Source organism: Aulonocara sp. 'chitande type north' Nkhata Bay, linkage group LG22, assembly GCF_057382095.1.
Source record: "Aulonocara sp. 'chitande type north' Nkhata Bay isolate Kocher_YH1m ecotype deep benthic linkage group LG22, A_spYH_male_GT1.1, whole genome shotgun sequence".
In the NCBI taxonomy this organism is placed as follows: Eukaryota; Metazoa; Chordata; class Actinopteri; order Cichliformes; family Cichlidae; genus Aulonocara; species Aulonocara sp. 'chitande type north' Nkhata Bay.
In genome coordinates, this window is record NC_141364.1 from 1307190 (window position 1) to 1417068 (window position 109879).

The 109879-nt window shown below is 42.9% G+C and overlaps 6 protein-coding genes across 6 annotated transcripts; 4 read left to right on the plus strand and 2 right to left on the minus strand.

Annotated features, from left to right (window-relative positions):
* Positions 1-33809: 33809 nt before the first annotated feature.
* On the minus strand, positions 33810-42751 carry LOC147303118 (uncharacterized). Its single transcript, XM_086280967.1, has 4 exons — positions 42732-42751; positions 41938-42004; positions 41008-41843; positions 33810-35498 (listed from the first exon to the last, which is right to left on the minus strand). The coding sequence occupies exons 2-4, from the start codon at positions 41975-41977 to the stop codon at positions 34047-34049; spliced, it is 2328 nt and encodes a 775-aa protein (XP_086137093.1). The 5' UTR covers positions 41978-42004; positions 42732-42751; the 3' UTR covers positions 33810-34046.
* Positions 42752-46299: 3548 nt separating this feature from the next.
* On the plus strand, positions 46300-55846 carry LOC147303119 (uncharacterized). The gene is made up of 6 exons (XM_086280965.1): positions 46300-46319; positions 47017-47083; positions 47178-47546; positions 47733-49394; positions 49941-50513; positions 55518-55846. Exons 2-6 carry the CDS (start codon positions 47044-47046, stop codon positions 55607-55609), a joined length of 2736 nt encoding a protein of 911 aa, XP_086137091.1. The 5' UTR covers positions 46300-46319; positions 47017-47043; the 3' UTR covers positions 55610-55846.
* LOC147303120 (uncharacterized) lies at positions 51293-55382 on the plus strand (the record flags this gene model as incomplete). Its single annotated transcript, XM_086280094.1, has 2 exons — positions 51293-52192; positions 55353-55382. Coding segments are annotated over 2 exons (930 nt in total), but the record flags the coding sequence as incomplete, so codon positions are not given.
* A 2089-nt stretch (positions 55847-57935) lies between the features above and the next one.
* On the plus strand, positions 57936-64893 carry LOC147303121 (uncharacterized). The gene is made up of 3 exons (XM_086281204.1): positions 57936-58232; positions 60885-60951; positions 61033-64893. The coding sequence occupies exons 1-3, from the start codon at positions 57936-57938 to the stop codon at positions 64683-64685; spliced, it is 4017 nt and encodes a 1338-aa protein (XP_086137330.1). The 3' UTR covers positions 64686-64893.
* Positions 64894-69869: 4976 nt separating this feature from the next.
* On the plus strand, positions 69870-74098 carry LOC147303122 (uncharacterized). The gene is made up of 2 exons (XM_086280964.1): positions 69870-69982; positions 70077-74098. The coding sequence occupies exons 1-2, from the start codon at positions 69870-69872 to the stop codon at positions 73888-73890; spliced, it is 3927 nt and encodes a 1308-aa protein (XP_086137090.1). The 3' UTR covers positions 73891-74098.
* A 12434-nt stretch (positions 74099-86532) lies between these two features.
* LOC147303123 (uncharacterized) lies at positions 86533-107890 on the minus strand. The gene is made up of 3 exons (XM_086281205.1): positions 107775-107890; positions 87677-90062; positions 86533-86619 (listed from the first exon to the last, which is right to left on the minus strand). Exons 1-3 carry the CDS (start codon positions 107888-107890, stop codon positions 86533-86535), a joined length of 2589 nt encoding a protein of 862 aa, XP_086137331.1.
* Between the last annotated feature and the right edge of the window lie 1989 nt (positions 107891-109879).

Sequence of the window (109879 nt, forward strand, 5' to 3'; positions counted from 1 at the left end):
ATATGAATGCTGATGTTATCTCATGTCGCTGGCTTATAAAACATCACACTTGCTTTCACTGTGATGGACAGCTTACAAGTAACAAGTTCTATTAAATTATGATGTAACTTCATATGTCTAAGACTTTAGACTGCAGTGTATATGTGGTACCAAAAGCTCAGTTGATCAAACAGTTTCTCTTCACTACAGCTTCATGCAGCTCTCAGACACAGCTGCTCCAACCGCAGCTGCTCCAACTACAGCTACTGTAACTACAACCACCTCTGCTGCAAAATGAGCTTCATCTCAGTAGCTGTGTCGCCAATGTCACATGTACCTCATTAAGATTATTAATGTTGTCCAGCTCACATCCTGTAAGTGCAGCGATTAAAAACTGAAGGACGTGAAAATGTGAAATGTTTAAATGAACTGAGTTATGTTAGTTTCAGGGACTGGGTGTGTGCAGGGAGGTGAGGACCCAAATGCAAGACTCACAACACGTGTAGATAAACTCAAAACACAGCTTTATTAACAGAAAGGCAAAGGGCGATACAAAACTACACTGGGGAGAACTAAAACTAACTCACCAGGAGGCACAGGGAAATCACAGGGAAATACGCACAAAACTGAAGGATGACGCGACACGAAACAGAGGGAGATTATCACATAAATACACAGAAGGTAATAAGGGACATGGGAATACACAGGGAGCACAGATGAGGACAATTACGCATAAAAAGACAGGGAGGACACAGAACTGAAAATACTCAGAGATATATGAACACAGGTACACAGAGGAAGATAAGGAGCAAAGACATGGGGATATCTAACAACCAAAAGCCAAACATGACAACCTCGGGACCAGGACTAAACTAACAAGGTGGACTCAAATCATAATACAAAATGACAAAACACAAGAAACTGAGACCGCTGGGTCATAAGACCCAGGATTGTGACAGTAAGTGTGTGATCCTGACTGAGAGATCGATAGACAAGTTCATTCAGGTACATTTGACCTTCATCTGCGATGTCTTCTTGAGAAGATATGAACAAAAGTTCCCTTATAAATGTTTAATGTTATTTGGTTAGGAGTGGCATTAATGTGGCAGACCCTTACTCTGAATGGAGCTAGAAAGGTAGGCAGATGGTGGAGTAGCTTCAGGGAACTGAGCCAGTATGTTCCAGGTTAGAGTGCATACATATACTGCCAGTCTGGGTGTGTCTCCCCAACCAACTAGAGGTGGATGACATAGCTTGACAGGGAGGGGTCCAGATAAGAGGCACAACCCAGACTGGTTTTTCCAAATACAGGTGCAGTGGTTTCATTCAGACCAGAAGCTGCATGTTCTTAAACTCAGGTACACATATAGCTCTTAATGCAGGCCAGTAAACTTGAAATATAAAGTCACCCCCTTTGTGGCTGATAAATCCGTTTTTCTTTCTTTGGATTCACTTCAATTATTTTTTTGTTCAGCTGTCACACAGTTATCAATCAATCAATCAATCAATCTTTATTTATAAAGCACTTTTCATACAAAAAAAAATGTAGCACAAAGTGCTTTACATAGTTAAAAGCAGCCCACCCCACCCTCCAACTCACTCCCCACACTCTCATTAACATAAATGATGTGAATACACACATATCCCCCCCCCCCACACACACACACACACACACACGCGCACACTTAAAGAGTAAAAATTGGGCTGGGCTCGCATGAGCCAAGTGAGGAAACACTATAACAGGGAGCCGTCTGCACCGGGAGTTATGTAACGTCTCAACATGAAGGTTAGCATAGCTGTGCTGCTCCTCACATATAACGGCCCAACTCACTTTTCTCTGCTGTTTTTTTTCCAATAAGTGTGTGGATGTATTTCTCACTCCTCAGTAAACTGGGATGCATCGTACTTATTTTCACATTATTTAATGTGAATGAAAGGATTCCAGCCATTCTTAGATTCTGTTTTCCTTTCTTTTTTGTTTTCATGCAGAGGAACTCAGAGTATGACTTGGCAGATATACTGTATTGTAAATGTGATGTATTATACATACATACTTCTAGAGAGAAACTCCCAAACTAGCAGGTGTGTCATTTCCTCTATTGTGCTCTCCTTTGTTAACTGTCAGTCCCTACAATGTGAGTGGAAATGCATCAAATGTTTGCCTTTATTCAACAGTCAGCTTTGCTCTCTGGAACCAGCCTGGGTTGATTTCATTATGAAGTCATCAGATAGGATGGTTTCATAAGGAAGGATTATGTAACCATGCAGAAATCAGCCAGATTTTTAAAAAGACACTCTTTTCTGAGTAAATAGATGCATTTTAATGTGGATACAGAGAAACATGTTCAACTCAGTGTCTTGTATGCAGTGTCTTACCGCTCCTCAGTCACATGACAGCCTGTCGTTGGCTCTGATGTGCAGTACAAACACACAGGCATTGCTCTGTATCATTGTTGTGCTGGTCTTCACATTCTGTGCTCCAGACAGCTCACTGTTCTCACACAAACCTTCAATATGCAGCAGGAGAGTAATCCTTTCACTCTGACCACAGTCAAAGGACATTTTGGTTTTCCCAGCTTTAAAACGAAACCTGAGTCCTCATCCATATCAGATCATAACTCATTTGAGAGCCTGCATAAATGATATCTGTCTCATTTAATCCTGACTCTCTTTGACATGATGAGCTCTGAAACCTGACGGAAACTCTTCCAATAAGCCATTCCTCTGCAGATGATCTGTCAGCTGTTTGACAACTTCTCCTTCAAGGATTTGATTTCCGTTTCCATTTCCTTGATTTGAAAGGAAGGTTGGAGATGGCTCTTTACCTTCTGCCATCTTGAAGGCCTCTGGTACATTAATGATAAATACAGGCAGTATAACAGTGTTTCCTGAAAACCCTCTCCTGTCTGATCATTTCCTGATAACATTTACATTTATAATAATTGATTACACAGCAGTGGAGAGTAGACTTGATCACAGTAGATGTCTTTCTGAAAGCGCTGTAACTAAGTTTAAGAATATAATCCACCCACTGTTATCATCTCCAATGCCCTGTGCCAACCACAGAGCAGAGCAGCTACCTGAACGCTACTCCAACAGAGGTCGATCATCTTGTTAATAATTTTACTTCTTAATCTACTCATAGTCATCTCCAACACGTTCTCACTCCCAAAGCGTAACATTTTACGCTAGCTGGCAAATCGTCTGTATATTACACTTCCAGGCACCCGACACGTCCCTATATGATGAGATCAGAAAAATGAGGAAACATGAGAACCGTTTGGAATGAATCTACACGTGTATATTTGTTTTACTTAAATCGCTTTGGAAACACTATTTAACATTATTAAAGTGCTGGTTGAGGTTAGGGATAAGGTTATGGTTAGGGCTGGAATACATGGCTGGAACAAGTATTACCGTGGGAGCGTCATTCTACTGGATTTCATGCATAACCCGGCGTGTAGCATAAGAATGCAAACGGTCACTTTTCGCTTTCCTTAGGAACGCCGCGGGACGTGACAAATCAGTATATTATGCCTCGGGAGTGCGAACGGGCTGTAATCCCACAGATGTAACATTATCTACAGCTACTTTCAGTTACATTGATATTCATTTAGAGTCTTTTTCTCCAACTGATCTTTCTGAGTTAACTTCAATAACTACTTCCTCCAAACCATCAACGTGTCTTTTAGACCCCATTCCTACAATACTGCTCAAGACTTACGCTGCTGGGGGATTGTAAGACTACGAACATGAAATTATCCCTTTTTTATTTTCATTAATTGTTTTTTTTATGTACAAGCATTTATGTACAAACAAAGACTAATTGTCTTTTGCCATGTGACAAATATGGCACTTTACTGGAAAGCTTTCTTTTTTAAATCATAGAACCAGCCAGTCCTAAGACATTTTTTGATATCTCTATCTGAAACTACAAATCCTGGTTAATTTCACGCATTCATCCCCAACACTACAGTGTGGGTCACATAACTGCCGTATTGACTGACTGAGGTTCAGTAAGGTTCAGTCAACATAAGTTACTTTTACATGAAATGTTTTGTAGGAAGTCTTTGCTAAATATTGCGCAGAGATGTTTAAGATAAGATAACAGATAAGATAACCTTTGTTAGTCCCACGCGTGGGAAATTTGTTTGTTTGATTCATTGCGTGCAGCAGCTGCTGACATCAGTGATCAGAACCAGGAACATGTTTAACAAAAGCATGTCGATTCTTTTTTATTCTCCTGGTAAACAAGCTGACTGACAGCACAGTCTATTACAGTCTGATGATGTATTTAAGCAGCAACACACCCAATGCAGAGAAATATTCTATACTTTAGGGTGGTGACTGTCTTCATTCACTCTTTTGTTTTGATTGTTCGAGTATCTCTTTATAGCTCCAAGAAATCAAAGTTGTTTGTTATGGTGATTTTCATAATGAAAACATCTATTATGAATGTGTTGTTTATTGTGAGGGTGATTCTGTAGGACTTCAGTGCTTCGTGGTTGCCTGCTTGGTCACTCTGAAGGTCATTGTCGTCACTCTCTATGGTCTCTATTGATTCTTGGTTGGTAAATTAAACCCTTTTAGGTATATCAAATTGAGTCCATCTGAGTTACAGTTGAAGTTAAAATCCTGCCATGAACACTGAAGGTGTCAGGGTCCTGGGTCTCCTGACCCAGCGTTTTAGTTCTTTGTGATTTTTGTATTATTGTACTTGGTGTGAGTTTCTAGTTTCGATCCCTTGCCCTTCATGTTTCTCTATGTCCCCTCTGTTCTGTGTAAGTCTGTGTCTGCATGTTTGATTTCCCCTCTGTGTCTCTCGGTTCTTAGAGTCCTCTGCCTTATGGTTTATGTCTCTGTGTTTCTTAGTTCCTGTCTCCACTGTGTCAAGTTCGCGTCTCTGTGTGATCCTTCCTGTTTTACTTTGAAGGTCCGTGTCTTATGTGAATGTGTCCTGCTTTGCTTGTCTCGTCAGTTCTAATTTCCCCCAGCTGTGCTCTCCTTCTGTGTCTCATTCTCCTTGTTACTTCCCAGTGTATTTAGTCCCTGTGTTTCTCTGAGTCAGTGTTGCGTCGTACCCTCAACAAGCTGTGTGTGTTTTGCCTCCGTGTTGCCAGTGTTTTGTTTCCAGTTCAGTGTTTTGTGCTTCAGTGTTTTAGTCCACCAGCGTTTTTGTTTGTCTTTTGGTGAGTTTAGTTAGTAAGAGGTTTTCCAGCATTAAAGCTGCGCTTTAAGTTGAATTTCTGTGTCTGAGTCCTGCATTTTGGATCCACCACTCCTGCTTGCCCGCCTGCCACACAGCCAACCATGACAGAACGACGCAACCATCAAATGGATCCTGTGGACTCACGGTCTCAGTATCTCGCGCAGTTGTGGAATTACTGCCGGGAGGTAATCCACGCTGAGGACACCCCCAAGAGACTCCTTCAGGTGGTCTTTTTCGACAACTTTTTGTCTTCCACCCTCTGCACAGCTGGTTTTTTGGACATTAACGGATTAAAACAATTAATAACAGCTCTGAGAGCCAGGATTTGCTTCGAACTGTTTGGCATGGGCGGTCCAGGCAAGGTAGAGTCAGCTACCCTCCTGGAAGCCCTCGCTGCCTGGTATTCTCAGCATCAGCATCTGTTCACATCAAGCTTTATCACTAAATCATTCCATCCTCCCTTAAGAGAGGGACTGCATCCTCGTTGCCTTCACCCCAGTACACCAGTGTCACCTGTGTCTCCAGCAGCTCAGCTCCCAGTGTCGCCTGCTCAGCAGCCACTCTCAGCCCAGTTAGCTCCCCCGCAGCCACTCTCAGCCCAGTTAGCTCCCCCGCAGCCACTCTCAGCCCAGTTAGCTCCCCCGCAGCCACTCTCAGCCCAGTTAGCTCCCCCGCAGCCACTCTCAGCCCAGTTAGCTCCCCCGCAGCCACTCTCAGCCCAGTTAGCTCCCCCGCAGCCACTCTCAGCCCAGTTAGCTCCCCCGCAGCCACTCTCAGCTCAGTCTCCAGTAGCTCCAGTGCCGCCTGTAGCGCAGGCCCCAGTAGCTCCAGTGCCGCCTGTAGCGCAGGCCCCAGTAGCTCCAGTGCCGCCTGTAGCGCAGGCCCCAGTAGCTCTGGCTCCAGCATTACCGGTTCCACTCGTTCACTCCATGCAGGGAGAAAGCCTAAGTCCTACTCAAGGTGCTTTTCATGGTTCAGCCGCCATTGGCACTGTTTGCCGCTCCAGGGCTTCCCCAGAGGCTAGGTCCCAGTCCTCAGCTGATGCTGGACCCCTGGAATACATGGCTGGAACAAGTATTACCGTGGGAGCGTCATTCTACTGGATTTCATGCATAACCCGGCGTGTAGCATAAGAATGCAAACGGTCACTTTTCGCTTTCCTTAGGAACGCCGCGGGACGTGACAAATCAGTATATTATGCCTCGGGAGTGCGAACGGGCTGTAATCCCACAGATATAACATTATCTACAGCTACTTTCAGTTACATTGATATTCATTTAGAGTCTTTTTCTCCAACTGATCTTTCTGAGTTAACTTCAATAACTACTTCCTCCAAACCATCAACGTGTCTTTTAGACCCCATTCCTACAATACTGCTCAAGACTTACGCTGCTGGGGGATTGTAAGACTACGAACATGAAATTATCCCTTTTTTATTTTCATTAATTGTTTTTTTTATGTACAAACATTTATGTACAAACAAAGACTAATTGTCTTTTGCCATGTGACAAATATGGCACTTTACTGGAAAGCTTTCTTTTTTAAATCATAGAACCAGCCAGTCCTAAGACATTTTTTGATATCTCTATCTGAAACTACAAATCCTGGTTAATTTCACGCATTCATCCCCAACACTACAGTGTGGGTCACATAACTGCCGTATTGACTGACTGAGGTTCAGTAAGGTTCAGTCAACATAAGTTACTTTTACATGAAATGTTTTGTAGGAAGTCTTTGCTAAATATTGCGCAGAGATGTTTAAGATAAGATAACAGATAAGATAACCTTTGTTAGTCCCACGCGTGGGAAATTTGTTTGTTTGATTCATTGCGTGCAGCAGCTGCTGACATCAGTGATCAGAACCAGGAACATGTTTAACAAAAGCATGTCGATTCTTTTTTATTCTCCTGGTAAACAAGCTGACTGACAGCACAGTCTATTACAGTCTGATGATGTATTTAAGCAGCAACACACCCAATGCAGAGAAATATTCTATACTTTAGGGTGGTGACTGTCTTCATTCACTCTTTTGTTTTGATTGTTCGAGTATCTCTTTATAGCTCCAAGAAATCAAAGTTGTTTGTTATGGTGATTTTCATAATGAAAACATCTATTATGAATGTGTTGTTTATTGTGAGGGTGATTCTGTAGGACTTCAGTGCTTCGTGGTTGCCTGCTTGGTCACTCTGAAGGTCATTGTCGTCACTCTCTATGGTCTCTATTGATTCTTGGTTGGTAAATTAAACCCTTTTAGGTATATCAAATTGAGTCCATCTGAGTTACAGTTGAAGTTAAAATCCTGCCATGAACACTGAAGGAGAGCCTGTCGCCGAAGTTTAAATATATTTTTAAAAACTGTGGCTAGGCCTCCACCCTTCCCTGAAAGTCGCGGTGAGCTGAAACAGTCGAGAGGAAGGAATTCAGAGAAGGAAGAGAGCTCACCAGAGCGAATCCAGGTTTCTGTCAGGAACAGAACAGGTGCAGGGTAAGGAAAAAGGATAAAGGATAAAAATTGTATTAATCAGCGATCTTGTGTTGAGCAATGCCAACAAATGCAATTTGACAGCTTTTGTGCTGAATTTAGTGTAACGTATGTTCTGAAGAAACTTAAGCTTTAACATTTGTATTTCATTTCTCTAATAATTGTGTTACGTGTGTGTCTATTGCAACTATGTTGGTTAGACAGAAGTTCTAACATGAGTCACTGAAGAGTACCACAATTTTTCAGGATGTAAGTAATTGCAAATTGCAGTTATTGTTGTTGAGTTTATGATTAATTTGAATGCTGAAATAAGTGATAGATCAGAGACTATAAACCTGTTTCTAAATACAGGTCAGGTCTTTTAGTGAGCTTTGAGCTCCACGAGAAAAGACCAGTGATTCCAATTGATGGCGAGCCTCCCAGTGTGATTTCCAGGATCCAGATCTACACAACAAGTCAGACGGCCAATGGTTTATCTGGTTTCTGGTAGGATTCCACCAGTCACCCCGACTGGCAACAGTGAACAGACAAAAAGACTATAAAAACACTAAGTGTGAAACTTCACTGGACCTTTTTGCTGACTGACAGATCCTTACAGATCATTCCCTCATCCGATCTGTGCTTTGACTTGACTGACCCTCTATAAACTCTGAGGAACCAACTGAACTATAAGGTTGCAACCTAACAAATACTTTCAAAGGGACAATTTCAATTATTAAGGACAATGCATTTTATATCTGTTTTTATTTTAAGGGCCCTAGTTGTTGTTTTTTTGCTGTGAAACTGTTACTGTTGAAAGTCACAGTGAACTGAAATTTCTGTGTATTCTGATTAATCGCATATAAAAATATAAAAATTAAAGTTAAAAATAAAATACCTGTACAACAAAATACACAATACACAATATAGAAATATATAAGAATATATGAAGAAATATAAGAAACAATAAGAGCAGCTGTACGAGTAATAAATGGTATGAAGAAACATAATGTGCAGGGTTGTGTAATCCACATGTGTAAGTGTCTTGTGCAGTGCAATGGTGCAGGAGTAAAAGTTCCTGAGCATATATGTGTATATATATAAAAAACACCCAGCACGCCCCTGCGGGCGGTTTATCCTTCAAGCTCGGGTCCTCTACCAGAGGCCTGGGAGCTTGAGGGTCCTGCGCAGTATCTTAGCTGTTCCCAAGACTGCGCTCTTCTGGACAGAGATCTCCGATGGTGTTCCCGGGATCTGCTGGAGCCACTCGCCTAGCTTGGGAGTCACCGCACCTAGTGCTCCGATTACCACGGGGACCACCGTTACCTTCACCCTCCACATCCTCTCGAGCTCTTCTCTGAGCCCTTGGTATTTCTCCAGCTTCTCGTGTTCCTTCTTCCTGATATTGCTGTCATTCGGAACCGCTACATCGATCACTACGGCCGTCTTCTTCTGTTTGTCTACCACCACTATGTCCGGTTGGTTAGCCACCACCATTTTGTCCGTCTATATCTGGAAGTCCCACAGGATCTTAGCTCGGTCATTCTCCACCACCCTTGGGGGCATCTCCCATTTTGACCTCGGGACTTCCAGGTTATACTCGGCACAGATGTTCCTGTACACTATGCCGGCCACTTGGTTATGGCGTTCCATGTATGCCTTGCCTGCTAGCATCTTGCACCCTGCTGTTATGTGCTGGATTGTCTCTGGGGCATCTTTACACAGCCTGCACCTGGGGTCTTGCCTGGTGTGATAGACCCCAGCCTCTATGGATCTTGTACTCAGAGCTTGTTCTTGTGCTGCCATGATTAGTGCCTCTGTGCTGTCTTTCAGTCCAGCTTTGTCCAGCCACTGGTAGGATTTCTGGATATCAGCCACCTCCTCTATCTGCCGGTGGTACATACCGTTCAGGGGAGACGAGGCATGGTTCTTCGTCTCCCTCCTCTTTCTTGGGTTTCTGCTGCCTGAGGTATTCACTGAGCACTCGGTCAGTTGGGGCCATCTTCCCAATGTATTCTTGGATGTTCCTTGTCTCATCCTGGACTGTGGTGCTGACACTCACCAGTCCCCGGCCCCCTTCCTTCCGCTTAGCGTACAGCCTCAGGGTGCTGGACTTGGGGTGAAACCCTCCATGCATGGTAAGGAGCTTTCTTGTCTTTATGTCAGTGGCTTCTATCTCCTCCTTTGGCCAGCCTATTACCCCAGCAGGGTACCTGATCACGGGCAGGGCGTACGTGTTGATGGCCCGGATCTTGTTCTTACCATTCAGCTGACTCCTCAGGACTTGCCTGACCCTCTGCAGGTACTTGGTGGCTGCAGCTTTTCTAGCGGCCTCTTCATGGTTCCCATTCGCCTGCGGGATCCCCAGGTACTTGTAACTGTCCTCTATGTCTGCAATGTTGCCTTCTGGTAGTTCAATCCCCTCAGTTCTGAGGGGAACATAGGCCTGAACCCCCTCAGTCCCGATGTACGCTCAGTCATATGAGGTGTGGTTATTGAAGCTGCCTCTCGTTGCATAAACTTTCAGCCGCAACTCATAGTTTAGCCTGTTGTGCATTAACAGGCGCTCAGAACGAGAATTTATTGTTTTGTGCATTGAAGTCAACAAACAACTTCAATCATTTTTCTGGAGCCTTAGGAGGTGGCTGAGTCCTCATTGAGGAAAGCCACATATCTGTCAAACAGAAGGGACACATCACTGGCAGCTACGACACCATGAAACCTGTCCTGTCTGACCTTTAATCAGCTATTTCTGTCATTAGGTGTTTCTAAAGTATGATTGAGACATAATAGAATAATCCTTTATCCTTTGTTAATAGCTTAATACTGACGATCTGTCAACAACATGTTCTAAAAAAAAGTCCTCAGGTCTTAAACTGGTGGAGTCCTGTACTGCAGGCGTGTCTGGAAGATTTATCAGCAAAATGTTCTCTAATCAGGCAGCACGGCAGCACGGTGGTTAGCACTGTTGCCGCACAGCAAGAAGGTCCTGAGTTCAGTTCCACCATCAGGCCGGGGTCTTTCTGTGTGGAGTTTGCATGTTCTCCCCGTGTTTGCGTGGGTTCTCTCCGGGTACTCCGGCTTCCTCCCACCGTCCAAAGACATGCAGCTTGTGGGGATAGGTTAATTGGATAATCCAAATTGTCACTAGGTATGAATGTGAGTGTGAATGGTTGTCTGTCCCTGTGTGTTGGCGGTGCGACAGACTGGCGACCTGTCCAGGGTGTACCCCGCCTCTCGCCCTATGACAGTCTTCCTCTACTCACCCAAACCTGTCGTGGCAGATGGCCCTGCCCCTCCCTGAGCTCTCTGCATTTAATCATGAGTTATTTCTTCCCACTGTTGCCAAAGCACCAGGTCATAATGGGATGTGATTGTTGAGATTTTTTGCTATATACATAAAATTGAACTGAATTGAAATCTATCCACCATGGATTATATGATTGCATTAGCACAGTGGTTCCCAGACTTGTTTTGCTAGGTCCCCCTTTGTTTTGCAAGAAAGTCTTGGCGCCCCCCCCCCCCCAACTCCATTGCAGTTTATTTCACACCTCAAATCTTTTAAACATATAAAAGTAAACTGCAATAAATTACAATAAACTAAACGACCACTTTTACATAACAGAAGAACAAACCATTTTTATTGTGTAATTATTTTATGTGTATTTTCTTTTTTAATTGTGTGACAATATTCAACATTGCTATCGATACATTTTTCAACATGTTCAAAATAAAGATTCAGTCAATCAATCAAAATCTCTTTACTCATGGTTAACATATGTATCATAGTCTCTCTTACTCAGTGGGTGAGATGTTAGCCCGTCCAGTTTCAGAACAAAGGCAGAGCCGCCTGCTGGGAAACAGTCAACGATGTTGAGGAATGGTGATGGCGAGAGCTTTGCTTCCTCAGACATACAGGGACTGACAAGGCCCGAGCAGCTGATGCCTCTAATCTGAGGCTGCAAGCCTGGGATTCAGGAAGTCACTTATACATTGCAAATGACTGCAGCAGTGTGAGGCCGCAGGTTATATAAATACAGGCCATTTACCATTTATTTATTTAAAAAGTTGGTGAAAGCGGAATCAGAGTTGTCATCACTTGTTTCATATTACTGTGTGCAATCCTGTATGTTTTTTGTTTATTTGTTGTTTTGCATTTCATTGTATTACTTTGTGTTATAATCTTATGTATTTGTTGACTAGACTACGTTGTTGTACATTGTCTGATGGTGTGCTAAATTCCTTATGTATCATCTTTGTCTGACCTGCCAGGGACTACAGATGAAAAGTGGCCTTCTGGCTAAATCTGGCATATTTACATTGATATATGCGCTGTCCATTTGAAATAAATAAATTCAAATATGTGAGATGTGTGGGGTGAACGGCTGGAGGATTAGGGCAAAGGAACAATAAACATAAAGAAGACTTTGGTGACATCTAGTGGCAGCAGTGAGAGACTACACCCTGAGCAAACTGATCTCTTCAGAACAGTCTTGATTTCCTGTATAGATACAGTCCACACTTTGAATTTGTGGTGCTCAAAGCTCAGTGGTGTTTCTACAATACAGGATTTTATAAAGGGAGACGGTGAGCTGGGAGCCATAACTGTGTACCTCAGTCAAATCCTCTCACACATGCAACTAAAGCTAAAACATCGTATACATGACACCAATGTCTCATCATCCTGAACAATGATGTCCTCTGCTGATGTCACAGTGAGCAAGTTTGTTTGTTTGTTTGTTTATTTGTTTTTTAAATTGAGTGTTAATGGTACACAGATGTCTGGAATCAAGAAAAAGCAGAAACTTTATACAACATTTTGGTCACGGTTGGCTGTTTTAAACTATGTGTTTATTTGTGTCCTAATAAGAACAGAAGTATTGAACATGTCACCAGTTTTCTAAGGAAATGTATTTCTAAAGGTGTGTGAGGGAATTATGCCATCACGGACTGCAGACAGCAGACATGGAAGCATGCACGGGATTCCAGAGCAGTACTGGGGCGGCCAGCGTACACTGCCACTTACCTTTAACGAAAAGCTTTGGGCACAGTCTCCCATTCATCGCCGATTACAAGAGCAGTTGGGCAAGACAAAGGTACAGTGTTTCGGGGATTAAATCGTGGGTTTGCGCGTGCTTGAGGGGTTATGTGGATTGCATTATTTTTCTTTGGGTTTTTCCCTTATTACTAGACACTGTAAGTTGCCTGAAAACAGTCATAAATACAGATATGATTATTATGAAAAATATGTCTGGAAATGAGTAGAGAAAATAATTTTTTGTGAGGAAAGTTGCCTTGATGGATAAAAATTATGTGTAGTGGGAGGGGCAATGGAGTATAAAGGGAGGCTATCGGGGTCTACCTGGGTGACTGTCAGATGGTGATGGTGAAGATGACATGTAGACTTGTTCAGCCACTTGAGCTTTTCAAATAGGCTTTTTTTGTTTTTGATTAAGCTACTTGTTTATTCTTTTTGTAAATGGTCCTTTGTGCACTTCAGTTCAGCATTCAACACAATCATTCATGAGCACCTGATTGGAAAACTGAACTTACTGGGCCCAGAAATTCTTTTTGTGGTAATATGTTAAATATGCATTTCTTTTGTCCTGTCAACTTATTGAGTTATTAACTGATATGCAAATTAGTTGAGTGTTGTTGGATTAGGAACAGATGATTTGATCTCTCAAGTGAACCAGATGTAGCCGAGTCGGTTAGAGTGGAAACATAAACAAAAAACAAAAAACAAAAGTTTCCTGTTGGAATGTATGAGTGAAGCTTGCACTGAGAGAAACATATCTGTGTGAGAAGAATTGCTTGGTAAAATACATGACAGCATGGTACGGGATGATTAAATAAAGTGGGTGGGTCTGTGGCTAAAATGCAGTAGTGCAGACCTGGAGAAGAAAGTTATAATTTAGTGATGATACATTGTCATCAAGTGTTTAGGAAGTGCTTAATGGGCAATATTAGTGTTGTGCGAACACTGCGGCTGATAACAAAACCTGCAGGTGAAACAGTGGAACTTTTTGTTTTAGTGATTAATTGTTGGTTAATTCTGCCAGTTAGGTTTGGCTTGTTTTCCTGTTTTCAACAGAGGGAGTTTTTCTATACATGGACATGTCCACAACTGGGCCCATTATTTTTGTAATAGTGCACTCATAGAAAACCTGTCAGGTGTCGCCCTTATGGTGATGATGTTTTGTGTTTTGATGAGTTAATAATCAGCTCTCTTTGTATGCTGTCCTCACTAAAGTTTGTTGCAGGCAACGTAATTTCAGCTATACAGCTAGCTTAACAATCTTTATTCCCAGCACTTCATCCTCCAAGAAACAGGCCGCTTGTTGCGTTTGGCAGGATTTAATGGTGAAAATAAATTCTCTCTCTCTCTTTTTTGTAAAACTGTACAAAGAAAAGGAATACAAAATACACAATGAAGACATGTTCCATTACACTGGGAGAATAACATTGCTCTAGTGAAAAACACACGACCACAGATGAAGCATCTGCTGAAAAAATATAAGCATCTACCTGCCTCCATATGATTTAACTAGTGATGGCCAAATGAAGCTTTCTGAAGCTTGAATTGAAAAACGGTTCATTACTCGAAGCTTTTCAAGACAGTCCTCTCTGGTGACATCTGGTGGCCAGAAATATGAAGAGCAGCTTGAATCCACAAAATAAAACCAACTGCTTCATTATGATTGTTCACTCTACAGAGTGGAATTTTGTCTGATATTGGACGACCGCTGTGTTGCTTTAAACATGTATTTTTGGGGGTGAAAAAAAATGTTGTTTATTTCTTTAATACATAATTTTGACCAGTAAACTCTTCTTGTTTAAACATGCACCATGGTGTGGTCTTTCTTTGCTTGTGACTTCTTGATGTTGGTAAATACAATAATTGAAAAGTACCACGTTACATATAATATACATATAATAATGTACAACACATTATGGAGTATGTTTCTGCTGTGAGGTCCTGCCTCCTTGTACTTATGCAATTAATTGCCGGACAGGCATATTTATAAATAATATTATATTAGGGACATTTTCCTATACATATTTTTGACCTGGGGGTAGAATTGATTGTGAACTGGAAAAGGAAAATGCTCATGAACTTGCAAATTAAAAACATGATGCATTTAAGGTAACCCTTTTTCATTTTTATTTAAGAAGAGAATTTGTTCCACTGTGCGATGGCTGAACCTGTTCCTTTTCGTGGAGATCATTTCTCCTGCATTAAGGAAAATCCCTTCACATGGCACAGAGGAGGCTGCAGTGCAGAGAAACTGGTAGAGATGCAGTTATACAGTCTATGGGCCCCACAAACTATCAGCTAAAGAGAATAAATAAATTAAATTGCTGCACATTTTGCAGACTAACGTTTTAAGATTAATTACAAAATAAGATATATATTTTTATAACATTAAATGTAAAGAGTCAAATGGAAGTTTTTTTTTTTTTTTTTTTTTTTTTTTTTTAAATGACATCAGAAACAGCAGTATGCGACATTACGTGATGGCAGAGCTTCAGTTCATCCTTTGTCATTTTTTTTTTTTTTTTTTTTTTTTTTTAATAAATAGGACAGGGGGAATGAATGAGAGAGAGAGGGGGAGAGAAAGAAAGAAAACCAAAGGGGAGAAGAGACGGTGAGAAGGGGGGGGAAGAGAGAGAGAAAAAAAAAAACTCCTGGGTCACCTGTATGGAGAAAAACAAACAAACAAACAAACAAACAAAAACAAACAGAGGAGACAGCAAACAACAAAGAGCAACATAATAATAGAGAAAACAAAGCACCATCACAATAAACTAGCTAGTCATAGATATCAGTATTTACTAAGTAATAAACGATATTGTGCAGCACGCAAGATAGACAGCGCACAGTGTGCTTTGAGGCAGCAGCCAAGAAAGCTTTAGTCCGCGTCTGTGAATACCCATGTGTGCATACCTGTGTGGATCAGCATGCTTGCATTCCAAAGGTTTCTCCATGTAATGATCTGCTAGGCAATGTGGGGGGGCCACAGCCCCGTCCTCCAGGGTGTGAAGCGAGTATGGAGGAGATCAAAACTCCAGACATCCAGAGGCCCCCAGAACACAAGAGACCATGGAAGACCAACAGAGGGGCAGCCGCGCCACTGTCCCAGTAAGAGCTGAGGAGAGTCCCAGATGAGGGCTCGCCCAGCAGCCGCGGAGCAGAAGTCAGGGGGAGTTGCAGTGACGCGCCCGTGAGCTCCGCCGGCCCCCAGCTGCGCCTGAGTGACCGAGCCCTAGGCCGAGAGGCCGGGGGCACCCCACCTCCAAAGGGGCCCGAGCGAGCCCCAGGCCCCAGGCCCCGACAAGCGGCCGCCAAGGAGTGAGCCGGTGTGTACCCGGACGCCCACCCCCAGACACAAAGAACCACCAACACACCGACACCTGAGGGAGTCCGCCACCGGCAGGGGAAGTGGTGGTGGGTGGAGATAGGCCTCCAAACCTTGGAGGGCCTGAGGTGTCCCCAGAGAGGTGGCGTCTGATACCCAACCTGACATATAGACACAGACATACAGGCACACACAGACACAAACATCCATTCCCACCCTCATGCTCTCATATGCACTTACTCCACACTCAACCAACGTGGAGACAGACATAAAGAGACGCTGTACACACGATCACACTCCCCAAGCGTACTCTACAAACCGGGTCTAGGTACCCTTGCCCCTGGAGGGGGGAATTGCACCCAGACCCAGGTGGTGTTACCCTTTTCCCTGCGGTGGGGAGAGGCAGACCACCCCGACTCCGCAGCAGCAGGGAGGCCCCACACCCCAGACCGCAGCCGGACGGCCAACTCCTCCTACTAGCCCTCCCGCTCCAGCAGGCCGCAGAGAATGGGGGTGGGAGAAGACTCCAAACCTCCCTACACCCGCTCATTGTAGTGTTGATGCATATGTGTTCTAAGGTGCAATTAAAACCCAGGAGGGCATGGAGCTACCTGCCAAGGAGCAGCAGGTAAGCGCATAGTCCCTCCTGCTAACCCTCAATGACTAAGTGTATTTAAAATTGAGAGGTGGGCAACGACGTCAGGGGTGAGGTATACACCCTGATGGTGATTTGGACTCCGTGATTGTGCCCACCCCCAAGATCCTATATGTATGTGTAATGAGAGTGTGAATAATGTGAATGTCTAAGTTGTGGGATAAAATTGAGGCAGAGGCAGCCAGAAGGGGACAGGGGGGGGGGGGGGGGGGGGTAGCCTCCTCTGCACCCTGGTGACATACCCCCACTCCAAGGCCCTGCATGTGTGGGTGGTTGTGGAGGAGCGGGAAGAGGGAGGCAGCTGGAGATGGGGAGGGAAGGAAGGGAGGGGCAGGTAACCCCTCCCTGGGGCCAGCTCCCCCGCTGACCCCAGTAGGCACTCCCACCCTCCGCGACCCGCCAGGGAAGGGGGGCCCAGGCCCATCAGACCGGGGCCCAGTGCAGTAGCGCCCCCCGGCTCCACAGAGCCCTGGACAGTCCACCCAACCCCACCACAGAGAAAACTGCACCCACCCCACCAACCACACATCTTCCAGACTACATAAGACGGTAAACGCCCAGGCTGAGATCTTCCTCCACCTCTCCTGTATCTCCCCCTCCTGCAGAGAGTTCCTGAGAGAAGAAAGCTCCTGCAAGATGTGACCATCCCCCCCACCAGTTGAAGAGCCCCCCAGGCGGCTCGATGCACCGGCGGCACCCTGCTCCAGGGCCGGGCCCCCATGCACCCACCCGCCCACAACCCCGGCAACACACCAACCAGGACCCGAGCCCCCGAGGCCCGGCCCGGGCCCCAGCCCAGAGACGGAGCGCCCCCAGAACCTCACGCCCATCCCGGACCCACCCAGGGGCAGCCAGGTTGCCAGGTCAGTAACCCGCGTCTGTCAGCACAGACCCTCCCCTAGCCCCGCTGCACGCAGCCGCGAGGAAACAGTCACCTGAGAGCCAACAGAGCCCTCAACCGGACGTGACCGCTACCCCGGGTTGAGCCCCCCAAGGAAGATGCCTCCGGGGAACCCCCCGACGCCCTAAGCCTGTCCCTACCCCCTCACCAATCACAACAGTGAAGGCGGGACCAAACTATGACCCCCCACCCCCACTAGGTGATGGAGCTGATAAAAGGGGCCCAGAGCAATTGATCTAATGTGGTGGCAGAGGCTGTGTCAAGACTAATGTAATCTAATAGATAATTTCTATATTGGTTAGAATTAAGATTATTTTTATTTTTCCAGTTCATGAGGACTGTTTTCTTGGCTATGCATAGGGCAGTGAAGATCATATGGGCTATATTCTTTTCTGAAGTGACATTATCTAAGCTGCCCAACAAACACACTAAGGGGGAGGTTGGAATGTTACATTTCAGACATTTTGATAAGTCTTCACATATCTCGCGCCAAAACTTTTGCACTGGTGGACAGAACCAAAGAGCGTGGATGTAATTGTCTGGTGTATTGCCTTGACAGTGTGAGCAGTTGTTGGAAGATGTAAAGCCCATCTTGAACATCCGATGACCTGTATAGTGCACTCTATGAAGTATTTTGTATTGTATTAATTGCAGACTGGGATTTTTAATTAATTTAAAAGTTTTTAAGCAAATCTGAGACCAGAAGTTTTGGTCTAGGTTGACTGATAAATCTGCTTCCCACTTTGCAGTAGGAAGGGATATTGATTCATCTAATTTAGAAAGTGTTCTGTATATTTTAGATAATAATTTGGGGGATTTAAGAGTAAGAAAATGTGCCACACTTAGTGGTGTTTGTAATTCAACTTGACTGAGGTTAAATTTCTTTTTTACTATGGATTTAATTTGTTGATATTCTAAAAACCTTGTCTTGTTGATCCCATATTGTTCAATTAGTCTGTCAAATGGAATAAATTCTGTTCCCTCTAATATATGTTCTAAGTATTTAATTCCTTTACAACTCCATTCTGGGAAATTAATCATATTATTGTTTTGTAATATGTCAGGGTTATTCCAGATAGGTGTACGTTTGCATGGGATTAATGAAGACTCTGTTATTTTTAGAAACTCCCACCATGCTGTTAGAGAAAAGCTGATGTTGATACTTTTAAAGCATTCATGTCTTTTGATGTTTGAGCTAATAAATGGTAGGTCTGAAATCTCTAGATCCTTGCATAGTGCCTGTTCAACATCTAGCCAGGGCTCAACTAAGAAGGTATGTTTTAACCATTCTGAGATGAACTGAAGCCTGTTGGCTAAGAAGTATTGGTGAAAATTAGGCAGATCTAATCCTCCTCTATCCTTGGTTCTTTGTAGCGTTTTTAAGCTAATACGCGGGGGTTTATCTTTCCAAAGGAATTTGGAAATATATGAATCCAGAGATCTGAACCAATCTTGTGATGGTTTGTTAGGGATCATCAAAAACAAGTAATTTATTTTTGGCAAGATCATCATTTTTATAGTGGCGACCCTTCCCATGAGTGATATGGGTAAAGATTTCCATCTAGTCAGATCGCCTTCTACTTTCTTTAGAAGTGGGATGTGGTTTAGTTTAATTAAGTCTGAAAGCTTAGGAGAGACATTAATACCTAAATATTTAATATTTCCGGATTGCAGTGGGGCAGAGGAAGAATTATGGAAGGAGCAGTTAATGGGGAGAACTGTAGATTTTGGCCAGTTAATTGAATAATCTGAAACTCTTGAAAACCAGTTTATTAAAGTAATTACCTCAGAGAGGTTGGTTTGTGTGTTTTGCAGAAAAAGCAACACATCATCCGCATAGAGACTGATTTTATGTTCTATGTTCTTACATTTTATGCCCTTAATTGTTGTAGCCTGTCTAAATGCTGCTGCTAGAGGTTCGATAAAAATTGCAAAAAGTGAGGGGGAGAGTGGGCATCCCTGTCTGGTGCCCCTCAGGAGACAGAAGCTGGAGGATGTCTGGTCATTTGTTCTGATACGAGCCGTTGGGGAATTGTATAATATTCTTATCCAGTTTATGAAAGAGTTTCCAAAACCAAATTTGTGTAAAGTTGCGAATAAAAATTTCCAATTAACTCTGTCAAATGCTTTTTCTGCATCTAGAGATAATATTATGGCTTCGATGTTTTTATCGTATGAGTAGTCTATTAAATTAAGTAATCTACGAGTGTTTGTTGAGGAGTGCCGACCTTTTATGAAACCAGTTTGGTCAGGATGAATTAAGAGGGGGGTCATTTTCTCTAATCTCTTTGAGAGAGCTTTGCAGATTATTTTAAGGTCTACATTTAAAAGAGAAATTGGACGATAGCTTGAGGGAAATAAAGGGTCTTTGCCTGGTTTTAGCAGGAGACTAATGTTGGCAGAATTCATATTTGGTGGTAGTCTGCCCTTTTCCTCGATTTCCTGCAACATGCTGTGGAATACTGGTGCCAAAATTGTCCAGAATTCTTTGTAGAATTCTGCAGGGAAGCCGTCTGGACCTGGAGCCTTATTATTGGGCATACTTATCAGGGCTTCCTGGAGTTCACTTGGCGTCAGTGGCGAATCCAATTCCATTGCTTGACTGTCTAGTAATTTTGGAAGAGTTACGTTGTCAAGAAACAGATCAATTTCATTTTTAGATGGGTTTATTTGTGGTGAGTATAAAGTTTCATAGAAATCCCTAAAAATGTTGTTTATTCTTCCAGGATCATATATTGTGTTCCCCGATAAATCTTTAGCAGCACATATAGTTATTTTTTCTTTATTTATTTTTAGCTGGTTAGCTAGAAATCGACCTGATTTATTACTGTGTTCAAAATTCTGCAAGCGAAGTCTTTGTATAAGGAATTGTGTTTTTTTATTAATAGTTTCATTTAATTCTAGTTTTGTTTTGCATATTTTGTTCAATGTTTCCTGATCTTGGTGGGACGCGTAGGCTTCTTCTAGTGATTTGATGTTTTTTTCTAATTCCTGAATATTTTTGTTTTCTTCTTTCTTTTTGTGTGATGAGAAAGAAATTATTTTACCTCTCATCACAGCTTTCCCTGCTTCCCATAGAACAGAAGCAGATATTCCGGGAGTGTCATTAAAGTCTAAATATGAAGTCCATTCCTTTTTAAAGTATTTAATAAAGTCTTCATCTTTAAGTAGTGATATATTAAATCTCCAGTTTTTACTTGGCGTAGTATTATTCTTGTGCATTAGTGTTAAAGATACAGGAGCATGATCGCTGACAGCTATAGGATGAATCTCAGTGTCTGAAATGTCACACAGCAGTGAGCTGCTGACCAAAAAATAATCCAGACGAGAGTAAGAGTGATGAACATGCGAGAAAAAAGTATATTCCTTACTGGTGGGGTGAAGAGAGCGCCATGCATCGCAAAGACCAAAGTCGTTCATATACTGTTTGATTATATTTGTGGACTGCCAATTACGCTGAGTTCCTGTTGTGTTGAGCCTATCCATTTCTTCATTTAGTCCAAGGTTGAGGTCACCGCCAAGAATGAGTGTGCAATCAAGGTGTTCAGAGAGTGCACTAAAAAAACCGTGGAAGAATGAGGGTTCATCAACATTTGGACCATATATACTAACAATACATAGTTTTTTGTTCAATATTGATAGTTTAATAATTAGAAATCTACCCTCTGGATCTATAACTGTATCGAGTACTGTAAAATTAACATTTTTATGTATTAAAATTGCTACTCCCCGTTGTCTAGAATTATAACTGGCTGCAAACACGTTAGGAAACTCAGGTGTTTTAAGTTCATTTAAACCTGTGACAGGTTTGTGAGTTTCTTGTAATAAAACAACATCTGCCTGTAGTTTTTTAAGCTGGTTAAATATTTTTAACCTCTTTCCTCTGGTGCCAGCTCCATTTACATTCCATGTGACAAACCTCAGCATGCCCTTAATTGTGCGTGTATGTTTAATGATGTATGCTGGGTGTTTCGTTTAGATAGGTGGAGAGAATATGGAAACATCCCTTGTTTGTAAATAGAAAGAGAAAAAGAAGTGTGGTGAGAGACTCCATAAGTCTGACTATGTGTGTGAATATTCACTAATATGAACAAGCGTGGCTTGCTTATGTGTCCTGCAAGTCTGTGCGTGCTGTGAGGCTGTTGTGAATGTGCTGCCGTTGAGCTGATGTGTTTGCGTGATCGTGTTGTGAAAATATGGAGAAATAGAGGGTGTTGTTTGTAGGTGAGTGGGGAAGTAGGTGACCACAGCAGTGAAAGACAAGAGAAAGAAAGAAACCACATGAACTGTGAGCGACAACAAAAAAAAGGAAACGAAACGGAAACATTCCAATTAAAGCAATGACGGAGGGTGACGGTGTTATATCTGCTATGACATCCTACTGATATTACTAGGTTAAACACATTTTAAAGGAGAAAGTGTGAATGAATAAGAAAAGAGTGTAGCGGGTTCTTATCTGGAGTGCAGTCAGTATAACCACGGTGTGGTGCCGGGGTCGCGGTACAGCTGTCCGTCCACGTAGAGCCGGTCCACAGCGATGACAGCACGGGAGCCTTTCTGGATAAAGCTACGTCGAACTGGGAACAGGACCTTGCGTCGTTCCAGGATCTCTTTGGGGAACTGGTCGTTCACGCTGAAGTCCGTTCCTTTCAGCTCTCTGCCGCGACTCTTCACCTGTTCCTTCTGTTTGAATTGACTGAATTTGGCCACAATAGGCCGTGGTCTCCCGGTCCGCGACCGCGCGCCCCCCAAGCGATGTACTCTATCGAAGTCGATGTTCTTTACGGTGTCCTCCGGCAGCTTCAGGTGGATTTTAATGAAGCTTTTCACCGTTGCCTCTGCGTCCTCTCCGGCAGTTTCTGGAATACCAGAAAACACAAGATTATCTCTCATGCTACGGGCTTGTAGATCGATAACGGACTCTTTTATTTTTTTATTTTCAATGTTTAGCTGGGTCACGTTATCGGTGAGAGATTTAACCGACTCCCGTAGCGTGGCATTTTCAGCGGCAAGCGTTTCCACCTGCCGCTGGCTGAATTCCAGGGATTCTCTCAGAGATTTAAATTCCCGGTGTAAAATCTCCACCAGGGACAGCCTCGCATCGAAACTGGACAATCGCTTGTCGATTGACTCCAGGATTTCTGCGATGTCTTTGCCGGCAGGCGATGTTGTACCGGGGGAGTCTGCCTGGCGACTTCTCTTCGATGACGGCGTCTCGATTTTGGCCGGGGAAGATGCACTCTGGGCCTTATGCATTACTAAATCTTGAAAACAGTGGTCGATGTAATCTTGGAGAGCGTCTAAACTCTCCCCGTTGTCCTCCAGGGTGTTAGAGATGATAAAACAGATGTTGTTAGTTATATGACAATTGATTAGTATATTTGGTAATACTGAAGCTTGGAAAACCTTTGTTAAACTCTATGCTACCATTTGCTTTTTCTCCGCCAAAATCTCCGGCGTCTGACGTCACCTACAACATCACTTCCGTCACTTACCTCACCTTCCGTCACTTACCTCACCCTGGAAGTTTTTCTAAAGTTATTTAATGATATTTATACTATGAAAATCAGATTTTTGACATTTTAAGTTTTTCCCGTTTTCAGATAAAATAAACAGCCAGAACACAAAGCTGGAAAACCCACCCGATCGACAAAATCAACTCAAAATCCTCCCACACAACAGAACCTCCTCTATTCCTCACTGGCTCCAAATCTCTCTGTAGAATTATCAGTGGTTCGTTATCTGTCACCATCAAAACACTCCACAAATCACTTCCTTATAAACCAGGGAATCAGACACCGAAGCGGTTAGGTTCTAAATGAAGCTTCGGACGTCACTGATCACGTGACTCTGGCCAAACAAATCAAGCTTCGACACAGTGCTTCTGAAGCAGTGTGTCGATTTTTGTGACACACGCACCGGAGCATCAGCTTCAAGCGGGCCATCACTAGATTTAACTCAAAACAGTGTCAAAACTTACTAATACACATTAAATGTATAGGAACTTACGGATGAAGTCGATATTGTGGACTTTAACACCAGGATTGCAGAGATTGCCATCAGATTACAAATGCTACCACTGTAGCAGCTAAAGAGCACACCACTTCCTGTAGACCACTTCCTCTACAAAAAAGACATTCTGCTTAGTTACCACTAGGTGGTAGTAACACTTCTTAAAAAACTATAATATGTCCGTTCCATGACACCTGGCATATTAAAGATATGACACTTTATGCCACTTGCAAAGAAAAGCGTCTGGACTTCTTTAAGTTACTTGAAGACGTTTCACCTCTCATCCGAGAAGCTTCTTCAGTTCTAAGGTCAAATGGTGGAGAGTCCCAGATATAAACCTAGTGGGAGTATTCCACTAAGTCCATCTCTGCTGGGAACAACCTTGACAATAATTCCCATAGGCCACTGATTCCTCTTGGTTTGATCGTCCTTGAGCAGAACAATATCTCCTTCTTTGAGATTAGGTTTCTGAGATTGCCATTTGTGCCGACTCTGTAATGTGCTCAAATATTCACGGTGCCACCTAGCCCAGAAGGTATCTGCCAAGGCCTGAACTCTTTTCCACTGATTCTTGAGAAGATCCCCTCTTGAAAACTCACTTACAGTAGGAGAGGGAACACCCCCTTTCTGGGTCAGCAATATGGAAGGTGTTAGAATGAAAGGCGCCTCAGGATCAGTAGAAACTGGTATTAACGGCCTTGCATTGACAATGGCACTCACTTCAGCTATGAAAGTGGTTAAGACCTCATGAGTGAGTTTTACATGTCCAACCTGACGAAGCATAGAATCTAAAATCCGTCTTGCCACTCCAATCATGTGCTCCCAAGCGCCGCCCATATGAGAGGAGTGAGGTGGGTTGAAAACCCAAGTGCATTTTTGTTGAAGAAGGTAATCCTCTACGCTCTTATTGCCAGGATCCATCTTCAGCTCTTTGAACGCTCCAGTGAAATTGGTCCCACAGTCCGAGCGAAGCTGTTTGGCATGACCCCTGATGGAGAAAAACCTTCGGAGCGCATTTATAAAGCTTGAGGACGTCCTTGTTTCAATAACCTCAATATGTATGGCTCGTTTGGACATACACGTGAAAAGGACAGCCCACCTTTTGTCTTGAGCTTGACCACCTCTGGTACGGCGTATCACCACTTCCCATGGTCCAAAAACATCAAGGCCAACATAGGAAAATGGAGGGTCAGCTTGAAGGCGCTCTGTGGGTAGGTCTGACATTTGTTGCTGCTCGGTTCTTCCTCTTAGTTTCCTGCATGTAACACACTTGTGAATAATACTGCTGATGAGACGTTTCCCTCCAACAATCCACAGACCACTGTTGCGAATTGCACCTTCAGTGAAATGCCTGCCCTGGTGCTTTACAGCCTGATGATGATGACAAACAAGCAAGCTTGCTACATGGCTGCGGCTTGGTATTATTAGCGGATGGACTTCACCACTTTCAAGTTGTCCTCGACCAATGCGTCCACCTATTCTTAACATACCTTCGCTGTCGAGAATGGGTTGGAGTTTGTACAGAGTGCTGGTCATGTTTCATTTTGATGCATTTCAGTTCTTCTGAATACATTTCTTCTTGCACACATTTTATGATGATCTGTTCTGCTCTGACAATGTCAACGACTGACAGGCCACTTTTGCACATATGCCATCCAACACACCTTTGGTTCTTTGAGGAGTGAGAGAAACACTGAGCGATATGACACAGACGTGCCACAGTCTTACTGAGTGTGGTCCAGGTAGAAAAACGCTTCCAGCGTTTTGAGCCAAGCTTGTCTCTACTAACTTGTGTGGCGAGCGAGATTACCTCAGGACGTACCTCAGCATCAGCATCTGGGTTCACAAGGTCAAATGTTGATCCTTTATCGCCACTGGCAGCTACCTTTGATTGTTTCGTTAGGAATGCTGGTCCTGTTAGCCACATGGTGTCGGCAAGCTCGGCGGCTGGAACAGAACGTTACCCATGATCAGCTGGATTTAGTTCTGAAGGAATGTAGTTCCACTGATCAGGTCGTGTTGACTGCCGGATGCGCTGCACTCTATTGTTCACATACACATAGAACCTCCTTGTCTCGTTGTGTATGTATCCCAATACAACTCTGCTGTCAGTGTAGAATTTCACTGTCTTGAGATCTAGATCAAGCTCCCTTATTACTAGATCGGCTCTCTCAACGGCCATGACAGCAGCACACAATTCCAGTCTTGGGATTGTGAGGCCTGGGTTGGGAGCGAGCTTGGATTTCCCGAAAACAAAGCCCACCTCTTGGAGACCTTGTTCATTCGTTGTCTTAAGATAAGCAACTGCAGATATTGCTTTGACAGAGGCATCACAGAAGATCAATAATTCGGCATGCTGTGCTTTGGAAACAGAAAGAGGTATATGTTCGTGGAACATCCAGGTTTTTTAGTGCTGACAATGATTCATTCCATCTTCTCCAACTTTCTTTTTTAGCCTCGGGGAGTTCTGCGTCCCAGTCCGCATTCTCGGTTGTTAGCTCTCTTAGAATCAGCCTCCCTGTCACTGCAACAGGAGCTATGAACCCCAAAGGATCAAACAGACTGTTTACTGTTGACAGGACACCACGGTGTGTAAATGGCTTTTGATTCTCAGGAATATTGAATCCAAAGGTCTCAGTCATTGTGTTACAGCTGACTCCTAGACTGCGTTGGACTGGTAAGTCATCCACAAAGAGGTTAAGGTCTTTTACATTGTCTGCTCTTTGATCTGCAGGAAATGCGTTCAATACTTCTGCTCGATTTGGAGCTATTTTGTGCAGAGTGATGTTAGATGCTGCCAACATCTGCTGTGTTCAACGCAGAACATCAATGGCCTCTGCTGTTGTAGCAAAAGACCGGAGGCCGTCATCTACATAGAAGTCTCTTTCTACGAAGTGCCTCGCATCACTGCCATATTCAACTTCTTGGTGCTCTGCTGCTTTCCTCAGATCAAAGATTGCCACTGCAGGTGATGGACTGTTTCCGAAAACATGAACACGCATGCGATCCACCACATCCTTACTCAGATCGTTATCCTGGTACCACAGGAACCTAAGGTAATCCCTGCAGTCCTCACGAACAACGAAACAGTAAAACATCTGCTGAATATCTGCAGTTATGGCTACAGGCTCTTTTCTGAATCTGAGGAGGACACCGATGAGACTGTTGTTAAGATCTGGTCCAGACAGCAGCACCTCGTTTAGTGAGATTCCGTCATACTGAGCACTGGAATCAAATACCACTCTAATCTTGTTTGGTTTTTTGGGATGGTAAACACCAAACGTGGGCAAATATCAGCATTCTGCCCCCTCCTGCAGTGGTGGTGCAAGTTCAGCCTGTCCCTTGTCTAACATATTTTGCATGAAGTCTGTGAAATGCATTTTCATTTAAGGCGTCTTATCTAAAGTCTTCCGCAGTGACATCAGACGGTGATGAGCATAGCATCTGTTATTTGGCAGATGTTTACGTGGGTGCCGAAAAGGAAGAGGGGCAACCCATGATTTTTGTCCATGATCTGTAGGAAGACTGAATCCTCAATGGAGTGTGCTAGCTGGTTGTCATCTTTTGTGGCATTGAAGACTGTTTCTCCAAGATTTGTCACTGTCGATGCATTTTGGATGTCTCTATTGGGTCGGGTTCTCTTTTTCTCATCTTTGCCATTAGGATTTTCTTTCACCTTTATCTTATTCTCACACGTGGCAAAGTGACTTGGTCTGCCATTTTCCAGGATGCAGGTTTTCATAGCACTCACTGTAGTCGTGTTGTGTGCACCTCCTATGCACACCTCTCCAACTATGACCCACCCTAGGTCTAAGCGTTGTGCATGTGGGGCGTTTAGTGGACCATTATACTGGTCTCGAACCTTATGCGCTCTGATAATGTCTCTTCCCAATAGAAGAAGAATGTCTGCATCTGGGTCAAGCAGTGGAATCTTATCTGTCACTCTTTTAAGATGATGGTGGTGACATGCAGCTTCGGGTGTGGGTATCTCTGACCTGTTGTTTGGGATATCATTGCGGGATATAAGTGCAGGCAAGGGCATGGTAACTTTCCCATCCAACGATTCTATCATAAAACTGTGGGCTCTTCTCCCAGATGCTTCTATGACGCCTGCACAGGTTTTCAGTGTGTATGGCACGGTTGCTCCCTTGAGACCAAACATGTCAAAAAACTCAGATCTGGCCAGTGAAACATTACTTTGGTCATCTAAAATGACATACATCTTCTGCCATAGCTCTTGGTGGCCATTTGGGTACACATTCACCAGCCAGATCTTTGAGCAGGATTTCCCTTGAAACCCATCCCCACATACCTGGGTACATCTGGATGTGACACTCTGTACCTCTGTGTCTGACCTCTCCCCGCCATTCTCTGTCGAGGAAGTAGGAACTGCATCTGAGCGCGAAGCTGGTCCAGGGTGCAGAGCGGGAATGTGTTTATCGCTATCACATTCCTCGCATTTTACGATGGCCTCACAAGATTTGGCTTGATGAGTCGTAGAGGCGCAGCAGCGAAAACATATGTTGTTTTCTTTTAAGAACCTTTTCCTCTCTTCCAAGAGCAGTTTTTGAAAACCTCTGCATTTTTGAAGAGAATGAGGCTTGTGGTGCATGGGGCATAGCTTCTCTGGATTTCCTATTTTGGGCTCTGAAGCCATAGATCGTTCGTCTTGTGCACGGAGACAGGTCTCACTTGATTTGACCTTTCTTCTCTGTAAGAATTTGTGAAAAGATCTGGATAGTTAAAACTGGGACCATTTCTCTCTTCAGCCTCTCTGCAGATGAATTCTTTGAAGTAGGAAAAAGGAGGAAAGGCAGCATGATGATCTCTTTTGTATTTGCACCCCTGTGACAGCCACTTGTCTTGGAGATATAAAGGGAGCTTTTCCACAATTGGCTGCACACCTCTTGATGTATCAAGATACTACAGCAAATACTACAGCGGTGGTTAAAAAGGCCCAGCAGCGTCTCCACTTTCTGAGAGTGCTCAGGAGGAACAACCTGGAGGAGAGGCTGCTGGTGACATTTTACAGAGCCACCATAGAGAGCATCCTAACGTACGGCATAACAACATGGTATGCAGGGTGCTCAGCTGCAGACAGGAAAGTACTGCAGAGGGTCATCAACACAGCCCAGAAGATCACTGGCTGCTCTCTGCCCAGCCTGGAGGTCACTGCAAACTCTCGGTACCTCAGCAGAGCTGGCAATATCATCAAGGACCACTCTCACCCCAGCAACCAACTGTTTGAACTATTACCGTCAGGCCGACGGTACAGGTCACATAAAACCAGGACAAACAGATTCAGGGATAGCTTCTTTCCCAGAGCTATCACCGTAGTAAATAAGCACAAAAACAATTGAACCTATTCCATACCGTCACTGTCATTATATTATGCTGCTATTCATACTGTCATTATATTAATGCTGCTATCCTGTATATATTGTACATACTATTGTTTGAGTACTTACGATTGTTTTTTTGTACTTTTTATATTTTACATTTATATTTATTATTGAAACTTGCACCAAGGGAGTGGCACTCCAATTTCGTTGTACTCTGTACAATGACAATAAAGGCTATTCTATTCTATTCTATTCTAAGATAGGCTAGACCTGGCAGGTAACCCACTTACTTCTACTAAAGTAAGTGGTTATAATTATTTTCACATTGCAATAATGAAGGACTTAGAGTGCTGAGGGGTAAATGCAAACACTCTTACACACATAAATAATAATTAGACTTATCATTCATAACCTGATACATTTTATGATTTTCCTTTACAAAACTTTGGTTGTTTTGATCAGCAGTTTCATTTAAATATACCATATAGCCGACAATCACAATGATATTTGACACATGAAATGAAGTTTATAGGATTTACAGAGAGTCTGCAATAGTTACTTAAACAAAATTAAGCGGGCGCATATATTTGGGCACCCTTGTCATTTTATTGATTTGAATACCTTTAGCACTAATTATTGGAACACAAAATTTGTTTGGTAAGCTTATTGACCCTTGACCTACATACACAGGTGAATCCAATCATGATAAAGGATATTTAAGGTGGCCAATTGCAAGTTTTTCTCCTCTTTGCATCTTCTCTGAAGTGTGGCAAAATGGGAGCCTCAAAGCAACAAAACAACCCTCAAATGACCTGAAAACAAAGATTGTTCAACATCATATAGGGGAAGGATACAAAAAGCTAGTGATGGGCAGATGAAGCTTTCTGAAGCTTGTATTGAAAAACGGTTCATTACTTGAAGCTTTTCAACACAGTCCTCTCTGGTGACATCTGGTGGCCAGAAATATGAAGAGCAGCTTGAATCCACAAAATAAAACCAACTGCTTCGTAATGATTGCCCACTCTACAGAGTGGAGTTCTGTCTGATATTGGGCCACCGCTGTGTTGCTTTAAACGTGTATTTTTTGGGGTGACAAAATTGTGTTTTATTTCTTTTATAAATAATTTTGACCAGGAAACTTTCCTTGTTTAAACATGCACCATGGTTTGGTCTTTCTTTGCTTGTGACTTCTTGATGTTGGTATATTCAATAATTGAAAAACACCACGTTACATATAATATACATATAATAATGCACATTATGGAGTATGCTTCTGCTGTGAGGTCCTGCCTCCATGCACTTATGCAATGGCTTCCCCCACACCCTCTAGCAGACCATTACATGAAGGAACCTTTTAAAAACAAGCGCGTCCATGCTCACAGGTGTACACACGGGTGCTCACACACACAAACTACACCCTTTTTGAGTCCTACCTCAAAGCACACTGTGCGCTGTCGATCCTACGTGCTGCACAATAATGTTTAATATTTAGTATTTACTGTTATATTCCCATAGATCATCGTGATGATGTTTATTATGTTGCTCTTTTTCTTCTGCTTGTTTTCTTTTTTCTTTGTCAACAGGTGATCCAGGTGATTGATATTTGTATTTGTTGTCTGCTTATTTTGTTGGTTTTTGTTTTTTGCCCTTTATCCCCGTCCCTCTTCCCCACTGTTTTTTTCCCTCTTTCTTTTCCCCAGTCAAGTCTGTCCCGTATCAAGTACAGCTGACTCTGACATTATGGTCATGAACTGTTTATCTTCTACAGACATTTCTGCACGCTCATTACACCGGTTCTCCACAAAATCTTGATTATACTGTTTAATCAGCATTTCTTCTAAACTACTTATAGAAGTTGGTTATGGCAGATGCAAAAATGCAAATTTTCACCTCTGCTCAGGATCAGCAGAGCCTTGATTCCAGGGCTGAGGTTGAATCAGAAGCTCCTTCTGGAACATCTACTAAGTTCATACCTGCTGCTACAGCTCAAAAGGCTCCAAGAATAAAGAAAGCCCCTTTAGTTCATTCACCTTTGCCAATGCCCCTAGAGACACATGCACCTGCTAAGGTTAAACCAGAAGGGGAAAGCCCAAGGCCAATCTCTTCTCAGGTTGATGTCCACAGTGCCCTAACAGATATCATGAGAAAGCAAAATGAGATTACTGAGATGCTTGTAAAATAACAGAGGTTGTCACTGCTTCCAGCAATAGAAATTCCTGTTTTTGGTTGTGATCCTTTGCTTTTTAGATCCTTTCTTAAGGCGTTTGAGCAAGGAATAGAAACTAAGACTGATAACATGCAGGATAGACTTTATTATTTAGAACAGTTTACTACAGGACAGCCCAGAATTTTAGTGAGAAGCTGCATGCACATGTTATGTGCATGCAGCTTATACTGAGGCAAAAAAGCAGCTTGAGTGGAACTTTGGTAACAGAGCAAAGATAACATCTGCATTTATAGACAAGGCTCTTAACTGGTCAGTTTTAAAGTCACTCCATTATGCAACATACACCTTTTTTCAATACACACAAAGTAAACACATGAACAACAAAGACTTGAAATCATAGAACATTGACCTTTCCTTTTGTTTGTTTTTTAAGAAGATGTATATGGACTACTGAAGAAAATTAATGGTATTGCTTTTTGTGATGGCCACACAGACAGATATAATTCATGTTACACAGAAATGTTGTGGCCATTTTTGTTGAATGTTTATAAAATGCAATTTGTATCCATTTTTGTTTTTTCTTTAAAGTTGTAAGAATATGCTGACCTAGTTTTGTTATGTAAATTTGTAATTCATTTTCTTGGAAACGTTTTTGGAAAGTGATTGGTTTATTAGCTTATGGACCTTCCCATTAATCAGGGGACTAAGAGCACCCTGGAGGGGTGTGGTAAAGATGTTTTTTTGTTTGCTAAATGTCTGATAGGAAGACGGGAGGGTTAGAAAATGATTTTTTGAACATTTTTGAAGTTGTTAAAGCAAATTAAATTAACTTTCGTTTAATTGTAAGTTTTAAGAAGTTATTTGGTTGATTTTTGTTTGTAATTTTCCACGAAATACACGGCATATGATTTTTAAACAATGGAGTCAGAAGTGCGTTCTAAAACACCACCCACGGCCTTTTCTTGGACTTTTTGGGTGTTTGGAACATAAAAGGCCGTGACACCAGGCGATCATAGACTAAGGCAGCCAACACATCAGTGACAAGAAGCGATAACAAAAGGGCACAGAAAAACAGCACAGAAAAATTATGTAGCTATTTTTGAATATTTCTAACATTTTGAGTTATTTTCCAGTGTAAGAAAATCAGCACTGCTAAGTGTTAGTCATTGTTAAACTTCAAAACTGACTAGGTTACTTTTAAAAATACAATACTGTCAAACGTGTTCATTTAACACTCAACAGTGTTATATTTAACACTCAGAGGAGTGGACTCATATAGACACTCTCTAGTGTCAGTTTAACACTGGAGATTTTGCTGTGTACCAAGGTCCAATTCACAATGGGTTCAACATGTGAACATGAAATGTGTTGTGGAGTTTTGAGTCCGTCTGACAGAGTTCTGGCTCCACCACTCACAGACTACGTGGTGCTGAAGTTTTAAATCAGAGTAATGCTTTCTTGTTCTTTCCAGTCTGCCTACATTAGGCTACCTGAATGCAGATTTCACTTCAAGGTTGTGTGGTAAAAGTGTCATGGCTGACTGGTAGTTTCAGCTGCAGAGAGAAACTGTGATGTTTTATGAGCCAGCGACATGTGATAACATCAGCATCCAGATAAATATGTGCAGGTGGAGTAATGGTAGATATCGTCCTGGTTAAAGGTGTGTGCAGACACAGCTTGAATGCAAGTGTCTCTCTGCTTTTGTCCTCCTGAAACAGCCAACAACACTGACTGTTGCAGTGCTGTTTCACACATGCTCTGTGACATTTTTCAGAAGTGACCTGCTACATTTTACCGCTGTGACTGTGAACAGGTTCAGTCCTCTAATTAGAATTCTCATACCTGCAGTAAGATTCGTATTGGTCTTCTTTGAGGTCTCGTTTATTTAAGGGGAAAAGTTGTGTCAGTTACCTGTTGCATTAAAGTGTGATGACAACAGGTCCTGACCAAATGTCCATATGTGGCGCAGTGGGAGTGAGACGCAAAGTTTCTGCTTACATCACATTCTTCTGCACCTCTGTGGTTGTAAAAGCAGCTGTATGTGAGTGTCAACTGTTAGTTGTGTTAGATTACCACTGTCAAGTTTAATAATCAAATTGGATATTTGAGTTGATTGTTTACATTACAAGGAGATATCAGACCCCATAAAACCACAGTCATATACTCTGGATTATCAGAATCACTCATTTTTATCCTTATCTACTCTTTTTTGTCTCTGTGTGTTTATATACCACTGCAGCATGTCACTCAATTTTCTCCCACAGTTTGTGTTTACCTGTTTTGTCTTTTTCTGGGGGGAGTTATTTTTTTTCTCCTTAGCTTTCCTCATGTTGTGCATTTTCCATTGTTATACCTCTCTGACCTGTCTTCCCCATGTGATGTTTTCGTGCAATGTATGTATGGTCAGAGGGTATGATGGCGCCGCCATTGCGTGCAAATGGTCGGCAGCCTTAACATGAAATTTCCCACTCGTGGGACTAATAAAGGCATCTCATCTCGTCTCATCTCATCTTCCAAATACTGCAGGGTCTTTAATTTACAACAGGAAACATGATGAAATAACTATTGTGATTTGCAGAAATATAAACAAAGCTGAATATAACTCAGTATTAACACTGACTATTGTAGAGAAATGATTATTATGAGAAATTATTCTCATCTTTAAAAAGTCAGGAGACACTTATTAATCAGTGCAAAAAGACTTTATTTATGATAAGCTCAGTGTTGAGATTGTAGACATCACTATATTTTTAATATCAGTCCTCTGATCACACAAGTTTGGAACACACAAACATCAGGAAAACATTTAACAACTTCTCTCTGATAGATATAAATAAATAAATAAAACCATAATAAATAAGAATAAATATATGATTAAACATTTGGTTACTTAAACATTTCAAATGGTCACAGGTACTTCAGTTTGTTGCTTCATTTGGAGGATGTGAACTTAAGAAATGTTAAAAACATGATCTGAGTACATGTGACGACAGAGCCAGAACTACTGTAAGGAAGCTGATGTTGTTGAGAATAGCAGAGGAGGTGGTTGTTGCTGTCGCTGCAGTTATGGTTGTTGAAGCAGCTGTAGTTGTTGTCGCTGCAGTTGTGATTGTTGTTGGAACAGCTGTGGTTGTTGTCGCTGCAGTTGTGATTGTTGTTGGAGCAGCTGTGGTTGTTGGAACAGCTGTGGTTGTTGGAGCAGCTGTGGTTGTTGGAGCAGCTGTGGTTGTTGGAACAGCTGTGGTTGTTGTCGCTGCAGCTGTGGTTGTTGTTGGAGCAGCTGTGGTTGTTGTTGGAGCAGCTGTGGTTGTTGGAGCAGCTGTGGTTGTTGGAGCAGCTGTGGTTGTTGGAACAGCTGTGGTTGTTGTCGCTGCAGTTGTGATTGTTGTTGGAGCAGCTGTGGTTGTTGGAACAGCTGTGGTTGTTGGAGCAGCTGTGGTTGGTGGAGCACCTGTGGTTGTTGGAACAGCTGTGGTTGTTGTCGCTGCAGCTGTGGTTGTTGTTGGAGCAGCTGTGGTTGTTGTTGGAGCAGCTGTGGTTGTTGTCGGTGCAGCTGTGGTTGTTGTTGGAGCAGCTGTAGTTGTTGTCGGTGCAGTTGTGGTTGTTGTCGCTGCAGTTGTGGTTGTTGTTGTCGCAGCTGTAGTTGTTGTCGGTGCAGCTGTGGTTGTTGTTGGAGCAGCTGTAGTTGTTGTCGGTGCAGTTGTGGTTGTCGTTGGAACAGCTGTGGTTGTTGTTGGGGCAGCTGTGATTGTTGTTGGAGCAGATGTGGTTGTTGTTGTCGCAGCTGTAGTTGTTGTCGGTGCAGCTGTAGTTGTTGTCGGTGCAGCTGTAGTTGTTGTTGGAGCAGCTGTGGTTGTTGTTGTCGCAGCTGTAGTTGTTGTCGGTGCAGTTGTGGTTGTTGTTGGAACAGCTGTAGTTGTTGTCGGTGCAGCTGTGGTTGTTGTTGGAGCAGCTGTGGTTGTTGTCGCTGCAGATGTGGTTGTTGTCGCTGCAGTTGTGGTTGTTGTTGGAGCAGTTGTGGTTGTTGTTGGAGCAGCTGTGGTTGTTGTCGCAGCAGTTGTGGTTGTTGTTGGAGCAGCTGTGGTTGTTGTCGCAGCAGTTGTGGTTGTTGTTGGAGCAGATGTGGTTGTTGTTGGAGCAGCTGTGGTTGTTGTTGGAGCAGCTGTGGTTGTTGTCGGTGCAGTTGTGGTTGTTGTTGGAACAGCTGTAGTTGTTGTCGGTGCAGCTGTGGTTGTTGTTGGAGCAGCTGTGGTTGTTGTCGCTGCAGATGTGGTTGTTGTCGCTGCAGATGTGGTTGTTGTCGCTGCAGTTGTGGTTGTTGTTGGAGCAGTTGTGGTTGTTGTTGGAGCAGCTGTGGTTGTTGTTGCTGCAGATGTGGTTGTTGTCGCTGCAGATGTGGTTGTTGTCGCTGCGTTGCAGCAGGCTGTGTAGAGAATCTTACGTCATTTTCATATTTCATCACATTAACCATATCTTTATGAATAGGAAATTCTCTGACAAATTATTTTTTTTCCTACCAACAACAAGAAGAACGATGACAAACATCTTTGCGATCATGGTGATGCTGTTTTTCTGCTCCTGTCTCTGAAAATAAAAATTCACTGTGGTTATTATGATTTAAAGAAAGCATTATTCCTACAATTGCCTTAATTAAGCTTTCTAAAGTTATCTTGAAAAGAAGTTTGAGATCTAAAACCCATAATATAAAAAAGTTCCTATTCAATTACATAATTTAAAATATAGATTTTTTTCTATAGTACTGTCTTTGTGATAGTCCACATCTCTCAACGAGGTGCTTGTACACGCAAAAGCAACAAGAAGAAATTAAGGAATCATGAAGGAAAGGCTCTGACTATCATGACCTCATTGTTCCTGACTGTAAATCAGAGCATAAGAAAACACTTGATATTTATAGTGTTAATCAACTCCAATATTGACATATAATCACTCACCCATTAAATCTATCTATCTATCTATCTATCTATCTATCTATCTATCTATCTATCTATCTATCTATCTATCTATCTATCTATCTATCTATCTATCTATCTATCTATCTATCTATCTATCTATCTATCTACCTGTGTGTGTGTGTGAATGTGTCATATATTATTTATCAAGGGTAATAGCAAAAAACAAAACAAAAACAGAAGCATAAAAAAACCTTCAGAACTTTAAGATAAACACAACCCAACACAACAAATTGCTGCCTAAATTACACCATATGTTGCCAAAAGATCATTTCCAGAAATAAATCTATCAATTCATCTTAAATTCACATGTAGATGTCAGATATATATTTAATATTAGGGTTACTTACATAGTATTTCTTTGCTTGTAAGTCGTCCACTGCAGTGAAAGAAAGTGATGTTCTCTGACTTCATCTCCTCTTTTTATAATCAGCCAACATGAACCTGAGGACAAATATGTGCAGGTGGAGTAATGGTAGTTATCGTCATGGTTTAAGGTGTGTGCACTAAACTTTTATTTACCTGCATCTCTCTCCTATTGTCCTCCTGAAACAGTCATCACTTTAATTTTAGCACTTACACACACACAGACACACACACACACACACACATATTTGTGACATGTTTTGACGTGAGCTTCGACATTTTCTCTGTGTGACTATGACTACATTTATGTGATTGTATCTTTATGGCTACATTAGGACTCTATGTGGTCCATAAAAGATGACCATTTTGGATAATAAAATCTGACAGAAGAAAACAAATATTCGGTGATTAGTTTTGGATTAACTAAATCTCACAACTGGCTGACTAGATTTAGACGGAGAATCAACATTTACAGGTTGGTGGTGCTCGGTGGGCAGTCAGCGTCCACATCAAAATAACTCTTCTTTTACACACATTCTAAATATTACTGGTTCATTTACTTGAAATGAAGAAGTTTTCATCAATGGAAATAAGAAGTCAGTTTTAAAGGCATTCTTGCGAGTTGGGAGCTTGCTTTCATTTTCTTCTTGCAACACTTAATGCAGGAAGTCATTCCTCAGTTATCAGAGACACAAGGTGAGACCCGACTAAAAGACACTTACACACTTGTGCTGTAATAAATTGAATATAGCCACCGAGTACCGCTGGCCATGATTAAAAATGCAGGTTTAATGCATTTCAGCATTATGTTCACTTTTCAGACCTGACTGGGTTCATCTTTTGCACCTTCAAATCTTCAAATATACACAGGTATCAAAAAGTGAGAGTAAAGGATGCTTACAGTCTTTAAAGGTGTAAACTTTTATTTCTTTGAGCCTAAAACAACACCAGTGTGAATCAGTCACTTTATGTAAATAGTTTATTTGTAAAGACTTTAGATATACACATCCTTCATTGATCGCACGAGGGTTTATTTTTTTCTGTAACAGCAGCATGATAAAGAGTAAATAAAGTGCAGCTGCAATAAACCACATATTATCAACACAGTTAAAATAATAGTACCACAGATGCCCAGTAAGTGTCTTATACTGTAACACAGGTCAGGGATTTATATATATATATATATACACAACATATTTCTGCTTTGTTGAACTTGTTTTATGAATCTTGCTGATCTGGTGCAACTCTGGAAATTAATTGATGCAGATTTGTTCATTAATTTATTCTGAAGTTATTCCAACACATGGATTTTCTTTTAGTTCTTTGGAGATATGCATATGAACAGCAGCACACACAGCAGTTTATAAAATATAGCTGAGCAGGTTTGATCCCGGCCTTTCTCTGTCGCACAATCAGTCATAAGAGGTGTGGTTATTGAAGCTGCTTCTAGTTGCATAAACTTGCAGCCACACCTCATAGTTTAGTCTCCTGTGCGTTAACAGATGTTGAGAATTAACATTCATTGTTTCTGTACTGAGGTCCAAAAACAGCTTAAAGCATTTCCCAGCATGTACTTGAGATGGTTGAGCCTTCACTGAGGAATGCCACATATCCGTCAAACAGGAGACAACACGTCACACGAAAACCTGTCCTGTGTGACCTTCAGTTCTGTGATGATGCATTTCTATGTTGTGATACAACATGATGTAGGAAAATGGAGATTCTGTTAGGCAACAACACAACAAAACTAATATCACAACACACACGTATGTACATTATGAACTGGAAAAAGTCCCTAGATCTTCAACTGAGGCATCTATAACACAAATAATAACACGTCTTGACCCACATCCGGTCTGTCTCTGGGGCTCCTGAGTGCCCGTTGGGCCACAAGGGGGTGAGGGAGGATGGGGTGCAGTTGATACAGTTTGGGTGGATGTTTGCAGTGACTTATCTCAAACTTACACCAGCCTGGGATCTGTGTGTAGTCTTGGGAAGTCCAACAGGTAGCCAGGGAGTGCTCCACTCTCCCTGTGGTAGGATTTAGGAAATAGGGGTGCTTACTAGCGCTCTCTTTCTGAGGGTAGTCCTCTACCTCCTGGCCATCCCATGCCTTCTCCTCTCGAGGCTTCCTGTGACAACACATTATTCACACAGGCAGGGTCTTGGGGGGGGGGGGGGGGGGGGGGGTGCCTTTATATGGCACCTTACAGCATATATAACTTGTATACAAATGTATATAGCTGTGTGTCTTTTATCTTTTATTCTAAAGTAATTTTAATGTAAAGAATCTACATACTGCTAATGGAGAGATGCCAAACTGCCTTTCATTGTTGTTGTAACAGTGACAATAAAGATCTATCTTTTCTATCTGATTTTATCTTAGCTGGCTGTGCTGTGCGGCCATTTGTTGCTCCTTTTTAATTACGCTATAGCCATTACATCTCTTGACATAGCAACATACACGTAGGATCTTGGGGGCAGGTGCGTTACCCAGGATAGGCGGGGATATTGTCCCTGCTGCTCGCTGCTGGTTGTTGTTTCATTTGTTATTTAAGATATCTCAGGGATAAAATGTGTTGTCAAACTTCTGTGCACTAACAGAAAGGAGAGTTTCACTGGTCTGGCCCACATAGACTCAAAATGAGGTGAGTGTGTTTGGAGATGTAAAATGAGTTTGACCTCGCTGCCGTAAACCCAACAACAAGTCAATGTTTGGGTCAAGTGTAATTTTGGTGGTGTTTTCACTATAGTCAAACCTTGTATTCTAATGAACTGCTAGAGACTGAATTGGAGTAGCATGATCTTTGGTGACTTCTTGATGTTAATGCTCAGAGCTTTTCAGTTTTCATGAAAAGTCTTGATTCTTTGCTGGTAGCATTAAATAAGCAACAGGCGATGTACGTGAGATTTCTGTTGTGGATTTCAAAGGACACACAACTACATGACATATCAGACGATGTCTTCCCGGGACAGGAAGTGGCCACCAGCCTACTTCAACTGCAGCACACTTCAACGTGCGCTGATGTGCAAGTTCCCCATCATCACTGCTGGCAGCTTTAATTTATTTTACTTTTCAAATGAACTCTACCTTACGTGACTTTAATCTTCAGGACAGGTCGTCATGTTGAGCCTTGTATTGTCTGTGTGACATTGTGAACACACCTCACACACTAGAACAGCCGTTATTAAATCCATATATAAAGACTGAATGGATGCTGGAGTGGATACTAATTGTCATGGTTCTGGGTCAGTTTTGACACAGTATTTTGAGATGTTTTGGTTTGATTTTGTATTATGGATTATTTTCTGATTCTCTTGTTGTGCTTTGTTGATTATTATTACAATTCTATGTTTCAGGTCATTCTGGTTTAGGGGTCAGTTCTTAGGTTCAGTTTCGATGCCCTCATTTTTCTGCATGTTTAGTTCAGTGTCTAGTCTGCGTCTTTGTGTTGTTATTTCCTGTTTCCTGTTTTATTGTGAAGGTCCGTGTTTTATGTGAGTGTATTCAGTTTTGCCTCCCTTGTCTCATCTCGTCAATTACTTCCAGCTGTGTTCCCCACCTGTGTGTAATCTCCTTGTGTTCTTCTGTGTGTATTTAAGTCATGTCTTCTTATGTTGTAGTCGCTGGTCTGTCTGTGAATCTACCGTGTTTCATCCACGTGTTCTCCCTGCTGTCTACCGTCATATGCCTCTGCTCAACCTCCTCCATGTTCGTGTTCATGTCTAGTAGTTTAGTTTTCCCAGTTCAGATTATCTTTAGTTCCGTTTGCCGTTTTCCACTTGTGTTTTATTTTTTACAATAAACGTCCTTCGCACCTCCACGAGTGCCTACAATTGGATCCTCCTTTATTTTTCTCCACACGGCTCATCCCATTTGCCGTGACAGTATTGACCCGCCAGGTTATGGATCCAGCAGCATTCGCCCCACAGAAGGAGCTTCGGGAGCTCATAATCGACTCTGCTTCAAGGTTGAAATTTCCCACTCGTGGGACTAATAAAGGCATCTCATCTCGTCTCATCTCATCTTCCAAATACTGCAGGGTCTTTAATTTACAACAGGAAACATGATGAAATAACTATTGTGATTTGCAGAAATATAAACAAAGCTGAATATAACTCAGTATTAACACTGACTATTGTAGAGAAATGATTATTATGAGAAATTATTCTCATCTTTAAAAAGTCAGGAGACACTTATTAATCAGTGCAAAAAGACTTTATTTATGATAAGCTCAGTGTTGAGATTGTAGCCATCACTATATTTTTAATATCAGTCCTCTGATCACACAAGTTTGGAACACACAAACATCAGGAAAACATTTAACAACTTCTCTCTGATAGATATAAATAAATAAATAAAACCATAATAAATAAGAATAAATATATGATTAAACATTTGGTTACTTAAACATTTCAAATGGTCACAGGTACTTCAGTTTGTTGCTTCATTTGGAGGATGTGAACTTAAGAAATGTTAAAAACATGATCTGAGTACATGTGACGACAGAGCCAGAACTACTGTAAGGAAGCTGATGTTGTTGAGAATAGCAGAGGAGGTGGTTGTTGCTGTCGCTGCAGTTATGGTTGTTGAAGCAGCTGTAGTTGTTGTCGCGGCAGTTTTGGTTGTTGTTGGAACAGTTGTGGTTGTTGTTGGAGCAGTTGTGGTTGTTGTTGGAGCAGTTGTGGTTGTTGTTGGAGCAGTTGTGGTTGTTGTCGCAGCAGTTGTGGTTGTTGTTGGAACAGCTGTGGTTGTTGTCGCTGCAGATGTGGTTGTTGTTGGAACAGCTGTGGTTGTTGTTGGAACAGCTGTGGTTGTTGTCGCAGCAGTTGTGGTTGTTGTTGGAACAGCTGTGGTTGTTGTCGCTGCAGATGTGGTTGTTGTTGGAGCAGCTGTGGTTGTTGTTGGAGCAGCTGTGGTTGTTGTTGGAGCAGTTGTGGTTGTTGTTGGAGCAGTTTTGGTTGTTGTCGCAGCAGTTTTGGTTGTTGTCGCAGCAGTTGTGGTTGTTGTTGGAGCAGCTGTGGTTGTTGTTGGAGCAGCTGTGGTTGTTGTCGCAGCAGTTGTGGTTGTTGTTGGAGCAGCTGTGGTTGTTGTCGCAGCAGTTGTGGTTGTTGTTGGAGCAGTTTTGGTTGTTGTCGCAGCAGTTGTGGTTGTTGTTGGAGCAGCTGTGGTTGTTGTCGCAGCAGTTGTGGTTGTTGTTGGAGCAGCTGTGGTTGTTGTCGCAGCAGTTGTGGTTGTTGGAGCAGCTGTGGTTGTTGTTGGAGCAGTTGTGGTTGTTGTTGGAGCAGTTGTGGTTGTTGGAGCAGCTGTGGTTGTTGTTGGAGCAGTTGTGGTTGTTGTCGCTGCAGATGTGGTTGTTGTTGCTGCAGCTGTGGTTGTTGTCGCTGCAGATGTGGTTGTTGTCGCTGCGTTGCAGCAGGCTGTGTAGAGAATCTTACGTCATTTTCATATTTCATCACATTAACCACATCTTTATGAATAGGAAATTCTTTGACAAATTATTTTTTTTCCTACCAACAACAAGAAGAACGATGACAAACATCTTGGCGATCATGGTGATGCTGATTTTCTGCTCCTGTCTCTGAAAATAAAAATTCACTGTGGTTATTATGATTTAAAGAAAGCATTATTCCTACAATTGCCTTAATTAATCTTTCTAAAGTTATCTTGAAAAGAAGTTTGAGATCTAAAACCCATAATATAAAAAAGTTCCTATTCAATTACATAATTTAAAATATAGATTTTTTTTCTATAGTACTGTCTTTGTGATAGTCCACATCTCTCAACGAGGTGCTTGTACACGCAAAAGCAACAAGAAGAAATTAAGAAATCATGAAGGAAAGGCTCTGACTATCATGACCTCATTGTTCCTGACTGTAAATCAGAGCATAAGAAAACACTTGATGTTTATAGTGTTAATCAACTCCAATATAATCACTCACCCATTAAATCTATCTATCTATCTATCTATCTATCTATCTATCTATCTATCTATCTATCTATCTATCTATCTATCTATCTATCTATCTATCTATCTATCTATCTATCTATCTATCTATCTGTGTGTGTGTGTGTGTGTGTGTGAATGTGTCATATATTATTTATCAAGGGTAATAGCAAAAAACAAAACAAAAACAGAAGCATAAAAAAACCTTCAGAACTTTAAGATAAACACAACCCAACACAACAAATTGCTGCCTAAATTACACCATATGTTGCCAAAAGATCATTTCCAGAAATAAATCTATCAATTCATCTTAAATTCACATGTAGATGTCAGATATATATTTAATATTAGGGTTACTTACATAGTATTTCTTTGCTTGTAAGTCGTCCACTGCAGTGAAAGAAAGTGATGTTCTCTGACTTCATCTCCTCTTTTTATAATCAGCCAACATGAACCTGAGGACAAATATGTGCAGGTGGAGTAATGGTAGTTATCGTCATGGTTTAAGGTGTGTGCACTAAACTTTTATTTACCTGCATCTCTCTCCTATTGTCCTCCTGAAACAGTCATCACTTTAATTTTAGCACTTACACACACACAGACACACACACACACACACACATATTTGTGACATGTTTTGACGTGAGCTTCGACATTTTCTCTGTGTGACTATGACTACATTTATGTGATTGTATCTTTATGGCTACATTAGGACTCTATGTGGTCCATAAAAGATGACCATTTTGGATAATAAAATCTGACAGAAGAAAACAAATATTCGGTGATTAGTTTTGGATTAACTAAATCTCACAACTGGCTGACTAGATTTAGACGGAGAATCAACATTTACAGGTTGGTGGTGCTCGGTGGGCAGTCAGCGTCCACATCAAAATAACTCTGATTTCTCTCTTTTTAGTAGAACCATATTTTAAAATTATTCTTTGATTATTCGTCTTCTTGATTCATAACCAAAAAACATGTTCATATATACATTATCTCACGAAATTGAGTTCACCCCTCACATTTTTGTAAATATTTTTTTACATCATTTCATGGGACAACATTGATGATATGACACTTTGATAAAATGTAAAGTAGTCAGTTTACAGCTTGATTAACATTGCAAATGTGCTGTCACTGTCACGGTCTGACTGGGGCAGACCGTATGTGTTGCAGAGGAGGACTCAAACGCAGACCAAAACGTGGTGTGGATTAACAAAACAAGCCGTTTCATCCTCGACTGTGGTGCCGACACTCACCAGTCCCCTGCCACCTTCTTCCGCTTAGTGTACAGTGTCAGGGTGCTGGACTTGGGGTGAAATCCTCCACGCATAGTCAGGAGCTTCCTCGTCGTGATGTCGGTGGTAACCAGCTATGGAGGGTCCAGGTTGCAAGCTTCGCCAAGATCCTATCTTTCAGGTCAGTTCTTCTCGCACTCAATGATTCTTGGTAGGTACCAAGCCCCAAGTGCACTCTCAACATCTCCCACCTGACCTGTCATCTTGGCTCCCCCATTGTGTTGTAGCTCATCAATCTTGAACCATGAAAGCAGTTAAAAACTTTTTACAGCGTATTTTTATGTATCTGAGGGCTTGTTTTGAATATGCTGTTGGTGTTGATCATTGTTAATATTAAGACTTTTCTCTTTGATTCTTGCTCTCTGAGGAATGCACCACATCCATCAAACAGGAGTCAGCGCATTACTGAATGTTTGGGATTTGCCCATCACACCTAAACATAACCTGTGTGACCTTTTAATAAGCTGCTTCTTGTGGCAGAGAAGCATTTCAAAAGTGTGACAAGACGTTAGTGGAACAGCAATGATCTGTGTGTTTGTTTTCTCACATCAGCGGATGGCTGCTGCTTTCTGTCGCGACACCAACCCTGAAATATCCACCAGACATCACAACCTACACATATGCAGGTGAAAAATCCTCAGATGTTCAACTGGAGGAGTCACCACAAAAACAGCATTTTGTTACAAGATGAAAAACTGAACGAGAAACTGAAGATTTAATAGTATTTCCTGAGAACCCTCTTTTGAGTGAATGGGTTACACAGCAGTGGGGAATAGACTTCATCACAGTAGATGTCTGTCTGAGAGTGCTGTAACTGAGCTTAAGGATATAATTCACCCACTGTTAGCATTTTCAATGCCCTGTACCAACACAGAGCAGAAAAGCTACCTGAAAGCTGCTCCCACAGAAGTTAGTTATCTTGTTAATAATGTTCCATATGAATCTGGATACTGTATCTGCTGTGAAAAAGAGCCTCAAATCAGAAGTACTTGATTCCCTGATATAACAACAAATGTCTTGTTGTAGCTGTTCCTTTGGCTTCAACCTACAACTGTCACACTGGATGGCCTCCACCCTCTTATTTAATATAAATGTATGCATTTTTTAGCATGCAACACCAACTACAAGTTGGAATTTGATCATTAAATTAGTTTGGAGTCTTTCCACTGTATGGAGTGCCCGTACCTGATTTTCTTAGTTCTTTAGAGACATAGGGATGAACAGCAGTATGTCAGCAGGTTAGAAAAGTATACTGTGACTACTCCTGTTTTTCTAGTGATGCTGACTCAGTCATATGTGGTGTGGTTTTGGAAGCATGAAACTGAAGTTGCTTCTAGTTACCTAAACCTTCAACCACACCTCATTATTTAGTCTCCTGTGTGTTAACAGAACTAGAACTGGGGTACACAAATAACTCAAAGCATTTTCCACATTCTCGAGGTGGTGGAGTCTTCCCTGAGGAATGCCACATATCTATCAAACAAGAGACAACATGTCACTACTGAGTATTGAGGATGCACCATAGGCAACTACGTCACAACAAATCTTATCCTGACGCACAAACATCACAACACACGTATGTACCATGTGTTCTAAAAAAAAATCCCATTTAAATAAAGGACTTAATTATTTCTATTCCAGCTACTCTGCTTAAGCGCCTGAGAATTGAGCTTGGAGAAATACAAGTTTACACCTTTAAAGACCTTAGATTGCAAGAATCCTTTACCCTCACTTTCTCTTACCTGTGTATATTTGAAGATTCAGGTCTAAAAAGTGAAGATAATGCTGAAATGCATTAAACCTCCATTTTAACTGATACATGAGTATGGTATGTAGTTGTCTGATTAACTGAGAGGCTCAGTCAGCATTTTCAGGTCTTGTTTATTACAGCACAAGTGTGTAAGTGTCTTTTAGTCGGGTCTCACCTTGTGTCTCTGATAACTGAGGAATGACTTCCTGCATTAAGTGTTGCAAGAGGAAAATGAAAGCAAGCTCCCAACTCGCAAGAATGCCTTTAAAACTGACTTCTTATTTCCATTGATGAAAACTTCTTCATTTCAAGTAAATGAACCAGTAATATTTAGAATGTGTGTAAAAGAAAAGACAAAAAAGAGAGAAATCAGAGTTATTTTGATGTGGACGCTGACTGCCCACCGAGCACCACCAACCTGTAAATGTTGATTCTCCGTCTAAATCTAGTCAGCCAGTTGTGAGATTTAGTTAATCCAAAACTAATCACTGAATATTTGTTTTCTTCTGTCAGATTTTATTATCCAAAATGGTCATCTTTTATGGACCACATAGAGTCCTAATGTAGCCATAAAGATACAATCACATAAATGTAGTCATAGTCACACAGAGAAAATGTCGAAGCTCACGTCAAAACATGTCACAAATATGTGTGTGTGTGTCTGTGTGTGTGTAAGTGCTAAAATTAAAGTGATGACTGTTTCAGGAGGACAATAGGAGAGAGATGCAGGTAAATAAAAGTTTAGTGCACACACCTTAAACCATGACGATAACTACCATTACTCCACCTGCACATATTTGTCCTCAGGTTCATGTTGGCTGATTATAAAAAGAGGAGATGAAGTCAGAGAACATCACTTTCTTTCACTGCAGTGGACGACTTACAAGCAAAGAAATACTATGTAAGTAACCCTAATATTAAATATATATCTGACATCTACATGTGAATTTAAGATGAATTGATAGATTTATTTCTGGAAATGATCTTTTGGCAACATATGGTGTAATTTAGGCAGCAATTTGTTGTGTTGGGTTGTGTTTATCTTAAAGTTCTGAAGGTTTTTTTATGCTTCTGTTTTTGTTTTGTTTTTTGCTATTACCCTTGATAAATAATATATGACACATTCTCACACACAGGTAGGTAGGTAGGTAGGTAGGTAGGTAGATAGATAGATAGATAGATATATAGATAGATAGATAGATAGATAGATAGATAGATAGATAGATAGATTTAATGGGTGAGTGATTATATTGGAGTTGATTAACACTATAAACATCAAGTGTTTTCTTATGCTCTGATTTACAGTCAGGAACAATGAGGTCATGATAGTCAGAGCCTTTCCTTCATGATTTCTTAATTTCTTCTTGTTGCTTTTGCGTGTACAAGCACCTCGTTGAGAGATGTGGACTATCACAAAGACAGTACTATAGAAAAAAAATCTATATTTTAAATTATGTAATTGAATAGGAACTTTTTTATATTATGGGTTTTAGATCTCAAACTTCTTTTCAAGATAACTTTAGAAAGCTTAATTAAGGCAATTGTAGGAATAATGCTTTCTTTAAATCATAATAACCACAGTGAATTTTTATTTTCAGAGACAGGAGCAGAAAATCAGCATCACCATGATCGCCAAGATGTTTGTCATCGTTCTTCTTGTTGTTGGTAGGAAAAAAAATAATTTGTCAAAGAATTTCCTATTCATAAAGATGTGGTTAATGTGATGAAATATGAAAATGACGTAAGATTCTCTACACAGCCTGCTGCAACGCAGCGACAACAACCACATCTGCAGCGACAACAACCACAGCTGCAGCAACAACAACCACATCTGCAGCGACAACAACCACAGCTGTTCCAACAACAACTACAGCTGTTCCAACAACAACAACCACAGCTACAGGGACAACAACCACAGCTGCTCCAACAACAACCACAACTGCAGTGACAACAACTACAGCTGCTCCAACAACAACCACAGTTGCAGCGACAACAACTACAACTGCTCCGACAACAACTACAACTGCTCCAACAACAACCACAGCTCCTCCAACAACAACCACAGCTGCTCCAACAACAACCACAGCTGCAGCAACAACAACCACAGCTGCACCAACAACAACCACAAGTGCTGCGACAACAACCACAGCTGCGACAACAACCACATCTGCTCCAACAACAACCACAGCTGCTCCAACAACAACCACAGTTGCTCCAACAACAACCACAGTTGCAGCGACAACAACTACAACTGCTCCAACAACAACCACAGCTTCTCCAACAACAACCACAGTTGCAGCGACAACAACCACAGCTGCTCCAACAACAACCACAACTGCAGCGACAACAACTACAGCTGCTCCAACAACAACCACAGTTGCAGCGACAACAACCACAGCTGCTCCAACAACAACCACAACTGCAGCGACAACAACTACAGCTGCTCCAACAACAACCACAGTTGCAGCGACAACAACTACAACTGCTACAACAACAACTACAGTTGCTCCAACAACAACCACAGCTCCTCCAACAACAACCACAGTTGCAGCGACAACAACCACAGCTGCTCCAACAACAACCACAACTGCAGCGACAACAACCACAGTTGCTCCAACAACAACAACAGTTGCAGCGACAACAACTACAACTGCTCCAACAACAACCACAGTTGCTCCAACAACAACCACAGTTGCAGCGACAATAACTACAACTGCTCCAACAACAACTACAGCTGCTCCAACAACAACCACAGTTGCTCCAACAACAACCACAGTTGCAGCGACAACAACCACAGCTGCTCCAACAACAACCACAACTGCAGCGACAACAACTACAGCTGCTCCAACAACAACCACAGTTGCAGCGACAACAACCACAGCTGCTCCAACAACAACCACAACTGCAGCGACAACAACTACAGCTGCTCCAACAACAACCACAGTTGCAGCGACAACAACTACAGCTCCTCCAACAACAACCACAGCTCCTCCAACAACAACCACAGCTCCTCCAACAACAACCACAGTTGCTCCAACAACAACCACAGTTGCAGCGACAACAACTACAACTGCTCCAACAACAACCACAGTTGCTCCAACAACAACCACAGCTTCTCCAACAACAACCACAGCTGCTCCAACAACAACCACAGTTGCAGCGACAACAACTACAACTGCTCCAACAACAACTACAACTGCTCCAACAACAACTACAGCTGCTCCAACAACAACCACAGTTGCAGCGACAACAACTACAATTGCTCCAACAACAACCACAGTTGCAGCGACAACAACCACAGCTGCTCCAACAACAACCACAACTGCAGCGACAACAACTACAGCTTCTCCAACAACAACCACAGTTGCAGCGACAACAACCACAGCTGCTCCAACAACAACCACAACTGCAGCGACAACAACTACAGCTGCTCCAACAACAACCACAGTTGCAGCGACAACAACCACAGCTGCTCCAACAACAACCACAGCTGCTCCAACAACAACCACAGTTGCAGCGACAACAACCACAGCTGCTCCAACAACAACCACAGCTGCTCCAACAACAACCACAGCTGCTCCAACAACAACCACAGTTGCAGCGACAACAACCACAGTTGCAGCGACAACAACCACAGCTGCTCCGACAACAACTACAGCTGCTCCAACAACAACTACAGCTGCTCCAACAACAACTACAGCTGCTCCAACAACAACCACAGTTGCAGCGACAACAACTACAACTGCTCCAACAACAACTACAGCTGCTCCAACAACAACCACAGTTGCAGCGACAACAACTACAACTGCTCCAACAACAACCACAGTTGCTCCAACAACAACCACAGTTGCAGCGACAACAACTACAACTGCTCCAACAACAACTACAGCTGCTCCAACAACAACCACAGCTGCTCCAACAACAACCACAGCTGCTCCAACAACAACCACAGTTGCAGCGACAACAACTACAACTGCTCCAACAACAACTACAAATGCTCCAACAACAACCACAGCTTCTCCAACAACAACCACAACTGCAGCGACAACAACTACAGCTGCTCCAACAACAACCACAGTTGCTCCAACAACAACCACAGTTGCAGCGACAATAACTACAACTGCTCCAACAACAACTACAGCTGCTCCAACAACAACCACAGTTGCTCCAACAACAACCACAGTTGCAGCGACAACAACCACAGCTGCTCCAACAACAACCACAACTGCAGCGACAACAACTACAGCTGCTCCAACAACAACCACAGTTGCAGCGACAACAACCACAGCTGCTCCAACAACAACCACAACTGCAGCGACAACAACTACAGCTGCTCCAACAACAACCACAGTTGCAGCGACAACAACTACAGCTCCTCCAACAACAACCACAGCTCCTCCAACAACAACCACAGCTCCTCCAACAACAACCACAGTTGCTCCAACAACAACCACAGTTGCAGCGACAACAACTACAACTGCTCCAACAACAACCACAGTTGCTCCAACAACAACCACAGCTTCTCCAACAACAACCACAGCTGCTCCAACAACAACCACAGTTGCAGCGACAACAACTACAACTGCTCCAACAACAACTACAACTGCTCCAACAACAACTACAGCTGCTCCAACAACAACCACAGTTGCAGCGACAACAACTACAATTGCTCCAACAACAACCACAGTTGCAGCGACAACAACCACAGCTGCTCCAACAACAACCACAACTGCAGCGACAACAACTACAGCTTCTCCAACAACAACCACAGTTGCAGCGACAACAACCACAGCTGCTCCAACAACAACCACAACTGCAGCGACAACAACTACAGCTGCTCCAACAACAACCACAGTTGCAGCGACAACAACCACAGCTGCTCCAACAACAACCACAGCTGCTCCAACAACAACCACAGTTGCAGCGACAACAACCACAGCTGCTCCAACAACAACCACAGCTGCTCCAACAACAACCACAGCTGCTCCAACAACAACCACAGTTGCAGCGACAACAACCACAGTTGCAGCGACAACAACCACAGCTGCTCCGACAACAACTACAGCTGCTCCAACAACAACTACAGCTGCTCCAACAACAACTACAGCTGCTCCAACAACAACTACAGCTGCTCCAACAACAACCACAGTTGCAGCGACAACAACTACAACTGCTCCAACAACAACTACAGCTGCTCCAACAACAACCACAGTTGCAGCGACAACAACTACAACTGCTCCAACAACAACCACAGTTGCAGCGACAACAACTACAACTGCTCCAACAACAACTACAGCTGCTCCAACAACAACCACAGCTGCTCCAACAACAACCACAGCTGCTCCAACAACAACCACAGTTGCAGCGACAACAACTACAACTGCTCCAACAACAACTACAAATGCTCCAACAACAACCACAGCTTCTCCAACAACAACCACAACTGCAGCGACAACAACTACAGCTGCTCCAACAACAACCACAGTTGCTCCAACAACAACCACAGTTGCAGCGACAACAACTACAACTGCTCCAACAACAACTACAGCTGCTCCAACAACAACCACAGCTCCTCCAACAACAACCACAGCTGCCGCGACAACAACTACAAATGCTCCAACAACAACCACAGCTTCTCCAACAACAACCACAACTGCAGCGACAACAACTACAACTGAAGCGACAACAACTACAGCTGCTCCAACAACAACCACAGTTGCAGCGACAACAACCACAGCTGCTCCAACAACAACTACAGCTGCTCCAACAACAACCACAGTTGCAGCGACAACAACTACAACTGCTCCAACAACAACCACAGTTGCAGCGACAACAACCACAGCTCCTCCAACAACAACCACAGCTGCTCCAACAACAACCACAGTTGCTCCAACAACAACCACAGTTGCTCCAACAACAACTACAACTGCTCCAACAACAACCACAGTTGCTCCAACAACAACCACAGTTGCAGCGACAACAACTACAACTGCTCCAACAACAACCACAGTTGCAGCGACAACAACTACAACTGCTCCAACAACAACTACAGCTGCTCCAACAACAACCACAGCTCCTCCAACAACAACCACAGCTGCCGCGACAACAACTACAACTGCTCCAACAACAACCACAGTTGCAGCGACAACAACTACAACTGCTCCAACAACAACCACAGTTGCTCCAACAACAACCACAGTTGCTCCAACAACAACCACAGCTCCTCCAACAACAACCACAGTTGCAGCGACAACAACTACAACTGCTCCAACAACAACCACAGTTGCTCCAACAACAACCACAGTTGCAGCGACAACAACTACAACTGCTCCAACAACAACCACAGTTGCTCCAACAACAACCACAGTTGCTCCAACAACAACCACAGCTCCTCCAACAACAACCACAGTTGCAGCGACAACAACTACAACTGCTCCAACAACAACCACAGTTGCTCCAACAACAACCACAGTTGCAGCGACAACAACTACATCTGCCCCAACAACAACCACAACTGCTGCTCCAACAACAACCACAACTGCTGCTCCAACAACCACAACTGCAGTTCCAACAACCACAACTGCAGTTCCAACAACAACAACTACAGCTGCTCCAACAACAACCACAGTTGCAGCGACAACAACCACAGTTGCAGCGACAACAACCACAGCTGCAGCGACAACAACCACAGCTGCTCCAACAACAACCACAACTGCAGCGACAACAACTACAACTGCTCCAACAACAACTACAGCTGCTCCAACAACAACCACAGTTGCAGCGACAACAACTACAACTGCTCCAACAACAACTACAGCTGCTCCAACAACAACCACAGCTCCTCCAACAACAACCACAGCTCCTCCAACAACAACCACAGTTGCAGCGACAACAACCACAGTTGCAGCGACAACAACCACAGTTGCAGCGACAACAACCACAGTTGCTCCAACAACAACCACAGTTGCTCCAACAACAACTACAACTGCTCCAACAACAACTACAACTGCTCCAACAACAACTACAGCTCCTCCAACAACAACCACAGCTCCTCCAACAACAACCACAGCTGCCGCGACAACAACCACAGCTGCTCCAACAACAACCACAGCTGCCGCGACAACAACCACAGCTGCTCCAACAACAACCACAGTTGCAGCGACAACAACCACAGTTGCAGCGACAACAACCACAGTTGCAGCGACAACAACTACAACTGCTCCAACAAAAACCACAGCTGCTCCAACAACAACCACAGCTGCTCCAACAACAACCACAGCTCCTCCAACAACAACCACAGCTCCTCCAACAACAACCACAGCTGCCGTGACAACAACTACAACTGCTCCAACAACAACCACAACTGCAGCGACAACAACTACAACTGCTCCAACAACAACTACAACTGCTCCAACAACAACCACAACTGCAGCGACAACAACTACAGCTGCTCCAACAACAACCACAGTTGCAGCGACAACAACCACAGCTGCTCCAACAACAACCACAACTGCAGCGACAACAACCACAACTGCTCCAACAACAACCACAGTTCCTCCAACAACAACCACAGTTGCAGCGACAACAACCACAACTGCTGCTCCAACAACCACAACTGCTGCTCCAACAACAACAACTACAGCTGCTCCAACAACAACCACAGTTGCAGCGACAACAACCACAGTTGCAGCGACAACAACCTCAGCTGCTCCAACAACAACCACAACTGCAGCGACAACAACTACAGCTGCTCCAACAACAACCACACCTCCTCCAACAACAACCACAGCTGCCGCGACAACAACTACAACTGCTCCAACAACAACCACAACTGCTCCAACAACAACCACAACTGCTCCAACAACAACCACAACTGCAGCGACAACAACCACAACTGCAGTGACAACAACCACAGCTGCTCCAACAACAACCACAGCTGCTCCAACAACAACCACAGCTGCTCCGACAACAACCACAGCTGCAGCGACAACAACCACAGCTGCTCCAACAACAACCACAACTGCAGCGACAACAACTGCAGCTGCTCCGACAACAACCACAGTTGCAGCGACAACAACCACAGCTGCTCCAACAACAACCACAACTGCAGCGACAACAACCACAGCTCCTCCAACAACAACCACAGCTGCTCCAACAACAACCACAGTTGCAGCGACAACAACTACATCTGCCCCAACAACAACCACAACTGCTGCTCCAACAACCACAACTGCAGTTCCAACAACAACAACTACAGCTGCTCCAACAACAACCACAGTTGCAGCGACAACAACCACAGCTGCCGCGACAACAACCACAGCTGCTCCAACAACAACCACAGTTGCAGCGACAACAACCACAGTTGCAGCGACAACAACCACAGTTGCAGCGACAACAACTACAACTGCTCCAACAACAACCACAGCTGCTCCAACAACAACCACAGCTCCTCCAACAACAACCACAGCTCCTCCAACAACAACCACAGCTGCCGTGACAACAACTACAACTGCTCCAACAACAACCACAACTGCAGCGACAACAACTACAACTGCTCCAACAACAACTACAACTGCTCCAACAACAACCACAACTGCAGCGACAACAACTACAGCTGCTCCAACAACAACCACAGTTGCAGCGACAACAACCACAGCTGCTCCAACAACAACCACAACTGCAGCGACAACAACTACAGCTGCTCCAACAACAACCACAGTTGCAGCGACAACAACCACAACTGCTCCAACAACAACCACAGTTCCTCCAACAACAACCACAGTTGCAGCGACAACAACCACAACTGCTGCTCCAACAACCACAACTGCTGCTCCAACAACCACAACTGCTGCTCCAACAACCACAACTGCTGCTCCAACAACAACAACTACAGCTGCTCCAACAACAACCACAGTTGCAGCGACAACAACCACAGTTGCAGCGACAACAACCTCAGCTGCTCCAACAACAACCACAACTGCAGCGACAACAACTACAGCTGCTCCAACAACAACCACACCTCCTCCAACAACAACCACAGCTGCCGCGACAACAACTACAACTGCTCCAACAACAACCACAACTGCTCCAACAACAACCACAACTGCTCCAACAACAACCACAACTGCAGCGACAACAACCACAACTGCAGCGACAACAACCACAGCTGCTCCAACAACAACCACAGCTGCTCCAACAACAACCACAGCTGCTCCGACAACAACCACAGCTGCAGCGACAACAACCACAGCTGCTCCAACAACAACCACAACTGCAGCGACAACAACTGCAGCTGCTCCGACAACAACCACAGTTGCAGCGACAACAACCACAGCTGCTCCAACAACAACCACAACTGCAGCGACAACAACCACAGCTCCTCCGACAACAACCACAGCTGCTCCAACAACAACCACAGTTGCAGCGACAACAACTACATCTGCCCCAACAACAACCACAACTGCTGCTCCAACAACCACAACTGCAGTTCCAACAACAACAACTACAGCTGCTCCAACAACAACCACAGTTGCAGCGACAACAACCACAGTTGCAGCGACAACAACCACAGTTGCAGCGACAACAACAACAGCTGCTCCAACAACAACCACAACTGCAGCGACAACAACTACAGCTGCTCCAACAACAACCACAGTTGCAGCGACAACAACCACAGCTGCTCCAACAACAACCACAACTGCAGCGACAACAACTACAGCTGCTCCAACAACAACCACAGTTGCGGCGACAACAACTACAACTGCTCCAACAACAACCACAGTTGTAGCGACAACAACCACATCTGCAGTGACAACAACCACAGCTGCTCCAACAACAATCACAACTGCAGCGACAACAACCACAGCTGCTCCAACAACAATCACAACTGCAGCAACAACAACCACAGCTGCTCCAACAACAATCACAACTGCAGCAACAACAACTACAGCTGTTCCGACAATAACCACAACTGCCGCGACAACAACTGCAGCTGCTTCAACAACAACCGCAGCAACAACAACCACAACTGTTCCAACAACAACCAAAACTGCCGCGACAACAACTACAGCTGCTTCAACAACCATAACTGCAGCGACAGCAACAACCACCTCCTCTGCTATTCTCAACAACATCAGCTTCCTTACAGTAGTTCTGGCTCTGTCGTCACATGTACTCAGATCATGTTTTTAACATTTCTTAAGTTCACATCCTCCAAATGAAGCAACAAACTGAAGTACCTGTGACCATTTGAAATGTTTAAGTAACCAAATGTTTAATCATATATTTATTCTTATTTATTATGGTTTTATTTATTTATTTATATCTATCAGAGAGAAGTTGTTAAATGTTTTCCTGATGTTTGTGTGTTCCAAACTTGTGTGATCAGAGGACTGATATTAAAAATATAGTGATGTCTACAATCTCAACACTGAGCTTATCATAAATAAAGTCTTTTTGCACTGATTAATAAGTGTCTCCTGACTTTTTAAAGATGAGAATAATTTCTCATAATAATCATTTCTCTACAATAGTCAGTGTTAATACTGAGTTATATTCAGCTTTGTTTATATTTCTGCAAATCACAATAGTTATTTCATCATGTTTCCTGTTGTAAATTAAAGACCCTGCAGTATTTGGAAGATGAGATGAGACGAGATGAGATGCCTTTATTAGTCCCACGAGTGGGAAATTTCAACCTTGAAGCAGAGTCGATTATGAGCTCCCGAAGCTCCTTCTGTGGGGCGAATGCTGCTGGATCCATAACCTGGCGGGTCAATACTGTCACGGCAAATGGGATGAGCCGTGTGGAGAAAAATAAAGGAGGATCCAATTGTAGGCACTCGTGGAGGTGCGAAGGACGTTTATTGTAAAAAATAAAACAAGTGGAAAACGGCAAACGGAACTAAAGATAATCTGAACTGGGAAAACTAAACTACTAGACATGAACACGAACATGGAGGAGGTTGAGCAGAGGCATATGACGGTAGACAGCAGGGAGAACACGTGGATGAAACACGGTAGATTCACAGACAGACCAGCGACTACAACATAAGAAGACATGACTTGAATACACACAGAAGAACACAAGGAGATTACACACAGGTGGGGAACACAGCTGGAAGTAATTGACGAGATGAGACAAGGGAGGCAAAACTGAATACACTCACATAAAACACGGACCTTCACAATAAAACAGGAAACAGGAAATAACAACACAAAGACGCAGACTAGACACTGAACTAAACATGCAGAAAAATGAGGGCATCGAAACTGAACCTAAGAACTGACCCCTCAACCAGAATGACCTGAAACATAGAATTGTAATAATAATCAACAAAGCACAACAAGAGAATCAGAAAATAATCCATAATACAAAATCAAACCAAAACATCTCAAAATACTGTGTCAAAACTGACCCAGAACCATGACAATTAGTATCCACTCCAGCATCCATTCAGTCTTTATACATGGATTTAATAACGGCTGTTCTAGTGTGTGAGGTGTGTTCACAATGTCACACAGACAATACAAGGCTCAACATGACGACCTGTCCTGAAGATTAAAGTCACGTAAGGTAGAGTTCATTTGAAAAGTAAAATAAATTAAAGCTGCCAGCAGTGATGATGGGGAACTTGCACATCAGCGCACGTTGAAGTGTGCTGCAGTTGAAGTAGGCTGGTGGTCACTTCCTGTCCCGGGAAGACATCGTCTGATATGTCATGTAGTTGTGTGTCCTTTGAAATCCACAACAGAAATCTCACGTACATCGCCTGTTGCTTATTTAATGCTACCAGCAAAGAATCAAGACTTTTCATGAAAACTGAAAAGCTCTGAGCATTAACATCAAGAAGTCACCAAAGATCATGCTACTCCAATTCAGTCTCTAGCAGTTCATTAGAATACAAGGTTTGACTATAGTGAAAACACCACCAAAATTACACTTGACCCAAACATTGACTTGTTGTTGGGTTTACGGCAGCGAGGTCAAACTCATTTTACATCTCCAAACACACTCACCTCATTTTGAGTCTATGTGGGCCAGACCAGTGAAACTCTCCTTTCTGTTAGTGCACAGAAGTTTGACAACACATTTTATCCCTGAGATATCTTAAATAACAAATGAAACAACAACCAGCAGCGAGCAGCAGGGACAATATCCCCGCCTATCCTGGGTAACGCACCTGCCCCCAAGATCCTACGTGTATGTTGCTATGTCAAGAGATGTAATGGCTATAGCGTAATTAAAAAGGAGCAACAAATGGCCGCACAGCACAGCCAGCTAAGATAAAATCAGATAGAAAAGATAGATCTTTATTGTCACTGTTACAACAACAATGAAAGGCAGTTTGGCATCTCTCCATTAGCAGTATGTAGATTCTTTACATTAAAATTACTTTAGAATAAAAGATAAAAGACACACAGCTATATACATTTGTATACAAGTTATATATGCTGTAAGGTGCCATATAAAGGCACCCCCCCCCCCCCCCCCCCCAAGACCCTGCCTGTGTGAATAATGTGTTGTCACAGGAAGCCTCGAGAGGAGAAGGCATGGGATGGCCAGGAGGTAGAGGACTACCCTCAGAAAGAGAGCGCTAGTAAGCACCCCTATTTCCTAAATCCTACCACAGGGAGAGTGGAGCACTCCCTGGCTACCTGTTGGACTTCCCAAGACTACACACAGATCCCAGGCTGGTGTAAGTTTGAGATAAGTCACTGCAAACATCCACCCAAACTGTATCAACTGCACCCCATCCTCCCTCACCCCCTTGTGGCCCAACGGGCACTCAGGAGCCCCAGAGACAGACCGGATGTGGGTCAAGACGTGTTATTATTTGTGTTGTAGATGCCTCAGTTGAAGATCTAGGGACTTTTTCCAGTTCATAATGTACATACGTGTGTGTTGTGATATTAGTTTTGTTGTGTTGTTGCCTAACAGAATCTCCATTTTCCTACATCATGTTGTATCACAACATAGAAATGCATCATCACAGAACTGAAGGTCACACAGGACAGGTTTTCGTGTGACGTGTTGTCTCCTGTTTGACGGATATGTGGCATTCCTCAGTGAAGGCTCAACCATCTCAAGTACATGCTGGGAAATGCTTTAAGCTGTTTTTGGACCTCAGTACAGAAACAATGAATGTTAATTCTCAACATCTGTTAACGCACAGGAGACTAAACTATGAGGTGTGGCTGCAAGTTTATGCAACTAGAAGCAGCTTCAATAACCACACCTCTTATGACTGATTGTGCGACAGAGAAAGGCCGGGATCAAACCTGCTCAGCTATATTTTATAAACTGCTGTGTGTGCTGCTGTTCATATGCATATCTCCAAAGAACTAAAAGAAAATCCATGTGTTGGAATAACTTCAGAATAAATTAATGAACAAATCTGCATCAATTAATTTCCAGAGTTGCACCAGATCAGCAAGATTCATAAAACAAGTTCAACAAAGCAGAAATATGTTGTGTATATATATATATATAAATCCCTGACCTGTGTTACAGTATAAGACACTTACTGGGCATCTGTGGTACTATTATTTTAACTGTGTTGATAATATGTGGTTTATTGCAGCTGCACTTTTTTTACTCTTTATCATGCTGCTGTTACAGAAAAAAATAAACCCTCGTGCGATCAATGAAGGATGTGTATATCTAAAGTCTTTACAAATAAACTATTTACATAAAGTGACTGATTCACACTGGTGTTGTTTTAGGCTCAAAGAAATAAAAGTTTACACCTTTAAAGACTGTAAGCATCCTTTACTCTCACTTTTTGATACCTGTGTATATTTGAAGATTTGAAGGTGCAAAAGATGAACCCAGTCAGGTCTGAAAAGTGAACATAATGCTGAAATGCATTAAACCTGCATTTTTAATCATGGCCAGCGGTACTCGGTGGCTATATTCAATTTATTACAGCACAAGTGTGTAAGTGTCTTTTAGTCGGGTCTCACCTTGTGTCTCTGATAACTGAGGAATGACTTCCTGCATTAAGTGTTGCAAGAAGAAAATGAAAGCAAGCTCCCAACTCGCAAGAATGCCTTTAAAACTGACTTCTTATTTCCATTGATGAAAACTTCTTCATTTCAAGTAAATGAACCAGTAATATTTAGAATGTGTGTAAAAGAAAAGACAAAAAAGAGAGAAATCAGAGTTATTTTGATGTGGACGCTGACTGCCCACCGAGCACCACCAACCTGTAAATGTTGATTCTCCGTCTAAATCTAGTCAGCCAGTTGTGAGATTTAGTTAATCCAAAACTAATCACCGAATATTTGTTTTCTTCTGTCAGATTTTATTATCCAAAATGGTCATCTTTTATGGACCACATAGAGTCCTAATGTAGCCATAAAGATACAATCACATAAATGTAGTCATAGTCACACAGAGAAAATGTCGAAGCTCACGTCAAAACATGTCACAAATATGTGTGTGTGTGTGTGTGTGTGTGTGTCTGTGTGTGTGTAAGTGCTAAAATTAAAGTGATGACTGTTTCAGGAGGACAATAGGAGAGAGATGCAGGTAAATAAAAGTTTAGTGCACACACCTTAAACCATGACGATAACTACCATTACTCCACCTGCACATATTTGTCCTCAGGTTCATGTTGGCTGATTATAAAAAGAGGAGATGAAGTCAGAGAACATCACTTTCTTTCACTGCAGTGGACGACTTACAAGCAAAGAAATACTATGTAAGTAACCCTAATATTAAATATATATCTGACATCTACATGTGAATTTAAGATGAATTGATAGATTTATTTCTGGAAATGATCTTTTGGCAACATATGGTGTAATTTAGGCAGCAATTTGTTGTGTTGGGTTGTGTTTATCTTAAAGTTCTGAAGGTTTTTTTATGCTTCTGTTTTTGTTTTGTTTTTTGCTATTACCCTTGATAAATAATATATGACACATTCTCACACACAGGTAGGTAGGTAGGTAGGTAGGTAGGTAGATAGATAGATAGATAGATAGATAGATAGATAGATAGATAGATAGATAGATAGATAGATAGATAGATAGATAGATAGATAGATAGATAGATAGATAGATAGATAGATAGATAGATAGATAGATTTAATGGGTTAGTGATTATATGTCAATATTCGAGTTGATTAACACTATAAACATGAAGTGGTGACTTTTGCTCTGATTTACAGTCAGGAACAATGAGGTCATGATAGTCAGAGCCTTTCCTTCATGATTTCTTAATTTCTTCTTGTTGCTTTTGCGTGTACAAGCACCTCGTTGAGAGATGTGGACTATCACAAAGACAGTACTATAGAAAAAAAATCTATATTTTAAATTATGTAATTGAATAGGAACTTTTTTATATTATGAGTTTTAGATCTCAAACTTCTTTTCAAGATAACTTTAGAAAGCTTAATTAAGGCAATTGTAGGAATAATGCTTTCTTTAAATCATAATAACCACAGTGAATTTTTATTTTCAGAGACAGGAGCAGAAAATCAGCATCACCATGATCGCCAAGATGTTTGTCATCGTTCTTGTTGTTGTTGGTAGGAAAAAAAATAATTTGTCAGAGAATTTCCTATTCATAAAGATGTGGTTAATGTGATGAAATATGAAAATGACGTAAGATTCTCTACACAGCCTGCTGCAACGCAGCGACAACAACCACAACTGCAGCGACAACAACCACAACTGCTGCGACAACAACCACATCTGCAGCGACAACAACCACATCTGCAGCGACAACAACCACAGCTGCTCCAACAACAACCACAACTGCTCCAACAACAACCACAACTGCAGCGACAACAACCACATCTGCAGCGACAACAACCACATCTGCAGCGACAACAACCACATCTGCAGCGACAACAACCACATCTGCAGCGACAACAACCACAGCTGCTCCAACAACAACCACAGCTGCTCCAACAACAACCACAGCTGCAGCGACAACAACCACAGCTGCTCCAACAACAACCACAGTTGTAGCGACAACAACCACATCTGCTCGAACAACAACTACAGCTGCTCCAACAACAACCACAGTTGCAGCGACAACAACCACATCTGCAGTGACAACAACCACAGCTGCAGCGACAACAACCACATCTGCAGCGACAACAACCACAGCTGCTCCAACAACAACCACAACTGCTCCAACAACAACCACAACTGCAGCGACAACAACCACATCTGCAGCAACAACAACCACATCTGCAGCGACAACAACCACATCTGCAGCGACAACAACCACAACTGCTGCGACAACAACCACATCTGCAGCGACAACAACCACAACTGCAGCGACAACAACCACAACTGCTGCGACAACAACCACATCTGCAGCGACAACAACCACAACTGCTGCGACAACAACCACATCTGCAGCGACAACAACCACAGCTGCTCCAACAACAACCACAACTGCTCCAACAACAACCACAACTGCAGCGACAACAACCACATCTGCAGCGACAACAACCACATCTGCAGCGACAACAACCACATCTGCAGCGACAACAACCACATCTGCAGCGACAACAACCACAGCTGCTCCAACAACAACCACAGCTGCTCCAACAACAACCACAGCTGCAGCGACAACAACCACAGCTGCTCCAACAACAACCACAGTTGTAGCGACAACAACCACATCTGCTCGAACAACAACTACAGCTGCTCCAACAACAACCACAGTTGCAGCGACAACAACCACATCTGCAGTGACAACAACCACAGCTGCAGCGACAACAACCACATCTGCAGCGACAACAACCACAGCTGCTCCAACAACAACCACAACTGCTCCAACAACAACCACAACTGCAGCGACAACAACCACATCTGCAGCGACAACAACCACATCTGCAGCGACAACAACCACATCTGCAGCGACAACAACCACATCTGCAGCGACAACAACCACAGCTGCTCCAACAACAACCACAGCTGCTCCAACAACAACCACAGCTGCAGCGACAACAACCACAGCTGCTCCAACAACAACCACAGTTGTAGCGACAACAACCACATCTGCTCGAACAACAACTACAGCTGCTCCAACAACAACCACAGTTGCAGCGACAACAACCACATCTGCAGTGACAACAACCACAGCTGCAGCGACAACAACCACAGCTGCTCCAACAACAATCACAGCTGCTCCAACAACAACTACAACTGCAGCGACAACAACCACAGCTGCTCCAACAACAATCACAACTGCAGCAACAACAACCACAGCTGCTCCAACAACAACCACAACTGCTCCAACAACAACTACAACTGCAGCGACAACAACCACAGCTGCTCCAACAACAATCACAACTGCTGCAACAACAACCACAGCTGCTCCAACAACAACCACAACTGCAGCGACAACAACCACAGCTGCTCCAACAACAACCACAACTGCAGCGACAACAACCACAGCTGCTCCAACAACAATCACAACTGCAGCGACAACAACCACAGCTGCTCCAACAACAATCACAGCTGCTCCAACAACAACCACAGCTGCTCCAACAACAACCACAACTGCTCCAACAACAACTACAACTGCAGCGACAACAACCACAGCTGCTCCAACAACAATCACAACTGCAGCAACAACAACCACAGCTGCTCCAACAACAACCACAACTGCAGCGACAACAACCACAGCTGCTCCAACAACAACCACAACTGCAGCGACAACAACCACAGCTGCTCCAACAACAATCACAACTGCAGCGACAACAACCACAGCTGCTCCAACAACAATCACAGCTGCTCCAACAACAACCACAACTGCAGCGACAACAACCACAGCTGCTCCAACAACAATCACAACTGCAGCGACAACAACCACAGCTGCTCCAACAACAATCACAGCTGCTCCAACAACAACCACAACTGCAGCGACAACAACCACAGCTGCTCCAACAACAACTACAACTGCAGCGACAACAACCACAGCTGCTCCAACAACAATCACAACTGCAGCAACAACAACCACAGCTGCTCCAACAACAACCACAACTGCAGCGACAACAACCACAGCTGCTCCAACAACAACCACAACTGCAGCGACAACAACCACAGCTGCTCCAACAACAATCACAACTGCAGCGACAACAACCACAGCTGCTCCAACAACAATCACAGCTGCTCCAACAACAACCACAGCTGCTCCAACAACAACCACAACTGCTCCAACAACAACTACAACTGCAGCGACAACAACCACAGCTGCTCCAACAACAATCACAACTGCAGCAACAACAACCACAGCTGCTCCAACAACAACCACAACTGCAGCGACAACAACCACAGCTGCTCCAACAACAACCACAACTGCAGCGACAACAACCACAGCTGCTCCAACAACAATCACAACTGCAGCGACAACAACCACAGCTGCTCCAACAACAATCACAGCTGCTCCAACAACAACCACAACTGCAGCGACAACAACCACAGCTGCTCCAACAACAACCACAACTGCAGCGACAACAACCACAGCTGCTCCAACAACAACCACAGCTGCTCCAACAACAACCACAACTGCAGCGACAACAACCACAGCTGCTCCAACAACAATCACAACTGCAGCGACAACAACCACAGCTGCTCCAACAACAACCACATCTGCAGCGACAACAACCACATCTGCAGCGACAACAACCACATCTGCAGCGACAACAACCACAGCTGTTCCAACAACAACACCAGCTACAGGGACAACAACCACAGCTGCTCCAACAACAACCACAGCTGCAGCGACAACAACTACAGCTGCTCCAACAACAATCACAACTGCAGCAACAACAACCACAGCTGCTCCAACAACAATCACAACTGCAGCGACAACAACTACAGCTGCTCCAACAACAATCACAACTGCAGCAACAACAACCACAGCTGCTCCAACAACAATCACAACTGCAGCGACAACAACCACAGCTGCTCCAACAACAATCACAACTGCAGCGACAACAACTACAGCTGTTCCGACAATAACCACAACTGCCGCGACAACAACTGCAGCTGCTTCAACAACAACCGCAGCAACAACAACAACAACACCAGCAACAACAACCACAACTGTTCCAACAACAACCAAAACTGCCGCGACAACAACTACAGCTGCTTCAACAACCATAACTGCAGCGACAGCAACAACCACCTCCTCTGCTATTCTCAACAACATCAGCTTCCTTACAGTAGTTCTGGCTCTGTCGTCACATGTACTCAGATCATGTTTTTAACATTTCTTAAGTTCACATCCTCCAAATGAAGCAACAAACTGAAGTACCTGTGACCATTTGAAATGTTTAAGTAACCAAATGTTTAATCATATATTTATTCTTATTTATTATGGTTTTATTTATTTATTTATATCTATCAGAGAGAAGTTGTTAAATGTTTTCCTGATGTTTGTGTGTTCCAAACTTGTGTGATCAGAGGACTGATATTAAAAATATAGTGATGTCTACAATCTCAACACTGAGCTTATCATAAATAAAGTCTTTTTGCACTGATTAATAAGTGTCTCCTGACTTTTTAAAGATGAGAATAATTTCTCATAATAATCATTTCTCTACAATAGTCAGTGTTAATACTGAGTTATATTCAGCTTTGTTTATATTTCTGCAAATCACAATAGTTATTTCATCATGTTTCCTGTTGTAAATTAAAGACCCTGCAGTATTTGGAAGATGAGATGAGACGAGATGAGATGCCTTTATTAGTCCCACGAGTGGGAAATTTCAACCTTGAAGCAGAGTCGATTATGAGCTCCCGAAGCTCCTTCTGTGGGGCGAATGCCGCTGGATCCATAACCTGGCGGGTCAATACTGTCACGGCAAATGGGATGAGCCGTGTGGAGAAAAATAAAGGAGGATCCAATTGTAGGCACTCGTGGAGGTGCGAAGGACGTTTATTGTAAAAAATAAAACACAAGTGGAAAACGGCAAACGGAACTAAAGATAATCTGAACTGGGAAAACTAAACTACTAGACATGAACACGAACATGGAGGAGGTTGAGCAGAGGCATATGACGGTAGACAGCAGGGAGAACACGTGGATGAAACACGGTAGATTCACAGACAGACCAGCGACTACAACATAAGAAGACATGACTTAAATACACACAGAAGAACACAAGGAGATTACACACAGGTGGGGAACACAGCTGGAAGTAATTGACGAGATGAGACAAGGGAGGCAAAACTGAATACACTCACATAAAACACGGACCTTCACAATAAAACAGGAAACAGGAAATAACAACACAAAGACGCAGACTAGACACTGAACTAAACATGCAGAAAAATGAGGGCATCGAAACTGAACCTAAGAACTGACCCCTCAACCAGAATGACCTGAAACATAGAATTCTAATAATAATCAACAAAGCACAACAAGAGAATCAGAAAATAATCCATAATACAAAATCAAACCAAAACATCTCAAAATACTGTGTCAAAACTGACCCAGAACCATGACAATTAGTATCCACTCCAGCATCCATTCAGTCTTTATATATGGATTTAATAACGGCTGTTCTAGTGTGTGAGGTGTGTTCACAATGTCACACAGACAATACAAGGCTCAACATGACGACCTGTCCTGAAGATTAAAGTCACGTAAGGTAGAGTTCATTTGAAAAGTAAAATAAATTAAAGCTGCCAGCAGTGATGATGGGGAACTTGCACATCAGCGCACGTTGAAGTGTGCTGCAGTTGAAGTAGGCTGGTGGTCACTTCCTGTCCCGGGAAGACATCGTCTGATATGTCATGTAGTTGTGTGTCCTTTGAAATCCACAACAGAAATCTCACGTACATCGCCTGTTGCTTATTTAATGCTACCAGCAAAGAATCAAGACTTTTCATGAAAACTGAAAAGCTCTGAGCATTAACATCAAGAAGTCACCAAAGATCATGCTACTCCAATTCAGTCTCTAGCAGTTCATTAGAATACAAGGTTTGACTATAGTGAAAACACCACCAAAATTACACTTGACCCAAACATTGACTTGTTGTTGGGTTTACGGCAGCGAGGTCAAACTCATTTTACATCTCCAAACACACTCACCTCATTTTGAGTCTATGTGGGCCAGACCAGTGAAACTCTCCTTTCTGTTAGTGCACAGAAGTTTGACAACACATTTTATCCCTGAGATATCTTAAATAACAAATGAAACAACAACCAGCAGCGAGCAGCAGGGACAATATCCCCGCCTATCCTGGGTAACGCACCTGCCCCCAAGATCCTACGTGTATGTTGCTATGTCAAGAGATGTAATGGCTATAGCGTAATTAAAAAGGAGCAACAAATGGCCGCACAGCACAGCCAGCTAAGATAAAATCAGATAGAAAAGATAGATCTTTATTGTCACTGTTACAACAACAATGAAAGGCAGTTTGGCATCTCTCCATTAGCAGTATGTAGATTCTTTACATTAAAATTACTTTAGAATAAAAGATAAAAGACACACAGCTATATACATTTGTATACAAATTATATATGCTGTAAGGTGCCATATAAAGGCACCCCCCCCCCCCCCCCCCCCCCCCCAAAGACCCTGCCTGTGTGAATAATGTGTTGTCACAGGAAGCCTCGAGAGGAGAAGGCATGGGATGGCCAGGAGGTAGAGGACTACCCTCAGAAAGAGAGCGCTAGTAAGCACCCCTATTTCCTAAATCCTACCACAGGGAGAGTGGAGCACTCCCTGGCTACCTGTTGGACTTCCCAAGACTACACACAGATCCCAGGCTGGTGTAAGTTTGAGATAAGTCACTGCAAACATCCACCCAAACTGTATCAACTGCACCCCATCCTCCCTCACCCCCTTGTGGCCCAACGGGCACTCAGGAGCCCCAGAGACAGACCGGATGTGGGTCAAGACGTGTTATTATTTGTGTTATAGATGCCTCAGTTGAAGATCTAGGGACTTTTTCCAGTTCATAATGTACATACGTGTGTGTTGTGATATTAGTTTTGTTGTGTTGTTGCCTAACAGAATCTCCATTTTCCTACATCATGTTGTATCACAACATAGAAATGCATCATCACAGAACTGAAGGTCACACAGGACAGGTTTTCGTGTGACGTGTTGTCTCCTGTTTGACGGATATGTGGCATTCCTCAGTGAAGGCTCAACCATCTCAAGTACATGCTGGGAAATGCTTTAAGCTGTTTTTGGACCTCAGTACAGAAACAATGAATGTTAATTCTCAACATCTGTTAACGCACAGGAGACTAAACTATGAGGTGTGGCTGCAAGTTTATGCAACTAGAAGCAGCTTCAATAACCACACCTCTTATGACTGATTGTGCGACAGAGAAAGGCCGGGATCAAACCTGCTCAGCTATATTTTATAAACTGCTGTGTGTGCTGCTGTTCATATGCATATCTCCAAAGAACTAAAAGAAAATCCATGTGTTGGAATAACTTCAGAATAAATTAATGAACAAATCTGCATCAATTAATTTCCAGAGTTGCACCAGATCAGCAAGATTCATAAAACAAGTTCAACAAAGCAGAAATATGTTGTGTATATATATATATATATATATATATAAATCCCTGACCTGTGTTACAGTATAAGACACTTACTGGGCATCTGTGGTACTATTATTTTAACTGTGTTGATAATATGTGGTTTATTGCAGCTGCACTTTTTTTACTCTTTATCATGCTGCTGTTACAGAAAAAAATAAACCCTCGTGCGATCAATGAAGGATGTGTATATCTAAAGTCTTTACAAATAAACTATTTACATAAAGTGACTGATTCACACTGGTGTTGTTTTAGGCTCAAAGAAATAAAAGTTTACACCTTTAAAGACTGTAAGCATCCTTTACTCTCACTTTTTGATACCTGTGTATATTTGAAGATTTGAAGGTGCAAAAGATGAACCCAGTCAGGTCTGAAAAGTGAACATAATGCTGAAATGCATTAAACCTGCATTTTTAATCATGGCCAGCGGTACTCGGTGGCTATATTCAATTTATTACAGCACAAGTGTGTAAGTGTCTTTTAGTCGGGTCTCACCTTGTGTCTCTGATAACTGAGGAATGACTTCCTGCATTAAGTGTTGCAAGAAGAAAATGAAAGCAAGCTCCCAACTCGCAAGAATGCCTTTAAAACTGACTTCTTATTTCCATTGATGAAAACTTCTTCATTTCAAGTAAATGAACCAGTAATATTTAGAATGTGTGTAAAAGAAAAGACAAAAAAGAGAGAAATCAGAGTTATTTTGATGTGGACGCTGACTGCCCACCGAGCACCACCAACCTGTAAATGTTGATTCTCCGTCTAAATCTAGTCAGCCAGTTGTGAGATTTAGTTAATCCAAAACTAATCACCGAATATTTGTTTTCTTCTGTCAGATTTTATTATCCAAAATGGTCATCTTTTATGGACCACATAGAGTCCTAATGTAGCCATAAAGATACAATCACATAAATGTAGTCATAGTCACACAGAGAAAATGTCGAAGCTCACGTCAAAACATGTCACAAATATGTGTGTGTGTGTGTGTGTGTGTGTCTGTGTGTGTGTAAGTGCTAAAATTAAAGTGATGACTGTTTCAGGAGGACAATAGGAGAGAGATGCAGGTAAATAAAAGTTTAGTGCACACACCTTAAACCATGACGATAACTACCATTACTCCACCTGCACATATTTGTCCTCAGGTTCATGTTGGCTGATTATAAAAAGAGGAGATGAAGTCAGAGAACATCACTTTCTTTCACTGCAGTGGACGACTTACAAGCAAAGAAATACTATGTAAGTAACCCTAATATTAAATATATATCTGACATCTACATGTGAATTTAAGATGAATTGATAGATTTATTTCTGGAAATGATCTTTTGGCAACATATGGTGTAATTTAGGCAGCAATTTGTTGTGTTGGGTTGTGTTTATCTTAAAGTTCTGAAGGTTTTTTTATGCTTCTGTTTTTGTTTTGTTTTTTGCTATTACCCTTGATAAATAATATATGACACATTCACACACACACACAGGTAGATAGATAGATAGATAGATAGATAGATAGATAGATAGATAGATAGATAGATAGATAGATAGATAGATAGATAGATAGATAGATAGATAGATAGATAGATAGATTGATTGATTTAATGGGTGAGTGATTATATGTCAATATTGGAGTTGATTAACACTATAAACATCAAGGGTTTTCTTATGCTCTGATTTACAGTCAGGAACAATGAGGTCATGATAGTCAGAGCCTTTCCTTCATGATTTCTTAATTTCTTCTTGTTGCTTTTGCGTGTACAAGCACCTCGTTGAGAGATGTGGACTATCACAAAGACAGTACTATAGAAAAAAAATCTATATTTTAAATTATGTAATTGAATAGGAACTTTTTTATATTATGGGTTTTAGATCTCAAACTTCTTTTCAAGATAACTTTAGAAAGCTTAATTAAGGCAATTGTAGGAATAATGCTTTCTTTAAATCATAATAACCACAGTGAATTTTTATTTTCAGAGACAGGAGCAGAAAAACAGCATCACCATGATCGCAAAGATGTTTGTCATCGTTCTTCTTGTTGTTGGTAGGAAAAAAATTAATTTGTCAAAGAATTTCCTATTCATAAAGATGTGGTTAATGTGATGAAATATGAAAATGACGTAAGATCCTCTACACAGCCTGCTGCAACGCAGCGACAACAACCACATCTGCAGCGACAACAACCACATCTGCAGCAACAACAACCACAGCTGCTCCAACAACAACCACAACTGCTGCGACAACAACCACAGCTGCTCCAACAACAACCACAACTGCTGCTCCAACAACCACAGCTGCTCCAACAACCACAGCTGCTCCAACAACAACCACAACTGCTGCGACAACAACCACAGCTGCTCCAACAACAACGAAAACTGCTGCGACAACAACCAAAACTGCTCCAACAACAACCACAACTGCTGCGACAACAACCACAGCTGCTCCAACAACCACAGCTGCTCCAACAACAACCACAACTGCAGCAACAACAACCACAGCTGTTCCAACAACAATCACAACTGCAGCGACAACAACCACATCTGCTCCAACAACAATCACAGCTGCCCCAACAACAACCACAGCTGTTCCAACGACAACCACAACTGCAGCGACAACAACTACAGCTGCGACAACAACAACCACAACTGCAGCGACAACAACCACAGCTGCTCCAACAACAACCACAGCTGCACCAACAACAACCACAGCTGCTCCAACAACAACCACAGCTGCACCAACAACAATCACAGCTGTTCCAACAACAACCACAGCTGCAGCGACAACAACTACAGCTGCTCCAACAACAACCACAGCTGTTCCAACAACAACCACAGCTGCAGCGACAACAACTACAGCTGCTCCAACAACAACCACAACTGCTGCGACAACAACCACAGCTGCTCCAAAAACAACCACAACTGCAGCGACAACAACCACATCTGCAGCGACAACAACCACATCTGCAGCGACAACAACCACAGCTGTTCCAACAACAACCACAGCTGCAGCGACAACAACTACAGCTGTTCCAACAACAACTACAGCTGCAGCGACAACAACTACAGTTGCACCGACAACAACTACAGCTGTTCCAACAACAACCACAGCTGCAGCGAAAACAACCACAGCTGCTCCAACAACAACCACAACTGCACCGACAACAACTACAGCTGCAGCGACAACAACTACAGTTGCACCGACAACAACTACAGCTGTTCCAACAACAACCACAGCTGCAGCGACAACAACTACAGTTGCACCGACAACAACTACAGCTGCGACAACAACAACTACAGCTGCAGCGACAACAACTACAGTTGCACCGACAACAACTACAGCTGCGACAACAACAACTACAGTTGCAGCGACAACAACTACAGCTGCACCGACAACAACTACAGCTGCGACAACAACAACCACAGCTGCTCCAACAACAACTACAGTTGCAGCGACAACAACTACAGCTGTTCCAACAACAACCACAGCTGCTCCAACAACAACCACATCTGCTCCAACAACAATCACAGCTGCCCCAACAACAACCACAGCTGTTCCAACGACAACCACAACTGCAGCGACAACAACTACAGCTGCGACAACAACAACCACAACTGCAGCGACAACAACCACAGCTGCTCCAACAACAACCACAGCTGCACCGACAACAACTACAGCTGCGACAACAACAACCACAACTGCAGCGACAACAACTACAGCTGCTCCAACAACAACCACAGCTGCACCAACAACAACCACAGCTGCTCCAACAACAACCACAGTTGCAGCGACAACAACCACAGCTGCTCCAACAACAACCACAGTTGCAGCGACAACAACCACAGCTGCTCCAACAACAACTACAGTTGCACCGACAACAACTACAGCTGCGACAACAACAACTACAGTTGCAGCGACAACAACTACAGCTGCACCGACAACAACTACAGCTGCTCCAACAACAACCACAACTGCTGCGACAACAACCACAGCTGCTCCAACAACAACCACATCTGCAGCAACAACAACCACAGCTGCTCCAACAACAACCACAACTGCTGCTCCAACAACCACAGCTGCTCCAACAACCACAGCTGCTCCAACAACCACAGCTGCTCCAACAACAACCACAACTGCTGCGACAACAACCAAAACTGCTCCAACAACAACCACAGTTGCAGCGACAACAACTACAGCTGCGACAACAACAACTACAGTTGCAGCGACAACAACTACAGCTGCACCGACAACAACTACAGCTGCGACAACAACAACTACAGTTGCAGCGACAACAACTACAGCTGCGACAACAACAACTACAGTTGCACCGACAACAACTACAGCTGCGACAACAACAACTACAGTTGCACCGACAACAACTACAGCTGCGACAACAACAACTACAGTTGCAGCGACAACAACTACAGCTGCACCGACAACAACTACAGCTGCGACAACAACAACCACAGCTGCTCCAACAACAACTACAGTTGCAGCGACAACAACTACAGCTGTTCCAACAACAACCACAGCTGCTCCAACAACAACCACATCTGCTCCAACAACAATCACAGCTGCCCCAACAACAACCACAGCTGTTCCAACGACAACCACAACTGCACCGACAACAACTACAGCTGCGACAACAACAACCACAACTGCAGCGACAACAACCACAGCTGCTCCAACAACAACCACAGCTGCACCGACAATAACTACAGCTGTTCCAACGACAACCACAACTGCAGCGACAACAACCACAGCTGCTCCAACAACAACCACAGCTGCACCAACAACAACCACAGCTGCTCCAACAACAACCACAGCTGCAGGGACAACAACCACAGCTGTTCCAACAACAACCACAGCTGCAGCGACAACAACTACAGCTGCTCCAACAACAACCACAGCTGCAGGGACAACAACCACAGCTGTTCCAACAACAACCACAGCTGCAGCGACAACAACCACAGCTGCTCCAACAACAACCACAGCTGCAGGGACAACAACCACAGCTGTTCCAACAACAACCACAGCTGCAGCGACAACAACTACAGCTGCTCCAACAACAACCACAGCTGCAGGGACAACAACCACAGCTGTTCCAACAACAACCACAGCTGCAGCGACAACAACCACAGCTGCTCCAACAACAACCACAGCTGCAGGGACAACAACTACAGCTGTTCCAACAACAACCACAGCTGCAGCGAAAACAACCACAGCTGCTCCAACAACAACCACAGCTGCACCAACAACAACCACAGCTGCTCCAACAACAACCACAGTTGCAGCGACAACAACCACAGCTGCTCCAACAACAACCACAGTTGCACCAACAACAACCACAGCTGCTCCAACAACAATCACAACTGCACCGACAACAACTACAGCTGCGACAACAACAACCACAACTGCAGCGACAACAACCACAGCTGCTCCAACAACAACCACAGCTGCACCAACAACAACCACAGCTGCTCCAACAACAACCACAGTTGCAGCGACAACAACCACAGCTGCTCCAACAACCACAGCTGTTCCAACAACCACAGCTGCTCCAACAACCACAGCTGCTCCAACAACAATCACAACTGCAGCGACAACAACCACAGCTGCTCCAACAACAATCACAACTGCAGCGACAACAACCACAGCTGCTCCAACAACAATCACAACTGCAGCGACAACAACCACAGCTGTTCCAACAACAATCACAACTGCAGCGACAACAACAACAACAGCAGCAACAACAACCACAACTGTTCCAACAACAACCAAAACCGCCGCGACAACAACTACAGCTGCTTCAACAACCATAACTGCAGCGACAGCAACAACCACCTCCTCTGCTATTCTCAACAACATCAGCTTCCTTACAGTAGTTCTGGCTCTGTCGTCACATGTACTCAGATCATGTTTTTAACATTTCTTAAGTTCACATCCTCCAAATGAAGCAACAAACTGAAGTACCTGTGACCATTTGAAATGTTTAAGTAACCAAATGTTTAATCATATATTTATTCTTATTTATTATGGTTTTATTTATTTATTTATATCTATCAGAGAGAAGTTGTTAAATGTTTTCCTGATGTTTGTGTGTTCCAAACTTGTGTGATCAGAGGACTGATATTAAAAATATAGTGATGTCTACAATCTCAACACTGAGCTTATCATAAATAAAGTCTTTTTGCACTGATTAATAAGTGTCTCCTGACTTTTTAAAGATGAGAATAATTTCTCATAATAATCATTTCTCTACAATAGTCAGTGTTAATACTGAGTTATATTCAGCTTTGTTTATATTTCTGCAAATCACAATAGTTATTTCATCATGTTTCCTGTTGTAAATTAAAGACCCTGCAGTATTTGGAAGATGAGATGAGACGAGATGAGATGCCTTTATTAGTCCCACGAGTGGGAAATTTCATGTTAAGGCTGCCGACCATTTGCACGCAATGGCGGCGCCATCATACCCTCTGACCATACATACATTGCACGAAAACATCACATGGGGAAGACAGGTCAGAGAGGTATAACAATGGAAAATGCACAACATGAGGAAAGCTAAGGAGAAAAAAAATAACACCACCCAGAAAAAGACAAAACAGGTAAACACAAACTGTGGGAGAAAATTGAGTGACATGCTGCAGTGGTATATAAACACACAGAGACAAAAAAGAGTAGATAAGGATAAAAATGAGTGATTCTGATAATCCAGAGTATATGACTGTGGTTTTATGGGGTCTGATATCTCCTTGTAATGTAAACAATCAACTCAAATATCCAATTTGATTATTAAACTTGACAGTGGTAATCTAACACAACTAACAGTTGACACTCACATACAGCTGCTTTTACAACCACAGAGGTGCAGAAGAATGTGATGTAAGCAGAAACTTTGCGTCTCACTCCCACTGCGCCACATATGGACATTTGGTCAGGACCTGTTGTCATCACACTTTAATGCAACAGGTAACTGACACAACTTTTCCCCTTAAATAAACGAGACCTCAAAGAAGACCAATACGAATCTTACTGCAGGTACGAGAATTCTAATTAGAGGACTGAACCTGTTCACAGTCACAGCGGTAAAATGTAGCAGGTCACTTCTGAAAAATGTCACAGAGCATGTGTGAAACAGCACTGCAACAGTCAGTGTTGTTGGCTGTTTCAGGAGGACAAAAGCAGAGAGACACTTGCATTCAAGCTGTGTCTGCACACACCTTCAACCAGGACGATATCTACCATTACTCCACCTGCACATATTTATCTGGATGCTGATGTTATCACATGTCGCTGGCTCATAAAACATCACAGTTTCTCTCTGCAGCTGAAACTACCAGTCAGCCATGACACTTTTACCACACAACCTTGAAGTGAAATCTGCATTCAGGTAGCCTAATGTAGGCAGACTGGAAAGAACAAGAAAGCATTACTCTGATTTAAAACTTCAGCACCACGTAGTCTGTGAGTGGTGGAGCCAGAACTCTGTCAGACGGACTCAAAACTCCACAACACATTTCATGTTCACATGTTGAACCCATTGTGAATTGGACCTTGGTAACATTCAGCTTATCATTTTACTCTAATAATTAACTGTCCAAAACCCCAGATAGGTGATAGTTTAAGATTTTGTTACAATTCTTCCTGTGCTTTGAGACAACACCTGTTTAGCCATACTGCCATACCACAATCATTTTTATTCAGCAGCGAGCAGTGTCTATCAGCCATGCATCCATTTCATTTATCAGTCCACTTCCATTAGCTCATCATTTCTGTCGGCAGCAAATGATTTTAAACATTTGTTCAATTTTGGACCTTTTTGAGTGGTCTGTATTTGAGTTTTACACTACTGCGAAAGAAAGCATATAGAAAACTTTAATGTTTAACTTTCATCATCGATTGAGCCAATATGACAAATTGTACGAGAAAAGCAAAAATACAGTCAAATCCAAATATAGCAAAATGCTGGAGTTTCCAAATATCCTCTAATTATAATTCAGAAAATAACTTTCACTAGTGTTTCTTCCCATCAAAAAGAATCCGGATCTGTAATTTCGGACCGATATATTTGGTGATAGCAATATGAAAAAATCACACCGTCTTGTAAATCTAACATGTGAGCACACACACCAATAAAAGCTTCACAATGGAAAACACAATTGTGTCAGTTCATAAATATGTTTATAGTAATATTTCAAAATATTGCAAAAACGACTTTATTTGAACTATTTATTTTGTGTTTGAAGAATTTTACAGTGGTACTCCAGAATTTCTTTTCTTGTTTATGACTGACTTTCTTCACCAGTTTGATAGGTAAGCTTCAGTCAACATAAGTTACTTTTACAGGAAATGTTTTGCAGGAAGTCTTTGCTAAATATTGCACAGAGGTGATTCATGTGTGCAGCAGCTGCTGGCGTCAGTGATCAGAACCAGGAGCTTTTTTTAATCTCCTGGTAAATACCAACAAGCTGACTGACAGCACAGTCTATTACAGTTTATTGCATGTCTGATGATGCATTTAAGCAGCAACACACCCAATGCACAGAAATGTTCTTCACTTTTGTGAGTGAGTTTAAACCTTCCAGGAAGATGTTGTTGGAAATTTAAAAGCACAATAATTTATTCAAGAATGAACCTAAACTGGCATTAAATACACACAGTCTTTGGCCATAAACTATAGTCGGCATGCATCCAGGACAGTATTGAAGTTCCACCCTTCTTTCTTCTAGCTCTCATAAAATACATAAATATTTATTAATGTTTAATGAAGATGTTTTATGTTCAGGTGACTCATTTGTTAAGTAAAAGCACAATGATGATTAGTATCCACTCCAGCCTCCATTCAGTCGTTATATATGGATTTAATAAAGGCTGTTCTAGTTTGTGAGGCGTGTCATCAATGTCACACAGAAACAACAAGCCTCAACATGACATCCTGACATAAAAAGAAAAGTCATGTACCGGTCTGAAGCACAAACAGGAAGCCTAGTTATTTATATACTTCCTCTAGACGTCACACACACTTTGAGTTTCGATCAAAGACTCTGCTTAGTTTCACTTTCTGGCTGCAGCTCCTATTTTCTCTGCAAAAGCACGCAGTTTCCTGTTAGTACTTTTGGCACAGACTGTACTCAGAGTTGCGCCTCTCTTATACATATAATCAGCAAATAAGCATTCAGATTGTATATTTAAATCCCAACAGTTTCCCCTTTCGTGTTTCCCAAGAAACCAGAAACATAATTCCTAATTTCTCCCATTAAGTTTACTTTCATGTGAGAATAATAGCTAAAATATAACAAAAGAAATCATATCAAAAATGAAACCTTTCAATTGTCCAACCCTTTCAATGTTCCCTTATTACTATGGCGTAGTTACTTGTATCCACAACAAATAAATCAAACAAATAAATCACGCCCTTATACAGCACCTCGCGTTTACGCTGGGCTGTGAGCTATCATTGCTTCTCTTCCTACCATCCGCTTTTGACCCCAGAGTCACAATTTAACCGCACTTCTGACTTCCCTCAATGCTCACTATAAAATCCAATCATGTATAATTAACTTTATCCTATTAAAAGGCCTCTATAGAGTTAAAATGTAAAATTTACTCCTGGTTTTCACCCCCTCTAGGGGTAACATATATCCGGTCTTAACACTATTCTTGGGCAATTTACATAACATAGAAATCCTGCAAACTATTCCTAAAGTCCCTCTCATTACTCTTCATTACTTTTACGCGCACATTCAACCTGTGTCTAACAAGCTTTTAGTCTCTTAAACAACACATTTGCTGGTACTGTGGTTCTCTGTGCTGTGCTTCTTTTCGGGGTCCCCCTTCCTCTGGTTGGTTCCTGGATTCTCGCCATGGTTTTGCTCTGGTTCTGGAATCTCCTGTAAAGAATAAACAAACACTTTCCCTGCTACGCCTCCATAACCTATTATGTTCATCAATTGTTCTCTTAATTCTTCAAACTTGGTTCAACCTATCATGTTCGGGACTCTCTAATCAAAAGGATCAGCCTCATTATGTGTATAAGCATGTTGGCATTCATCCATCGGCACTCAGGGTCCTCCCTACAATATATCAGTTCAGTCAGTCACGCTGAACGACGTTTTTGACCTTCACTTTACCGAGTGACAACTCCTATGAGCACGATTGCAATGTGTGTATAACAAATCATTTATACATAAATAATCTTCAATGTTATTCATTTGGTTAAGCGACACTTTTGACACAATTTTAAGAAGCTCTCTTCTTCTCTTATCTGATCATAAACATCCTGTACAAAAATAAAAAAAAATTTTATTTTGCAGGCGCACATTCAGTTGCAAGCTCACCCACATTTTTCTGTCTCAGTCTTCATATCCTTCCTGTCGACCTATTCAGAGCAGGCCTATTTCCACACCTTCTGCATTACTTCTTGCTAAGCAAAGACAAAGCAAACTGTTTTTCATCTTTACCCCAGAAACTAATCTATGTCATGTCTGTGACTGTAAGTGTGCATGATAACCGCTTATTCTAGAAATCAAAAAGAAATCAAACATTTTTACTCCACAAATCTTCCTTTCTACAAAGCATATGTTTTATTCAAGCTGTCCCACAGTTTCCCTTTAAGATTGGTATTCAACTTATTATGAACAGGATTCAGTTCATTTTAATCCTTTAGCTTAAAAATGAAAATAACAATTTCTGCCTCTTTCATGGTCCGGGTGTGTGCCAGTGTGTCTCCCTCCGAGCCGGCGTCTCCACCCCGGGGAGGGGCCTCAGTGTTTTTGCTGATCGCTTACACCTGTGGGTAATTTAGCCGGGGACTCATAAGGCCAGCGTTCTCAATCTCTCTTCGCCAGATTCTCTGCTAACATCAGTCAGTGCAGGCCACCACCATCATTCCCTATGTATTTTGTGAATCACTTTGCCTCACTGTATGTTTGTCTTTTGTGCGCCTCTCTCTTAGCTACACCCAACTGTCAACCCCTGTCGAAGAGCACCTACTTGGATGCTGGACCATCTAGCAGTCCCACAGGCTATTACCCAAATTACCTACCTGCCTCTCTGCCTCCACGCCAGGAGTTTTTTGGATTTCACACCCGGACTACTCACCCCTCTACGTCATCTCCGACCTCCTTTGGCAAGTACGCAGTACGAAGGAGAATTCTGAATCAGCAACATATTCATATGTCTCCTTATCCGTATCTGAACATCTGCACTCTGTTACAGTGACCCCGACCTTTTCCTGGATCAAATGTGACTTGCTTTCCAGTCCAATCCCTGGAATAGCTGTCCTCTCTGACCCGGACCAGATCATTACTTAGTTTCAGTGGTGGAACGTCGTACTTGTCTACTCTCACCTTTTGTTTATGAATATTTGTGGAAACATTAAACTTTATTCTTAAAATCTACTTACGAGCTGTTCGGCGTCCTGCGTTTGAGTCCTGTCACTCGTCCAAAACGGTCTCGGCCGTAACAGCCTGTTTTACCGTATCTAAATTATCAAAACACCCCAAAAGTCATAAAATGATTATAAAGCCCCTTATTTCAAATTAAATCCAAAATAATCTAAAAAACCCTCAGCAATTCTCCTCTCTGAGTACCTGTCCTCTGGACCTCCAAACCTGTGTTCAGAAATAAAATCAGTTCAATCATCATGTTAAATCTTTTAAACTCCTGACTCCATTCAGAGCTGCCTAAAAACAAAACCTTCATTTTAAAACTCAATTTCCCCCCTTGTAATGCAATCTGTGTTATAACAAAACTTAAGACACAACAGTTATCAGTCATGTTCTTCATACACAATTTCCCTATTTTGATTTCATTTTGCTCCTCTTAATGTAATGGTACATTTTGATTTTACTTTATCAGGGATAAATAGGAATAAGAACACAAGGGAATGGCACATTTCACGTATTGAAGTCTATTGTACTGTTGGATATTAACAAAGTATTGCACAGTGAAAAGGCACTACAGCTTAGTCGTGTGGCATTCTTCAGTGAAGACTCAACCACCTCGAGTCTACCGTGAGGAAAATGCTTAAGCTGCTAATTCCAAGCAGCTGTTAATGCGTAGACTAAACTCTGAGGTGTGGCTGAAAGTTTATGTAACTAGAAGCAGCTTCAGTGTCACGCTTCAGTAACCGCTCCTCATATTACTGAAGATTTGGAGACCGGCCAGATTAAACCTGCTCAGCTAGTTTTTCTGAAATGCTGTTTTTACTGCTGTTCCATATGTTAGAATAACTTCAAACTTCAGTGCAAGGTACAGCATCATATACATATATAAGATGCTGTACCTGCAATTAAAAAAATGTAATCTAAACTGGTGGATAAGTTGGTAACAGAAAAAAAAAGATTACATTACTGAAGAACTCAAAGACAAAAGATCCTCTTTTGGCAGTTGCCACTCAAATTATAAATGAAGCTATTTAGAGGGCGTAATTCTCTTTGTCCTTAAAAATGTAGTTGTTCCTCCAGTATATAAAGCTGGAAACAAACATTTAGTGATTTTACCTGGGCTTTTCTGAGGTTATTGAAAAAGTAAAGCAAGCAGCTGAAAGAACATACAGAAAGACAAACCCTGTCTGGATTTAGAGCATTCGACCGAAACTGCATGTTGTTACTTTATCCCTCCTTTATCAAAGTTGGGACTTTGATAAAGGAGGGATCGTGGGTGCAGTAGTTTTGGTCTTGTGTAAAGCAGTTGACTCTGTAAATCAGTTCAGTAATTGGATCTTAATTAGCTGATCGCATTCATTGTGTCCAAATGAACACGTCTGTACAGTTAGAGTGCTGGAAGGACCAATTTTAGGACCTCAGTTATTTAGCTTGTGCTTCCATTGCTGTGTGAGAACGCTGAAATTCTCTCCTGAAAAAGGAGTTGAAAACAGAAATTATAAAAAGAAATTACAATTATTTAGACAATCTAAGCCTGTTACTTCTTATAAAACTTATTTTTATGTTTTAAAAACTTGTCCAGCTAGTGCACAGAAAATAACCTGAAGCTGAATGTCCTTAAAACCAAAGAACTCATAATGGACTTCAGGAGGCACAGACAGGTCCACTCCACTCTTGGACCCACAACACCATCAGCCTGGTAACGAAGGCCCAGCAGCAGCTGCACTTCCTCCGTGTCCTGAGGAAGAATAACCTGGACCAGAAGCTGCTGCTAGCCTTTACCGCTCCTCAGTGGAGAGCATACTCTCCTTCTGCCTGGTGTTTGGTGTTCAGGAACCACGACTGAGAACAGGAAGGCTGCACAGAGGGTCATTAACCAAAAGTATCACCTGGACACACCTGGAGGCATTCGCCAGATCCTCCTGTATCAGGTAAACCAGGGCTATCACAGGTGAGCCTGCCGACTACCCGTTTGACCCGCTGCCTTCTGGTTAGTCAGGCAGGCCCCAAACCTCCAGACTCACTAACAGCTTCTTCCTCTGGGCCATTCAGACTGTTAACAAACACTACTGCCATCCCTGCCCACGACCTCACTAATCTGATCCATGGTCTGAGTGACCCTCATCATTCAGGACACTCACATGCAGATCAAGTCTTTTGCACTACTTCAAAGCACTTTTTCTTTTAATGTGTAATTCTGTATATATTCCTCTTGACTATTTCTTCTGTTTGCTCTTTATTCCTGATGTCTGTACTATTTATATTTTTTTCCTCCTGCACCCCATTCATGCTGTAAATGTACAGTGACAGTAAAGGAGTATTCTATTCTATTCTATTCTATTCTAATAACACCAGAAGAATAAACTGAGGTATGTTTGAGTGAATTATGTATTACTCACTGTGCACTATCTGCTGTGTAGAACACTCTGCCTAGACAGTGAGCTTAGACACAAGCTGTAAACAAATATGAATAATGGGCATCCATAGAAAGGGTATCCATGCAATCAACGCAAGTCTCACAAGTGTGCACTGCCAAATGTGCCAAACATCTATGTAACACCCGGTTTTTGAGTTTATTATATTATTTACAGTTTCTAGTCTTTGGGTTTTTGTTACAGTCATGTCTTATGGTTTGTCTCTGTGTAATCCTTAGTTGCTATATCCCCGTGTCCAGTCAGTGTCTCTGTCTGCCCTGGTCCCACGTCTCTGTTGTAGTGCCTGCATGTGAGTCTGTGTCTTTGTTCAGTCTGTGTTATGTGTTTCCTGTTTTACTTTGAAGGTGTCTGTCTTATCTCAGTGTGTTCAGTTTACGCTTCCTTGTCTCGTCAGTTCTGATTTGCCCCAGCTGTGTTTCCCTCCTGTTGTCCATTCCCTGATTGCTCCCTCTATGTATTTAAGCCCTGTGTTTCAGTTTGTCATGGTTGTGATCTACTCTTATCTACCCTTGCTTATGCTGTGTGCTTTGATTTTTCCCCTGCCTGCGTTAATGTTTGTACTTTGGAGGTTTGTTACTTTGAGTTCAGCATTAAAGCTGTTTTTTGAGTTCACGTCTGTCTCCGGAGTCTGCACTCTGGGTCCTTTTCCTGCCTGCACACAGCTGTCACATAACACATCCACTATGTAAGTCTATGTGCTGCAGTCATTGCCGAGGGCTTGTTTATTACCGGCCACCATAACACCGTGTCTTTGTGTGACACAGAAAAGGTGAACGATGGTCTCTACATGCATAGTTCCCACCATGAAGCATGAAGGAGGTGTGATAGTGTGGGGAGGCTTTGTGGTGACACTATCAAGGATTTATTCAAAATTGACGGCACACTGAACCAGCATGGCTACCACAGCATCCTGCAGCCACATGCCATCCTGTCATTTATTTTTCTTTTTTTCTTTTTTTTTTGCCCGTTTGGATCTTTAGCCGTCAGAATTGTTGTCTGAAGGCAGAAAGATGCCAAACAGATTTACTTCACCAAGTGGATCATCATGGCCTTATTGGTCCATTTGATTGACCTTTATTATTATTATGTATTTATTTTATTTTCGTTTTTTAAAGACGGGACAGACATGACTGGGGGATAGGACAGGGAGAAAGAATGAAAGAAAGAGAGGGAGAGAAAGAAAAAGAGAGGAGGGGAGAAGAGACGGTGAGAAAGGGGGGAAGAAAGAAAGAAAAACACCTGGATCACCTGTGTGGAGAAAAAAAACCAGAAGAGAAAACAAACAACAAAGAGCAACATAATAAAAACAACACCATCACAATAAACTAGCTAACAGTAGATAACAGTAGATAACAGTAGATACTAAATATTACATGTTATTGTTTTTTTGTTTTATTTTTTAAATTTCACCTGTTGAGAAAGAAAAAAGAAAACAAGCAGAAGAAAACGAGAGCAACATAATAAACAACATCACGATGATATATGGGAATATGACAGTAAATACTAAATGTTAAACATTATTGTGCAGCACATAAGATCAACAGAACACAGTGTGCTTTGAGGTAGGAGCCAAAAAGGGTGTAGTTTGTGTGTGTGATCACCCGTGTGTACACCTGTGAGCATGGACGCGCTTGTTTTTTTTTAAAAGGTTCCTCCATGTAATGATCTGCTAGAGGGTGTGGGGGGGCCACAGCCCCGTCCTCCAGGGCATGAAGCAGGTATGGAGGAGATCAAAACTCCAGACATCCAGAGGCCCCCAGAACACAAGAGACCAAGGAAGACCAACAGAGGGGCAGCCGCGCCACTGTCCCAGAAAGAGCTGAGGAGAGTCCCAGATGAGGGCTCACTCAGCAGCCGCGGAGCAGAAGCCAGGGGGAGTTGCAGTGACGCGCCCGTGAGCTCCGCCGGCTGCCAGCCGTGCCTGAGTGGCGGGGAAACCTAATAGACCAATCCCACCTGCTCCGCTACATCCTATTCCAGTAATAGGTGAGCCGTTTGAAAAAGTAATATTGGATTGTGTTGGTCCCCTGCCAAAAACTAAATCCGGACACCAATACATACTTACAATAATGTGTTCAGCAACAAGGTTCCCAGAGGCAATTCCACTACACACACTGAAAGCAAAAACGATAATAAAAGCACTAATTAAGTTTTGCTCTACTTTCGGGCTTCCAAAGGTTATTCAAACAGACCGAGGAACAAATTTTACTTCAAAAGTGTTTGTGCAGGTTGTGGATGAGTTGCAGATAAAACATGTAAAATCCAGTCCATATCACCCAGAAAGTCAGGGTGCTCTGGAGAAATTCCATTAAACCCTCAAAGCTATGCTGCGCAAGTTCTGTGCGGAGTCTGGTAGAGAATGGGATGAGGGTCTGCCGTTATTGTTGTTTGCCGTCAGGGAGGCCACTCAGGAATTCTTGGGATTCAGTCCTACGGATCTGGTGTTTGGACATGTGGTCCGTGGTCCTCTCCAGCTTCTGAAGGAGTGGTTGTCAGAAACGTCTGAAACTCAACATAATGTCCTTGATTATGTTAGTGGACTTCAGGAAAAACTCCACCTTGCATGCCAATTAGCTCGGGAAAATCTGACTCATACGCAGGCTGAAATGAAAGCTGGTTATCATACAAAGGCTGTTTACAGAAGTTTCCAGCCGGGCTAGAAAGTGTTGGTGTTGCTGCCTGTGGTAGGGTCCAGTTTGCTAGCCCAGTTCGCTGGCCCATATGTGGTGGAACAGAAACTCAGCGAGAACAATTATGTGATCCAGACCCCAGACCGTCGGAGAAAGTCTAGGGTTTGTCACATTAATATGTTGAAATCGTGTCACTCAAGGAGCCCTTTGGGTGCGCCATCTCCAGTGTGCGCCGCTAGTGTTGTTTCTCCTTATGAACCCTCTGATGACGGACTGCTCCAGAAAAGTGAAGCGCTGGGTAGCGGTTGAAAAATTCGGAGATCTTAAATGATTTAGAGACATATTTAGCCCACCTATCTGAGCCCGCTCGAGCTGACATCACTGATCTGATAGAGGATAATTTATCACTTTTTTCTGATCATCCTCATCAAACTGCAGTCCTGTACCACGACATTGACGTGGAAGGACATTAAGCAGCATGCCTATCGAGTGAACCCAGTGAAAAGAGTAATAATGCAGAAGGAAGTCAGCTATCTCTTAGAACACGGTTTAGCCAGCGCGTGGAGTTTGCCGTGTGTGCTGGTACCAAAATCTGACAACACTCCTCGGCTTTGTAATGATTACAGGAAAGTTAACGTTGTTACCAAACATGATTCATTTCCTCTTCCTTGAATGGAGGATTGTATTGATAGAGTGGGATCGGCATCTTTTGTAACCAAACTTGATCTGTTAAAAGGTTACTGGCAAGTACCTTTAACTCCCAGAGCATCTGAAATATCTGCTTTTGTCACGCCAGATCATTTTCTCCAGTAGACGGTTATGCCGTTTAGGTTGCGTAACGCACCCGCTACGTTCCAGCGCCTTATGGGCAGTACTGGCCGGCGTGAATAACTGTGATGCCTACTTGGATGATGTTGTCATTTACTCATCCACCTGGTCTGACCACTTACAAACACTCTCTCTCGTTTTCAGCCGTTTTCAGGAAGCCTCGCTTACTCTGAACCTGGCCAAATGTGAATTTGGCAGAGCCACCATCACATACCTGGGAAAACAGTTGGGTCAGGGACAGGTAAGGCCGGTGACTGTGGAGATACAGGCTATTGTCGAGTTTCCGGTCCCACAAACGAGAAGGGCGCTACGCCGATTTCTAGGAATGTGTGGTTATTACAGAGGTCCATGAAAGAACTTCGCCACTGTTGTCGTTCCTCTCATCGATTTGATCAGCCAAGTGAAGCCTTTTGTGTGGACGCCTGTTTGTCAGACTGCTTTCGAGTCTGCGAAAGCATTGCTGTGCAGTTCCCCTGTTCTTACGGGACCTAATTTCAGGTGCCCTTTCAAGCTCGAGGTTGACGCTAGTGCGGCTGGTGCAGGAGCTGTCCTTATGCAGGAAGCCCATCGCGGGGTGGATCGCCCAATTTGCTATTTTTCCAAAATGTTCAACAAACATCAGATGAACTACAGCACTATTGAAAAGGAAGCCCTTGCCTTGTTGTTAGCCCTGCAGCATTTCGAGGTGTATATTGGATCCAGCTCTATACCCATTCAAGTATTCACTGACCACAAACCATTGGTGTTTCTCTCCCGGATGCAAAACTCAAATGAGAGACTTATGCGTTGGTCACTACTTTTGTCAGGATCCTGGGTCATTCGACCCAGCGTTCGTAGTTTTTCCTGTGTTCCTGTTTCATGTTAAGTTCATTTGTTATTCTTGGAGGTATTTTATTGGAGGTCCTAAGATGTTTAGTTTACTGGGCTTCCCCTCCTTGTGTTTCATTCCATGTTTTCCCAGCCCGTCATGTCTGTGCTCCCCCCTCGTGCTTCTCTGTGCTTTATTCTCCCCTTTGGTCTGTGTCTCTGTGTATTTCCTGTTTTACTTTGAAGTTCCATGTCTTATGTGAATGTGTCCTACTTTGCTTCCTTGTCTTGTCAGTTCTGATTTCCCCCAGCTGTGCTCTCCTTCTGTGTCTCGTTATTTCCCAGTGTATTTAAACCCTGTGTTTCTCTGAGTCTGTGTCGCGTCGTCCCTCAAGCTGTGTGTTCCCTCATGTGCCTCTCCGTAAAGTATAGTTTATATTTTCCCAGTATACTTTAGTTTTGTATCTTTTCCTGGTGTCTTCGAATAAAATCTACATTCTGAGTTCATCCCTCGAGTCTGAGTGCCTGCATTTTGGGTCCAACTCCTGCCTGCCACACAGCGCTTCCTGACAACGTTTGCAGGATTTTAACCTGCAAATCAAGAAAGGAACGGAAAATGTCATCGCTGACGCCTTGTAAAGAGCAATTTCTTAGTTTGGGAATTAAACAATAGGAGGGTTGTTTAATTCAGGTAATATATCTGTTTATACTAATTCAGCTGTGCCAGGGCCCTGCTCCAATTGGTGCGTGGATACACCGCCCCGTCGTGACTGGTTCCAGCTGGAGGACCCGGGTAGGGGTGAGCTGCAGTTTCTTTTGATCACCAGTTTTCTCCTGTTTTGAATTAGTTAAGCAGGTCAGACTCTGTCTTTATTTTTTGACTTGTTTTAGTAAGGTCAGGGGTGTAATATTTGCAGAGTTCATATTTGGTGGAAGTCTGCCACACAATAAATAAGATTTAGAATATGCTTTGTAACTTCTATAGAATTATTTTTGATGTTTGATATAGAATAAAGGGCCATGATCCAACTGATGTTTACCCAGTATTTTAATCTCCTCTTCAAATCACTCGGATCAAATCACTTTTTTATTGTCACATCACATGTGCAGTCACACTGGCACAGCACATGCGAGTGAAATTCCTGTGTGCGAGCCCCACAAGCAACAGAGATGTGCAAACACAAAAACACAAACGAGCAAAATACAAGAATGGCCAACCTGAAACTAATAAATATATGTACAATATATAATAGTGTATGCATTTCTGGATGTGTATACTAAATCTCTTTACCAGCAAACACTGTGAAAAACTATGGTGAAATACAAGCACAGATATTCTGCCAGCAAAATAAAACCACAACCCAAAAAAAGTGTAAACACAAGTAAAATACTCAAGTTCACCAGTAAATGGCAACAAAACAGCAACGGGGATTAGATTAAATGCTCAGTTTTGAACATTATAATCACACAAATTGAGAACAATTAAACACATTTCACTGAGAACGAGCTACATGCTAATTTAAACATTTCATAAATTCTCATAAATAATTTTCTGTTATATTTATATTATTTACAGGAAGTGAACTGAAGAGAAAAATGTTAACAGTATGAGCTGAGTACATGTGACATCACAGGAATAATAACGGACAGGAAGCTGATGTTGATGAGGATGGCAGAGGAGGTGGTGGTTGTTGTTGCTGCAGTTGTGGTTGTTGTTGGGGCAGTTGTGGTTGTTGTCGCTGAGGTTGTGGTTGTTGTTGGAACAGCTGTGGTTGTTGTCGCTGCAGTTGTGGTTGTTGTCGCTGCAGTTGTGGTTGTTGTCTCTGCAGTTGTTGTTGTCGGGGCAGTTGTGGTTGTTGTTGGAACAGCTGTGGTTGTTGTCGGGGCAGTTGTGGTTGTTGTTGCTGCAGTTGTGGTTGTTGTTGGAACAGCTGTGGTTGTTGTCGGAACAGCTGTGGTTGTTGTTGCTGCAGTTGTGGTTGTTGTCGGGGCAGTTGTGGTTGTTGTTGCTGCAGTTGTTGTTGTCGGGGCAGTTGTGGTTGTTGTTGGAACAGCTGTGGTTGTTGTCGGGGCAGTTGTGGTTGTTGTTGCTGCAGTTGTGGTTGTTGTTGGAACAGCTGTGGTTGTTGTCGCTGCAGTTGTGGTTGTTGTTGGAACAGCTGTGGTTGTTGTCGCTGCAGTTGTGGTTGTTGTTGGAACAGCTGTGGTTGTTGTCGCTGCAGTTGTGGTTGTTGTTGCTGCAGTTGTGGTTGTTGTTGCTGCAGTTGTGGTTGTTGTCGGGGCAGTTGTGGTTGTTGTTGGAACAGCTGTGGTTGTTGTCGCTGCAGTTGTGGTTGTTGTTGCTGCAGTTGTTGTTGTCGGGGCAGTTGTGGTTGTTGTTGGAACAGCTGTGGTGGTTGTCGCTGCAGTTGTGGTTGTTGTTGCTGCAGTTGTGGTTGTTGTCGGGGCAGTTGTGGTTGTTGTCGGAACAGCTGTGGTTGTTGTCGCAGCAGTTGTGGTTGTTGTCGCTGCAGTTGTTGTTGTCGGGGCAGTTGTGGTTGTTGTTGGAACAGCTGTGGTGGTTGTCGCTGCAGTTGTGGTTGTTGTTGGAACAGCTGTGGTTGTTGTCGCTGCAGTTGTGGTTGTTGTTGCTGCAGTTGTGGTTGTTGTTGCTGCAGTTGTGGTTGTTGTCGGGGCAGTTGTGGTTGTTGTTGGAACAGCTGTGGTTGTTGTCGCTGCAGTTGTGGTTGTTGTTGCTGCAGTTGTGGTTGTTGTTGCTGCAGTTGTTGTTGTCGGGGCAGTTGTAGTTGTTGTTGGAACAGCTGTGGTTGTTGTCGCTGCAGTTGTAGTTGTTGTTGGAACAGCTGTGGTTGTTGTCGCTGCAGTTGTGGTTGTTGTTGGAACAGCTGTGGTTGTTGTCGCTGCAGTTGTGGTTGTTGTTGCTGCAGTTGTGGTTGTTGTTGCTGCAGTTGTGGTTGTTGTTGTTGGAACAGCTGTGGTTGTTGTCGCTGCAGTTGTGGTTGTTGTCGCTGCAGTTGTTGTTGTTGTTGGAACAGCTGTGGTTGTTGTCGCTGCAGTTGTGGTTGTTGTTGCTGCAGTTGTGGTTGTTGTTGCTGCAGTTGTTGTTGTCGGGGCAGTTGTGGTTGTTGTTGGAAGAGCTTTGGTTGTTGTTGCTGCAGTTGTGGTTGTTGTTGGGGCAGTTGTGGTTGTTGTTGCTGCAGTTGTGGTTGTTGTTGGAACAGCTGTGGTTGTTGTCGCTGCAGTTGTGGTTGTTGTTGGAACAGCTGTGGTTGTTGTCGCTGCAGTTGTGGTTGTTGTTGGGGCAGTTGTGGTTGTTGTTGCTGCAGTTGTCGTTGTCGGGGCAGTTGTGGTTGTTGTTGGAACAGCTGTGGTTGTTGTCGGGGCAGTTGTGGTTGTTGTTGCTGCAGTTGTGGTTGTTGTCGGAACAGCTGTGGTTGTTGTCGCTGCAGTTGTGGTTGTTGTCGGGGCAGTTGTGGTTGTTGTTGGAACAGCTGTGGTTGTTGTCGGGGCAGTTGTGGTTGTTGTTGCTGCAGTTGTGGTTGTTGTTGGAGCAGCTGTGGTTGTTGTCGCTGCAGTTGTGGTTGTTGTTGGAACAGCTGTGGTTGTTGTCGCTGCAGTTGTGGTTGTTGTTGCTGCAGTTGTGGTTGTTGTTGCTGCAGTTGTGGTTGTTGTCGGGGCAGTTGTGGTTGTTGTTGGAACAGCTGTGGTTGTTGTCGCTGCAGTTGTGGTTGTTGTTGGGGCAGTTGTGGTTGTTGTTGCTGCAGTTGTTGTTGTCGGGGCAGTTGTGGTTGTTGTTGGAACAGCTGTGGTTGTTGTTGCTGCAGTTGTGGTTGTTGTTGGAACAGCTGTGGTTGTTGTCGCTGCAGTTGTGGTTGTTGTTGGAACAGCTGTGGTTGTTGTTGCTGCAGTTGTGGTTGGGGCAGCTGTGGTTGTTTTTGGAGCATCTGCAGTTGTTGTTGCTGCGGTTGAGGTTGTTGTCCATGCATTGCAGCAGGCTGTGTAGAAATCTTTTCTCAGTTTCATATTTGTTCACCCTTTTAACGAGTATAAAATTCTTTGAATAATAAAGCTTCTCTTACCAACAAAAAGAAGAACGATGATACAAATCTTTGCGATCATAGTGAAGTTGTTTCTCTGCTCTCTGAAAATTTTGTCCATCATCTTTATTATCAGCTGAAGAAAAGATCAAATGCCTAGCATGCCTATGGTCGGTTTAATTCAAAGTATGAGGTTGGCATGAAAGAATGTTTTTGTTGAGTTAAAATCTTTGCATTTTACTGTTTTCATTCATGGCTGCAACATTATATAACTTTATATTTGAAATTACCAATCTGTGATCTCTTTATTCTTAAAAATCTTACCTTGAAGTTGTCAATGTGCTTCTCTTACACTTTATCACTTCTTGTAATTTTTCATGTGTTGCTAATTATTTCATATTTACCATCAAGGTGCTTGTTTATACTGAGCTTGAAACAGAAGTATAGAACTAACATAGTTCTTTATTACTATTCATTACTATGAAAACAGAACAGAACCATTTAAAAAACGAAAACGTTACTTTTTTTAATGAAAATGCTCCCTAAATTAAACAACATAAAGCAACCAGATCACAGTAAAAATAACAATTAACCGTAAAAAACACATGTTGTATATTTAAAATGTATTAATATACAACATGTCAGATATATATTTAATATTAGGATTACTTACATAGTATCTCTCTGCTTGAATGTCATCCACTGCAGTGAAAGAAAGCGATGTTCTTTGACTTCATCTCCTCTTTTTATAAACAGTCAACATGAACCTGAGGGCAAATATGTGCAGGTGGAGTAATGGTAGTTATCGTCATGGTTTAAGGTGTGTGCACTAACCTTTTATTTACCTGCATCTCTCTCCTATTGTCCTCCTGAAGCAGCCATCACTTCAAATTTGTAGTCAAAAAGGATCTGACAGACTAACTCAAACAAATTTTCTGTGATTAGTTTAGGTTTTTATAAAGCTCACAACTGACTGAGTAGGTTTAGACAAAGAAACAACTTTTCCAGGTCTCTACTTCTTTGTTGACAGTCAGTGTGCACATAAAAAACTTCAATTCATTTTATTTTTAAAATTTTCTTTTAAACAAATTCTGTGATTGTTAGAGTCAATGTTCAAACTTGATTTGTTCTGCTTCAGTAACTGAATGAAGTTGTTACTAGTTTAAGTAGATGAATGAATTTTAAAGGCCTTCCTGAGAACAAGGTGTTCATCTTTTATTTCATTTGATTTTCTTGTATCTTATTACATCACTTAATTCCTGAAAACATTTCTCTGTTATTCTTAAAATACATAAACATCCACTACATAATTATTTGTAAGAAAAAATGTTCTTTAATGATTCGTCAAACAGGAGTCAGCGCATTACTGAATGTCTGGGATTTGCCCATCATACCTAAACATAACTTGTGTGACCTTTTAATAAGCTGCTTCTTGTGGTAGGAACACATTTCTAAAGCGTGACAATACGTTAGTGGAACAGTAATGATCTGTGTGTTTGTTTTCTCACGTCAGTGGATGGCTGCTGTTTCCTGTTGCGACACCAACCCTGAAATATCCACCAGACACACACATATGCATAAAAATCCTCAGATGTTTAATTGGAGGAGTCAACATTCCCTGATATAACAGCAAATGTCTTGTGTGAAATGATACAAGTTGGAATTTGATCATTAAATTGATTTGGAGTCTTTACACTGTATGTGTGCCTGTAGTTCATCAGCCTTTTTTCTTAGAGGGACAGAAGGTTGAACAGCAGTATAGGCAGCTGTTGGAGTGATTTTGATAAAAGTTGTCATCGTTGTGCTTAAAATTGTAAACCTTGTCCTGAACTGCATGTTCAGATATTTTTCTGTTCATCCCCTACATGTAGGATGGTGGGAGAGGCTATAGCTGGTTTCCTTATTTTGTAAGGAATGTCTGTGAAGGTTCTCAGTCATCCGGGTCATCGTAGTCTAAGGAGCTTGGAGCAACTTAAAGAAGTCCAGACGCCTTTCTTTCCAAGCTCCTTAGACTTTTGTAAGGATAGTCACTTCCTACCCTTTATGGGCTCACCTGTGCTTGTATATGGTGGACTATTTAAGGGGTTAAGCCCTATGGGGCTTTGGAGTTGATGTCATGCCGCAGTGCATTGTGGGAGTGCGGCACCAGTTTAGCAGGCTACGAATCGCCTGGATCGGTACAAGATTTGGCTTTTTTTTAAGCCTCCATGTTGTGAATTCGCCGTCATTCAAACAAAGGTAAGTCAGCTCGAGTACTGCGAGTAAAATGCGTTTGATTCCCCCCGAACATTCAGATTAGTGCAGCATAAATTCATTCATGAGGGGAAACTACAGTCAGAACATGTGGAGGCTGTTAGAGAGAAAACATAGTGAGTTCAGTGCATTTATGTGACATTGTCCTGAAGGATTTAGTCATTCTCTATGGTTAAAGAAATTGCACTAATTAATTCATATTTATTATAAATAATCCTAATTATACATCTTGCTTCCGTGTTTGTGTCCTGTGTAAGTAAAAATATATTATATTTTGGTTTTATACATCGATTAATGACCTGCAGAATCTCCTTATCATATTAAGTGATTCATAAAAGTCGAACTTTATGCTTTCTCCCTCTTGAAAACGATGACATCCTTGCATTACATACTTTAGGTTCATTTTTTGCTGGCAGATTAAAAAAAACAAACAGGCAGATTTAGAATACAACATGCAGCGTTGTATAGATGGACACATAAAAAGATAAAAAAATCACATGTAAACACTTTGTTACATTTATGATAAATGGATTTGAAAGTACGGCAGCACGGTGGTTAGCACTGTTGCCGCACAGCAAGAAGGTCCTGAGTTCAATTCCACCATCAGGCCGGGGTCTTTCTGTGTGGAGTTTGCATGTTCTCCCCGTGTTTGCGTGGGTTCCCTCCGGGTACTCCGGCTTCCTCCCACCGTCCAAAGACATGCAGCTTGAGGGGATAGGTTAATTGGTTAATCCAAATTGCCACTAGGTGTGAATGTGCGAATGAATGTGAGTGCGAATGGTTGTTTGTCCCTGTGTGTTGGCCCTGCGACGGACTGGCGACCTGTCCAGGGTGTACCCTGCCTCTTGCCCTATGACAGCTGGGATAGGCTCCAGCGCCCCCCGCGACCCTGAAAAGGATAAGCAGAAGCGAATGGATGGATGGATTTGAAAGTAGATAAACACATTTGTGTCGGCCTTGGCTCATAGTTCTTGTCTTTAAATGAACTTTGTCTGTGTGTGTTACTGCACTCTCAAAGACTGAATGAACCAGCATTGCAGCCATGGGTCACTGTGAGCATCACAGGGAAGGTTGAAGCCGCCCGCTGCACCTGTAAGGCCGGAGTCACAGAGACCTGCAGCCATGTCGCTGCTCTTCTGTTTAATGTAGAAGCAACAGTGTTGATCTGTGGCACAAGGACTGTTACAGATGAACCTGCATACTGGGTTTTGCCTGGTAATATGACCAAGATACAGCCAGAGGTTGGCCATAAGATAGACTTCTCCTCTTCAGCTGCCCAAAAAAAGGCTCTCGATTAAAACATAAACAGACCATCTGTAGTGACAGGGAAAAGAAAAGATTCCACCTGCTACTGTGGAGGAGTTGGATCAACTGATGGGAAAATATTTCTCCAAGCATAGTTCTGTTCTGAATAACCCATAATGTTTTAATTTAGGGGGGCATGTAAATAATTTGCATTTACTGAATATGTACTAATATGAACCACAGTTCAAAAGTTGAATAAAGAAATAAATGTTTGCCTATTTTAATTAAAACCACTTTGTAGAACATCAGTTACAATTGTCATGGAAAACAGGGACCCAGGCGCAGTTCTTCTTCACAGAAACGCAGTGCGTTTATTTACAGTGAAATAGACAGGCAAGTCCAACGTCCCTTGCTCCCAGTGCGTTCCGTGTTGTAACTCCCTAGTGTGTGTGCTCCCCAACTCACTCCTCCACTCGCCTCTCCTGGAGGAAGGAGGAAAAATCCACTATTAGCCACACGCTAGCCAAATACCAAGCTCACACTGCTCGCACAGACTGCACCAGTTCGGAGTAATAATCCCGCGTCGACTGTCGCCGCGAGTCCAGGTTAAATACCTCTTTCTAGAGCATTTTCCCTGGTTTTACTACCACACTGGGGCACATGTTCACCAAAATGCAGCAAACCTTCACCATCTTATCCAGAAGGGTCACCTCTTCACCTTCACATGGAAGAACTAATCTGATTGGCATGGTGGTGTGTAGCATGTGGTTTGAAGCAGGGATTTCGTAGTGCCCCATGTGTAGCGTTGGAACCCAGTCAGGATTTGTTTCATCCATTTCATAGGCTGGTTTGCTGCAATAATGAAAAACAATTAGCAACTAATATGCTATAAAGAGTGATATGAACTTATTTAGAACTTAACTGAATGAAAACGTCTGGAGCACCAACAGATATCTGTGGATGGTAGAGAACTGGATATCAGCTCGTCTCACAGCTGCTATCCAGGCTAGATGTTATCAGATGTATCAGATGTATCAGATGTTACCAAACGCCTTCGTTTGGTAACATCTGATACACGAGCTCCCTCACGTTGCTTCCAGGTGGGGAAAGAATAAAAACAGAGCCCATTTTCCAGCTTATTCCCTTCCCGATTGTGCGATCTAACGACCAACACAGCAAGGACGAACCATTGCTGATGCTTTCGGTCCTTTAGCCCTTTGTTCGGCCTGCTGAAATGGCGCCTCAGCGGCCACACCCCCTCCCGTGACATCACATTCCAAAGCCCTATATGGGGTGAGGGGAGATGACCCTTTTTTATGACTAGGGATGTTGTTAAAACACTCTTTAACCAGGTAGAAAGTCAGGTATACAAACACACATACATACACAAACAACTCAAAGCATTTTCCACATTCTCGAGGTGGTGGAGTCTTCCCTGAGGAATGCCACATATCCATCAAACAAGAGACAACACGTCAATACTGAGTATTGAGGATGCACCGTAGGCAACTACGTCACAACAAATCTTATCCTGACTCACAAATATCACAACACACGTATGTACCATGTGTTCTAAAACAAGCCTCAAATCCTCAGCTGAAGCATCGACAACATGAATAAAAACACTCTTGTACCGGGTGGAGTCCTGTACTGATGTGTCCAAAAGTTTCCTCTTACAAGATGCTGCTGTCATACTCTCATCTGCAGAGCAGGCTGTACCTGCTGTGGAGACTCAGGTCGTTTGGAGTGGAGGGCCCACTCCTGAAGAAATTCTATGACTCTGTTGTGGCTTCTGCTATCTTTTATGGCGTGGTCTGCTGGGGCGGCAGCATCTCTGCTGGGGACAGGAAGAGACTGAACAGGGTGATCCGAAGGGCCAGCTCTGTTCTAGGATGCCCTCTGGACCCAGTGGAGGTGGTGAGTGACAGGAGAACGGCGGCTAAGCTGTCATCCCTGTTGGACAACATCTCCCACCCCATGCAGCAGACTGTGACAGCACTGAGCAGCTCCTTCAGTGGGAGACTGCGGCACCCACGGTGTGGGACGGAGAGATTTCGCAGGTCTTTCCTCCCCACTGCTGTCAGACTCCATAATAAAGACTTTAACTGAACAAACACACACATCCACACATATGCAATAATACTAAGTGCAATAATCCTTTCTGTCATCGTTGTATTTTTACTCAGTTGTATATAGTATTTGTATTTGTATTCTATTTTTATCTTATTGTATATTTATTTTATTTTATTCTACTGTATATAGTATATTATTTTATTCTATTCTGTACAGTTGTGTACTGTATTTATTCTTACTGTATTCTAATTTTTGCCTCATAACTTTTGCACTGTCCACTTCCTGCTGTGACAAAACAAACTTCCCATGTGTGGGACTAATAAAGGTTATCTTATCTTATCTTTAAGATGTCAAAGTTTAATTGCATGATTGAGTCTTATTGAAAGGTTTGTGTTGCACAGGCCTATTGCTGGAATGCCAAGACAATTCTACCACGACAGCAAAAGCAAGACGCAAGTCACCAGAGCTCTTTGTGTTGCTCGTGCACAAGGGAGAGAACTGTGACGAGCGCCGTTCCTTCCGCTCGAACCCCAGTCACTCTCCGTTAGCTCCCCCGTAGCACTGCTCTTTATTGAGGTTGCATGAATATGCATAGGTTCAGGTTAACATATGACATCATACACAAGAGTACCTTGTCTGTGTGTAGTGTAGGTATGTGTGTGCGTGTGTGTGTGAGGTCAAGATGTGACCCTGTGAAGTATCCCCAAAGCTGGTGCTAGGAGCCCAGCGGTCCACCTAAACAAAGGGCTCCTATACTAAAACAGATACAGAGTAGGTGTCCCCCTATACCAGGGGTCCGCAATCGCAGTCCACGAGGGCCGGTGTCCTGCAGGTTTTAGATGTGTCCTTGATCCATCACAGCTGATTTAAATGGATAAATGACCTGCTCAACATGTCTTGAAGTTCTCCAGAGGCCTGGTAATGAACCAATCATGTGATGGAGGTGCGTTGACCCAGGGTGAGATCTAAAACCTGCAGGGACACCGGCCCTTGTGAACTGGGATTGGGGACCCCTGCCTTGTACCATAAATCAGTAAGAGAAGGTACGACCTCTCTCATGACATTAGGATTTGTGTGTATATGCCAGAACACTCTGGAAGGCGCACAGAGTCTTTGCAGACTGCTAAGGATCAGACATCCTATTAATATCAATCAATTATATATATTTCTAAGCATAAATGACAATCCAACAATATAAACCTAACACTTGGGTTGCACCTTATTAGCCCCAGCAATAAGTTTCACCTAAATCCTCCTGTAGCCCTAAAGTCAACAAGAAGCCAGCCATGGTAGCATTTTTGTACTAATGAACTCTTCCTAGAGATTTGATTGTATCAGTGTGATCCTTGGTGAGTTCAATCTAAAGACCTTGTTGATCATAGATTGGAAAACTTTTAATCTTTTTGAAAAGGGCCTTCTATTTTTTACCACATGAAGCAAAACTGACTTACAATAAAAATTCAATAAAGATTCACATCATCCAATTTACATGCTTGATAAATGAGACTGTCTCTGGACATCTGTTTGTCAGTATTAGCCCATTACATGAAATAAGCAGTAGGTGATAAACATCATCAGATTTATATCAAGAACACACGTCACAAACTACAACAGCCTTTATCTTTCTATAAACACTGAATGGAGGCTGGAGTGGATACTAATCATCATTGTGCTTTTACTTAACAGACTGTGAGTCACCTGAACATAAAACATGTTCAATAAATAATAATAATCAATAATTATGTAGTTTTATGTAAGCTAGAAGAAAGAAGGGTGGAACTTCAATACTGTCCTGGATGCATGCCGACTATAGTTTATGGCCAAATATTGTGTCTATTTAATGCCAGTTTAGGTTCATTCTTGAATAAATTATTGTGCTTTTGAGTTTCGAAAAACTTTTTCCTGGAAGGTTTAACTCGCTCAGATCTGTTATTTGAATTGTTTTTCTCATTGTATGTCATGCTGTTCATTATCGTGGTGTGTGTGAATTAATTCCGATTCCTAAAATGATTTTTTATGCATTCATGAATCTCATGTTTTTGTGTGAGTGCTTTGATAAAGTAGAAGATGCATCTTAAATGGTTTAAATTGCAAAGAAAGACTCTGAGAATATTAAGTGAAGACAATAACCTGCAGTGTGACCAGGAAGGCAGTGCAGAAGAGCTGTCTTCTTAATTGTCTTCTCAATGCCTAATTTGTAATTATTTTTCTGACAGTAAACAGCACATTAATAAAAGGTGTTTACATCATGGAAAGCACTGTGATAAACAACTTTAATTCCTTGGAGTTATAAACAGGAAATAATGAAGTCAGAACAAAAGAGCCCAGTGAATGAAGAGTCACCACCCAAAACTGAAGAACATTTCTGTGCATTGGGTGTGTTGCTGTTTAAATGCATCATCAGACATGCAATGGACTGTAATAAACTGTGCTGTCAGTCAGCTCTTTGGTATTTAGCAGGAGAATAAAGGAAGAACCCACATGTTTTTGTTAAACATGCTCCTGGTTCTGATCACTGACGCCAGCAGCTGCTGCACACATGAATCACCTCTGTGCAATATTTAGCAAAGACTTCCTGCAAAACATTTCCTGTAAAAGTAACTTATGTTGACTGAACCTTACCTGTCAAACTGGTGATGGTGCAGTTTGTTGACCCACACTGCAGTGAAAGGCAATAATAAACAAAGAGCATTATTACTGCTGTTATTACTGCCCAGGTCCATCAGTGTTTCCACTCACCATCCGTCAGATGCTTCTACAACTTGGTTCAACTTTACCTGGGGTAAACATGTAATTGATTGGACATGATTTGGAAAGACACACAACTGTCTGTACGAGGTTTCATAGTTCCCAGTGCATGTCACAGCACAAACTAAGCTTTAAATTATCGTTAGACCCCTGAGTCAGAATAGTAGCAAAGCACAGATCTGGGGAAGGATACAAAAACATTTCTGCAGCATTGACGCAGCACAGTGCTTCCATCATCTGTAAAGGTGACCTGCAGGTTACCATCTGTATGTGAGTAAGACCCTGACACTCTGACAGAACCCTAACATTGCTCAGTGGAGAGAGGAGAACTTTCTAAAACCGCGGTCGGGAACCTTTTTGGCTGAGAGAGCCATGAACGCCACGTATTTTAAAATGTAATGCCGTGAGAGCCATACAATATGTTTAAAATGAAATAAAAGTAAATTTATGCATTTTATGTAGCACGAACGCTTTTAAAGGACAGTAAGTCTCTGAATTCCTTTCAATAATGGTGTTTTGCTGTTGCTAACCAGTGATAAATAAAGCACTTCTTACCATTAATGCAATTTCTGGAGCTACATGGTTTTGCTGATGGCTTTGTAGTCTGGTTGATATGTGGTGAGGTTAAGCTTCATGCAGGCATTGAGACTTCACTCCGTTAAACGGGATCGTAGGTCGGTCTTAATGTTCTTTAGATGTGAGAAAGACTGTTCACATTGTCAGTACAGCACTTCTCACACGCTGAGTGTGTGGTTTGTGACGTGAAGCGCGTACCAAGTTTTGACAATCAGGAGGTCCGTGGGATTTTTCATTTTCCCTCATTTGTGTTAGTTCGCCAACTCTGCTTGCTGTAACCCTCTTTTCTCCTGTGCACAGTTTCAGAATCAGAATCAGAATCAGAATCAGAATGGGGTTTATTGCCAAATGTTGAGCAGGTTTACAACATTAGGAAATTGCTGCGGTGCTTCAGTGCAAACATAGTGTCATAAATGGCACTTAAATAGACATGGAAAAAAATAAAAGTAGGGATAAGAATTAAAAGTGCTACGTGGAAAGATATGTGCATGAGATATACATGAGATATATACATGAGAATAAGAATTATGAGTGCTACGTTGAAAGATATATACATGAGTGCAGGTGGTGATCAGTGCAAACATGGAATGATGCAGTGAACACAGCGTAGGGTCATGTGTTAGTGGCGGGGACAGTCATACGGTTATTGTTCATGTGTCCGACAGCAGAGGGGAAGAAACTGTTCTTATGGCGAGAGGTTCTGGTGCGAATGGACCGGAGCCTCCTGCCTGAGGGGAGCAGGTCAAACAGACTGTGTCCAGGGTGAGAAGGGTCAGCTGAGATCCGAGCTGCACGCCCCAGTGTCCTGGAGGTGTACAGGTCCTGCAGAGATGGGAGTCTGCAGCCAATCACCTTCTCAGCAGAGCGCACAACACGCTGCAGTCTCTGTTTGTCCCTGATAGTGGCTCCAGCGTACCACACGGTGATGGAGGAGGTGAGGATGGACTCGATGATTGCAGTGTAGAATTGCATCATCGTCCGTGTTGGCAGGTTGAATTTCTTCAGCTGCCTCAGGAAGTACATCCTCTGCTGGGCTTTCTTGATGACGGCGGTGATGGTGGGCTCCCACTTCAGGTCCTGGGTGATGGTGGTACCCAGGAAGCGGAATGAGTCCACAGAGGTGATGGGGGTGTCAGTCAGGATGATGGGGGGAGTGGAGCTGTGTGCTTCCTGAAGTCCACAATAATCTCCACTGTCTTCTGGGCATTCAGCACCAGGTTGTTGTGGCTGCACCAGGACACCAAACGTTCAACCTCCCTCCTGTAGGCAGACTCATCCCCGTCCGAGATGAGTCCAATAACGGTGGTGTCATCTGCAAACTTGATTAGCTTGACAGACTGGTGGGTGGAGGTGCAGCAGTTGGTGTACAGGGAGAAGAGCAGAGGAGAAAGAACACAGCCCTGAGGGGAGCCGGTGCTGATGGTCCGGGAGTCCGAGACATTCTTCCCAGCCTCACGTGCTGCTTCCTGTCCGTCAGGAAGTCAGTGATCCACCGGCAGATGGGATCAGGCACATTCATCTGGGAAAGCTTGTCTCGGAGATGGTCTGGAAGGATGGTGTTGAAGGCAGAGCTGAAGTCCACAAACAGGATCCTGGCGTAGGTTCCTGGGGAGTCCAGATGCTGCAGGATGAAGTGTAGGGCCATGTTGATGGCGTCGTCTACAGACCTGTTGGCTCTATATGCAAACTGCAGGGGGTCCAGGAGGGGGGCCGTGAGAGTCCTGAGATGGGAGAGAACTAGGCGCTCAAAAGACTTCATGACCACAGATGTCAGAGCCACGGGTCTGTAGTCATTTAGTCCAGTGATCCTAGGTTTCTTGGGGACAGGGATTATGGTAGAGGACTTGAAGCAGGCAGGCACATGGCATGCCTGCAGTGAGGAGTTGAAAATGCCAGAAAACACTGGGGCCAGCTCGTTTGCACAGTGTCTGAGGGTGGCAGGAGACACGCCGTCTGGGCCGGGAGCTTTCCGAGCATTCAGACTCTTAAACTGCTTCCTCACATCTGCTTCATGAATATGAAGAGTTGTGGTGGGAGGAGGTGGTGTGAAATCCTCTTTTGTGTGGGGTGAGGAGGGGGGTGTTGTAGGTGAACAGTTTGAAGGTGGTGATGGCTCTATGGAGGGGGGAGAGGTGGGGGAATTAGTGTCCAAAGTGTCTCTATTGTTGGGGCCGTTGGAGGTGTGAAGGCTGCCTGATGGCTCGTCAAAACGGCAGTAGAAGTCGTTGAGGGTGTTGGCTAAGAGCAAGTCATCAGTGGAGTGGGGGGTTTTAGGCTTGTAGTTGGTGATATTCCTAAAACCTTTCCACACAGAGGCCGAGTCATTCTCTGAGATCTGCTGCTGCATCTTCTCAGAGTGCTGATGTTTAGCAATGTCCACTTCCTTAGTGAACCTGTACTTGGCCTCTCTGTAGCAGTCCCTGTCTCCGCTTCTGAACGCCTTTCTCTTTTCCAGCCACAGCTTTTTGAGTTTAGGAGTAAACCAGGGTTTGTCATTGTTATAACTCACCCTGGTGCGTGATGGCACAATGCTGTCCTCACAGAAGTGGATATAGGAGGTGACAGTGTCCGTAAACTCGTCCAAGCTGTTAGAAGCAGCCTTCATTGTGTCCCAGTCTGTGGTCTCCAAACACGTGCGAAGCTCCTCCACAGCCTCGTTGCTCCACAGTTTTTTAGTCCTCACGACAGGTTTGGAGAGCTTCAGCCTCTGTCTGTACGCGGGGATTAGGTGGATCATGACGTGGTCAGAAAGTCCGAGTGAAGCGCGGGGCACCGCGCGATAGGCCCCGCTGGTCGTGCTGTAACAGTGGTCTAATGTCCTCTCCTCTCTGGTCGGACATTTAATATACTGCTTATATTTTGGAAGCTCATGGCTCAGATTGGCTTTGTTAAAGTCCCCAAGAGCAATGATGAGAGAGTCCGGGTATGTCCGCTCCATGTGGAGAATCTGCTCTGCGAGTGCGCACTGAGCTGCCTGCGCATCCGCGTCTGGCGGGATGTAAACAGCGGCCAGGATGAATGAAGCAAACTCCCGCGGAGAATAAAACGGTTTGCAGTGAATAAAAAGATATTCCAGAGAGGAAGAGCAGTGCTGAGCAATCACTGTTACGTCTGTGCACCAGCCACTATTGATGTAGAAGCAGAGACCTCCACCTTTGGACTTACCGGAGAGAGCGGCCTGCCGGTCCGCGCGCAGCAGATGGAAGCCCTCCAGCTTGAGCGCGCAGTCTGGGATGTTCTCACTGAGCCACGACTCCGTAAAACATAAGACACAGGAGGAGGCAAAGTCTCTGTTCATGCTTCTCATCAGGGCCAGTTCGTCAATCTTATTCCCGAGTGAGCGTACATTAGAAAGGAAGATCCTAGGAAGAGCAGTTCGCAGTCCGCGTCTCCTCAAACGCACGAGTGCGCCGGCTCGCTTCCCTCTCTTTCGGCGTCTCACTTTCCTGGTCAGAGTCAGCAGTAAATCTGCCGCAGATGCGACAAATATTGGAAATAAATCCACAGGCGTTGTAGTCCTGTAGTGAAGGAGCTCTTCTCTGGTGTACGAGTATCCAGAGGAGTGCCCAGACACAGAAGAAATGCACAAAAACAAAACAAAAGTAACGCACTGAAGCACCAGGGCGACCATCCGCGGCGCCATCTTGGTAGGCCCGTGACCAACCCCGGACCCGTGACCAACCTGTTGTTTGAACCGTCGTAAAGAAGAAGAGCTAGCATGTATGTGACTCCTATCCCGGACTTCCCTTTCGGACCCAGGACCCCCGCTCCCCTCACTGTATATATCTGCACCTGGTGACTGTGTAAATAAACGTTGTTTTCCCCTGAACTCTGCTCTGCGCCTGAGTCCTACCACACCGCATGACAGTGTGTTTGTACTGCACATCAGAGCCAACGACAGGCTGTCATGTGACTGAGGACAGGTGATGCTGTTACAGTTACTTCTAAATCACATCTATTTACTCAAAAAAGCTTCATTTAAAAATAAAATAAATTATGGTTGCACAGTCCTTCCTTATGAAACTATAATGAAATCAACCCAGGCTGGTTCCAGACGGCAAAGCTGACTGTTCAATTAAGGCCAAACATTTGATGCATTTCCTCTCACATTAAAGTGACTCACAGTTAACAGAAGAGAGCACAACAGAAAAACGACACACCTGCTAGTTTGGGAGTTTCTCTATAACAATACATTTTTTGCCAAGTCATTCATTGAGTTCATCTTCATGAAAATAACAGCCATTTAATAATCTTGCTGTAACTGAACTTGGTCCCTGGTAATTTTCCATAATTGAACATAAAGGATATTTAACGCTTCATGAACTTGAGTAATTTACGTTTTGGCAGCTGCAAATTCTTTAAATGCTTTTGTCGTGCACCAAGTGAGAGCCTCATCGTGACTAAACTGAAAGCAACATTTCAAGGATGTGTTTCACAAACCAGACTAAACAAAGTCAGAGTCCAGTGCTCATATTTGTCATAGAAACTCTCATTCTTTGGTTCCAGGAAAGTTGATCAGTGTTTGTCCAATCAATTTATTCTCAGTTAAGCAAGTGAATTAGGCCTAATGGAAGGTGAAATCACTGCCGATACCATGATTCACCTTGGCAACAGGTAAATAAAGAGGAGAAAGCCTGTCATCTCACATTTGCAATAAGATTTCATTTTACCACTGGACTTTGTTATTGGTTTTCATTGGATGGATCCCAGCTCTGCACTCCTCCAATTAGTATGAATGTCTGAATTTTAAACTGCTCAAATAGATGACAGACACCAGAGGTCCACCTGAATTTAAAATTCATACAAGGACATGTCTGATAATATTATAAACACAGGAAATGACTTCAGTCTGTTCAATAAACACCAGAGATGTACCTGTCTTCACTGTAAAGCGACATGTTTTTATGTATTATTTTTTATGATGTTTTCTTTTCAGTTGATGAAAGAGGGGTTTTTTTCAGTCTTATTTTTTCTTCCGGCCACTAAAGTTCATTAATAGATACCAAAAAGTTGTGATTTACAATTCCCACAAATGACAAGTGGGAAAATTATGTTTGCTGATAAAGTGTTTGAGAGCTGCCTGATGGGTCTGAATGTGGTGTGTGATGTAGTTTTGAAGCAAAAGAAAAGTGACTGACAGCTCATTGTCATGTGACTTTGGTCGTCTCTGCTTCATCGGTGTCACCTCGCGGAGTGTTACTGCTCTGCCTGCAGGATTTCAGGCATGTGTGAGGAGCAGCGTAGCTATGCTAACCCTCATGTTGAGACGTTACATACCTGTGTGACAGCTGAACAAAAAAATCATTGAAGTCAATACAAAGAAAGAAAAACAGGGATTTATCAGCCACAAAGGGGGTGACTTTATAATTTAGGTAGTGCTGTCAGTGTTAACACGTCAATTCAGCATTAACGCGCTTACACGCATTAACATGGTCATCACGATTAACGCGATTTTAAACACACTCGACCCATCTGGAGCGCAGAATGAACAAACTTTGGACAAACTGCCTGAAATGCATTGATAGAAACATTTCAGGGATTTTGTTCAATGGAAAAAGCAAGTATATATGAAGATCAAATGTCAGTTGTTGTTTTGAATGTACTTTTTTTTTTTTTAGGAACATTTTTATGCAGCAAAAGGGGGAAAAAAACAGAAACAAAAAAAAATATTATAAGGTCATCGGAAGACAATATATGCATGTATATACATCCACACATTTACACATACATACATCAACACTATGGTGTTGCAAGTTCTATGCATTAAAGAGTGCTGTCACAGTTTGTAAACCCCTGCCATTTTCTCCAACATCTCCTTCCCAAGTCGCCCTGATGTCGCAGGTGAAAGTCATACATTCCATCAATCGGATGTTTTCTACTATAGAGGTAAAAAGGGAGGATCTTTACAAAGCCAGCGTTTTGTTATAGCTTTTTTCGCAGATGCCAAAAGAATTCTCAGGAGATAAACATCATCTGTAACTAAATCTTCTGCAAAATATCCCAAATTCAATGATGCGAATGTACAACTCATATTGAATCCCAGTGCTTTTGTAATTATTTTTACAACTTCCAACCAGAAGGGTCGTGTCACGGCTGGGGCAGCAGTTGTGTGGTGTTTGGAGAGGAAGGACCCAAGTTGCAGACAACGGCGATGATGCGAGTGAGGTTTACTGATGACGGGTCACAGTGACACAGAGCGGTGATGAAAATTACAAAGTAAACTGCACTGGGAAAGCTAGTAAGCTGACCTGAAACATAACAGAAACACGAGGCGAGGAGCGGAGAAACACAAAATAACATAGACAAGCCCACAAGGAACACAGGCAGGCACACACTATAAATACACACAAGATAATGAGGGAATGACACACCAGAGGGGAACACAGCTGAAACTAATGGGCATAATGAGACACAGACCTTCAAAGTAAAACAGAAAATTCACAGACTGTTTTACAAACACAAACTCAAAGACACGAACTGAACACCGGGAGAGGACACAGGAAGGGATAACAGAAACACAAAACACAAACACGAAAAACAAAAACAGAAGAAACTAGAAAACAATAACAATAAACTCAAAACACTGGGTCAGCGACCCAGGACCATGACAGGTCGTATGGACGGGCAGGACCAGAATATGTGTCCATGATCTGCCATGTCTGTGAAGGTTCTCAGTCATCCAGGTCATCGTAGTCAAAGGAGCTTGCAAAGAAAAGCGTCTGGACTTCTTTAAGTTGCTTGAAGACGTTTCTCCTCTCATCCGAGAAGCTTCTTCAGTTCTAAGGTCAAATGGTGGAGAGTCCCAGATATAAACCTAGTGGGAGTTTCCCCCCACAGAGGGACAAAAGGACCCCCTGATGATCCTCTAATCACCTGAGCCAAGGTGTGAAACTGGGTGTGGGTCACAATCAGCCAGAGTTTCAGGTGAGCTCATTGTGAAACCTGGCCCCACCCTATCATGTGATTTCCTGAGGTCAGATGGCCCAGGATGTGAGTGGGCGTTAAGGCGTCTGGGGAGGATCTCAAAACTGGATTATAGATGGCAGAGAGTTGGTGTCGTAAGCCCCGCCTCTGTTCAAAGATGGTCGCTCACAGTGGACATAGATGCTTCTTTCACTCAATCTGCCATGACTTCCCCACATTTTCTCCAGCTCAGCGAAGATGTAGCACTGAATTTAGACTTTTGTTTAGGTGTTATGAAAAAAAGTATAATGTTCTTCCAACAAGTTCCACCACATGTTGGAATTAATTGTGGTGAACTGTGTTTCCCAAATCCTTGACCACCTGTCTTCTTAATCTCAGTGTCCATTTCTCTTTCCCATTTCTGCTTTATGTAAATTGTTAAGTCCTTTTTAAGCTTAATCATACATTTGTACAGTTTATTTATCAGGGCTCTGTTACTCCTGGAGTCATAAGTATCAATGAAGATGTTAACAATCGAGAAGTCCCCAGGGACACAGCAGTTTATTCTTTTACCAATATAGTCACGGACTTGCAACTATCGGAAGAAGTCTTGTTTCTCGAGGTCATAAGTCTTGCATAAGGTATCGAAAGCCATAATTTTAGATTTTACAATAACTGTACACACAGCAGTAATTCCATGCCATGCCCATTGTCTAAATCTCCTGTCATGGGAGGCAGGTAAAAAATCAGGGTCGTATGCTGGCCACCTCAGAAGTTTTATCTTTGAAGTTACCTTTCAGTTCAGCTCACAGTGTAGCCATGTCAGCCATCAGAACACTACTCACAGCATCCCAAAGCCAGTCCAGGCCTCGGTTGCCATCTTGTCCCGATGCAAGGCTTGCCTCATTAGCCGTGGCTTCATTCTCCATTTCACAATCACGGATGTTTCGTAGTCTGTATCCTCCTTTCTTAGATTTATCCCCACTCATTATTGTGTCAAAGTATAGCAGTTTAACCTTAATACAACTCTTGAGTCTGGGGAAATAAACAGTAGGTGCCAAAGATCACTTTTTATTCGGCCATGTGGCAGAGGTGTGGTCCCTGGCTCAGCTGCAAGGGAGGGGTGGTGCAGTGAGCTCAAGGGGGCAGTGCTGGGGAGACAGGTGAGGCCGTAGGTGGTGGCAATTGAACTAATGACTCTTTTTCCTTTATAGTGAAGCGAGAGACCAGGATGAATGGGTGCAAGTTGGCAATAAAAGCTGAAACTGTAAGCGAAACCATTGTGTGTGTTGGATCCGTATTACACACTCCCCATGTGTCTAAAAAGTATGGTTTCATTTGTGTTGTCTTCCCAACACTGTTGACATTACACCATGACACACATTGCAGGAACTGTTGCTGCAAAAAAGCTGAACTGAATATGTGCACCACTACTGACTGACTTTTATACAGAAAGGACTATCATGAGGATCTTAATAAGAGAATATATAAATAAAAGATAAAAAGATACCGGTGAGTAGCGGCAGCAAGTCGCGCCAGCGTTCACTCAACCGGAAGGTGTAAGCGCAACTAATAATCAGTGCTAAAAGACTTTATTTATGGCATTTTTGAAAAGTGGAATTACAAGCTCAGTGCTTAGACTGAAATTATCGTAAGACAGTAATATTAATATTTGTCCTGGATGATATATACATAAACATCATTTCTAGGAGAAAAAAAACTAATTCTCAATTCTCAAATTTAAGATTTTCAGACACAATACATAAGAAATCAAATATGCTTATTTCAATATTTTAAATATTCACATCTATATCCTTCTATTTTTATAACATAATTTGCAGAAAGTGAACTAAAGGAAAATGTTAACAATATGAGATTAGTACATGTGACATAAGAGCCACAACTACTCACAGGAAGCTGATGTTGTTGAAGATGGCAGAGGAGGTGGTTCTTGTTGCTGCTGTGGTTGTTTTGTTGTTGCTGCGGTTGTTGCAGTTGTTGTTGCGGCAGAAGTACTGGAAGAGCATATCGGAGAAGAATGCAACACATACAGGAAACGTTCAGTAGCTAGTGTATCTAAGAGCAGACCACAGCAACCTCCCTAAACAGGGCCCAGTAATCATCACAGTGGCACAGAAGAAGTCCAGACGCTTTTCTTTCCAAGCTCCGTAGACTAGCAGCTAAGATGAACAGGCACATGGGTCAATACATGAGTGGGGCACAGAAAGGAATCAGCAAGAATACCAGAGGTGCAAAACACCAGCTACTGGTAGAATGAGCAGTCAGCTGAGACTGCAAGACTAGGCTAACAAACCTGTGCACTACCTGGATTCATTACAAGAAGGCCTATGACTCAATGCCCCACACCTGGTACAAGATCAAAAGAACTCTAAGAGCCTTCATTAGGAACTTAATGGGGATGTGGCATACAAAACTAGAGGCCAACTTCAACCCCATAGCACAGGTCACCGTCAAGTGCAGAATCTACCAAGTCCCCACTACTGCTCAGAGATCATTGACAGGACTGACTATCGATATCAACGAAGAGAGGGAAGGTAGTCTGAACTGAGGAGATCGAACTACCAGAAAGCCACATTTCAGACATTGAAGACAGATACAAGTACCTGGGGATCCCACAGGAAAACACAGCTGCGTCTGGCCAAACGTCTGGTGAACGGTGCTTCTGGACCATCTGCACGTCTCCGCACAACGAGTTGTTAATGAACGCAAACACACCTCCCCCGACAGCCTTACCGGAGGCTGCAGTCCGGTCTCCTCAGTATATGGAGTGAGTCTGCAGCTAAACAGCGCACTCTGGGACTTTGACTGAGAGCCTGGTCTTGGAGAAAATAAGTGTGAAGCATTATCTAATTTCCTGTGTTGTGATCTTGGCTCGTAATTCGTCCAGTTTGTTTTCCAGGTTCCTCACATTGGCCAACAGGAGGCTGGGTAATGGTGGTCGGCTAGCCCAAGCTTTTAACCTAGCATGGAGCCCCCCCATCTTCGAAGCACTCTCCTGGGGTCAGCTGACTCACTGGAGGTGGCTACCGGGCCGAACAATGACTTGAAGCTTCGACGGAAGGTGAAGTCCAGAAGATTATGTGAGTTGCTGATGTCCAGTAGTGCCTGTCTCAGGTATGTTGACAGTACACAAAGCACAAAAAGAACAAAAAACAAACAACAACAACAAACAAAAAGTCAGTATCTGAGAGCGGAGCAACCAAACACGTCTGCCTCGAGGGGCATCATGACTACACTATAAATAAATAAATCCACTGTCTTTGTTCTGCACATCCTGCGTGTGGGTCCAGTTTTTCCTACAGACTACAGGATACAAGCAGAAGTATTAAACATTCATTCAGCAATTACGTGGCCCAGCCCAAATGACTCTGCTTAATAAAAAAGTAAAAATGAGAATCCTCGTGTCTGCAGGTGGGAACGTTAACAGACACAGTTATTGCCCACATGCTGCTACATTGTCTCTCTGCACAGGCAGCTGATCTAACAGAAGCTCATGAATGGGAACAAAATAAAAAGTTAATTAGTTAGTTTTAAATCACAGGCCACACACAGCTAGACCAGTGAAACTAAGTTTACTTTCAAGATTATGGTCAAAGGAGCTTGCAAAGAAAAGCATCTGGACTTCTTTAAGTTACTTGAAGACGTTTCACCTCTCATCCCAGAAGCTTCTTCAGTTCTTTTTTTTTTTTTTTTTTTGGCCTGTCCCGTTTGGCTCTTTTGCATCAGAATTGTTGTCTAAAGGCAAAGAAAGATGCCCAACGGATTTACTTTACCAAATTGACCATCCCAGCCTTGCCGTAATGGTCCATTTGATTCACCTTTTATTGTTTATTTTATTTTCACTTGCTGAATACGGGACAGACTTGACTGGGGGAAAGAAGGGGAGAAAGAAAGAGGGAAAGAGAAACAGCTGAGAAGAGGGACGGGGGAGAAGGGCAAAAGACAAAAACCAACAGAACGGGCAGAGAAAAAAAAATGCATATATCAATCACCTG

Bases quoted from the DNA above. Each gene is read 5' to 3' on its own strand.
- LOC147303121 (XM_086281204.1), top strand. From the start codon at position 57,936: ATGTGTTGTCACAGGAAGCCTCGAGAGGAGAAGGCATGGGATGGCCAG. The intron at 58,233-60,884 runs GTGGGTCAAGAC...TTTTATTTTCAG, and splicing joins GCCCCAGAGACAGACCGGAT to AGACAGGAGCAGAAAATCAG. The intron at 60,952-61,032 runs GTAGGAAAAAAA...AAATGACGTAAG, and splicing joins CATCGTTCTTGTTGTTGTTG to ATTCTCTACACAGCCTGCTG.
- LOC147303123 (XM_086281205.1), bottom strand. From the start codon at position 107,890: ATGCTCTTCCAGTACTTCTGCCGCAACAACAACTGCAACAACCGCAGC. The intron at 90,063-107,774 runs GTGAGTAGTTGT...ACTCGTTAAAAG, and splicing joins TTCAACAACATCAGCTTCCT to GGTGAACAAATATGAAACTG. The intron at 86,620-87,676 runs GTCCGTTATTAT...CTTGATTTGCAG, and splicing joins CTCATCAACATCAGCTTCCT to GTTAAAATCCTGCAAACGTT.
- LOC147303122 (XM_086280964.1), top strand. From the start codon at position 69,870: ATGCTTTCTTTAAATCATAATAACCACAGTGAATTTTTATTTTCAGAG. The intron at 69,983-70,076 runs GTAGGAAAAAAA...TCCTCTACACAG, and splicing joins CATCGTTCTTCTTGTTGTTG to CCTGCTGCAACGCAGCGACA.
- LOC147303119 (XM_086280965.1), top strand. From the start codon at position 47,044: ATGATCGCCAAGATGTTTGTCATCGTTCTTCTTGTTGTTG. The intron at 47,084-47,177 runs GTAGGAAAAAAA...TTCTCTACACAG, and splicing joins CATCGTTCTTCTTGTTGTTG to CCTGCTGCAACGCAGCGACA. The intron at 47,547-47,732 runs GTGCTGCGACAA...CAACAACCACAG, and splicing joins TGCACCAACAACAACCACAA to CTGCTCCAACAACAACCACA.
- LOC147303118 (XM_086280967.1), bottom strand. From the start codon at position 41,977: ATGATCGCCAAGATGTTTGTCATCGTTCTTCTTGTTGTTG. The intron at 41,844-41,937 runs GTAGGAAAAAAA...TTCTCTACACAG, and splicing joins CATCGTTCTTCTTGTTGTTG to CCTGCTGCAACGCAGCGACA. The intron at 35,499-41,007 runs ATAACTGCAGCG...GCCTGCTGCAAC, and splicing joins CTACAGCTGCTTCAACAACC to GCAGCGACAACAACCACATC.